Source organism: Salvelinus alpinus, chromosome 34 (assembly GCF_045679555.1).
Source record: "Salvelinus alpinus chromosome 34, SLU_Salpinus.1, whole genome shotgun sequence".
Lineage (NCBI taxonomy): Eukaryota > Metazoa > Chordata > Actinopteri > Salmoniformes > Salmonidae > Salvelinus > Salvelinus alpinus.
The window spans coordinates 2294932-2439110 of record NC_092119.1 but is presented as its reverse complement, the minus strand read 5'-3'; the positions used below and the strand labels follow the sequence as shown (position 1 = coordinate 2439110).

The window sequence follows — 144179 nt, the reverse complement described above, 5'->3', positions numbered from 1 at the left end:
CATTTAAATCTCCTCCAACCAGTAGCCATCCTGGTGGTGCTTGAGCAACCTGAAGGAAGACATTCTGAATAAACATACGGTCATCGAAGTTAGAAGCATAAATATTCAATAGGGTCCAAGACTCTGAAAACATTTGTCCCCCTGCACCAAAACAAACCTGCCCGAGGGATCAGACATGGTGTTGCTGACACAGAAAGGGGATCTGTCTACTTATCAAAAGTGCAGTTCCTCTTCCTGCTTTAGAGTTAAAAGAGGACGCAAAAACTTGTCCTACCCGTTCCCTCTTTAGTTTCGTGTGTTCACTGGCTGTGAGATGTGTTTCACTGGCTGTGAGATGTGTTTCGTGTGTTTCACTGGCTGTGAGATGTGTTTCGTGTGTTTCACTGGCTGTGAGATGTGTTTCGTGTGTTTCACTGGCTGTGAGATGTGTTTCGTGTGTTTCACTGGCTGTGAGATGTGTTTTGTGTGTTTCACTGGCTGTGAGATGTGTTTCACTGGCTGTGAGATGTGTTTCGTGTGTTTCACTGGCTGTGACATGTGTTTCGTGTGTTTCACTGGCTGTGAGATGTGTTTCTTGTGTTCACTGGCTGTGAGATGTGTTTCACTGGCTGTGAGATGTGTTTCACTGGCTGTGAGATGTGTTTTGTGTGTTTCACTGGCTGTGACATGTGTTTCGTGTGTTTCACTGGCTGTGAGATGTGTTTCTTGTGTTCACTGGCTGTGAGATGTGTTTCACTGGCTGTGAGATGTGTTTCACTGGCTGTGAGATGTGTTTTGTGTGTTTCACTGGCTGTGAGATGTGTTTCTTGTGTTCACTGGCTGTGAGATGTGTTTCACTGGCTGTGAGATGTGTTTCACTGGCTGTGAGATGTGTTTCGTGTGTTTCACTGGCTGTGAGATTTGTTTCACTGGCTGTGAGATGTGTTTTGTGTGTTTCACTGGCTGTGAGATGTGTTTCTTGTGTTCACTGGCTGTGAGATGTGTTTTGTGTGTTTCACTGGCTGTGAGATTTGTTTCACTGGCTGTGAGATGTGTTTTGTGTGTTTCACTGGCTGTGAGATGTGTTTCGTGTGTTTCACTGGCTGTGAGATGTGTTTCTTGTGTTCACTGGCTGTGAGATGTGTTTCTTGTGTTCACTGGCTGTGAGATGTGTTTTGTGTGTTTCACTGGCTGTGAGATGTGTTTCACTGGCTGTGAGATGTGTTTCGTGTGTTTCACTGGCTGTGAGATGTGTTTCGTGTCTTTCACTGGCTGTGAGATGTGTTTTGTGTGTTTCACTGGCTGTGAGATGTGTTTTGTGTGTTTCACTGGCTGTGAGATGTGTTTCACTGGCTGTGAGATGTGTTTCACTGGCTGTGAGATGTGTTTTGTGTGTTTCACTGGCTGTGAGATGTGTTTCACTGGCTGTGAGATGTGTTTCACTGGCTGTGAGATGTGTTTCGTGTGTTTCACTGGCTGTGAGATGTGTTTCGTGTGTTTCACTGGCTGTGAGATGTGTTTTGTGTGTTTCACTGGCTGTGAGATGTGTTTCTCGTAAAAACACAATGTCAGCCTTTCATTTCTTAAGGTATGTATAGACTCTTTTCCTCTTAATCGGGCTGTTAAGACCTTTTACGTTGAATGTGACATATTTTAATGGATTAAGCATAGGGTTGGGTTTCAAATATGTAACCGAATGGTAATCCCTCATATGTACATAGTCAGGTAATGTTTCAACTTTAGTTTGAACACTGAAGTGACCTATGTGTCTGCTTAGGAAGGAAATTACATTAAACATAGAAAGAAAAATAGAAGACCCACCCACGCTGATTGTCAGACTAAAACCCACGCTGATTGTCAGACTAAAACCCACGCTGATTGTCAGACTAAAACCCACGCTGATTGTCAGACTAAAACCCACGCTGATTGTCAGACTAAAACCCACGCTGATTGTCAGACTAAAACCCACGCTGATTGTCAGACTAAAACCCACGCTGATTGTCAGACTAAAACCCACGCTGATTGTCAGACTAAAACCCACGCTGATTGTCAGACTAAAACCCACAATCCCAACAATCAAACATGAAAACACTGGTAGTTGTTGCTCGCTTTCCATCTTGCTCTTACTTGCCAGCGTAAACTAAAACCTACGAGCTCTCTATGTTGAAAACAAACGTTGTGAATAGACATTTATGGCTGAATATTTAGTGTCAACAATAAAGGCTGTTTGAGTCTCTTTTCAGGAGAGGAGAAACATAAATGGGGGGAACAGAAGTGGGCCTAAGCCGACTAATTTGCTTCACCCAGTGGATATTGACAAAACCAAGATATACTCTCCTGTAAATGTAATACAATTTACCACGGGGGGAAAAAACTGTGTCCAGATCAACCGAATCGCGGGGTAAACGGATTCAAATTCCAAGTAGACATTAGACAGTTCAGTCCCAGGACAGCACAAACGAGAAGAAGAAGAAACAATAAACTGCGTCTTATCCCACGGATAGACCTTCGTGAATCAAACGCGTTTCAATTATTGGAGAAAAGCGAAGACTTCTGCCGGTGTGTCGAAGAGATGGCTTTGGCCATTGTACTGAACTTTCATCCGCGTAGGGTGGATGAGGTAGCAGGTGATGCCGTTCTCCTTCAGTGCATTGGCGGCTGGTTTATACTGCTTGCGACGTTTGGCGAGATCCGCGCTCATATTCCGGGAAAAGGCTGACCCTCTTACCATCGATGGTGACGTTTCCTTTGGCTCTTGCGAGTCGCAGTATCTTCTCCCCGTCTTGGAAACGGAGGAACCTAATCAGGAAGGCCTGTGGGGGCTCATCTGGCGTGGGCTTCGGTGTTGAGGTTCTGTGGGCGCGTTCGATTTCCAGCGGCTTGGTGAAGTTGGTTATGCCTAGAACATCAGGGATCCATTGAGTGAAGAAACGGACCGGGTCACGACCCTCGCTGTCCTCGTTCAATCCCACCACATGGATATTACTACGGTGGCTCTGGTTCTCCATCTGGTTTACCTTGTTTTTGAGATAGACATAGTCCTTTTTGCAGCTGTTTCATAACCTGGTCATGTCAAGTATCTTCAACTGTGCTAATGTGTAACTCAGCCTCAGTCTTTCTCAAAAGGAGATCATTCAGGGAGGATTTCAGGACGTCAACGGAAGAATGGAGTTCAACCGATTTCTTGTCAATTTTCGAAGATCTTTGTTACCATCTTGAATTTCCTGGAGGAGAGTAGCGAGCATGCCGGCAGACTCGGGAAGAGGCTGGCTAAGAGCAAAAGTCTGGAACTGTCATCTGAGTTATGAGGGCTAAGGCTAATCTTGCTAACTGTGGCGTTGTCATTATCTTGAGATTCAACAAAGTTTTGGTCGTCCTTCTTGTCTCTCGGCCGGAGGTCCAAGGCTCTTTGTGAAGGTAAGTACTGAACAGTTTATCAGCCGGTGTTAGAATATTGCTTCAACGTTGTTATTTAGGTAATAATAGGATAACTTTGAAGAGCTCGGTTTGTTAACGTCTGTTCAGCTCCGCGGCATCACGTGCTCTCATAGTGCACTACTGTGGACCAGATGAAAAGGCCCATAAGGTGCCATTGCCCTAGTAGTGAACTATATAGAGACTAGGGACGCCATTTCAGACACTGCTAAGCCAGGCAGTTCAATAACCAGGCCGTTCAATAACCAGTCCGTTCAATAACCAGGCCGTTCAATAACCAGCTGTTCAATAACCAGGCCGTTCAATAACCAGCAGTTCAATAACCAGGCAGTTCAATAACCAGGCCGTTCAATAACCAGCAGTTCAATAACCAGGTCGTTCAATAACCATGCAGTTCAATAACCAGGCGGTTCAATAACCAGGCCGTTCAATAACCAGCTGGTCAATAACCAGGCATTCAATAACCATGCAGTTCAATAACCAGGCAGTTCAATAACCAGCTGTTCAATAACCAGGCCGTTCAATAACCAGCAGTTCAATAACCAGGCCGTTCAATAACCATACAGTTCAATAACCAGCTGTTCAACAACCAGGCTGTTCAACAACCAGGCCGTTCAACAACCAGGCAGTTCAACAACCAGGCAGTTCAACAACCAGGCAGTTCAATAACCAGGCAGGCGCATTATAGTCCATCTCAACATGACAACTACCAAGAGGAGAAGGTATGATGTCATCCTCTCACTCAGCTCCTCTTTTCTCCTCCAGTTAATCGACTAAGGGATATTAGGCCACCATAAAAGACAGTGTTTCTGTTATGTGTTCTATTGAACTATGTTTGTAATTGAAGGATTTGAGAATTATTGTATTGAAAACCTTTAGAGAGAGCCCATGCCATGGGGGAAAATGTATTTATTCTGAGATTGACATTTGAGTTGTTGGTATGTGCTTTTAATAGTTTAAGATTTGATGGTGCGGTACGTGCAAAACAAAACAATTACTGTAATCATAAATATAATTATAACACCTTTATTAGACACATAACTTAACAGTAAATTGGGGGTTTTCTCATAGATACTCTTTCTTCTGTATGGAATGCCCCTGCTTACATTTACAAACAAAATACAATTAGCTTTGCTATTATATAATTTAAACATACTTATAGCATTTTCTTTTATAAAGTAAGCTACTCTTTTTTTATATATTTTCTGATAAAGTGTCATGACAATGAGCTTGTAATTAGCAAATATACTTTAACAAAATTATAAACGGCAACATGCAACAATTTCTAAGATTTTACTGAGTTACAGTTCATATGAGGAAATCACTCAATTTAAATAACTTAATTAGGCCGTAATCTATGGATTTCACATGACTGGGAATACACATATGCATTTGTTGGTCACAGATACCTTAAAAAAAAAATCGATAAAATGCAATTGTGTTCGTTGTCCGTAGCTTATGCCTGCCCCATACCATAACCCCACCACCACCATCGGGCACTCTGTTCACAACGTTCAGCAAACCACTCGCCCACACAACGCCATACATGTTATCTGTGGTTGTAAGGCTGGTTGGACCCACTGCCAAATTCTCTAAAACGACGTTGGAGGCGGCTTATGGTAGAGAAATGAACATTCAATTCTCTGGCGGACATTCCTGCAGTCAGCATGCCAATTGCACGCTCCCTCAAAACTTGAGACATTTGTGGCATTGTGTTGTGTGACAAAACTGCACATTTTAGAGTGGCCTTTTGGTGGATGGATTATCTTGGCAAAGGAAAAATGCTCACTAACCGGGCTGTAAACAAATTTGTGCACTCAAATTTTGAGAAATAAGCTTTTTGTGCGCATGTAAAATTTTGGGGATCTTTTATTTCAGCTTATGAAACATACCAACACTTTACATGTTTCGTTTATATTTTTATTCAGTGTATGTGCCCTTATAACCTAAATAGAGTATTTATAGATCTATTATATATATATTATATTATTATAGTTATCAAAACATCTTGCCAAATCTCAATAATCTATAAAAACAAAACACAAGTGTTGTTTTGGCTCAATGTCTAAGGTCGGGATTCAATCCGATCACCGATTTGAACAATGCGTCATTTTAAACATAATTTCCAGTTAAACTGACATATGCCACGTTTATGGTGAATCTCCGTGAACGCAGACACATTGCCTTAAAAAAAAAAGTTCATAAGCGTACAAAGCGCGATTGGATTGAATCCTCGGCTAAAAAGTGGGAGGTTTGTCAAACAGTGATTCCACGGTGAACACAAACACATGTTGTCAGTAGGAGGGAGGGAAGGCAGACGCTAATTTAGCCAGTCACAGGTCACATGCTTCATCCTGTGAAATCTGTTACTTTGACTCCATCAGATGTGTTGTTGCCCTAATCTACACGTTGGACCTGGCAGTGTAGTGCATTTCCAACTATATATAGTGTTCAACAACATTGTAATGTCTGCCACATAAACTTTGGAGATGGTCGCCAAAAAAGGCTGTCAGCTACACCATTTCAGTTGTATGTACAGTACCTGTCAAAAGTTTGTTACACACCTACTCATTCAAGGGTTTTCCTTTCATTTTTACTATTTTCTACATTGTAGAATAATAGTGAAGACAACACAAACTATGAAATAACACATATGGAATCATGTAGTAACCAAAGAAAGTGTTAAACAAATCTAAATAAATTTTAGATTTGAGATTCTTCAAAGTAGCCACCCTTTGCCTTGATGACAGCTTTGCACACTCTTGGCATTTTCTCAACCAGCTTCATGAGGTAGTAACCTGGAATGCATTTCAATTAACAGGTGTGAATTTCTTTCCATCTTAATGCGTTTGAGCCAATCAGTTGTGTTGTGACAAGGTAGGGGTGGGATACAGAAAACAGCCCTATTTGGTAAAAGACCAAGTCAAAGAGAAATGACAATCCATCATTATTTTAAGACATGAAGGTCAGTCAGTCAATCCGGAAAATTTCAAGAACTTTGAAAGTTTCTTCAAGTGCATTCGCAAAAACCATCAAGCGCCATGATGAAACTGGCTCTGATGAGAACCACTGTAATGATGTGCACTGTGAGTCGGGAAGCAAGAGCAGGGAGTGAGTGTTTTAATAAATTAACACAACATAATACAAAACAAGAAACACGAACAACGCACAGACATGACACAGAAACAATGACGCCTGGGGAAGGAACCAAAGGGAGTGACATATATAGGGAAGGAGCCAAAGGGAGTGACATATATAGGGAAGGAACCAAAGGGAGGGACATATATAGGGAAGGAGCCAAAGGGAGTGACATATATAGGGAAGGAACCAAAGGGAGGGACATATATAAGGAAGGAACCAAAGGGAGGGACATATATAGGGAAGGAGCCAAAGGGAGTGACATATATAGGGAAGGAACAAAAGGGAGTGACATATATAGGGAAGGAACCAAAGGGAGGGACATATATAAGGAAGGAACCAAAGGGAGTGACATATATAGGGTAGGAGCCAAAGGGAGTGACATATATAGGGAAGGAGCCAAAGGGAGTGACATATATAGGGTAGGAGCCAAAGGGAGTGACATATATAGGGAAGGAACCAAAGGGAGTGACATATATAGGGAAGGAACCAAAGGGAGTGACATATATAGGGAAGGAGCAAAAGGGAGGGATATATATAGGGAAGGAGCCAAAGGGAGTGACATATATAGGGTAGGAGCCAAAGGGAGTGACATAAATAGGGAAGGAACCAAAGGGAGTGACATATATAGGGAATGAACCAAAGGGAGTGACATATATAGGAAAGGAGCCAAAGGGAGTGACATATATAGGGAAGGAGCCAAAGGGAGTGACATATATAGGGCAGGAACCAAAGGGAGTGACTATATAGGGAAGGAACCAAAGGGAGTGACAAATATAGGGAAGGAACCAAAGGGAGTGACATATATAGGGAAGGAGCCAAAGGTAGGGACATATATAGAGAAGGAACCAAAGGGAGTGACATATATAGGGCAGGAACCAAAGGGAGTGACAAATATAGGGAAGGAACCAAAGGGAGTGACATATATAGGGAAGGAGCCAAAGGGAGTGACATATATAGGGAAAGAACCAAAGGGAGTGACATATATAGGGAAGGAGCCAAAGGGAGTGACATATATAGGGAAGGAACCAAAGGGAGTGACATATATAGGGAAGGAGCAGAAGGGAGGGACATATATAGGGAAGGAGCCAAAGGGAGTGACATATATAGGGTAGGAGCCAAAGGGAGTGACATATATAGGGAAGGAACCAAAGGGAGTGACATATATAGGGAAGGAACAAAAGGGAGTGACATATATAGGGAAGGAACCAAAGGGAGGGACATATATAGGGAAGGAACCAAAGGGAGTGACATATATAGGGTAGGAGCCAAAGGGAGTGACATATATAGGGAAGGAGCCAAAGGGAGTGACATATATAGGGAAGGAGCCAAAGGGAGTGACATATATAGGGTAGGAGCCAAAGGGAGTGACATATATAGGGAAGGAACCAAAGGGAGTGACATATATAGGGAATGAACCAAAGGGAGTGACATATATAGGGAAGGAGCCAAAGGGAGTGACATATATAGGGAAGGAGCCAAAGGGAGTGACATATATAGGGCAGGAACCAAAGGGAGTGACTATATAGGGAAGGAACCAAAGGGAGTGACAAATATAGGGAAGGAACCAAAGGGAGTGACATATATAGGGAAGGAGCCAAAGGTAGGGACATATATAGAGAAGGAACCAAAGGGAGTGACATATATAGGGCAGGAACCAAAGGGAGTGACAAATATAGGGAAGGAACCAAAGGGAGTGACATATATAGGGAAGGAGCCAAAGGGAGTGACATATATAGGGAAAGAACCAAAGGGAGTGACATATATAGGGAAGGAGCCAAAGGGAGTGACATATATAGGGAAGGAACCAAAGGGAGTGACATATATAGGGAAGGAGCAAAAGGGAGGGACATATTTCCATACCCAACTATAACACTTTCCGTCAAGATAGAACTGCCAAAGGGGGAGGAGTTGCAATCTACTGCAGAGATAGCCTGCAAACTTCTGTCATACTTTCCAGGTCTATGCCCAAACAGTTCGAACTTCTAATTTTAAAAATTAATCTCTCCAGAAATAAGTCTCTCACTGTTGCCGCCTGCTACCGACCCCCCTCAGCTCCCAGCTGTGCCCTGGACACCATCTGTGAATTGATCGCTCCCCATCTAGCTTCAGAGTTTGTTCTGTTAGGTGACCTAAACTGGGATATGCTTAACACCCCGGCAGTCCTACAATCCAAGCTTGATGCCCTCAATCTCACACAAATCATCAAGGAACCCACCAGGTACAACCCTAAATCCGTAAACATGGGCACCCTAATAGACATTATCCTGACCAACCTGCCCTCCAAATACACCTTTGCTGTCTTCAATCAAGATCTCAGCGATCACTGCCTCATTGCCTGTATACGCCACGGGTCCGCGGTCAAACGACCACCCCTCATCACTGTCAAACGCTCCCTAAAAGACTTCTGCGAGCAGGCCTTTCTAATCGACCTGGCCCGGGTACCCTGGAAGGATATTGACCTCATCCCGTCAGTTGAGGATGCCTGGTCATTCTTTAAATGTTACTTCCTCACCATATTAGACAAGCATGCTCCGTTCAAAAAATGCAGAACCAAGAACAGATATAGCCCTTGGTTCACTCCAGACCTGACTGCCCTCGACCAGCACAAAAACATCCTGTGGCGAACTGCAATAGCATCGAAGAGCCCCCGCGATATGCAACTGTTCAGGGAAGTCAGGAACCAATACACGCAGTCAGTCAGGAAAGCAAAGGCCAGCTTTTTCAAGCAGAAATTTGCATCCTGTAGCTCTAACTCCAAAAAGTTCTGGGATACTGTAAAGTCCATGGAGAACAAGAGCACCTCCTCCCAGCTGTCCACTGCACTGAGGCTAGGTAACACGGTCACCACCGATAAATCCGTGATAATCGAAGACTTCAACAAGCATTTCTCAATGGCTGGCCATGCCTTCCTCCTGGCGACTCCAACCTTGGCCAACAGCCCCGCCCCCCCCGCTGCTACTCGCCCAAGCCTCCCCAGCTTCTCCTTTACCCAAATCCAGATAGCAGATGTTCTGAAAGAGCTGGAAAACCTGGACCCATACAAATCAGCTGGGCTTGACAATCTGGACCCCCTATTTCTGAAACTGTCCGCCGCCATTGTCGCACCCCCTATCACCAGCCTGTTCAACCTCTCCTTCGTATCATCTGAGATCCCCAAGGATTGGAAAGCTGCCGCGGTCATCCCCCTCTTCAAAGGGGGAGACACCCTGGACCCAAACTGTTACAGACCTATATCCATCCTGCCCTGCCTATCTAAGGTCTTCGAAAGCCAAGTCAACAAACAGATCACTGACCATCTCGAATCCCACCGTACCTTCTCCGCTGTGCAATCCGGTTTCCGAGCCGGTCATGGGTGCACCTCAGCCACGCTCAAGGTACTAAACGATATCATAACCGCCATCGATAAAAGACATTACTGTGCAGCCGTCTTCATCGACCTGGCCAAGGCTTTCGACTCTGTCAATCACCATATTCTTATCGGCAGACTCAGTAGCCTCGGTTTTTCTAATGACTGCCTTGCCTGGTTCACCAACTACTTTGCAGACAGAGTTCAGTGTGTCAAATCGGAGGGCATGTTGTCCGGTCCTCTGGCAGTCTCTATGGGGGTACCACAGGGTTCAATTCTCGGGCCGACTCTTTTCTCTGTATACATCAATGATGTTGCTCTTGCTGCGGGCGATTCCCTGATCCACCTCTACGCAGACGACACCATTCTATATACTTCCGGCCCTTCTTTGGACACTGTGCTATCTAACCTCCAAACGAGCTTCAATGCCATACAACACTCCTTCCGTGGCCTCCAACTGCTCTTAAACGCTAGTAAAACCAAATGCATGCTTTTCAACCGTTCGCTGCCTGCACCCGCACGCCCGACTAGCATCACCACCCTGGACGGTTCCGACCTAGAATATGTGGACATCTATAAGTACCTAGGTGTCTGGCTAGACTGCAAACTCTCCTTCCAGACTCATATCAAACATCTCCAATCCAAAATCAAAGCAAGAATCGGCTTTCTATTCCGCAACAAAGCCTCCTTCACTCACGCCGCCAAACTTACCCTAGTAAAACTGACTATCCTACCGATCCTCGACTTCGGCGATGTCATCTACAAAATAGCTTCCAATACTCTACTCAGCAAACTGGATGCAGTTTATCACAGTGCCATTCGTTTTGTTACTAAAGCACCTTATACGACCCACCACTGCGACCTGTATGCCCTAGTCGGCTGGCCCTCGCTACATGTTCGTCGTCAGACCCACTGGCTCCAGGTCATCTACAAGGCTATGCTAGGTAAAGTGCCGCCTTATCTCAGTTCACTGGTCACGATGGCTACACCCACCCGCAACACGCGCTCCAGCAGGTGTATCTCACTGATCATCCCTAAAGCCAAAACCTCATTTGGACGCCTTTCCTTCCAGTTCTCTGCTGCCTGCGACTGGAACAAATTGCAAAAATCTCTGAAGTTGGAGACTTTTATCTCCCTCAACAACTTTAAAAATCTGCTATCCGAGCAGCTAACCGATCGCTGCAGCTGTACATAGTCCATCTGTAAACTACCCACCCAATTTACCTACCTCACCCCCCATACTGCTTTTATTTATTTACTTTTCTGCTCTTTTGCACACCAGTATCTCTTCTTGCACATGATCATCTGATGATTTATCACTCCAGTGTTAATCTGCTAAATTGTAATTATTCGATTTATTGCCTACCTCATGCCTTTTGCACACATTGTATATAGATTCTCTTTTTTTTCTACCATGTTATTGACTTGTTTATTGTTTACTCCATGTGTAACTCTGTGTTGTCTGTTCACACTGCTATGCTTTATCTTGGCCAGGTCGCAGTTGCAAATGAGAACTTGTTCTCAACTAGCCTACCTGGTTAAATAAAGGTGAAATAAATAAAAATAAAAAATATATAGGGAAGGAGCCAAAGGGAGTGACATATATAGGGTAGGAGCCAAAGGGAGTGACATATATAGGGAAGGAACCAAAGGGAGTGACATATATAGGGAAGGAGGCCAAAGGGAGTGACATATATAGGAAAGGAGCCAAAAGGAGTGACATAAATAGGGAAGGAGCCAAAGGGAGGGACATATATAGGGAAGGAGCCAAAGGGAGGGACATATATAGAGAAGGAACCAAAGGGAGTGACATATATAGGGCAGGAACCAAAGGGAGTGACATATATAGGGCAGGAACCAAAGGGAGTGACATATATAGGGCAGGTAACCAAGGAGGTGATGGAGTCCAAGTGAGTGTCATAATGCGCTGTTGCGCGTAACGATGGTAACAGGTGTGCCCCATAACGAGCAGCCTGGTGACCTAGAGGCCGGCGAGGGAGCACACGTGACAACCGCCACAGGAAAGGAATACCCAGAGTTACCTCTGCTGCAGAGGATAAGTTCATTAGAGTTAATTGCACCTCAGATTGCAGCCCAAATAAATGCTTCACAGAATTCAAGTAACAGACACATCTCAACATCAACTGTTCAGAGGAGACTGTGTGAATCAGGCCTTCATGGTTGAATTGCTGAAAAGAAACCACTACTAAAGGACACCAATAAGATGAAGAGACTTGGTTGGTCCAAGAAACATGAGCAATGGACATTAGACCGGTGGAAATCTGTCCTTTCATCTGATGAGTCCTTTTTTGAGATTTTTGGGTCTCTTCCCAGTGTCTTTGTGAGATGCAGAGTAGGTGAACGAATGATCTCCGTATGTGTGGTTCCCACCGTGAAGCATGGAAGAGGAGGTGTGATGTTGTGGGGGTGCTTTGCTGGTGACACTGTCTGTGATTTATTTTGAATTCAAAGCACACTTAACCAGCATGGCTACCACAGCATTCTGCAGCGATACGCCATCTCATCTGGTTTGCGCTTAGTGGGACTATCATTTGTTTTTCACCAGGACAATGACTCAAACACACCTTCAGCCTATGTAAAGGCTATTTGACCAAGAAGGAGAGTGATGGAGTGCTGCATTAGATGACCTGGCCTCCACAATCACCAGACCTCAACCCAAATAAGATGGTTTGGGATGAGTTGGACCGCAGAGTGAAGGAAAAGCAGCCAACAAGTGCTCAGTATATGTGGGAACTCCTTCAAGAATGTTGGAAAAGCATTCCAGGTGAAGCTGGTTGAGAGAATACCAAGAGTATGCAAAGCTGTCATCAAGGCAAAGGGTGGCTTCTTTAAAGAATATAAAATATATTTTGATTTACTTAACACTTTTTTGGTTACTACATGATTCCATATGTGTTATTATCATAGTGTTGATGTCTCCACTTTTATTCTACAATGGAGAAAATAGGAAAAAATTAAGAAAATCCTTTTAATGTGTAAGTGTGTCCAAACTTTTGACTGGTACTGCATATCTGTATAAAATAGTTGACATATACTCATAAGTACTAAAGTACACGTTGGTATGAATCACATAATTGGCAAGAAGAAGAGGAAGGATAAAGTGGCTGTGCAAGGCTGAAGCATATCTATATAGAAATCCTTTATAACACAGAGACCATGTATCGTGGTCTGAGTAGAGCATGAAGAAAAGTACAAATTGACGTTGAGTGAAAAGTTAGGTGGGTGGCATCCTAAATGGCACCCTATTCCCTATGCAGTGCACTCCTTTTGACCAGGGCCCATAGGTCCCTAGTGCACTGCATAGGGAATAGGGTGCTAATTCGGGCAAAGTCTTAGTAAATAAATTAAGACAGTGAGTTGGTTGTTTATGTGGTCTCTTTCTTCTCCTTCTGGGCAGAACGTCGGATCTTCATCTCAGTCAGCTGGATGTAACGGAGAACGTTGGTGTCTGGAATATAAAGACAGGGGGAAAAAAGGATGTTTTGGGAAAATAAACATCAACTGATTTATAAATGTTGATTAAGACCTCTGGGTTATTCGGGTGAACTGTTGCCAGTTGAGTTATAGGTTTTAAATCTATCAATCTGGTTGGGGGTTAGCCAAAATGCCAGTCTTCCATCCAATTGCTTTGCTGACATCCTGTTAAACTTGAAGTCACTGCCATTCTCAATTCCATTTTAATTATTGATTGCCTCAACAGAATGTACCTGTCTCAACTGTATCTCTGGAGAAAAAAAAAACGCTTTTTTTTTCTCGATTCCAAAGAAACAAATCCATTTTTTTCAAAATGGTGTATCAAATTGAATAATATGTGAAATGTGCATAGGGTTAGCAGACTAGGCAGCCTAACCCTCACCTGCTGGCTGCTGTTTGTGGGACTCCTTGAGGTAGTGAAGGGCCTTGTGGAAGTCTCCTAGGTGATAGTAGGCCACCCCAGAGCGGTACAGAGCCTTGAAGTGGTCCCCTTCCTTACGCAGCACCTTCAGACAATACTCCTTCACACGCTCATAGTTGACCAGCTCCATCTGCAACAGGCACGCTGGGAGGAAAGAGAGGCACAGTGGCGTGTATTCATGGATGCCAAGGGAAGCCAGGCTCCCCCCCACCCCCACTAAAAAAATCGACCAATCTTTTTTTTTTTTTTTTACATACAAAATTATGTATTTTATCTGTCTGTGTTTCATAAATGTCCATCAATTCGCAAGAGGCTAAATGTATGTCACTGGAGAAAGCATCTGAACGAAACAGGGTCCCTGCTTTATCAGTGTGTGTAGCTCATCTATCTGATGCTGTCTGGTCAAAAAGAGGATGACACTGTTGTCGCCCGTAGCATTGAATGCGAGGGAAGCCAGGGAGCATTTGGCCTCCCTCGATAAAAAACATATATAAAATAATTGTCACGTTCCTGACCTTATTTCCTTTGTTTTGTCTTTATTTAGTTGGTCAGGACGTGAGCTGGGTGGGTATAGTCTATGTTATGTGTTTCTATGTTTAGGGTTGTCATTTGGCCTGATATGGTTCACAATCAGAGGCAGGTGTTTTGCATTGTCTCTGATAGGGAACCATATTTAGGTTGCCTGTTTTCACTATTGGTTTGAGGGTGATTGTTCCTGTTCGTGCGTTCATGTGTTCTATGTTCACTAGTTCAGGACTGTAGCTTCGTTGGTTTTCGTCTGTTTATTGTTTTTGTTCATATTGAAAAAGTATTCCAATAAATATGGAAACGTACCACGCTGCGCTTTGGTCCTCCTCTCTTTCCACCGACGAAAGTCATTACAATAATAGCCAATCAGCTTTGAGCTAAACTGAGTGAGCTCAGCTGTGAATGGTCCTGACGCACCAAAAAAAATTATCAAGGGAAGCCAGTTTGGATTTGGCTTCACACCAACGACATCACATCAAAAGCCAAACACAATTTACAGAAAACCATTTTAATTGCTCTCCGGTGGATAGTTAGCTAGCTAAAATTGGCCCTTTCCCAAATCAGCCATGGGTGGAGATAGGGATTTGGACTTGTGGTTTTACTTAATTATTTGTACTGGCCAATGATTATAACGGTGATTCTGATCCAACCATAAATTAATACATTGTGTCCCTGGCCTGAGAGGATGGAAATTCAACATGTTAACTAGCTAGCCTGGCGCATTGTTTCCCATGAAAGGAAATTACTCACTGGTCACCCCCAAAGCCAATTCTTCCTTTGGCCGCCTCTCCTTCCAGTTCTCTGCTGCCAATGACTGGAACAAACTGCAAAAATCACTGAAGCTGGAGACTCTTACCTCCCTCACTAGCTTGAAGCACCAGCTGTCAGAGCAGCTCACAGATCACTGCACCTGTACATAGCTCATCTGTAAATAGCCCATCCAATCTTCCTCATCCCCATACTGTATTTATTTATTTATTTATTTATCTTGCTCCTTTGCACCCCAGTATCTCAACTTGCACATTCATCTTCTGCACATCCTACCATTCCAGTGTTTAATTGCTATATTGTAATTACTTTGCCACCATGGCCTATTTATTGCCTTACCTCTCTTATCCTACCTCATTTGCACATGCTGTATATAGATTTTTCTAGTGTATTAATGGTTTGTATGTTTTGTTTATTCCATGTGTAACTCTGTGTTGTTGTATGTGTCAAAGCAAAGCAGTTCATCTTGGCCAGGTCGCAGTTGCAAATGAGAACTTGTTCTCAACTAGCCTACCTGGTTGAATAAAGGTTAAATAAATAAATAAATAATTAGGCTAGAGTGCAAGCATTTTAGCCAGGTAGCCTAGGACAACAACAACTAAAAGTGTGTACTGGTGACAGAGTCATAGACCGTTTAGGCAACATGAAAGAAGAGGATGGCATTGGCTTTTCTCTACAAGTAGGGTGAGTCAACGTGTGTTTTCTACTTGCACACACACACACACACGCACACACACACACACACACGCACGCACGCACGCACGCACGCACACACACACACAGAAATGAGTAACATGGACAGCCACATATTTAGCTTATGTTGATTGGACTAAATAGTTTTTTGGTATCTTTTAGTTGTCACTGTATTAGACTAACTATAGATGATTTGATGATGTTGAAATGGTGCTGGAATAGCGGAGGAAGCTCCTGTTTTCTTTGTGACTTCCTGTAACTCTCCATGGTTCTAAATCAATAGTTGTTTTCGTGGTTCCGAAAGCATTACCTTGCTTGACCATGCTGTAGGTCATGTAACTGTTTGTTACATGCAGTATGTTTGGTGGACTTCACCAGACAGATGTTGCTCTCCGGTTTGGTGATGAAAATAAAGTGTGGTTGAATTTATTCTGCCACTGTGTCTTCTTATTGTCTCGGCCTTAGGCCTATACAGTGCCTTCGGAAAGCACTCAGGCCCCTTGACTTTTTCCACATTTTGTTACGTTACAGCCTTATTCTAAAATGTATTAAATAAATAAAAATCCTCAGCAATCTAAACACAATACCCCATAATGACATCACAATACCCCATAATGACATCACAATACCCCATAATGACAAAGTGAAAACAGGTTTTTAGACAGTTTTGCAAATGTATTAAAAAAACTACTTAAATACCGTATTTACATAAGTATTCAGACCCTTTGCTATGACACTCGAAATTGAGCTCAGGTGCATCCTGCTTCCATTGATCATCCTGGAGATGTTTCTACAACTTGATTGGAGTCCAGCTGTGGTAAATTCAATTGATTGGACCTGATTTGGAAAGGCACACACCTGTCTATATAAAGGTCCCACAGTTGACAGTGCATGTCAGAGCAAAAACCAAGCCATGAGGTCGAAGGAATTGTCCATAGAGCTCCGAGACAGGATTGTGTTGAGGCACAGATCTGGGAAAGGGTACCAAGACATTTCTGCAGCATTGAAGGGCCCCAAGAACACAGTGGCCTCCATCAATCTTAAATGGAAGAAGTTTGTCACCACCAAGACTCTTCCTAGAGCTGGACACCCAGCCAAACTGAGCAATCTGGGGAGAAGGGCCTTGGTCAGGGAGGTGAAAAATAATCAGATCAACTCCAGAGTTCCTCTGTGAAGATGGGAGAACCTTCCAGAAGGACAACCATCTCTGCAGCACTCCACCAATTAGGCCTTTATGGTAGAGTGGCCAGACGGAAGCCACTCGTCAGTTAAAGGCACATGTCAGCCCGCTTGGAGTTTTGCCAAAATCTGACCATGAGAAACAAGATTCTCTGGTCTGATGAAAGATTTTACTCTTTGGCCTGAATGCCAAGCGTCACGTCCGGAGGAAACCTGGCACCATCCCTACGGTGAAGCATGGTGGTGGGATCATCATGCTGCAGGGATGTTTTTCAGCGGCAGGGACTGGGAGACTAGTCAGGATCGAGGGAAAGATGAACGGAGCAAAGTACAGAGAGATCCTTGATGAAAACCTGCTCTAGAGTGCTCCGTTTTTTATTTTATTTTATAAATTAGCAAAAAAAATCTAAAAACCTGTTTTCGCTTTGTCATGGGGTATTGTGTGTAGACTGATGACGGAAAAAAACAATGTAATCAATTTTAGAATAAGGCTGTAAGGTAACAAAATGTGGAAAAAGTCAAATGGTCTGAATACTTTGTTTATCACAGTGTCAAGGCATATGAACTAACAGGTTATAGAGCAAACAACGCAATTATCACAACACATAATATGTAATATGTCATTTTTTTTCCCGGACTTGACTTTTCCCGGTGATGTCACCCACCCATCACTACAGAATTATTAAAACAATTCATTTGAATTTGGCGAAACAGGAATTAGATGTGAATGGCTACAGACAGTATAAAAATACATGTCAATGTGTCAATCTTCATGCCTAAAACTTGACAGCAGGTTTAGTACAATTCTAAGTAGAGGCATTTGGAAATGCTGGCAGGTGACTGGTGAATATCAGCTGCATATTCAGAGATTATTTTCTCAGCCACGTTTAAACGTTAGAATAGGGCTACAATGAATCATGGCGGTGTGGACAATGGACATAATGATGGTGGTTATCATAATGATGAAGATGATGATGATGATGATGATGATGATGATGATGATGATGATGATGATATAGAGCAGTAATAAACCATTAGATCTGCAGTCTGTAATATGTGGGGCGACATCGAACCCCGATGTCCTTATCTAAGACAATAGAACAATTACGTAACGATGATCACATACCTGCCAGACTGTTGTAACACTCCAACTCGGCGTTCTCCATGGCACCTTTCTGCTCGTCCGTCAGGCTGTCTGATTTGGTCATAGTAGGCAGCACCGAGGAAGGAGACTTAGAGCTGGCTTCAGGGTCTCCCAGCACCCGGCACAACCCCTTCATCTCTAATAAAGCACGGTGGTACTTGCCAATCGCCTCCCGGTACTTTTTATCCTTGTAACACTGTGTGCCTTGCGTCTTGAAGTCAATGGCGCGCTTCACAACGTCCGCGGGTTCGGACCGTTCAGAATTAGGCGGTTTGACAGCGGAGCTGGCGTGCTGGTGCTGCCGACCGCCGTGCTGCTGGTATCGGGCATCCCTGGGTCGGTTACCGGGAGGCTGAGCACACTGTTGCAGCTTCGGGGTACCACTGATGTTGAGGCCGCCCGTTACCGTGACACCATCCACTCTAGAGATGCCATCATACCCAGTCTGGTTTACACTCATCTTCTCGATAATAAATTAGACTACTTATTCGACGCGCTTTACTCAAATGATAGCCAAGTCGACACAACGTCTGTCTGGTTATTCTAGGCGAAATATATAGATTCAGTCCTGCATCGTGCACCGGTTGTCTTCACTGTTTTCGTGCATCCCCTGTTTTCTACTTGTGGCGCAAAGTAGTCTGGCGCTAGGCAACACTGGTGCCCGCCTGTGACAGCTCGCACGCACGTTACAAGCCTGTATCTTTTATTTTCCGGTCTTCTGGTGACGGTGGAATCGGTCGTGCGTGCATCCGAATCTTCTTTTCCTCATATAATCATGATTCTAGAATCTCTGCCATGGATTTCTTTCGACAAAAGCCTGATGCGTGGCGCATCTCGCTTCTTCTGTAGTCTGTAGCCTAACTCAAAAGAAGTAATGCAGCAACCAGATAATGAATGCCGATAACAAGCTATGCCTGGCGTTTGTGTGTTCAGCAACCTGTTCCCTATAAAATAAAATAAAAGTCTGATATATTGCGCTCATATGTGCGCAGAGGCAGTGTAGATTTGTGGTGCGCGCTCCGTGGTCCCATGAGGACCATGATGTCATGCCGAACAGTCACTTAGGGCAGGGTTTCCCAAACTCGCCCCCCCCCCCCCCGACTTAGAAGGCAGTTGTTAACCCAGCGATACTGTCACTGCAGGCTGATGGTCAAGCTACTGTGATATAGGCAGATTTCTATCCAGGACGTGGTCATACAGGTTTCGTTTTATATTATTATTTAGTCTAGGCTACTATTCAGATTCAGCACCACACCCATGGACATTGCAGTGCAAATAAATATCCCCGCATAGACACTGACCACTGAAGTGCAGCTGTTAGGGTGTGTCTAGAAGTTTCTGCCACTGGGCTGGAATGAATCCCAGATGAGATGTAAAAGCTGAAGTAAATGTCACTCGGTCACTCGGTCACTAAGGTCCGCAGCCTGACTTGTAATTATAGACTATAGGCCATATGGTGCTCAGACACACCCTGTCATTCCAGGGCTTTTCCCAATATCCCATTAACTGCATGACTCAGATAAGCCTATAACAGTGACGTTCGGTGACGTTTCAGACGAGGGAGGACGATACATTATTTTTTATGAGCATGGCCTTATTTCTATTACAGCATAATGGATGACTGTCATTCATATTCCATTCAACCAGTTCAATGTAACAGTGACAGGTTTAGGTTACTGTCATTCTTTATTCCATTCATCCAGCTCAATGTAACAGTGAAAGGTTTAGGTTACTGTAATTCACATTCCATTCACCCAGTTCAATGTAACAGTGATAGGTTTAGGCTTCTACATGATTCTAGAATGTTGCCTGTACCCATCATGAGGTTGCTACAACCTAGACTATGAATGAAATTTTACATCGTAGGTGCACACAGGTCGAGAGAAATTTGAGTAATCAAGGTGACAGACATTGACACACATTCAATACCGCCTTGCACAACCTTGCCTGCATCTATCTGATCCAAGGATGTAATCATTAGCACAACAGTTGCAAATGAGAGTTTCTATTGGACACATTTAGGAATATTTATCCTTATTTTGTTCCCTTTGCTTCTGTTTAAAGAAACATTTTTCAACAGAATCGGTTGAATGAATACACCCCTGATCACACGTAAACACAGTTCACTTTCATAGCAGCCACATACAAAAAGCATGATCCCTTTTGCTCGTTGTATAATTCCTCCTCACATCTATGCTCTCTCGTCCTCCTCACCTTTTCTCTTTGCTTTGTGGACTTCAGTGCACAACACATCAGCTGTCTGTGGCCAGGAAAAAAAAACTTTCCAAGCCAAACCTTCAGATCATAACATGTAACCACAAACTATATCGTTGTCACCATATTAGCTAATGTCATAGTCAACATAGCTACTATGTGGCAATACATTTATAAAAACCAAAAGCTTACCTTGACTTGGAAGAGTTCCAGTGTCGGATAGCCATAGACAGTTAGGTAACATAGCATCACTCTGTTTGAGCCAGGTGTTTGATTATAAATATAGCTAACTCTGTCTGTCTGTCTGTCTGTCTGTCTGTCTGTCTGTCTGTCTGTCTGTCTGTCTGTCTGTCTGTCTATTTTTGAAGAAATGTATTTGTTCAAAACTGTTAAACTATTGTCTTTCTCTTTGAGTCAACTACTCACCACATTTTATGCACTGCAGTGCTAGCTAGCTGTAGCTTATGCTTTCAGAACTAGATTCATTCTCTGATCCTTTGATTGGGTGGACAACATGTCAGTTCATGCTGCAAGAACTCTGCTAGGTTGGAGAACGTCCTCTGGAAGTTGTCATTATTACTGTGTAAGTCTATGGAAGGGGGGTGAGAACCATGAGCCTCCTAGGTTTTGCATTGAAGTCAATGTACCCAGAGGAGGATGGAAGCTAGCTGTCCTCCGGCTACACCACGGTATTACCCGACAGAGTGCTGCTGAGGCTACTGTAGACCTTCAGTGCAAAACAGTGTGTTGTAATCAATTATTTGGTGACGTGAATATATTTAGTATACTAAATATAGTATATTAGTATATACTAGTATATTTTTATTTTTTATGAAATTCACTGAGGAAGATGGTCCTCCCCTTCCTCCTCTGAGGAGCCTCCACTGGCCTATAATTTAGCAGCATATCAATAAAGTTCATGCTTATTTTACTCCAATGTTTGTAAACAATGTAAACAAATACTGTATACATTAAAACATGGTTAAAACTATAATTTTGATTTCATGGGTGATCAGTCCTTGCATCCACAGCTCTGTCTTTGCATTTGAGAGCGGTTACATTTCTCTAGGCCCATCCCTCAGCTTTCTAACAAAACAGAGATGGTATGACCACTTTGTTATTGTTTAAATTAAGGATTGTAGCTTTAAATGGATAGTTGTTGGCTCAATGACTAGAAGTCTATGGGAACACACACACACTAAGGGGGCCATTTCCTGTGACACAGATTAAGCATAAAATAACTAAATTGGTTTCATGGAGGACTGACTTTAATTGTCAGGATGACCACACAATTTATTTTAATAATGAGCCAAATCTATTGGTTTTCTGCCCAAAGTTGCAAATTAAATGTTGTGATCTATTTAATTAACACAAGAGACCAGCAAAATTGATCAAATAATGTGATGGTATAGTAGCAACAGCGGCATCTAGTGGTCAAAACTTGGTACTATCACACATACTTTACGGTAAATAATGCAAGCAAACGTCAATGACTAATTTCTCTGAACAGGGGAGAAAAACATCACCAGATTCACAGGGAATACCTTTATTTATTTTATTTAACCCATTTAAACAGGGAGTCACATTGAGATTAAACATCTCTTGTACAAGAGAGCCATGTACACATTACAATAAAAACAGGATATTAAAACATACACGTGTATAAAACAATATAATTCAGCACAATAAACAAAAATAAACATTTAATAAAACCAATCACATTCAACTACATAGAGGTCCTCAGTCAATCATGTAAACTTCCTGAGTGGCACCAGTACATGTAACTGCAGTGAACTCTGCATATTGTTAAACAAATTAGGGACAAAAAAAACAAAATGCTGATTTTCCCAAATCTGTGTAGACTGAAGGGATCTCTAGTGTTATCCACTCCTGTGAACAGGGTTTGGTAACTTATTGATTCTTATCTTAATTAACGAAGTTATATATGAAGGGAGTTTCTGTCAGATTGCTTTGTAAATAAATACAAGAGAATGCAGCTCTCTTCTTACAGACAGTGAGGTTCATCCCACATTTATATACAGACTACAATGATGAGTCCTAAAATTGTCCTCTGTGATAAAACGTATTGCGTAATGGTAGACTGCGTCCAATGGTTTTAAAACAGAAGTTGCCGCGTGTACGGTAACAATATCACCAAAATCCAATACAGGGAGAAGCTTTGTTTGAACAATCTTTCTCCTATTTTTAATACTAAGGCCTGATTTATTTCGATATAAAAAAAACTATCTTTGATCTTAGCTTCTTAGTCAGATTTTTTTATATGCGTTACGAAGGACAACGTGTCATCAATCCAGACACCCAGGTACTTATATTGAGAAACAAGCTCAATTTGGGCTCCATTTATAGCGCAAATATGCAGATCCTACAGGGTCAACATTTCATGACCTAGAGAGCAGCATGAGCTTGGTTTTACTTGTATTTAACACTAGTTTAAGATCTGTACGTGATTTCTGAATTTAATCAAAGTCATGCTGATGTACACGAATGGCCTTCTGCACTGAGGGTTAGGGTCAGCCCTAACCCTAACCATTACCCTAACACTAACCCTAACCCTGAGGTGGCACGGGAACACAAAACGGTGTCATCTGCATAGAGATGAATGTTACAAGTATTAGCAGTGTTTCCTACGTCATTAATATACAAGGTGAACAACAATGGACCCAAAATCAAACCCTGAGGAACACCTTTTTGAATCTCAAGAAATTCTGATGTAACCCCATCTATCATCTATCAAGATGGCCTGAGTTCTGTCACTCAGATAATTCAGATTTAACCCCATCTATCCAGATGGCCTGAGTTCTGTCACTCAGATAATTCTGATTTAACCCCATCTATCAAGATAGCCTGACTTCTGTCACTCAGATCATTCTGATTTAACCCCATCTATCAAGATGGCCTGAGTTCTGTCACTAAGATAATTCAGGTTTAACCTCATCTATCAAGATGGCCTGTGTTCTGTCGCTAAGATAACTCAGATTTAACCCCATCTATCAAGATGGCCTGAGTTCTGTCACTCAGATAACTCAGATTTAACCCCATCTATCAAGATAGCCTGACTTCTGTCACTCAGATAATTCTGATTTAACCCCATCTATCAAGATGGCCTGAGTTCTGTCACTAAGATAATTCAGGTTTAACCTCATCTATCAAGATGGCCTGAGTTCTGTCGCTAAGATAACTCAGATTTAACCCCATCTATCAAGATGGCCTGAGTTCTGTCACTCAGATAATTCTGAAACCATAAATAGGCTGTATATATCTATATATACTGCTAGCGGTCATCAGCTAACCTTTAGCTTGGAAAACTCTCGCCAGTTTGCACAACGCGATTCATAACCGGACCTATTTTCTCTCCATATCCCTGGATTCCCACCGCAAGCTCTGAACCTTTCCACCTGGATCATAGCAGCTAGCTAGCTGCAATCCGAGTGTCTACTCCTGGCTAACGTCTCTGTCCCGAAGCAAGCACCAATTAGCCTGGAGCTAGCCCATGCTAGGCCCATCTCCCGGCTAGCTGAAGAGTTCCATTAGCCACTCCTGGGCAACAATACCTCTTTTGCCAATTGGCCTGGACCCATTTTACTGCCGGTGCGGAGCCCCGCCGGTACTTCACGACTGGATTACCAACCTATTCTGCCCGAGGGGGTTATTCAACTGGCCCCTCCGTCGCGACATCCCCTGAATGACCATCTACTAGCCTGCTAGCCGCGGCCCGCTAGCTGTCTAGAGCATATCGGCTGTTAGCTGAATAGGTCCATCGGACAATTTCTTGGCCCACTATACCTATTTTTGCCAATTGGACTGGTCCCCTTTACCACACGGAACCCTACTAATCCATCATGACTGGTCTAGTGACCTAAACGCACGAGGAGGCTCTGCCCGAGGAGGCTATAAACAGACTTCCTCCGTCGCGACGTCCCTCTGAGGCCATTCTGCTAGCTTGCTAGCCCCGGCCCGCTAGCTGTCTGAATTACCGTGTCTCCAACCAGCCTCACTACTCACTGGACCCTTATGATCACTCGGCTACGCATGCCTCTCCTTAATGTCAATATGCCTTGCCCATTGCTGTTCTGGTTAGTGATTATTGTCTTATTTCACTGTAGAGCCTCTAGCCCTGCTCAATATACCTTATCCAACCCTTTAGTTCCACCTCTCACACATGCGATGACATCAGCTGGTTTAAAGTATGTTTCTAGAGACAATATCTCTCTCATCATCACTCAATGCCTAGGTTTTCCTCCACTGTATCCACATCCTACCATACCTTTGTCTGTACATTATGCCTTGAGTCTATTCTATCGCACCCAGAAACCTGCTCCTTTTACTCTCTGTTCCGGACGTACTAGACGACCAGTTCTTATAGCCTTTAGCCGTACCCTTATCCTACTCATCCTCTGTTCCTCTGGTGATGTAGAGGTTAATCCAGGCCCTGCAGTGCCTAGCTCCACTCCTATTCCCCAGGTGCTCTCATTTGTTGACTTCTGTAACCGTAAAAGCCTTGGTTTCATGCATGTTAACATTAGAAACCTCCTCCCTAAGTTTGTTTTATTCACTGCTTTAGCACACTCTGCCAACCCGGATGTCCTAGTCTGAATCCTGGCTCAGGAAGACCACCAAAAACCCTGAAATTACCATCCCTAACTATAAAATTTTCCAACAAGGTAGAACTGCCAAAGGGGATGGTGTTGCAATCTACTGCAGAGATAGTCTGCAGAGTTCTGTCATACTATCCAGGTCTGTACCCAAACAATTCGAGCTTCTACTTTTAAAAATGCACCTTTCTAGAAACCAGTCTCTCACCGTTGCCGCTTGCTATAGACCCCCCTCTGCCCCAAGCTGTGCTCTGGACACCATATGTGAATTGATTGCCCCCCATCTATCTTCAGAGCTCGTGCTGCTAGGTGACTTAAACTGGGACATGCTTAACACCCCGGCCATCCTACAATTTAAGCTTGATGCTCTCAATCTCACACAAATGATCAATGAACCTACCAGAACTCAAAGCTGTAAACACGGGCACCCTCATAGATACCATCCTAACCAACTTGCCCTCCAAATACACCTCTGCTGTTTTCAACCAAGATCTCAGCGATCACTGCCTAATTGCCTGCATCCGTAATGGGTCCGCAGTCAAACGACCACCCCTCATCACTGTCAAACGCTCGCTAAAACACCTCAGCGAGCAGGCCTTTCTAATCGACCTGGCCCGGGTATCCTGGAAGGATATCGACCTCATTCCGTCAGTAGAGGATGCCTGGCTATTCTTTAAAAGTGCCTTCCTCACCATCTTAAATAAGTATGCCACATTCAAAAAATGTAGAACCAGGAACAGATATAGCCCTTGGTTCTCTCCAGACCTGACTGCCCTTGACCAGCACAAAAACATTTGTTTTTGTGCTGCTGGCTCCAGGGCATCTATAAGTCTTTGCTAGGTAAAGCCCAGACTTATCTCAGCTCACTGGTCACCATAGCAGCAACCACCCGTAGCACGTGCTCCAGCAGGTATATCTCACTGGTCACCCCCAAAGCCAATTCCTCCTTTGGCCGCCTTTCCTTCCAGTTCTCTGCTGCCAATGACTGGAACGAACTGCAAAAATCACTGAAGCTGGAGACACATATCTCCCTCACTAGCTTTAAGCACCAGCTATTTGAGCAGCTAACTGATCGTTGCAGCTGTACATAGTCCATCTGTAAATAACCCACCCAATCTACCTACCTCATCCCCAAACTGTTTTTATTACATACGTGTTATGAGGTCATTTGCCTGTTTGTTTGGCTAGACCACGCGCAATATACGCATTTCTTTGGAAGTTTGCTCTCTGCGCCTGACTCTACACCCACCACTCCTAGAAATAAGTGACACATTTACATTTACATTTAAGTCATTTAGCAGACGCTCTTATCCAGAGCGACTTACAAATTGGTGCATTCACCTTATGATATCCAGTGGAACAACCACTGGGGGGGGGGGGTTAGAAGGATTACAATAGTGCATCTAGGTATTCCTTAAAGAGGTGGGGTTTCAGGTGTCTCCGGAAGGTCTCCGGAAGGTGGTGATTGACTCCGCTGACCTGGCGTCGTGAGGGAGTATATACACACACTGTATATAGACTTTCTTTTTTTCTATTGTGTTATTGACTGTACGTTTGTTTACTCCATGTGTAACTCTGTGTTGTTTGTTTGTGTCGCACTGCTTTGCTTTATCTTGGCCAGGTCACAGTTGTAAATGAGAACTTGTTCTCAACTAGCTTTCCTGGTTAAATAAAGGTGAATAAAAAAAAATAAAAAAATGTATTTTTCTTGCTCCTTGGCACCCCAGTATCTCTACTTGCACATTCATCTTCTGCACATCTACCATTCCAGTGTTTAATTGCTATATTGTAATTACTTCCCCGTCATGGCCTATTTATTGCCTTAACTCCCTTATCTTACCTCATTTGCACATGCTGTATATATACTTTTTTCTACTGTATTATTGACTGTATGTTTGTTTATTCCATGTGTAACTATGTGTTGTTTGTGTCAAACTGCTTTGCTTTATCTTGGCCAGGTTGCAGTTGCAAATGAGAACTTGTTCTCAACTTGCCTACCTGGTTAACTAAAGGTGAATTATTTATTTTTTTAAATATCCCAGCCCTACTCTTGATAATTTCTTCAGCAAAACAGAATGATCAACAGTGTTGAACTCCTTTGACAGGTCAATGAACAAGGCAGCACAGATCTTTTTAGCATCCAAGGCAATGACAAGATCATTAACAACTAGCGTGGTTGCTGTGGTAGTACTATGCCCAGGCCTAAACCCTGATTGGTTTATATTACGAATACAATTATCAGATTAAAAGGAACAAAGTTGTACATTAACCAAAGATTCTAGAATCTTAGCTAAACAAGATAGTCTTGAAATGGGGGCGATAGTTGTCAAGATCATTTGTATCCCCACCCTTATGGAGTGGCAGCACATATGTAGATGTCCATGCTTTTGGAATACTTCCTGATAACAATGTTAAATCAAAAATGTGGGCTACTGAGCCAGCAATAAGGTGTGCTGCACACTTAAGCAGACCAGGATCCAAATGATCAGCCTCTGTGGATTTGTTTTTGTCTAATGTTAACAAAACATCCAGGACTTCTTTATCAGTGAATTTCCCGAAAACTCCTGACCAGCAGTTTTAGTATCATTCAATAATAAGACTCTTTTCAAGAGCTGGCTTTGAAATACATTCAAATATAAAGCCCGCAGAGATAAAATGGTGTTTAAATGCATTAATGACATCCATTTTGTCAGTAATAGGGCCAGAATCTAAATGAATTTCCTGGGGGAGAGAAGAGGAGACACAAGCCTTCTGTGATGTAACAGCTTTCCAAAATGTATCTGGGTTCCCTGTACATTCAGATAGTGTATTAACATAATCATCAGATTTAGCTTTTTTAGCTAGTTTTACACACAGAATGCTCAATTGTCTAAAAGACTGCCAGTCTGTGCCCGAGTCTGTGAATCTAGCTTTGACCCCGGAAGCATCTCTGTTGTGTGTGATTTCAGATTGCTCTGAACTGAACCAAAGGCAAGACCTAATTTTTTTTAAAAGGGAGCAAGTTTATCTACAAAACAATTGAAAACATTTGAGAAGTGGTTCAGAACCAACTCTGGGTCAGGTAGAGACGCAATGCAATCAAAGTCACCAAAATAAAGGTCACAAAAAAAGGCCTGTTCATTGAAATGTTTATAATTCCTCTTGTTGATAAAACGAGGTTTGGATCAAGGCATGCGTATATCCCTGACACATACTGTAGAATGAGACAGCGGTCACTAATATCCAAAGCAAATACCCCACTCCCAGCATATTTCTATGGAGTATTTGTAAATATGAGGTCAATCAAAGTCGATTTCGTAGGGTCCTTTAAGTTTGGACGAGCGGGCTTTGTAATCAGCTGGTTCAAATTTAGATTAGTACAAAAATAAGTTAAACAGTCAGCATCCTGCAAAATGAAAATCTCCATTTATTAACACCTCTGGAGTAGTAAAAATGGCAATTAAATCAGTGAGTTCGTTTAGTACACACTTCTTGGCGGAGGGTGGACAATAGATTCCTATAACTGTTATTTTGGAGTTTGTGCTAATTTGCTATCTAGCATGCTCTGAACACCTGTGCTAATTAGCTATCTAGCATGCTCCAAACACCTGTGCTAATTAGCTATCTAGCATGCTCCAAACACCTGTGCTAATTAGCTATCTAGCATGCTCCAAACACCTGTGCTAATTAACTATCTAGCATTCTCCGAACACCTGTGCTAATTAGCTATCTAGCATGCTCCAAACATCTGTGCTAATTAACTATCTAGCATGCTCTGAACACCTGTGCTAATTAACTATCTAGCATGCTCTGAACACCTGTGCTAATTAACTATGTAGCATTCTCCGAACACCTGTGCTAATTAGCTATCTAGCATGCTCCGAACATCTGTGCTAATTAGCTATCTAGCATGCTCCAAACATCTGTGCTAATTAACTATCTAGCATGCTCTGAACATCTGTGCTAATTAACTATCTATCATTCTCCGAACACCTGTGCTAATTAGCTATCTAGCATGCTCTGAACACCTGTGCTAATTAACTATCTAGCATGCTCCGAACACCTGTGTGTAGTAACCGAATGCCGTCAGAAATGTGTTGTCACTGAAAAATACTGTCGGCTGCAACTGTGATAAAGCTAGTTAAAACAGTAAGTGTATATTTTGTATTTGTGAAATGATTTCGATGTGATCTGAAAATAAAGGACTTTGTTTCTAGAACCGTATCGCAATTGAGAATCGATTCAGATTTAGATGGAGTATTTGGCTGCCAGAGCCAGTCTCCGTGGCTGCCAGAGTCAGTCTACATGGCTGCCAGAGCCAGTCTCCATGGCTGCCAGAGCCAGTCTCCGTGGCTGCCAGAGTCAGTCTCCATAGCTGCCAGAGCCAGTCTCCATGGCTGCCAGAGCCAGTCTCCATGGCTGCCAGAGTCAGTCTCCATAGCTGCCAGAGCCAGTCTCCATGGCTGCCAGAGCCAGTCTCCATGGCTGCCAGAGCCAGTCTCCATGGCTGCCAGAGCCAGTCTCCATGGCTGCCAGTCTCCCTCTGAAAATAACATAAAGTCCTTGGAATGGTAGGCTTGCCTACACTCCTGAGTACATTCTTGGGCTATATCGGCACATGCCTCAACGACTCACTTGTAACATCTTCGGCCATTATAGGAACGATGCATTGTTAAAACACTCGTCAGCCTGAAAGTTCCAGCGCTATCGTGAAACTGGACCCTGGTTATCTTTTATCCTGTCCTCTCCATACAGGCACCAACTAACCTGTCCATACAGGCACCAACTAACCTGTCCATACAGGCACCAACTAACCTGTCCATACAGGCACCAACTAACCTTACCAACTAACCTGTCCATACAGGCACCAACTAACCTGTCCATACAGGCACCAACTAACCTCTCCATACAGGCACCAACTAACCTCTCCATACAGGCACCAACTAACCTGTCCATACAGGCACAAACTAACCTGTCCATACAGGCACCAACTAACCTGTCCATACAGGCACCAACTAACCTGTATCTGTCCTGTCCATACAGGCACCAACTAACCTGTATCTGTCCTCTCCATACAGGCACCAGTCCGAGTTTCCAGTCGGTCCAGTCTGGCCTGGTGCACCACTCCCGAGCCTCCGTAACCAGCCAGTCCTCTTCGTACTGCTACATTAGCAGCCGCCACTCCTCCCTGTGTACCTCAGCCACGGGCAGCCACTCCTCCCTGTGTACCTCAGCCACGGGCAGCCACTCCTCCCTGTGTACCTCAGCCACGGGCAGCCACTCCTCCCTGTGTACCTCAGCCACGGGCAGCCACTCCTCCCTGTGTACCTCAGCCACGGGCAGCCACTCCTCCCTGTGTACCTCAGCCACGGGCAGCCACTCCTCCCTGTGTACCTCAGCCACGGGCCTGGAGCCCTGCTGCTGTTCCTCCACCAGCCAGCTCTCCCTCCGCACCACCCTGCAGCTCCGCCTGGGCTCAGGGTTCTCCTCGGACCCTGCCGGCCCCTCCGCCTCCCTGTCCTCTCACAGTATCCGCCCTGTAAGAGACATACCCTAGTGGGACCGCTGGGGAACGATGGGCAGTGTAGCGCCATAGCCGAGCCGCTCGGGTCAACACCACCACCAACACAACCCTGCTCTATCCACTGTGAGAAGAGATTACATCTACAGAGTGCAGGTCAGAGGACAGACAACGCCTTGATGGAACCTCGCTGTTTTAATCAGCACCTGTAACTGTTTCTTATTGGTTTTAAAGGGATAGTTCACCCAAATTCCAAACTTACCTTTTTGTTTCCTTTTCCATAGACTGCTTTTTTTTCTCCTTTAGAGAAACATACAAGTATTTTAGACATTTGGAGGATGGATTGTTTAGATCAGTGTTCCCCAACTCCAGTCCTCCAGTACCCCCAACAGCCCAACTCCAGTCCTCCAGTACCCCCAACAGCCCAACTCCAGTCCTCCAGTACCCCCAACAGCCCAACTCCAGTCCTCCAGTACCCCCAACAGCCCAACTCCAGTCCTTCAGTACCCCCAACAGCCCAACTCCAGTCCTCCAGTACCCCCAACAGCCCAACTCCAGTCCTCCAGTACCCCCAACAGCCCAACTCCAGTCCTCCAGTACCCCCAACAGCCCAACTCCAGTCCTCCAGTACCCCCAACAGCCCAACTCCAGTACCCCCAACAGCCCAACTCCAGTACCCCCAACAGCCCAACTCCAGGCTAGAGTGCAGACTGTTACCCTGGCTGGAGTAAAGCAGTACACACATCTATCTTGCTCTGTGTGTCCCAACATGCTGCATGATAGTAACCCTGTTCAGTTCAACATTGCTACCAACGGTCATTATTTTATATGCATTAATTTCTATTACTTTGACAGACTGTGTGCACACACGTAACACACACGCACACACGTGACACACACACACGTGACACACACACCCACACGTGACACACACACACAACATACACACACACACACACACACTTGACATACACACACACACACACGTTACACAAACAAATATGTGCACAAACTCCTGATGACAGTTTGATTTATGATTATGACAGAATGGAGTATGAGGAAGTTGTGTAAAACTGCAAGGTTTTATCTTTCTTGTTTTGTCTCTTAATCATTTGCCAAAAAGAAGCCTGGCCCTGAAAGTGGCCATGGTTTCACACGTGACATGACATGTGAAAGCTTTTTGTTGCTGCCAAGAAGATTACAGAGAAACATAGCTGTAGTTAAGGGGGAAGACATGCAGGTTCAAGACACACTATTTACTATGGCCTCATTATCATTCCTATTTGCAAAAATAAGACCCTGCGAGCAGAAAATAACGGACACTATGATGTTCTTTATGAATTGACAGTGATACACACCATCTGTGATCATATCACATTATTGTATTTGTTAAGACTCTTAGTGGCCATGGTTACCAATGCCTTGGGAATTAAAATAAAAATAATACAATCATTCTGTTTATTCAGCTATTTTAGTTTTTTTGCACTTGATAAACTTGAAAAAAGTGTTTACAGTATATAATTGTGTATATATATATTATGTCAATGTACAAAATATCAATTTTTGTTTATAATATTTATTAGTGTTTAGAATTTAATTCACCTTTATTTAACCAGGAAAGCTAGTTGAGAACAAGTTCTCATTTACAACTGTGACCTGGCCAAGATAAAGCAAAGCAGTGCGACACAAACAACAACACAGAGTTTCACATGGATTAAACAAACGTACAGTCAATAGCACAATAGAAAAAAAGAAAGTCTATATACAGTGTGTGTCATGTATTCCTAGGAGTGGTGGGTGTAGAGTCAGGCGCAGAGAGCAAACTTCCAAAGAAATGCGTACATTGCGCGTGGTCTAGGCAAACAAACAGGCAAATGACCACATAACACGTATGTCTCCAAAACAGAGGCAAAACCATACAACACAATACGCAGGCGAAAATACCAACAGCACCACTGACAATAAGGATATGCCCGCACAACAGCAAGAGAGCACTATAAGTTTAAATAGACAAATAATAAACCAAAATGAGCAACAGGTGAAAACAATCAAGACAAAACAAACCGGAAGGAAAAAGGGATCGGTGGCAGCCAGTGTGAAACCACCAGGACCACCACTCTCAGTGTGAAACCACCAGGACCACCACTCACAGTGTGAAACCACCAGGAGCACCACTCACAGTGTGAAACAACCAGGACCACCACTCTCAGTGTGAAACCACTACTCTCAGTGTGAAACTACCACTCTCAGTGTGAAACCACCACTCTCAGTGTGAAACCACCACTCTCAGTGTGAAACCACCACTCTCAGTGTGAAACCACCACTCTCAGTGTGAAACCACCAGGACCAACACTCTCAGTGTGAAACCACCAGGACCACCACTCTCAGTGTGAAACCACCAGGAGCACCACTCACAGTGTGAAACAACCAGGACCACCACTCTCAGTGTGAAACCACTACTCTCAGTTTGAACCCACCAGGACCAACACTCACAGGTTGAAACCACCACTCTCAGTGTGAAACCACCACTCTCAGTGTGAAACCACCAGGACCAACACTCTCAGTGTGAAACCACCAGGACCAACACTCTCAGTGTGAAACCACCAGGACCACCAGTTACAGTGTGAAACCACCAGGACCACTACTCTCAGTGTGAAACCACCAGGACCACCACTCACAGTGTGAAACCACCAGGACCAACACTCTCAGTGTGAAACCACCAGGACCACCACTCTCAGTGTGAAACCACCGGGACCAACACTCTCAGTGTGAAACCACCAGGACCAACACTCACAGTGTGAAACCACCAGGACCACCACTTACAGTGTGAAACCACCAGGACCACTACTCTCAGTGTGAAACCACCAGGACCAACACTCACAGTGTGAAACCACCAGGACCAACACTCTCAGTGTGAAACCACCACTCACAGTGTGAAACCACCATGACCACCACTCACAGTGTGAATCCACCAGAACCACCACTCTCTGTGTGAAACCACCACTCTCAGTGTGAAACAACCAGGACCACCACTTTCAGTGTGAAACCACCACTCTCAATCTGAAACCACCACTCACAGTGTGAAACCACCAGGACCAACACTCACAGTGTGAAACCACCAGGACCACCACTCTCAGTGTGAAACCACCAGGACCAACACTCTCAGTGTGAAACCACCAGGACCACCACTCACAGTGTGAAACCACCAGGACCACCACTCACAGTGTGAAACCACCAGGACCACCACTCACAGTGTGAAACCACCACTCTCAATCTGAAACCACCACTCACAGTGTGAAACAACCAGGACCACCACTCTCAGTGTGAAACCACCAGGACCACCAGTCTCAGTGTGAAACCACCAGGACCAACACTCTCAGTGTGAAACCACCAGGACCACCACTCTCAGTGTGAAACCACCAGGACCAACACTCTCAGTGTGAAACCACCAGGACCACCACTCACAGTGTGAAACCACCAGGACCACCACTCACAGTGTGAAACCACCAGGACCACCACTCACAGTGTGAAACCACCACTCTCAATCTCAAATCAAATCAAATCAAATCAAATCAAATTTTATTAGTCACATACACATGGTTAGCAGATGTTAATGCGAGTGTAGCGAAATGCTTGTGCTTCTAGTTCCGACAATGCAGTAATAACCAACAAGTAATCTAACCTAACAATTCCACAACTACTACCTTACACACACACACAAGTGTAAAGGGATAAAGAATATGTACATAAAGATATATGAATGAGTGGTGGTACAGAACGGCATGGCAGATGCAGTAGATGGTATAGAGTACGGTATATACATATGAGATGAGTACTGTAGGGTATGTAAACATAAAGTGGCATAGTTTAAAGTGGCTAGTGGTACATGTATTACATAAAGATGGCAAGATGCAGTAGATGATATAGAGTACAGTATATACATATGAGATGGGTAATGTAGGGTATGTAAACATTATATTAAGTGGCATTGTTTAAAGTGGCTAGTGGTACATTTTTACATAATTTCCATCAATTCCCATTTTTAAAGTGGCTGGAGTTGAGTCAGTATGTTGGCAGCGGCCGCTAAATGTTAGTGGTGGCTGTTTAACAGTCTGATGGCCTTGAGATAGAAGCTGTTTTTCAGTCTCTCGGTCCCTGCTTTGATGCACCTGTACTGACCTCGCCTTCTGGATGATAGCGGGGTGAACAGGCAGTGGCTTGGGTGGTTGTTGTCCTTGATGATCTTTATGGCCTTCCTGTGACATCGGGTGGTGTAGGTGTCCTGGAGGGCAGGTAGTTTGCCCCTGGTGATGCGTTCTGCAGACCTCACTACCCTCTGGAGAGCCTTACGGTTGTGGGCGGAGCAGTTGCCGTACCAGGCGGTGATACAGCCCGACAGGATGCTCTCGATTGTGCATCTGTAGAAGTTTGTGAGTGCTTTTGGTGACAAGCCGAATTTCTTCAGCCTCCTGAGGTTGAAGAGGCGCTGCTGCGCCTTCTTCACAACGCTGTCTGTGTGGGTGGACCAATTCAGTTTGTCCGTGATGTGTACACCGAGGAACTTAAAACTTTCCACCTTCTCCACTACTGACCCGTCGATGTGGATAGGGGGGTGCTCCCTCTGCTGTTTCCTGAAGTCCACAATCATCTCCTTTGTTTTGTTGACGTTGAGTGTGAGGTTATTTTCCTGACACCACACTCCGAGGGCCCTCACCTCCTCCCTGTAGGCCGTCTCGTCGTTGTTGGTAATCAAGCCTACCACTGTAGTGTCATCCGCAAACTTGATGATTGAGTTGGAGGCGTGCATGGCCACGCAGTCGTGGGTGAACAGGGAGTACAGGAGAGGGCTCAGAACGCACCCTTGTGGGGCCCCAGTGTTGAGGATCAGCGGGGTGGAGATGTTGTTACCTACCCTCACCACCTGGGGGCGGCCCGTCAGGAAGTCCAGGACCCAGTTGCACAGGGCGGGGTCGAGACCCAGGGTCTCGAGCTTGATGACGAGTTTGGAGGGTACTATGGTGTTAAATGCTGAGCTGTAATCGATGAACAGCATTCTCACATGGGTATTCCTCTTGTCCAGATGGGTTAGGGCAGTGTGCAGTGTGGTTGCGATTGCGTCGTCTGTGGACCTATTGGGTCGGTAAGCAAATTGGAGTGGGTCTAGGGTGTCCGGTAGGGTGGAGGTGATATGGTCCTTGACTAGTCTCTCAAAGCACTTCATGATGACGGAAGTGAGTGCTACGGGGCGGTAGTCTTTTAGCTCAGTTACCTTAGCTTTCTTGGGAACAGGAACAATGGTGGCCCTCTTGAAGCATGTGGGAACAGCAGACTGGGATAAGGATTGATTGAATATGTCCGTAAACACACCAGCCAGCTGGTCTGCGCATGCTCTGAGGACGCGGCTGGGAATGCCGTCTGGGCCTGCAGCCTTGCGAGGGTTAACACGTTTAAATGTTTTACTCACCTCGGCTGCAGTGAAGGAGAGCCCGCAGGTTTTGGTAGGGGGCCGTGTCAGTGGCACTGTATTGTCCTCAAAGCGGGCAAAAAAGTTGTTTAGCCTGTCTGGGAGCAAGACATCCTGGTCCGCGACGGGGCTGGTTTTCTTTTTGTAATCCGTGATTGACTGTAGACCCTGCCACATACAGTCAATCACGGATTACAAAAAGAAAACCAGCCCCGTCGCGGACCAGGATGTCTTGCTCCCAGATCTGAAACCACCACTCACAGTGTGAAACAACCAGGACCACCACTCTCAGTGTGAAACCACCACTCTCAATCTGAAACCACCACTCACAGTGTGAAACCACCAGGACCAACACTCACAGTGTGAAACCACCAGGACCACCACTCTCAGTGTGAAACCACCAGGACCAACACTCTCAGTGTGAAACCACCAGGACCACCACTCACAGTGTGAAACCACCAGGACCACCACTCACAGTGTGAAACCACCAGGACCAACACTCTCAGTGTGAAACTACCACTCTCAGTGTGAAACCACCACTCTCAATGTGAAACCACCACTCACAGTGTGAAACAACCAGGACCACCACTCACAGTGTGAAACCCCCAGGACCACCACTCTCAATGTGAAACCACCACTCTCAGTGTGAAACCACCACTCTCAGTGTGAAACCACCAGGACCACCACTCACAGTGTGAAACAACCAGGACCACCACTCTCAGTGTGAAACCACCAGGACCACCACTCTCAATGTGAAACCACCAGGACCAACACTCACAGTGTGAAACCACCAGGACCACCACTTACAGTGTGAAACCACCAGGACCACTACTCTCAGTGTGAAACCACCAGGACCAACACCCACAGTGTGAAACCACCAGGACCAACACTCTCAGTGTGAAACCACCACTCACAGTGTGAAACCACCATGACCACCACTCACAGTGTGAATCCACCAGAACCACCACTCTCTGTGTGAAACCACCACTCTCAGTGTGAAACAACCAGGACCACCACTCTCAGTGTGAAACCACCACTCTCAATCTGAAACCACCACTCACAGTGTGAAACCACCAGGACCAACACTCACAGTGTGAAACCACCAGGACCACCACTCTCAGTGTGAAACCACCAGGACCAACACTCTCAGTGTGAAACCACCAGGACCACCACTCACAGTTTGAAACCACCAGGACCACCACTCACAGTGTGAAACCACCAGGACCACCACTCACAGTGTGAAACCACCACTCTCAATCTGAAACCACCACTCACAGTGTGAAACAACCAGGACCACCACTCTCAGTGTGAAACCACCAGGACCAGCAGTCTCAGTGTGAAACCACCAGGACCAACACTCTCAGTGTGAAACCACCAGGACCACCACTCTCAGTGTGAAACCACCAGGACCAACACTCTCAGTGTGAAACCACCAGGACCACCACTCACAGTGTGAAACCACCAGGACCACCACTCACAGTGTGAAACCACCAGGACCACCACTCACAGTGTGAAACCACCACTCTCAATCTGAAACCACCACTCACAGTGTGAAACAACCAGGACCACCACTCTCAGTGTGAAACCACCACTCTCAATCTGAAACCACCACTCACAGTGTGAAACCACCAGGACCAACACTCACAGTGTGAAACCACCAGGACCACCACTCTCAGTGTGAAACCACCAGGACCAACACTCTCAGTGTGAAACCACCAGGACCACCACTCACAGTGTGAAACCACCAGGACCACCACTCACAGTGTGAAACCACCAGGACCAACACTCTCAGTGTGAAACTACCACTCTCAGTGTGAAACCACCACTCTCAATGTGAAACCACCACTCACAGTGTGAAACAACCAGGACCACCACTCACAGTGTGAAACCCCCAGGACCACCACTCTCAATGTGAAACCACCACTCTCAGTGTGAAACCACCACTCTCAGTGTGAAACCACCACTCTCAGTGTGAAACCACCAGGACCACCACTCACAGTGTGAAACAACCAGGACCACCACTCTCAGTGTGAAACCACCAGGACCACCAGTCTCAGTGTGAATCCACCAGGACCACCACTCACAGTGTGAATCCACCAGGACCACCACTCTCAGTGTGAAACCACCAGGACCACCACTCTCACTGCTCACAGTCGGAAACCAAAACACACTTAACTAAACACAAAACATCCATCACATCCCACCCTCACCCCTGATTGGAGGACCTCAAACCGTTATACTGTGAATGTGTATAAGCCTTGTGTTTGGGGCAAATCCAACACATCACTGAGTACCACTTCATATTTTCAAGCATGGTGGTGGCTGCATCATGCTATGGGTATGCTTGTCATCGGCAAGGGAGTTTTTTTTTAGGATAAAAATAAATGGACTAGAGCTTAGCACAGGAAAAATCCTAGAGGAAAACCTGGTTCAGTCTGCTTTCCAACAGACACTGGGAGACAAATGCACCTTTCAGCAGGACAATAACCTAAAACACGAGGTCAAATATACACTGGAGTTGCAAGACGACATTGAATGTTTTTGAGATGCCTAGTTACAGTTTTAACTTTAATCAGCTTGAAAATCTATGGCAAGACTTGAAAATGGTTGTCTAGCAATGATCAACAACCAACTTGACAGAGCTTGAAGAATTTTCAAAAGAATAATATGCAAATATTGTGCAATCCGGGTGTGTAAAGCTCTTAGACACTTACCCAGAAAGACCCACAGCTGTAATCGCTGCCAAAGGTGATTCCAACGTGTATTGACTGGTATATGAGATATTTCTGTATTTTCATTTTCAAAAAATTAGAAAAAATGTATAAAAACATGTCTTCACATTGTCAATTTTGAATTCAGGCTGTAACACAACAAACTGTGGAATAAGTCAAGGGGTCTGAATACTTTCTGAAGGCTCTGTGTGTCTACTAGACGAGGCCCGTTAGCCACACATGATAGAGCCCACAAATACATTTCAGGAGCATTTCACTTCCCGTCCCACAGTGCAGTGCAGGTGCTAAAGTGAGTGTTAGATGCTCAAATAAAACCAGGGCCATTTGTAACACCTGATGTGAAAGTCTTCCATACTGAAAAGCGTTGTATTGTCCTACAGCCCCAGTGTCCACTCTAGACTATACTCTCTGAAAGGTGTATGGCTACTAGACTATACTCTGAAAGGTGTATGGCTACTAGACTATCCTCTGAAAGATGTATGGCTACTAGACTATACTCTGAAAGGTGTATGGCTACTAGACTATCCTCTGAAAGATGTATGGCTACTAGACTATACTCTGAAAGGTGAATGGCTACTAGACTATACTCTCTGAACAATGTATGGCTACTAGACTATACTCTGAAAGGTGTATGGCTACTAGACTATACTCTCTGAAAGGTGTATGGCTACTAGACTATACTCTCTGAAAGATGTATGGCTACTAGACTATACTCTGAAAGGTGTATGGCTACTAGACTATACTCTGAAAGGAGTATGGCTACTAGACTATACTCTGAAAGATGTATGGCTACTAGACTATGCTCTGAAAGGTGTATGGCTACTAGACTATACTCTCTGAAAGGTGTATGGCTACTAGACTATCCTCTGAAAGGTGTATGGCTACTAGACTATCCTCTGAAAGGTGTATGGCTACTAGACTATACTCTCTGAAAGATGTATGGCTACTAGACTATACTCTGAAAGATGTATGGCTACTAGACTATCCTCTGAAAGGTGTATGGCTACTAGACTATACTCTCTGAAAGGTGTATGGCTACTAGACTATCCTCTGAAAGATGTATGGCTACTAGACTATACTCTCTGAACGATGTATGGCTACTAGACTATACTCTGAAAGGTGTATGGCTACTAGACTATACTCTGAAAGATGTATGGCTACTAGACTATACTCTCTGAAAGGTGGATGGCTACTAGACTATCCTCTGAAAGATGTATGGCTACTAGACTATACTCTCTGAACGGTGTATGGCTACTAGACTATACTCTGAAAGGTGTATGGCTACTAGACTATACTCTGAAAGATGTATGGCCACTAGACTATACTCTCTGAAAGATGTATGGCTACTAGACTATACTCTCTGAAAGATGTATGGCTACTAGACTATACTCTGAAAGATGTATGGCCACTAGACTATACTCTCTGAAAGATGTATGGCCACTAGACTATACTCTCTGAACGATGTATGGCTACTAGACTATACTCTCTGAACGATGTATGGCTACTAGACTATACTCTCTGAACGATGTATGGCCACTAGACTATACTCTCTGAACGATGTATGGCTACTAGACTATACTCTGAAAGGTGTATGGCTACTAGACTAAACTCTCTGAAAGATGTATGGCCACTAGACTATACTCTCTGAACGATGTATGGCCACTAGACTATACTCTCTGAACGATGTATGGCTACTAGACTATACTCTGAAAGGTGTATGGCTACTAGACTATACTCTCTGAAAGATGTATGGCCACTAGACTATACTCTCTGAACGATGTATGGCTACTAGACTATACTCTCTGAACGATGTATGGCTACTAGACTATACTCTCTGAACGATGTATGGCTACTAGACTATACTCTCTGAACGATGTATGGCTACTAGACTATACTCTGAAAGGTGTATGGCTACTAGACTATACTCTCTGAACGATGTATGGCTACTAGACTATACTCTCTGAACGATGTATGGCCACTAGACTATACTCTCTGAACGATGTATGGCCACTAGACTATACTCTCTGAACGATGTATGGCTACTAGACTATACTCTGAAAGGTGTATGGCTACTAGACTATACTCTCTGGAAGATGTATGGCTACTAGACTATACTCTCTGAAAGATGTATGGCTACTAGACTATACTCTGAAAGATGTATGGCCACTAGACTATACTCTCTGAACGATGTATGGCTACTAGACTATACTCTCTGAACGATGTATGGCTACTAGACTATACTCTCTGAAAGATGTATGGCCACTAGACTATACTCTCTGAAAGATGTATGGCCACTAGACTATACTCTCTGAACGACGTATGGCTACTAGACTATACTCTCTGAACGATGTATGGCTACTAGACTATACTCTGAAAGGTGTATGGCTACTAGACTATACTCTCTGAAAGGTGTATGGCTACTAGACTATGGCTATTTGCAGTATCACGAGAGCAAGCACAGGAACATTTCACCTCAGTAAAGGCTGGTTTATACTTCGTCTAACGACACGTCTGTAGTCTGTAGACCATTTAGAATGTGACAAGTGTCTAAAAACAGTAGGTAACTAGACCAACTGTAAACCAGCCTTAACAGGGCAGGTGCTAAGTGGGTTGACGCTCAAATAATCACACCCTGATCACCCCCCCAGGTGTCGCTTGTTTTCCCCAGTGTATTTATCCCTGTGTTTCCTGTCTCTCTGTGCCAGTTTGTCTTGTATGTCCAAGCCTACCAGTGGTTTTCCTGTTTTGCCTGTTTCTCATTTTGCTAGTCCTCCCGGTTCTGACCCTTGCTTGTTTTCTGGACTCCTGCCTGACCATTCTGCCTGTCCTGACCTCGAGCCTGCCTGCCCTTCGGTATCTCCTGAACTCTGAACTGGTTTTGACCTTTTTCCTGTCCACGACCATTCTCTTGCCTACTGCCCTTTGGATTTATTAAACATCTAAGACTCCAACCATCTGCCTCCTGTGTCTGCATCTGGGTCTCGCCTTTGTGTCATGATACAAATAATGCTTTAATTGATCTTTTATGTCACAAGATCTGTGGTTCATTATGTTCTAACGTGTCACAAGGAAGCTCTGTGGTTCATGTTGCCTCACTGTACCATTTCTGCTGAGCATTCAGAAATGGGTCACAAGACTGTGTCAAAGGAAGTTAATGAGAGACAGAGAGAATTACACCTGGCATCATATTTCTATATATTGTGGCACTTCAGTGTTATTTGGGTGACTTATAAAACACTAGTGACTAAATGAAACTCCCTTTGCAGTTATCCAAACATGTAAACAGTACTGTTTTGTAATGCATCCATATTGCACAATGCATAAGTCTTCCTCATGAAATGAATAGCAAGCTTTGTCAAAATTGTTACTGTAGTATAACCTAATTCAGAAAAGCTACATTTAACACAAAATATGTGTTACTATGTGTGGGGAAAAAAAGTGGTGGAAAGTATTTAAGTAGTACTTTAAAGTATTTTTACTAAAGTCGTTTTTGGGGGTATCTGTACTTTACTATTTATATTTTTGACAACTTTTACTTTTATCTCACTACATTCCTAATGAAAATAATGTACTTTTTACTCCATACATTTTCGCTGACACCCAAAAGTACTCATTACATTTTGAATGCTTAGCAAGATAGGAAAATGGTACAATTCACGCACTTATCAAGAGAACATCCCCGGTCATCCCTACGGCCTCTGATCTGGTTGACTCACTAAACAAATGCATCGTTTGTAAATGATGTCTGCCTGTTGGGAGTGTGCCCCTGGCTATCCGCAAATAACAAAAACAAAACGTCTGGTTTGCTTAATATAAGCAATTTGAAATTATTTTTTACTTTGATACTTAAGTACCAAATACGTTTAGACTTTTTAAGTATTATTTTACTGGGTCACTTCCTAGTAATTTCCTATTAAGAAATCTTTACTTTTACTCAAGTATGACAATTGGGTACTTTTTCCACCACTGAAAAAAAGAGCGTGTCATCAAAATAAGGAATAAGTCATATTTTTATCAGAGAATACGAGACAGCACATGACTTTGTATCATGTGTTTAAAACGTAGACTCATTTATCCAATCATGCCCCGCCTTCCCCGCCTTGGGGCGATCTGATTGGCTGTCCAGCAAATCCTGACAGTTTTTTTTTTCCCAACCCTGTGATTTGCATAAAAATCCTCTCCCCAATGCAACGGCTACAAACAGTACCGGAGTCTTCGTGACAGCAAGTAATAACAAAACGGTAAAGGTAATCAAACTAGTTTTAATTTAAGATTATACTTTTTTCTTGTTATTTTCAGTGTTCTAATGGGCTACTGTTACTGTAGATTTGCTTCAGTTATTTTGGAAATGGATGGTGTACGTTAACTAACAGCTAGCTTACCTAGCCAATGTTAGCAGCCATAGGATCGACAAACAGCACGTTTGCTGTGATTTGCGCAACTGTAAACAGTCGCGGCAGTTGGCCAATTTATACAAAGTGTTAATATAATCTTTGACATTTCAAGACCGTGTGGGCAAAAATATAAACATCTAGCTTGTAACTTGATATGCAGTGATGATAATACCTTTGTACCTTTTTCCAGGACAGAGGATCATGTTTACGTCGACCCTAGCCCTTCTGGGCCTCAGTCTGGGACTTGTGGCTAATGCTTTCCCCACACAACAGCCTGAAAACGGGAAGAACTGGGTGGTGATTGTCGCTGGCTCCAATAGCTGGTACAACTACCGACACCAGGTAAGAGAAGTTAGACTAGTACATTTTGAAATCTGTTAACGTACACTTGACTTCATCAGTTGAGTGAGTCATCGTTGTAATCTTTTACCATGTTTACATTCCAAATGGCTCCCTATTCCCTGTATAGTGCACTACTTTTGACAGGGGCATTAGTATTACACTATGAAGGGGGAAATGGGGCTATTTGGGACATATTAGTGTATCAGTATTTGACCAATTTAACTTTATCTGCCTAGACTTAAAGGTGACTTTCCCTTTTATTGATAAGAGGGACTAGATGTATATAGCTGTAATTGGCCACTATATTACTAATGTAGCTAGTGCTTTTTAACATTGTATGAAGCAGTGATTCACCCCTACCTACATGTACAAATTACCTGGTCTAACCTATACCCCTGCATATTGACTCGGTACCGGTACCCCCTGTATACAGCCTTGCTATTTTATTTGTTATACTTAGTTTTTTGGTAAATATTCTTTAATGAACTCTTTCTTGAACTGCACTGTTGGTTAAGGGCTTGTAAGCATTTCACAGTAAGGTTGTATTTGGGAGCATGTGATGAAGTTGCATAATAATCAGTAAACATACTCATGTGCTTCTCAATCAATAACCCCTCATTCTCAGTCACATTCAGATAATCAAATGGATAGCTGCTGTGATGGCTTATTTCTTGAGTTTTACCTGATTTTTGTTGACTGACTGGCTGTGTTCCTAGCTGCTGCTCTGTATTTAGCAGTTGACTGACTGGCTGTGTTCCTAGCTGCTGCTCTGTATTTAGCAGTTGACTGACTGGCTGTGTTCCTAGCTGCTGCTCTGTATTTAGCAGTTGACTGACTGGCTGTGTTCCTAGCTGCTGCTCTGTATTTAGCAGTTAACTGACTGGCTGTGTTCCTAGCTGCTGCTCTGTATTTAGCAGTTGACTGACTGGCTGTGTTCTTAGCTGCTGCTCTGTAAAGTGACATAATACATTCTAACTCCTCCCTCTCAATTAATCTGACTATGTGATTAGTGGGGTGACTTGTTGCCTTACATTACATGATTAGTTTACTTCGTGTCCCCCCTCCCCCTCCCTAGGCCGACGCCTGCCATGCCTACCAGATCGTCCACAAGAATGGTGTTCCTGACGAGCAGATTGTCGTGATGATGTTTGATGACCTGGCGACCAATGAGCAGTGAGTATTCTATTTCTGTTGGTGAAGGTGAAGAACTAAGCAGGCAATGTCCTATGGTTGCTGTAATCCAGTATAGATTGTCATGAAGGACTACACATGGTCCTATCAGGATTATAAATGACAACAGCCCTATCTACTCTTCAGATTTAGCCAGCTTCAGTCTGGTTTTTATTATGGGTTGGTTCTGCAATATTTGCATTCCTGAGATGAGAGCAGAGCATATGTTATCCTTGTTTTGGGTGCATGACAGGCCTAAAACATTTCCTCGTGGCGTACAGGCAGCAGCCAGGCCCTGTGGTTCTATGCGCCACTCGGGCTCTCGCAGTGGTCTAAAGGCAATGCATCTCAGTGCAAGAGGTGTCACTACAGTCCCTGGTTCGAATCCAGACTGAATCACATCCGGCTGTGATTGGGAGTCCCGTAGGGCGGCGCACAATTGGTCCAGCGTCGTCGTCCAGGTTTGGCCGGCGTAGGCCGTCATTGTAAATAAGAATTTGTTCTTAAATGACTTGCCTAGTTAAATAAAGGTTAAAACATTTTATTTTTTTTATAAACAATTCTAGACGCACTTGCGGTCAGACACACCATCCAGTAAACCGCTTGAGTGTTTCTCAAAAAGTACCTTATTCCCTTTACAGTGCACTAGTTTTAACCAGAGCCCTATGGACCCTGGTCAAAGGTAGTACACAATAAAATTAATAGTGTAGCGTTTAGAGGCTCACTAAGACACGACTGACTCTCAGTCACAAGGATCTAATTTAGCTGCTCTTATCACGCTGGGTATTATGGTGCCCGGGATGGGCCGTGAGATTCAGGGTTTAAGGTGGAAGACAATTTATCTATTGAAAAATAATGTTCTCTCGTCCAGTAGCAACATCAGTCATTGGTTAATTCATACTCAGGTATTGGAACCGCTCATGTCAATGACTGACATACATTTGAAATTGTACTTGTCTTACTGTAATCACTAGATAGTCATATTGACCTACTTTGATGCAGGTGGTGTGTTAACTTCTCTGGGATAGGTGGCAGTATTTTCACGTCCGGATGAAAAGCGTGTCCGAAGTAAACTGCCTGCTACTCAGGCCCAGAAGCTAAGATATGCATATTATTAGTAGATTTGGATAGAAAACACACTGAAGTTTCTAAAACTGTTTGAATCATGTCTGTGAGTATAACAGAACTTATTTGGCAGGCGAAACTCCGAGGACATACCATTCAGATTTTTTTTTTTGAGGTCACTCTCTTTTCAAAGGGTTTTCATTGGGAATCCAGATTTCTAAGGGACCTTCTTGCAGTTCCTATCGCTTCCACTGGATGTCAACAGTCTTTTGAAATTGGTTGGTTTTTCCTTTGAGAAATGAAGAAGTAGCACTGTTCAGAATGAGGCTCCAGTGAAGTGTACTCTTTGTTAGAGGCGTGTGACCTGAGGGCTCGCTACACTTTGTTTTCCTCCGGTATTGAACACCGTATATCCTGTCTTAAATTTTATCGATTATTTACATTAAATACCTAAAGTTGTATTACAAAAGTAGTTTGAAATGTTTGGACAAAGCTTACAGGTATCTTATGAGATATTTTGTAGTCACGTTGCGCAAGTTGGAACCGGTGTTTTTCTGGATCAAATGGACGTTTTGGATATATATTGACGGAATTAATCGGAACAAAAGGACCATTTGTGATGTTTATGGGACAAATTGGAGTGCCAACAGAAGCTCGTCAAAGGTAAGGCATGAATTATCTTTATTTCTGTGTTTTGTGCTTCTTCTGGAGGGCTGAAATAGGATCGTCTGTGTTTGTTTACTGAGGTGCTGTCCTTAGATAATAACATCATTGGCTTTCGCCGTAAAGCCTTTTTGAAATCTGACATATTGGCTGGATTCACAAGTGTAGCTTTAATTTGGTGTATTGCATGTGATTTCATGAAAGTAATTTATTTTTAATTTGGCGCTCTGCATTTTTACTGGATGTTGGCCTCTGATATCCCAGAGGTAAAAATGTAGGTAAAAATCCAATCTCTTTTTTTTTACTGTACAATGCTGTCTTTGTTTCATTGATCCTGTAATATGTCCTGCATCTAGATGCTACTGGGATGGTCTCTTAAGTCTGAGTCGAAACAAACAGAATCGTGACGCTTCTGAGTGTGTTTTGAATTTGACTACTGTAGTAATAGACGATGGTGTGATTCCTGTCATTGGAGGGTAGAGGAAGTGATACTGTGGTGTTAATAAATAATCCTTTTCGTCATTGCTCTTCATGGTAATTCCAAACTGTCACCCACTGAATGACATATTACAGTGCTAATGTGTCTTGTGATAGAATGCCTGTCTTGCCAAGACTGTAGACTGCAACATTTTATTTGTCCAACTCGTATCAGAAATGTGTCTCCTGCTCAGTTCTCAAACACACAAGCACAGGGTAGGCACATTACTAGCTGTTGGATGGCGTAAACTGCCTTGCTTAAGGTGGAGGGGGGGGGGTGTCCCCTGTAGGGTTTTGCGGTCATATAATAAATCGTATGGCCTGTTTCCTCCAGGCACGTATCCGATTCGGATTATTTACCCTCTTTGTTTTTCAGAAACCCCACCCCAGGGCTGGTGATCAACCGACCCAATGGGACAGACGTCTACAAGGGAGTCCCCAAAGACTACACTGGCGAGGTGAGTGGATGGAAAATGGAGCATTTCAAGTGCTTTAAAAAAAAAAAATGTATATATTTGTCAGTGCTAATATCATCACACAACAATCAATGCTTTATATAGTACTGTTCAAGAAGTTGAGACTTTTTCCCCCAAGTTGCACACATGGATCTCAAGTCAGAACTGTCCTCAGTGCCTGTTCTCTGTGTACTTTACAGGCTGTTACCCCTGACAACTTCCTGGCTGTGCTGAAGGGTGACTCTGCCAGTACTAAGGGGGGTTCTGGGAAAGTGCTGAAGAGGCAAGTGATTGGAGGGGAGCAGGTTGTAATATATCATAGGATTACCACAGTAGGGTGAAGTTATCCCAGAACTTTAAAGGTAGTCTTCTAAAATGAAATGTAAAATCATAGTTATAAAGTTTCTGGACAGAACGTTCCATTTGAGAACTTTCACTGGGGGAAAAAACAGTCTCGCAGCTTGAAAATGTGATTGTGTCATATTTCAGTTCAAAGGAAAAACACCTGGCTTATCAACTTATTTTTCTCTTCCTGTTGGCAGCGGTCCCAACGATCATGTGTTTGTTTACTTCACTGATCATGGTGCTCCTGGGCTGTTGGCCTTCCCCAATGACGATGTAAGCACTTTTACACTTCCTGCTCGTCTACCAGGGTTCTTATTATTTCTCTCTCTCTGAACACTTGCTCGTTGGCAGAAATGGAACCCTACCCTCTGGGCAAAAGTAGTGCACTATATAGGGTGTGATTTCAGACAGCGCCTTCCTTTTCTGTCCATGGATGGCTGGATGGATGACCTAGTTCTGCTCTCTGTGAAATAAAAAGCTGCCGTGTATTTGAACTAACATTCAGAACAGTTTATGAGTTAGGGTTATGATGATTAAAAAAATATAATTTTAAGCCTGGTTGAATAAACCTTATGTTCTGTCACTCAGCAGAAAAGTTTTGTGGTAGAGACTTGAGTCACTGAACAAGACGAGGAGTACTCCTCCCACTATGCCTTGGGCAACCTAGGATCTTGTGACTGACTCTTGTGGGTCTAGTGCCTCTTTTGTTTTAAAGTTCATGTACTGGAAGAAAAACAGAAATGAAACTATTTATGAAATGTTTATTTTGCTTCTACAGCTTCATGTTGCCGACCTCATGGCTGCCATCAACTACATGCACGAGAACAAGAAATACGGAAAGGTGCGGAAGTTAAACCTGTTATTGTTTTGTGGACGTGGAGCGCCAATCACATGTTCATTAAATAACATTTGATTTAAGACTAAAGTTATTTAGAGATGATAGTTTCCACTGACTGACTGGACTTGTTGTGTTCATTGATCTTCCCTGCTCTCACAGTTAGTGTTCTATATCGAGGCCTGTGAGTCGGGATCAATGATGACCAAGCTGCCTGCCGACATCGATGGTGAGTTACGCTGCGCTTGAACCTCCCTGGGACTCGAATCACAGGGAAACTATCCCGAAAACCCTGATAGTAAGAACAGGTTAATCAATAACGGTATCAGGGGTGCGTTTCACAATACTCTTGACCGCTCTTTGACCAGCCAGGTCACCAGTGATACAAGTCATTATTCGAAGCCGGCCACTAGGGGCAGCATTGAGCGCTGTTATCTTCAAGTAGATTTCGGTGAGCATCTGGCGCCAAAGGTTGCGTGTTCGACTCCAATGATGGAAAGTCGTTTTTTAGAGATTTGTTTTTAACCCTTAACCATATGAAAGTTAATACCTAACCTTAAAACATTTGGAGTTAATGCCTAAGCTCAATCTTAAAGACTTTGAAATTAGACGTTTGAGAACCATGGATAAGTCACTAATTCTGACGTGAGACTGTGAGCCAGTTGCTTTGACTCTATCCAACCCCTGACTCGGACGAATCCGACAAGGCCTGTCCTGCCTCTTCACTCGTATTCAGCTCTCGTTAAGTCTGCCTACTTATAATAAAGTACGACTGTCATTTACATATAAATACCTGAGATTTCAAATTTGGAGAATCTCTTCTGAAATGGGTTATGTATAGTAACCCTAGGTGTGAAATAGTAAGTGACTTTTCAAAGTTTTTAAATTGTCGGAGTAAAACAAGGTTGTCCACTATTGGCGTATCTATGTATTATGACCGTTGACATGTTAAAATCAGATCCAACAATATCAAGGGGTTAGAAAACCCAGGGCTTAAAAACAAAGGTGTCATTGTATGCTGATTCATGTTTTCCTTTTTTAAAGCCACAGTTAGAATCTCTCCACAGCCTCCTAGAGGATCTAGATACTTTTTCTAACCTCTTTGGATTAAAACCAAATTATTAAGTGTACTTTATTACCTATTGGATCACAAAAGAAGACAACTTTTACATTACCGTGTAGTTTACCAATAAAATGGTCTGACGGTACTGTGGACATACTCGCTATTCATATCCCTAAATAAATGATGTCACACCAATACATTTTAATAGAAAGTTAGCAAATAGATAAGATCTTGCTACTGTGGAAAGGAAAATGCCAGTGTATTTGGCAAAACAATCTCCCTGATTTTTTTTTTAACGTTTTAGTCATATCCCAGTTTACCTATTTGCTTATGGCCTTGCCTACACCCAGCCAGACACAATTAAACAGGCCTATTTACATAATGAATATGAATTCGAAGGGCAGAAATGATTAAAGCATAAGACTACTATGACCTCACAAAAGGCTTCTGTTATACTTAAATCTGAACTGGTTCAATAGTAGATTATTAAGAATTGCCTTTTTTCCCTTCATTCAGATTACAGCCGGTTATTTGAAAATTAACTTATCTCCAATATCGCTATTTAATTTATTGGGGGGGGGGGGGGGTGGGATTGGAAATGATGCAGACCATTACAGGGGAGCTTCCATCAATCTGCTAAATTTTAAAGCTGATCCAGTCAGTCTGCCTACTCACATAGAGGTTAATGTCTAGTCACCCTGAACAGGGCTGTGTGGCTGCTCACTAAATCATGCTCTGAGGTGAACTTTCCCCTAGGTACATATCTAGGATCAGCTCTCCCAATCCTAACTTTAACCATTAGTGGGGGATATGCGAAACTGACTCTAGATCAGTGTCTAGGGGCAATTTCTACCTACTTCCCAAATCAGCACTTGGTAAGAGTCTGTTCAGACGGACCATTAAGTAGAACGGGTCACGTGTACATAAGTCTTCATACAAGCAGATGGCAGCTACATTGTGTTGGGGGGGGGGGGTTTCACTGATTGTGTGAAAAGACCTTAAGGAGAGATGGTCTGTGTCAGACCCTTGGTTATTGTCATGCTCTGCTCCACGGGCCATGTAGATCCCTGTCTCTGTAGTTTCCTGTCTGGACTAGATCCTTGTCTCTAGTCTCCTGTCTGGACTAGATCCTTGTCTCTGTAGACTCCTGTCTGGACTAGATCCTTGTCTCCTGTCTAGACTAGATCCCTGTCTGGACTAGATCCTAGTCTCAAGCTGTGGTGTAAAAAGTACCCAAATCTCATTTAAGTAAAGATACCTTTTAATAGAAAATGACTCAAGTAAAAGTCACCCAGTAAAATCCTACTTGAGTAAAAGTATTTGGTTTTAAATATACTTAAGTATCAAATGTAACTGCTAAAATATATTTAAGTATGGAAAAGTAAAATTCCTTTATATTAAGCAAATCAGATGGCACTGTTTAAAAAAAAAAAAAGAGACAAAATAATAATTTGTGGCTAGCCAGGGGCACGCTGCAACCCTCAGACATCACTTACAAAGGAAGCATGTGTTTAGTGAGTCTGCCAGATCAGAGGCAGTCGGGAGGACCAGCGACGTTCTCTTGATTACTTGTTTCATATTAGACCATTTTCCTGTCCTGCTAAGCATTCAAACTGTAACGAGTACTTGGTGTTCGGGGAAGAAACAAAACAAAAACAAAAAACTTAAGTAGTATTTTGACTTAAGTACTTTTAAATCACTAGCCTTAAGTGACCGACATCCCATAACGTTGTATTGTTACCCACAGGCTTAAGTCTTCATTGTCTACCATACATCATTAAACCATGATGAAGTTGTTTCGTTACTACTTTAAAACATATATTTTGTTCTTGTGTGTATATAATCAATCAAGCTATGGTTTTCCAATTGTGATAGTGTATATGCAGTGTCCTGGATCCATAGATCCTGTTTAAACGCTCTCTGTGTCTCTCTCTGTGTCTCTCACTGTGTCTGACTCTCTCTCTCTCCTTCAGTGTATGCCACCACTGCAGCCAACTCTCATGAGTCGTCCTATGCCTGCTACTATGACGATAAGAGGGATACGTACCTGGGGGATTGGTACAGCGTTAACTGGATGGAAGACTCTGATGTGGTGAGTTTGGTACCGTGTTAACTGGGCGGAAGACGTAAACAATGTCCTCGATTAACCACAAGTCTTTACTGACTGTGTTTCTGTAAAGAAATGACTGCTGTTGGCTATAGCCGTTCTTCCGATTGTGTTTGGCTCAAAATAAGGGGCAGAACATCCTTAGCCACTCACTGTCATTTCTCTTTGTAATGTCTCTTTTCCCCGACTGTTGTCCAGGAGGACCTGAGCAAAGAGACGCTGATTAAACAGTTCAAGATCGTCAGGAGCCACACCAACACCAGCCACGTCATGCAGTTTGGAAACAAGGTGAGGGATTCAGAGGAGACCGAGCTATTTCCTGTTGACACGTTCAGCTGAGGAGTCACATGATGTTATAGTGAAATGGACGCTCTGCCAAGATTTAGATGTAAAAGTTTTTTTAATTTTTAAAAGAGGGTTAACAAACCTCGACTTCCTCACTTCTGTTCAGATGGCTAATGTTTATGTTCCAATAGACGATTTAATGAACTCGATGGTAACGTGTTCTCTAGACTCTGGCCCATATGAAGTAGGAGGTTAACTAGCTGTATATCTGTTCTCTAGACTCTGGCCCATATGAAGGAGGAGGTTAACTAGCTGTATTTATCTGTTCTCTAGACTCTGGCCCGTATGAAGGAGGAGGTTAACTAGCTGTATTTATCTGTTCTCTGACCCGTATGAAGGAGGAGGTTAACTAGCTGTATTTATCTGTTCTCTAGACTCTGGCCCGTATGAAGGAGGAGGTTAACTAGCTGTATTTATCTGTTCTCTAGACTCTGGCCCATATGAAGGAGGAGGTTAACTAGCTGTATGTATCTGTTCTCTAGACTCTGGCCCATATGAAGGAGGAGGTTAACTAGCTGTATTTATCTGTTCTCTAGACTCTGGCCCGTATGAAGGAGGAGGTTAACTAGCTGTATGTATCTGTTCTCTAGACTCTGGCCCGTATGAAGGAGGAGGTTAACTAGCTGTATGTATCTGTTCTCTAGACTCTGGCCCATATGAAGTAGGAGGTTAACTAGCTGTATTTATCTGTTCTCTAGACTCTGGCCTGTATGAAGTAGGAGGTTAACTAGCTGTATGTATCTGTTCTCTAGACTCTGACCCGTATGAAGGAGGAGGTTAACTAGCTGTATTTATCTGTTCTCTAGACTCTGGCCCATATGAAGGAGGAGGTTAACTAGCTGTATTTATCTGTTCTCTAGACTCTGGCCTGTATGAAGTAGGAGGTTAACTAGCTGTATTTATCTGTTCTCTAGACTCTGGCCTGTATGAAGTAGGAGGTTAACTAGCTGTATGTATCTGTTCTCTAGACTCTGGCCTGTATGAAGTAGGAGGTTAACTAGCTGTATTTATCTGTTCTCTAGACTCTGGCCCGTATGAAGGAGGAGGTTAACTAGCTGTATTTATCTGTTCTCTAGACTCTGGCCCGTATGAAGGAGGAGGTTAACTAGCTGTATGTATCTGTTCTCTAGACTCTGACCCGTATGAAGGAGGAGGTTAACTAGCTGTATGTATCTCTTCTCTAGACTCTGGCCTGTATGAAGTAGGAGGTTAACTAGCTGTATTTATCTGTTCTCTGACCCGTATGAAGGAGGAGGTTAACTAGCTGTATGTATCTGTTCTCTAGACTCTGGCCCATATGAAGTAGGAGGTTAACTAGCTGTATTTATCTGTTCTCTAGACTCTGGCCTGTATGAAGTAGGAGGTTAACTAGCTGTATGTATCTGTTCTCTAGACTCTGACCCGTATGAAGGAGGAGGTTAACTAGCTGTATTTATCTGTTCTCTAGACTCTGGCCCATATGAAGGAGGAGGTTAACTAGCTGTATTTATCTGTTCTCTAGACTCTGGCCTGTATGAAGTAGGAGGTTAACTAGCTGTATTTATCTGTTCTCTAGACTCTGGCCTGTATGAAGTAGGAGGTTAACTAGCTGTATGTATCTGTTCTCTAGACTCTGGCCTGTATGAAGTAGGAGGTTAACTAGCTGTATGTATCTGTTCTCTAGACTCTGGCCTGTATGAAGGAGGAGGTTAACTAGCTGTATTTATCTGTTCTCTAGACTCTGGCCCGTATGAAGGAGGAGGTTAACTAGCTGTATTTATCTCTTCTCTAGACTCTGACCCGTATGAAGGAGGAGGTTAACTAGCTGTATGTATCTGTTCTCTAGACTCTGGCCCGTATGAAGGAGGAGGTTAACTAGCTGTATTTATCTGTTCTCTGTTCTCTGACCCGTATGAAGTAGGAGGTTAACTAGCTGTATTTATCTCTTCTCTAGACTCTGGCCTGTATGAAGTAGGAGGTTAACTAGCTGTATTTATCTGTTCTCTAGACTCTGACCTGTATGAAGTAGGAGGTTAACTAGCTGTATGTATCTGTTCTCTAGACTCTGGCCCATATGAAGGAGGAGGTTAACTAGCTGTATTTATCTGTTCTCTAGACTCTGGCCTGTATGAAGGAGGAGGTTAACTAGCTGTATTTATCTGTTCTCTAGACTCTGACCCGTATGAAGGAGGAGGTTAACTAGCTGTATTTATCTGTTCTCTGGCCCATATGAAGTAGGAGGTTAACTAGCTGTATTTATCTGTTCTCTAGACTCTGGCCCATATGAAGTAGGAGGTTAACTAGCTGTATTTATCTGTTCTCTGGCCCATATGAAGTAGGAGGTTAACTAGCTGTATTTATCTGTTCTCTAGACTCTGGCCCATATGAAGTAGGAGGTTAACTAGCTGTATTTATCTGTTCTCTAGACTCTGGCCTGTATGAAGTAGGAGGTTAACTAGCTGTATGTATCTGTTCTCTAGACTCTGGCCTGTATGAAGTAGGAGGTTAACTAGCTGTATGTATCTGTTCTCTAGACTCTGACCCGTATGAAGGAGGAGGTTAACTAGCTGTATGTATCTGTTCTCTAGACTCTGGCCCGTATGAAGGAGGAGGTTAACTAGCTGTATGTATCTGTTCTCTAGACTCTGGCCCGTATGAAGGAGGAGGTTAACTAGCTGTATTTATCTGTTCTCTAGACTCTGGCCTGTATGGAGGAGGAGGTTAACTAGCTGTATTTATCTGTTCTCTAGACTCTGACCCGTATGAAGGAGGAGGTTAACTAGCTGTATGTATCTGTTCTCTAGACTCTGGCCTGTATGAAGTAGGAGGTTAACTAGCTGTATTTATCTGTTCTCTAGACTCTGGCCTGTATGAAGTAGGAGGTTAACTAGCTGTATATCTGTTCTCTAGACTCTGGCCCATATGAAGGAGGAGGTTAACTAGCTGTATTTATCTGTTCTCTAGACTCTGGCCCGTATGAAGGAGGAGGTTAACTAGCTGTATTTATCTGTTCTCTAGACTCTGGCCTGTATGAAGTAGGAGGTTAACTAGCTGTATATTTGTTCTCTAGACTCTGGCCCATATGAAGGAGGAGGTTAACTAGCTGTATTTATCTGTTCTCTAGACTCTGGCCCGTATGAAGGAGGAGGTTAACTAGCTGTATTTATCTGTTCTCTAGACTCTGGCCTGTATGGAGGAGGAGGTTAACTAGCTGTATGTATCTGTTCTCTAGACTCTGACCCGTATGAAGGAGGAGGTTAACTAGCTGTATTTATCTGTTCTCTAGACTCTGGCCTGTATGGAGGAGGAGGTTAACTAGCTGTATTTATCTGTTCTCTAGACTCTGGCCCGTATGGAGGAGGAGGTTAACTAGCTGTATTTATCTGTTCTCTAGACTCTGACCCGTATGAAGGAGGAGGTTAACTAGCTGTATTTATCTGTTCTCTAGACTCTGACCCGTATGAAGGAGGAGGTTAACTAGCTGTATTTATCTGTTCTCTAGACTCTGACCCGTATGAAGGAGGAGGTTAACTAGCTGTATTTATCTGTTCTCTAGACTCTGGCCTGTATGGAGGAGGTTAACTAGCTGTATTTATCTGTTCTCTAGACTCTGGCCCGTATGAAGTAGGAGGTTAACTAGCTGTATTTATCTGTTCTCTAGACTCTGACCCGTATGAAGGAGGAGGTTAACTAGCTGTATTTATCTGTTCTCTAGACTCTGGCCCATATGAAGGAGGAGGTTAACTAGCTGTATTTATCTGTTCTCTAGACTCTGGCCCATATGAAGGAGGAGGTTAACTAGCTGTATGTATTTGTTCTCTAGACTCTGGCCCATATGAAGTAGGAGGTTAACTAGCTGTATGTATTTGTTCTCTAGACTCTGGCCCATATGAAGTAGGAGGTTAACTAGCTGTATTTATCTGTTCTCTAGACTCTGGCCCATATGAAGGAGGAGGTTAACTAGCTGTATTTATCTGTTCTCTAGACTCTGGCCTGTATGGAGGAGGAGGTTAACTAGCTGTATTTATCTGTTCTCTAGACTCTGGCCCGTATAAAGGAGGAGGTTAACTAGCTGTATTTATCTGTTCTCTAGACTCTGGCCCATATGAAGGTGATGGCCTTCCAAGGTAATGTCAATGCCAAGCCCGCCACCCCCATGACCCTGCAGCCCATAGCGGAGCCAGACCTGACCCCCAGCCCTGATGTTCCCCTGGCCATCCTAAAGAGGAAACTGATGAGATCCAACGACGTCTTTGCCACCAAGAAATACTCCAGCATGATCACGTCACACCTCAAGGTAACGGACAGGAAATGCGTTTACCTTTTTATTTTTTTCTTGTAATATATGTATATATTTTTTCTCTCCAAATGAACTTGGGTTGAATTAAATTGGGCACACCGTAACAAACTGAAAACAGGTGTTCCCTCAATGATGTTCAGATGGTGTCGTTCTGTTCGTGTCTAATGAACATGACCCAGACTTTATCATCAGGTGCTTCTGTTATTTCATAAAAGTGTAGACCTTGGAGAACTGTGGTTATTTTATTTTAAATGATTTTTTTCCCCCCCTGCAGGTGCGCGAGCTGCTGGGCGAGACCATGCGCAGGGTGGTAGAGACGGTGACAGGAGAGGAGATCATGACCCAGAGGGTTCTGAGTGCCAAGCTGGATCTGACCCAGCATCAATGTTACCAGGCTGCTGTCAACCACTACAAGACACGATGCTTCAACTGGCATATCACTGAGGTACAGGCCTGTCTGTCAAATGTATTTATAAGACCAGCTTTATTTTAACAGCAACAGTTGTCACTTCACAGGAACTCAACCTAGAGCAGTCCATGGTACCAACTATGACACTGCCCCAGCACAGAACTGTTTTTAGTTCAATCAGTTATTTGAAAAGGGACAGAAAAGTATTGACCCATTTGAATACACAAGTCCGATGCACCGTCACTTAAGCCTTCATTTATTTCAGTGTTTGGTCCCCCCAGATAACAGTACCACAAATCAACTAGAGACAGTTAAGTTCCTGTCTCCGTTGCGTTGATCTACTTCTCTTTCCCAGACTGGTACCCGTGTACTTCGGACTGGTACCCGTGTACTTCGGACTGAATAATATAAATACGTCACAACAAACTCGCAACCAATCAAAGCATATTTTTACAGACCGATTTTTAGACACGTTTACTGTTAAACTAGACCCCCCCCCCCCCCCCCCCTCTCACATGACCACGGACTTTTAACTTTACACAGAATGACAGACTTCTGTACAGGACGTGTGGAGGAAGTAGGAATGTTGTGACTTGTATGTACTTTCCATTTTGAAACGGTTTACTGTTATAAAAAAAAAAAAAAAAAATTAACCTAAAATAAAAAATCCCCAGTATGGCTCAGAACTGTTTGTGTGTGTATATATAGAAGTTGTGATGTTCTTGTGTTGCAGTATGAATATGCTCTGCGACACCTGTATGCCCTGGTCAACCTGTGTGAGGAAGGATACCCAACAGACAGGTACTGTACCAGTCCCAAGGCTGAGTCCGAAATGTCTCCCTATATAGGGAAGGGGTTCGCAAACTTTTTTTTTTTCTGTGGACCCGGGGAACTTTTTTGTGTGTGTGTGAGATTGCAAATTTATCAGGGACCCAATGATCAGAATATAAATGTTTTTTGTAATTGTGCATCAAGGAGGTCAAGGCTTTCTATGGCAGTATGTTGTCAGATGGACCAGGACTCTGGCCCAGGGAAGGAACATTTTTAAAGGCCCATCTCTTGGCATCAAAGAAAACGCTGCAATTTATACACATTTTTTCATGAGGAAGAGGGAACACTGCCATTTTAAAGCTTAAATTACAGTGCATTTATGTTTTAAAGAAAATATATTTTTTAGGGGGGAGGGGGGGGGTATATAATTGGTGAAGTGTGGATACTTGTGGTCTGAATGGTGAATAATGAGGAGTGAGAAAGTTACCCCCCCCCCACTAATGCACTAATGCCCGGTTGGCAAACACAATAATATTTGGTATATTGGTTTATTTAGTTTTCGGGGAGCTGCTTCCATAGACTAATCATGTCATTTTGTGTCACCCTGCTCAGTATCCTGATGGCAATGGAGAGTGTGTGTCACTTCAACTAAATGGATCTGAATGAACACCCCTCGGATCAGGTTGCTGTGCCTCCAGACAGGAGGGTCTGAGACGACAACCACTCTTCTCTTTGCACTGACAAGGAATCAAGTTTGACAAATCTTTTTTTCACACTGATATACTATTTTTTTCATTTTTGTTTTTTTGTTTGATTTTAAACTTTTATTCCCTGGATTTATTGAGACATTTAAATGTGTTTTTTTTTTAAAATTTTTATGATGAATTGCACGATCACTGTGAACGATTTGTTTGTTTTACTCCTCTGAATTTTATGAAAACTGAATCCAATATCAACATTTTCTCCCTCTGGTGCCTGAAATTAGTGGGTATACTGCAAAACGGCCCTCCCGGTGAAGGAAAGGCGCCCTGCGTGAAACTCTATGAGAAACAGTGACCTACACTCTGAATAACCTAAAATGATTAATCCCATATTGGTCTTTCAGTCAGGCTAACCCAAGCTGTAGAAGTAGTGTAATAGTAAGCCTACTATTGAAACAACAGATAAATGAAGCTGTCAAATGACTCAGAAATTCACATGTTTCATATACCCCCCTTCTCCCTGTACTTTTTAATAGAACATCAATTTCTTTAGTTTTTCCAAGTCCATAACAATGCTTAAACCACATCAGAAGACCACTTTTGAGGTCTGGTGAAAAATCTAAAATGTAGACTTGGGTGTAGCTAACCTCTTAATTTAAAGTGCTCGGGCACCTAGCACTGTTTGGTTAGTAGAGTTTCTGTAGCCACTGGATGAATCTCCTTCTGCCATGTAGGGATAGCTAGCTTCACATTTTAAATTGAGAAGGTTTTTGGGGAACATGTCTCTCCATCTACCAGAAGACTGTTGGGTTTGTCATCAGCATCGCTATATTTTTCCTTTTCATTGTTTGATACCTGGACATTTCTCCTCCTATGAGGCGTGTGTCTTACCTTGATTCAAAGTAGCCTATAGCCACAATCCTATTAGAAACCTGGAGGAAATAATTGTGTTCTACTGAATTTTCTTTGTTTGTCCAGCAGACGGGCGTTAATTATCCTAGTCATATTAGCAACCCGTGATACATTTTTCTAACGGATAATTCTGTCCCTGAAAACGCGTGCATGTGCGATGCGCATTTTTAGAATGGTGGTTTACTGCAAATTGTACCTTCACATGGGGGGGGGGGGGGGGCGTGTGCACATTGAAGCACCGAAAATGTGACGAAATGATACAAAACATTTCTGATCTGTTCCATCAGCCTTATTAATTGATACGGCGTATACCTACACTACTTTGATAAGCATCGTGGCGATTTAAGAAGTGAGGTATAGGCAATGCCCACTGAAGGGAGGGGGAAAAAGTGAATATATATATATATATGGTTTTTACCTGCGTATACCCTCAACTACTGCTTGGGTGTTGGCTCTGCTATACGCCAACATGAGCCCGTTATCAGAACTGTGCATGACGTTGCCCCTAGACGCTGATCATGGGTCAGTTCCCCCCCCCTAATGGTTAGGATTGGGAGAGGGGAAGCTGATCCTAGATCTGAACCTAGAGAAAAGTTCACCCCAGAGCGTGACTGGCCTGTAACAGGGTTGAATCCTACAGCGTCATAATCCACTCGCGTTAACCTCCATGCAGACTCCTGTAAAGGCTCAGGATACGGTGTTGTCACAGGGATGTTAAACTAAAACCTTGATAGTCAGAACAAAATGTAAAGGACTTGTGGCTCGCTTTAGTGTACACAAGGTGTAGCCCACCACAGCCATGATGAACAAATATAACACATGGTCTCCAGATTATTATTATTGCTTTTATACAACTGGTTACCAGCCTTAAAGTAAGATTCTTTCCCAAACCATTTACATTTAAGAAAGAGTGATACTACATTCACTAACACTTGTTGTCAAGTGCAATTTTTAGGTGTTCTCTGGTTGTTAGTTCTATTCTCATTTGACTGGAATGTAAACAAAACTTCCCAAACGCTGATTTGGTAGCAACCTGCAAAGTTCTAGAACTATGGCAAACAATGGTTGCTATGGAGACTCATCACTACAGACTGAAAGCTGAATAGACTTCACACTAGCTGCATGTGTATGTTGTCTATCATGGGCAGGCTAGACTCTCTTAACAATAGGGATTCCAAACCAAAGGTTGTATATTATGAATTACCATAGTGGCTCTCTCCATCTAGTCTACCCCTCTGTGTCATAACTAGTTAAAGTTTAATCAAGATATTGACAGTCAAATAATGGTTCCTCTTCTGTTGGGAGTAATTTGTCATATTAGGATTTATTTATTTTTAAATGAATTTGAGTTTTAAACGGTGTACCTGGTTTTGCTGAGGTCCCGTGTGGCTCAGTTGGTAGAGCATGGCGCTTGCAACGCCAGGGTTGTGGGTTCAATTCCCACGGGGGGACCAGGATGAATATGTATGAACTTTCCAATTTGTAAGTCGCTCTGGATAAGAGCGTCTGCTAAATGACTTAAATGTAAATGAAAGGTAGAGGCCATAGACCTGATTCTATTTCTATGTTAAACGTCGAGCCACCGTATATTATCAAAAGCAATGGTGATTTATCTTTTAATTTTCTTGTTGATGCTTGCTGAAGTTTCTGCATGACTGGCTGTATAAGATGCCAAATGGGGCAGAACACAGTTTTTAGGAATGTAGAAGGGCGAGATGGACATGCCGTGGAGGACTATGGTTTTGAGGAGTGGACTGCAGGAGTAACAGAGCAAACTAGAATGTATATGAAATGAATGTTCACTCTTTGGAAATTGAGAAATAAAACTTGACTGTGTTCAAATGTCTTTGTATGTCTGACTCTTTTAGCTTGTCCTCAAATTAGTGACTTTACAAACAATATAGAACATAATATATGTTCAGTGTATGAAACACCTGCTCTTTCCATGACAGACTGACCAGGTGAAAGCTATGATCCCTTATTGATGAAGGGGAGGAGACCAGTTAAACAAGGATTTTTAAATATTTTCTTTAACCCTTCAGACATGGATTGTGTCTGTGTGCCGTTCAGAGGGTGAATGGGCAAGATAACAGATTTAAGTGTGATTGAACAGGATGTGGTAGTAGGTGCCAGGAACCAGTTTGTGTCGAACTGCAACACTGCTTTAAAAAAAAAAATTTGACAACCAGTTTCCTGTGTAGATCAAGAATGGTCCACCACCCAAAGGACATCCAGCCAACTTGACACAACTGTGGGAAGCATTGGAGTCAACATGGACCAGCATCCCTGTGGAACACTTTCAACACCTTGTAGAGTCCATGTCCTGATGACTTGAAGGGGAGCTGAAATGTCTTGAGTCAATAAGTATTTGACCATTTTGTTATGGCAAAAAAATGTGCTTAACTCACAATTTGTATGGACTCACTGCGTGTGCAATAATAGTGTTTAACATGATTTTTGAATGACTACCACATTATCTGTAAGGTCCGTCAGTCAAGCATTGAATTTCAAACACATTCAACCACAAAGACCAGGGAGATTTTCCAATGCCTCGCTGAGGGAGGGCACCTATTGGTAGATGGGTTAAATTAAAAAAGCAGACATTGAATATCCCTTTGAGCATGATGGTTATTAATTACACTTTGGATGGTGTATCAATACACCCAGTCACTACAAAGATACAGGCGTCCTTCCTAACTCAGTTGCCGGAGAGGAAGGAAACCACTCATATAAAAATGTTCCAAAACATGCATCCTGTTTGCAATAAGACACTAAAGTAATACTGAAAAAAAATTAACTTTCTGTCCTAAATACAACACAATACAACTCTCCATATTTTTGTGCATGGTGGTGGCTGCATCATGCTTGTAATCGTAAAGGACTGGGGAGTTTTACAGGATAAAAGAGAAACGGAATAGATCAAAGCAGAGGCTAAATCTGCTTTCCAACAGACACTGGGAGATGAATTCACCTTTCAGCAAGACAATAACCTAAAAAGCCAAATCTACACTGGAGTTGCTCACCAAGAAGACAGGGCATGTTCCTGAGTGGCCGAGTTAATCAAGATATATTAATTTATTTTATTTTTACAAATGTTATCTTTTCTTCCACTTTGACATTAGAGTATTTTGTGTAGATCGTTGACCAAAAAATTACAATTAAATCCATTTCAATCCCACTTTGTCATACAACAAAATGGGAAACAAGTCAAGGGGTGTGAATACTTTCTGAAGGCACTGTGTATATATATATATATATATATATATATATATATATAGCAGCGGGATATATATATACACACACACAGACCAGATGTGTGTTCTGAAGGCTCTCTGTCTACACAACCACAGACCCAGATGTGTGTTCTATAGGGCTCTCTGTCTACACAACCACAGACCCAGATGTGTGTTCTATAGGGCTCTCTGTCGACACAACCACAGACCAGATGTGTGTTCTGAAGGCTGTCTGTCTACACAACCACAGACCCAGATGTGTGCTCTATAGGGCTCTCTGTCTACACAACCACAGACCCAGATGTGTGTTATTGTTTAGTTACCCATCAACCATCTCTTAATAAAAAAAGGATTGTTCATGGTTGTATTTTTTTTTGTTGTAACATCTCAGCTAAATAGTTTTCTGAAGTTTATGAAATTTATAAAAATGTTTAACAATCTACAGTTTGTTGGTCATCAGGTAGATTCAAAGATTATGGTCCAATAAAGAAATGGTATAGTGAATGGGATTTGCTAGCTAGCAAGCTAGCTGACTCAGGCTACTAAACGGACTGATGTTGAATGAATCTAAAGAAAAAAATATATATACAGTACCAGTCAAAAGTTTGGACATACCTAGATTCTGTTTCCCCTTTCCCCTTCTAATGAAAATGGTGTATGGCAGGAGTTGGCAACACACTGGCCCTCAAGTGAGTTTCTTTGGCCCCTCAAAGTTTTTAGTAAATTTAAAAAAATTAATAATTTTTTCTTTATTCAGGAAATGTATTCTCAAGTATTCCCACAAATATAAAATGAAAGCTACTGTATGTGATTGTGTTTCAATGTAATCAAGGTATGAAATTATTTTCCAAATACAATGTATTTTTGGGGCTTAGTTGAGGTCAATTTGCAGTGTACAAATGATTATACTTATGTTCCCGGCCCCATGACCATCTGCTCTGACAAAAATCATCCCGCTGCTGAATATAAACAAAAATATAAACGCAACAATTTCAACGATTTTACTGAGTTTACAGTTCATATAAGGAAATCAGTCAATTTAAGTAAATAATTAGGCCCTAATCTATGGATTTCACATGACTGGGCAGTGGTGCAGCCATAGATGGGCATAAGCCCACCCAATTGGGAGCCAGGCCCAGCCAATCAGAATGAGTTCTTCCCCACTAAAGGGCTTTATTACAGACAGAAATACTCCTCAGTTTCATCAGCTGTCTGGATGGTGGGTCTCAAAAGATCCCGCAGGTGAAGAAGCCGGATGTGGAGGTCCTAGGCTGGCGTGGTTACACGTGAGTTCGGTTGGACGGACGTACCGCTAAATTCTCTAAAACGACGTTGGAGGCGGCTTATGGTAGAGAAATGAACATTCAATTCTCTGGCAACAGCTCTGGTATACATTCCTGCAGTCAGCAAGCCAATTGCACGCTCCCTCAACTTGAGACACCTGTGGCATTGTGTTCTGTGACAAAACTGCACATTTTAGAGTGGCATTTTATTGTCCCCAGCACAAGGTGCACGTGTGTAATGATCATGCTTTTTAATCAGCTTCTTGATATGCCACACCTGTCAGGTGGATGGATTATCTTGGCAAAGGATAAATGCTCACTAACAGGGATGTAAACAAATTTGTGCACAACATTTTAGATAAATAAGCTTCTTGTGAGTATGGGAAAATTCTGGGATATTTTATTTCAGCTCATGAAACCAACTACATGTTGCGTTTATATTTTTGTTCAGTGTAGTTGTCATCCTCTGGTGTATGGTAACTATACTGCCATCGTGTGGCAATAAGCAGTGTTGCATTCTGAGTTTAGGCGTTTCCATTGCGTTATCTTGCTGGAAGAGAGGAACAACTCGGCGGAAAATCTGTCTCTCTCCAGCAGGTGGCGTCTTTTCGTTGTTTCAACCACCAAGCAAGGAGTGTTTGTATGGAGGTCAATGAGTGTCAAATTTGATAAACCAGAAAACATTATGACTTATTTGCTACGTGAGGTTTATTTGATCTAATAGAAGTTTCGTAATGCATACGTTGTTACGAGTGTAGTGATATAAGTAGGACACGCGACATCCCGGCAACTTTGAGAAAAAATACTTTATATTGGAGTTGTCTTGCTAGTAGCATAGCATCTCTCTCCATTGGATACAGTTGGTTGACTTCAAGAACCCAAAGACAGAATACCTGGGAGCTAGCCCGTCGTGCCGCTTTGTGGACAACGATTCCCATTGTCAGGGCGGAGAGACATGTATCTTGTCAGTATATCCATAATCTTTGCTGCCCCTCTGACAGCAGGAAGACAGCTAGCCGGCCACAGGACTCTTCACGCCATTTCGTCCGGTGGGTGGTGCTGTACGTCACTATGAGCGTGGGTTTCAAAGTGCAAGGAATATCCGATGCACGTTCAACCGAGAACCCCCAACCTGGGACCTCATCAATTTTAGTTTTATTTAACCTTTATTAAACTAGGCAAGTCAGTTAAGAACAAATTCCTATTTACAATGACGGCCTACCCCGGCCAAAACCTAATCAATGATTTATATATATATATACACGTCATTGTACCTCATTCATAACTTCTTACCGACATCACTGTGGGTTTATACTTTATAGTTTACAATTGCACTTTCATATCAATACATAATGTTGCTTTATTTGAACTGAAGATAGCTAGCTACCAAGTGGCTGGGACAGTTTTAACCCAAAAGTGAACGATGTGTGACGTCAAGTTTCGCCAATTTACTAATTTTACCTGAAATATGAAATGGATCATGACTAGATTGAATCTACTTTCACTGCGATTGGTTAGTCAACATGCAAAATATCTGTATACTTTCAATCACTTAGATAAATGATTTGCGTTTAGATGAACAAAATCAGATTAACTGAGCCTAGCCTACCCTCTCCCTCTCCATTTTCAGTGACTGTGATGTGAACTACAAAATAAATGCTAACAAATACTTCAGGTCAGTATGATCAACAATGATCATGCCTAAATACATTTATATGCATGCGATGTGTGAGAGTTGTACAGTAGTAGTAGTAGTAGACCTCTGCAAGCTGTATGTGTGTGAGCATTTCTGTCTCTCCCTATACTTCACAATATGTAGACTTCTTCAACTACCAAAAACAGACTTATCCATCTGAAGCCAATATGTGTATGATATGGTGTGAGTTTTACAGTATACCTTGCTACCATAAACTGTATGTGTGTGATCCTCTCTCTCACTCTCTCTCTCCCAATGTGATTCAAAATAAAATCTTTAAAAAGGGACTTTTGGTATCAGAGTTGCTGGCTTCATTAAAAACTGTTGAGCTGATGGATTTTGGATATCCTTAGTTTGAATCAAATGAATGAAATCGTCGGAAGATTCACTTTTTTGACTGAACGAGCCGAACTTCCCATCACTAGTACTCTGCTTGTTCTCGACGCAGTTTAAAAAAAACATGTATTTATTTATTTAGAAAACAGTACAAGGAGGATGGTGTTCAAATATAGACCCGAACATATTTTTTTATTCTGTATTCTATTGAAATGCAACAAGATACACAGAGAACACTTAAGAAGGTGGTCTTGTCATTTCACTCTGTGGGCCGACGTCACCTCTCTGCTGCTGTGCGCTGAAATATACACCCACCGTGACGTGTCCCACCACCCACCGTGACGTATACCACCGCCCACCGTGACGTGTACCACCGCCCACAGGGCGAAACGCTGTCAAAAGAGTGTCCCAGCTAGCCACTCCGCGGAGTGTTGAAAACACAAGACCAAGTTGACACCTATCCGGTCAGCTGTTTGAGAGTCAAACTTGGAATAATTTAAAAGATCACAAGGATATCATCATCATCATCAACAGTAGGATTCAACGTAAACCATAGCCACGTTACAAAGTTGCTAGCTTGCTACCTTCGTGTACCCATCTTTTCGCTAGCTAGCTAGCTAGCACGAATCAGCAAGCTAATCTAAACCGCAGAAACAACTTGTTAGCGTAGGACTTTACAATGGGATCCAGAGCGTCGACATTACTGAGAGAGGAGGAGATTGAAGAAATCAAAAAGGAGACCGGCTGTAAGTTGAATTGTCCACTTTTACCAATGGCTGTTAACTAGCTAGCTTGTTAGCATTATTGACTCTACTGTAGTCTGTAGCCAACTAGCAGTTCGATGACAAACTCCCACTCTAGAGTAACAAAGGCGCATTGTTCCACCTAGTTAACTAATATATTTTTAGCTAGTTGGATTAGTGTTTGTACATTACGCCAGTAGTAGTTAGTGTGTTGTGGTGTTATGTTTTTCTACTGTCCCTTGAAATGCGCTGATCTGTTGAAGACATGTAATTATTGTAGTGAGACGTAACACTGTTCTCTATCTGGTGCCTGGGCTGTACTAAACCCCATACATATGCGTTATTCCAGTAGATCACAGCAAAGAAACCAACTAACGTTAGCTGCTGACGTTAAATTATGAACACATTTTATTGATTAAAAAGGGACAAACTATACATTTCCTTCTCAGTTACAATTTTTTGTTGTTGTACTTTAGCAGACGCTCTTATCCAGTGCGACTTAGTTAGTGCACCCATCTAGGTGAGACAACCACACGTAGTAAGGAGTTTTTTTCCTCAAAAGGAGCGCTTAGTAAAGTCAGTGCTACATTATTGTACTCTTTTGTGTTAAAAGGTTGTAGTACGTTGCGATGTGAGGCATTTAGAAGCTTATTCACAACAATCGTGTCACTGTGTTTCTTTGCAGTTTCCCACAGCCAGATCACCCGGCTCTACAGTCGCTTTACCAGCTTGGACAAAGGAGAGAACGGCACTCTCAGGTACAGTACCATCCAACAGCAGCACTGGCATACATAGTGTGTGAAATTCTTTGTGAAACACTCAGTAACTACTGAAATAACCAGAAGGTGGACATGAGATGTCTGCAAGACATTTTATTTATTTTTTGACTTGGTTCATGATTACCCTCCCTCCCTACATTTGCTTCTCCTGTAACATCATCAGAGCCAACTGGGTAATATGCAATGAAACTGTCTGCATGCCAGTGAATATCGCTGAGAGGCAAGTGACCATTTCCCCTACTTGAAAGTGGCAAAACAAGTATATTCTGAGCCGGTGTGGTTTTGAAATTGCGTGCACATTTTGAAGTTTGTAGCTTCCAATTCTGTGCGCACACAACTCTGTTGGCCAAAAGGCTTTCCTCTTGGCTCAGGCATAACCTACAGTACACACTAGTGGTGTATTTTGCCACTGGGTAAGAAGTTTTTTTTTGTTGTCCTGGGTGTCGGTCTAGTCTTAACACTGTTTGCAATATCAACAGCCGCAGTTGCTTGAGTCTGTGTGACTAGACCTCACTTACTGTCAGATCACGCGTGACAGCAAACGTTAGACTAGACCTCACTTACTGTCAGATCACGCGTGACAGCAAACGTTAGACTAGACCTCACTACTGTCAGATCACGCGTGACAGCAAACGTTAGACTAGACCTCACTACTGTCAGATCACGCGTGACAGCAAACGTTAGTCTAGACAGACCGTCTTGACTGTCCTCTCTGATCTTCAGAGGAAAATGGTCACCTTTTTTTATCACAGCTCTTTTATCTCTCGGAGTGACTTCTAACTGTTTGTCCGGGCCTCTGGCAGTCTCCATGGGGGTGCCACAGGGTTCAATTCTTGGACCGACTCTCTTCTCTGTATACATCAATGATGTCGCTCTTGCTGCTGGTGATTCTCTGATCCACCTCTACGCAGACGACACTATTCTGTATACTTCTGGCCCTTCTTTTGACACTGTGTTAACAACCCTCCAGGCGAGCTTCAATGCCATACAACTCTCCTTCCGTGGCCTCCAATTGCTCTTAAATACAAGTAAAACTAAATGCATGCTCTTCAACCGATCGCTGCCTGCACCTGCCCGCCTGTCCAACATCACTACTCTGGACGGCTCTGACCTAGAATATGTGGACAACTACAAATACCTAGGTGTCTGGTTAGACTGTAAACTCTCCTTCCAGACTCACATCAAACATCTCCAATCCAAAGTTAAATCTAGAATTGGCTTCCTATTCCGCAACAAAGCATCCTTCACTCATGCTGCCAAACATACCCTTGTAAAACTGACCATCCTACCAATCCTCGACTTCGGTGATGTCATTTACAAAATAGCCTCCAAAACCCTACTCAATAAATTGGATGCAGTCTATCACAGTGCCATCCGTTTTGTCACCAAAGCCCCATATACTACCCACCACTGCGACCTGTACACTCTCGTTGGCTGGCCCTCGCTTCATACTCGTCGCCAAACCCACTGGTTCCAGGTCATCTACAAGACCCTGCTAGGTAAAGTCCCCCCTTATCTCAGCTCGCTGGTCACCATAGCAACACCTACCTGTAGCACGCGCTCCAGCAGGTTTATCTCTCTGGTCACCCCCAAAACCAATTCTTCCTTTGGCCGCCTCTCCTTCCAGTTCTCTGCTGCCAATGACTGGAACGAACTAGAAAAATCTCTGAAACTGGAAACACTTATCTCCCTCACTAGCTTTAAGCACCAGCTGTCAGAGCAGCTCATAGATTACTGCACCTGTACATAGCCCATCTATAATTTAGCCCAAACAACTACCTCTTTACCTACTGTATTTATTTATTTATTTTGCTCCTTTGCACCCCATTATTTCTGTCTCTACTTTGCGCTTTCTTCCACTGCAAACCAACCATTCCAGTGTTTTTAGTTTTATTTTACTTGCTGTGTTGTATTTACTTCGCCACCATGGCCTTTTTATATTTTTATTTATTTATACATATATTTGTTTGCCTTCACCTCCCTTATCTCACCTCACTTGCTCACATTGTATATAGACTTATTTTTTTTCACTGTATCATTGACTATATGTTTGTTTTACTCCATGTGTAACTATGTGTTGTTGTATGTGTCGAACTGCTTTGCTTTATCTTGAAATTGTAAATGAGAACGTGTTCTCAATTTGCCTACCTGGTTAAATAAAGGTTAAATAAAAAAATAAAAAAAACTGTGTATAAGAAAAACTTCCTAGATTCCAGCCACACATTTAACTCTCATTTAACCAGTGTCTTTGACATGTTACTGTTAAGCTGGGGTGTGGGTCAGTTTCAGGTCACTACGTGACTGTAAACACTTGAACGTAGGCACACTAGTGCCTGTTTACACATAGCCAGTTCTGTGTCCTCTCTCACTGAAGCATCCAGTCTGCGTTATGGTATACAGTGGGCCTGGCTGAAGACAGTGTAGTTAATCCAAGGTGACTTGTCTTAATCATTCATCAGTTGACACAACACTACAGCCACATCCGCTCCCCTGGTCTGAATATCTCACCCGCAGACACACGCCACCTTGGCCACGTCCGTTCACCCAAGCAGACTCTCAATGTCGATTTGACTGTTCAAGACACAGCGAGTCAACATTTGGAATCCAAATCATACGGCCAAATGAAAACATTTGAATCATTGTCATATCATCACACTATTCAGTGTCCTATCAGTGATATCTGCCGATTTTATCCGGTAGTGTGATGTGGAGACTAATTCTTCTGAGACTATAAATCAACGTTCCCTTTTGTTGTCATTTGAGTTCATCCTAACTCTCCTCACACTGTCTGGTTTGTGTAGTCGGGAAGATTTCCAGCGGATTCCAGAGTTGGCCATCAATCCTCTGGGAGACAGAATCATCAATGCCTTCTTTCCTGAGGGGTGAGTCATCTCTGTTCTTTTACGGTCGTCTCTGTTCTTTTACGGTCGTCACTTTGTCCTTCACTGTTTTCCTCAAGGGTGCACATAGCCGGGAGTCACTCTTACTAAAACAGACATTTTTAGTAATACATTAAACATACGTTAAACATTTATTTTGTTGGAACAGGGTTTTACAAATGAATGGTTTGTGTGTATTTGACAACTATTTAAAAGTTGAAGACAAACTGCACATTTTAAGCTAGTTTTCTGTACACACGGTGGTTCTGGATCTTTGAAATGGACATGAAAGTTCCATGTTTTTATTGTTGACTTGGATAGGCCTATATCATTACATTCCCAACACAACCAGTGTGAAGGCGACTTCATTTTAGCTGTGACTTTATAGGTGTTACTGATCCTCTGGAGTCTAGAGATAGCCTGGTTCACAGCACTGCAGATTGTAGCATTATAGCCTGGTCCTAGATCTGTTTTGTGCCGTCTTGACCACTTGTATGGTTATTTTCACCATATAATTTAGTAAGAAGGCACAAACGGATCTTGAACCAGGCTAGAGCATGACTGGAGGACAGGCAGGGGAGCTGTTCAATCAGGACAGGAGTCTGTTGTCTGCAGTGCCGACGTGTACCATTACACTGTAATTGACTAGCTGTCGGTGGTATCGCACTGACATGATTATGTGTCTTTGTTCAAGGCACTTCTCCGAGAATGACCCACGTCTGTCTGTCAGGTTAGACTGAGTCACGCGTGCCAGAATGAATGGCCTGCTAGAAGAGTGTCGCATTGGTCTGAGGTGTAGTGACCTCGAGTCTTAACTAGTGAAGGACTATTTTACTGGATGGCTAGGAAGCAAATTATACAGTGTAAGTTTTCACTACCGTACCCTAGAAACGATGCTCAGTCTATATGTAGGCCTCTGTTATAGCCTACCAATTTGAGTGGTGGTTGACTGGAGTAATGGTTATTTGACTGTGGTGCAGGAATATATATTGATGGGTGTAAGTGATTGTTATTTTCACCCTACTTGGTCGGACAGGGAGGACCAGGTCAACTTCAGAGGCTTCATGAGGACGCTTGCTCACTTCCGTCCCATAGAAGACAACGAGAAGAACAAGGACCCCACTGCCTCTGAGCCACTCAACAGCAGGAGCAATAAGCTGCTCTGTGAGTCAAGAGGCTAGGCCCTAGCCTGGTCACAGGTGTGTTTGTACTGTCTTGCTAACTCCTTGTCAAGACGGCACAAACAGTCTGGGCAAATCTAGCCTGGATCCCGGAACACTTGACTATTTCTCTATCACTTCTTTCCACTACTCTTTTTTTAAAAAGAGCTTGACTTTATTTTGATGTTTGGACATTAAAATGCTTTTTGAAATGGTGACTTCACATTAAATTCTTCCATCTCTTCTCCAGTTGCTTTCCGGCTGTATGACCTGGACAGAGATGATAAGATCTCCCGTGACGAGCTGCTACAGGTCAGGATGGGGTCAGGGTACAAATTACACACTCTTTGGGGGCTGCCCAAGTCTTTGATGTTTTTAGGGGGACCCCTAGTCTCAACAGCGTAAGTCTCAAGACCTCAACGCCGTATTGTCATTGGAGAATCGGGGCTTTACTGTTGTAAAGGAGTATGTATCAGGAGGATAAATACATTTGGGACCGACACTAGAGCTGAAAAACCAGCTTCAAGGGAGATACTCATGTTCTCTGCTTTTGTTGAAAACACAGAGACCTTTGTCTTAGGTTTGTTACGCAAGTCATGTTGTAATCTGAGCCTAGTACAGTAAATGTAGAGACTGCCAAGTAAGAAAGGGCTATTTTAGTGATCAGAATATTTTATTATTGAACTTCTAAAGCATTTCACTTCTAAAGGAAGGGGAAGTTGCCATGTACTGAGAAAATTGTGTAACTTTCCAACCCCAACTAAATGTTTTGGTCTACTTTTTGTGCAACCTTCCTCTTCTGCAATTGGCTGCATTGTATTGGCTGGGCAGTGCCCAATGATGTATGACCTGTGTGTCTAGGTGGGCAGTGCCCAATGATGTATGACCTGTGTGTCTAGGTGGGCAGTGCCCAATGATGTATGACCTGTGTGTCTAGGTGGGCAGTGCCCAATGATATGACCTGTGTGTCTAGGTGGGCAGTGCCCAATGATGTATGACCTGTGTGTCTAGGTGGGCAGTGCCCAATGATGTATGACCTGTGTGTCTAGGTGGGCAGTGCCCAATGATATATGACCTGTGTGTCTAGGTGGGCAGTGCCCAATGATGTATGACCTGTGTTTCTAGGTGGGCAGTGCCCAATGATATATGACCTGTGTGTCTAGGTGGGCAGTGCCCAATGATATATGACCTGTGTGTCTAGGTGGGCAGTGCCCAATGATGTATGACCTGTGTGTCTAGGTGGGCAGTGCCCAATGATGTATGACCTGTGTGTCTAGGTGGGCAGTGCCCAATGATATATGACCTGTGTGTCTAGGTGGGCAGTGCCCAATGATGTATGACCTGTGTGTCTAGGTGGGCAGTGCCCAATGATGTATGACCTGTGTGTCTAGGTGGGCAGTGCCCAATGATGTATGACCTGTGTGTCTAGGTGGGCAGTGCCCAATGATGTATGACCTGTGTGTCTAGGTGGGCAGTGCCCAATGATGTATGACCTGTGTGTCTAGGTGGGCAGTGCCCAATGATATATGACCTGTGTGTCTAGGTGGGCAGTGGCCAATGATATATGACCTGTGTGTCTAGGTGGGCAGTGCCCAATGATGTATGACCTGTGTGTCTAGGTGGGCAGTGCCCAATGATGTATGACCTGTGTGTCGGACTGGGACGTTCCCTACAATCACTGTAATCTCAGGGTTCAATGACTCTGGAGAAGCTGATTCTTGTTTTGAAAACAAAATGGCTGCCTAACATTCTTTATATCATGCACCTGCCTTGAGTGCTTACCTCCCCATATTAACACTGGAATTTCAAGCCTGAATTATTTTTTCACCCTTTGTTACCAGAAAATTAAGTGTATTTTTATTAAATTTTTTCACTTATACTCAGTATTTATGTATACTACATTTAGGTCATCTTGTACTTAACATCTCTGGTGTTAAGACTTAGAGAACTGTACATTCTAGACTCTAAGGAACTTTGTCAACATATTCCAGGTTCTTAGAATGATGGTTGGTGTGAACATGTTTATTCCAGGTTCTTAGAATGATGGTTGGTGTGAACATGTTTATTCCAGGTTCTTAGAATGATGGTTGGTGTGAACATCTCTGACGAGCAGCTGGGCAGCATCGCTGATAGGACCATCCAGGAGGCCGACCAGAATGGAGACAACTCCATTTCCTTTAATGAGTTCATTAAGGTTGGAAACTTACATTTTGTATATTTGGAAACATGAAATATTACCTAACCTAGAATCCGTGTGAATTATCCCGTGGCATTCGGAGACGTTAATATTAACACAGGACCGTTGTCATTGGGTCTTACCTATACTCTTAGAATTACACTGAACAAAAGTATAAACACGGTGTTGGTGCCATGTTTCATGAGCGTGGGGGGGGGACTGACTTTTTCCAGACGCGCAAAAAAGCTTTTATCTCAAATGTTGTTCACTAATTTGTTTACATCCCTGTTAGTGAGTATTTCTCCTTTGCCAAGAAAATCCATCCACCTGACAGGTGTGGCATATCAAGAAGCTGATTAAACAGCATGCTTATTACACAGGTGCACCTTGTGCTGGGGACAAAAGGCCCCTTTTGTTTGTGTAGTTGTCACAACACAAAAGCCACAGATGTCTCACGTTTTGAGGGAGCGTGCAATTTGCATGCTGACTGCAGGAATGTTAACCAAGAGCTGTTGCCAGACAATGTAATGTTCATTTCTCTACCATAAGCCGCCAGGGAAACCTGAAAAGGGTCTTTTGATACGGGATTCTCCAGGGATGACTCGTGTAGCCACACACAGATTATGATGTTTTTTTAAACCCATGATCGAGAGGTGGGGATGTTCGTTTTTAATTAGGAATACGTTTTTATATTTACCACCTAGCAGTACAAATTGCGTTTTAATCAAACGTCTGACTTTGTTGTATTTCGTGTAACCCATGTCTCCATTCAGGGGACTCTTGTAGGCTCTTGTCAAAAGTAGTGCACTATATAGGGAGTAGAGTGCCATTTGCAACACTCAAACACACCAAGATAAAACAGCCTTCAGTGTTATCATATAGATGGATCACGATGTTATAGATTAGATATTTTTTTTCTCACCCTCTAATTCACACTCTGCCTGAAATGTACATTATGTTGTCAGTTCTACAGTACTGACTGTGTTGCGTTGAGTCCCCTGTTGGTATTTAGAGAAGGTGTGTTTGTGAGTTTAAACCGAGGTAATGTAGTATAATGTTAATCACTGCAGGTGTTGATGGTCTTGTTAAACCGAGGTAATGTAGTATAATGTTAATCACTGCAGGTGTTGATGGTCTTGTTAAACCGAGGTAATGTAGTATAATGTTAATCACTGCAGGTGTTGATGGTCTTGTTAGACCGAGGTAATGTAGTATAATGTTAATCACTGCAGGTGTTGATGGTCTTGTTAAACCGAGGTAATGTAGTATAATATTAATCACTGCAGGTGTTGATGGTCTTGTTAAACCGAGGTAATGTAGTATAATGTTAATCACTGCAGGTGTTGATGGTCTTGTTAAACCGAGGTAATGTAGTATAATGTTAATCACTGCAGGTGATGATGGTCTTGTTAAACCGAGGTAATGTAGTATAATGTCAATCACTGCAGGTGTTGATGGTCTTGTTAAACCGAGGTAATGTAGTATAATGTCAATCACTGCAGGTGTTGATGGTCTTGTTAGACTGAGGTAATGTAGTATAATGTTAATCACTGCAGGTGTTGATGGTCTCGTTAGACCGAGGTAATGTAGTATGTTAATCACTGCAGGTGTTGATGGTCTTGTTAATGGCCCGTGTCGTCCTCCTCCTCAGGTACTGGAGAAGGTGGACGTGGAACAGAAAATGAGCATCCGCTTCCTGCACTGAGACAGGACTGTCTCTGATTGGACCCCATTCTGACATCACTGTCTCTGATTGGACCCCATTCTGACAGGACTGTCTCCGATTGGCTGGACCCTCCACCTTCACAATGCCCGTTGGTTATGTCCCAACTGACACCCTATTCCCTATGTAGTGTGCTACTTTTGACCCGTGCCCATAGGGCTCTGTTATGTAGTGCACTCATTTTGTTTAGGGACCATAGGTCCCAAGTCAAAAGTAGTGCACAACGTAGGAAATAGGATGCCGTCTCGGACGCAGCCTCACTCCCATCTCAACACTATGCACTCTCTCTCTCTCTCTCTCTCTGACCCCTCCTCCATACAGTACTATGCTCTCTCTCTCTCTCTCTGACCCCTCCTCCATACAGTACTATGCTCTCTCTCTCTCTGACCCCTCCTCCATACAGTACTATGCTCTCTCTCTCTCTCTCTGACCCCTCCTCCATACAGTACTATGCTCTCTCTCTCTCTCTCTGACCCCTCCTCCATACAGTACTATGCTCTCTCTCTCTCTCTCTCTGACCCCTCCTCCATACAGTACTATGCTCTCTCTCTCTCTCTCTCTCTGACCCCTCCTCCATACAGTACTATGCTCTCTCTCTCTCTCTCTCTGACCCCTCCTCCATACAGTACTATGCTCTCTCTCTCTCTCTCTCTGACCCCTCCTCCATACAGTACTATGCTCTCTCTCTCTCTCTCTCTCTCTGACCCCTCCTCCATACAGTACTATGCTCTCTCTCTCTCTGACCCCTCCTCCATACAGTACTATGCTCTCTCTCTCTCTCTCTGACCCCTCCTCCATACAGTACTATGCTCTCTCTCTCTCTCTCTCTGACCCCTCCTCCATACAGTACTATGCTCTCTCTCTCTCTCTCTGACCCCTCCTCCATACAGTACTATGCTCTCTCTCTCTCTCTCTGACCCCTCCTCCATACAGTACTATGCTCTCTCTCTCTCTGACCCCTCCTCCATACAGTACTATGCTCTCTCTCTCTCTCTCTCTCTCTGACCCCTCCTCCATACAGTACTATGCTCTCTCTCTCTGACCAAGGATTTGGTAGATCAGATAACATTGTAGTTTTCATTATTTCTGCTCTGTAAACTAAAGGGAATACATGCGTGCCTTGGGATGTTTTATGTTGACTCTACCGCGTGTCTCTCAGAGATGGAACCTTATTTATTGTTTAGACCGTTCAAGGTTGAACTAGATCTCAATGTTCATTACCAAGGCTCTCTGTGTTATAACACCTTCATGACTTGAGACATGTTAAAAAAAACATGTTAAAAACATGTTTGGTGTCGTTCCATGTAAGGTATGGCTTTATTGTGATGTTAGCCAGGGCAGAAAAGGCCAAATCTATCCTCTTTATTTAAGCTAACTTTTTATCCCCCCCCCCCCCCTCCCTCTCTTGGGTGCATGTTTTGGTTTTTACCCAAGCTGCACTGCACAGATGATTCAAATAACCAACTCCTTATCAGGCTTTGATTATTTGAATGAGCTGTGTAGTGCTGGGACAAACAACAAAACGTGCACCCAAGGAGGGGAGAACCCAGGACCCGACTTTGGGGAACCCAGGACCCGACTTTGGGGAACCCTGCCCTAGATCAAGTCTGTGCTCCAAATGTCACCCTATTGACCAGAGCCCTATTCCCTTCATAGTGCACTACTATAGACCAGAGCCCTATTCCCTTTATAGTGCACTACTATAGACCAGAGCCCTATTCCCTTCATAGTGCACTACTATAGACCAGAGCCCTATTCCCTTCATAGTGCACTACTATAGACCAGAGCCCTATTCCCTTCATAGTGCACTACTATAGACCAGAGCCCTATTCCCTTCATAGTGCACTACTATAGACCAGAGCCCTATTCCCTTCATAGTGCACTACTATAGACCAGAGCCCTATTCCCTTTATAGTGCACTACTATAGACCAGAGCTTTATTCCCTTCATAGTGCACTACTATAGACCAGAGCCCTATTCCCTTCATAGTGCACTACTATAGACCAGAGCCCTATTCCCTTCATAGTGCACTACTATAGACCAGAGCCCTATTCCCTTTATAGTGCACTACTATAGACCAGAGCCCTATTCCCTTCATAGTGCACTACTATAGACCAGAGCCCTATTCCCTTCATAGTGCACTACTATAGACCAGAGCCCTATTCCCTTCATAGTGCACTACTATAGACCAGAGCCCTATTCCCTTCATATCTTGGCCATTTGGGACTCAGTCTAAGCTTCCTCAGTGTTTAAGGGGCCACGCTTGTATTGTCAGACACTATTTTGCAACGGCCCTTTTTTTTTGTTTTTGAGAATTCATCATCATTCTGTTTTTCTTTTTCTTTACCCACTTTAGTACCATGGTGTTGGTCTCCCATCCTTCAATATCATAAGGGTCAAATGGGAACTAACTTATCATGTTTTTGTTTTTCTTACGGGTCCACCCTGCCTAGCTACAGCCAGTCAACCGTTAATGCCCATTTCTCGGATGCATCCCAACTGGCGCACTATGCCCTATATAGTGCACTACTTTTAGCCAGAGCTCTATGGCCCTTGATTAAAAGTAGTGCTCTGTGTAGGCCCTATATAATGAAAAAAAGTGTTATGGGCCCTGGTCAAAAGTATTGCGCTACAGAGAATCGAGTGCCATTGTGTTCGACTGCCTCAGACAGCCCTGACCCAATGACCTGTCTCATACAGCCCTGGCCCTAGCTGGTCGAATGACCTGTCTCAGACAGCCCTGACCCAATGACCTGTCTCATACAGCCCTGGCCCTAGCTGGTCGAATGACCTGTCTCAGACAGCCCTGGCCCTAGCTGGTCGAATGACCTGTCTCAGACAGCCCTGACCCAATGACCTGTCTCATACAGCCCTGGCCCTAGCTGGTCGAATGACCTGTCTCAGACAGCCCTGACCCTAGCTGGTCGAATGACCTGTCTCAGACAGCCCTGACCCAATGACCTGTCTCATACAGCCCTGGCCCTAGCTGGTCGAATGACCTGTCTCAGACAGCCCTGGCCCTAGCTGGTCGAATGACCTGTCTCAGACAGCCCTGACCCAATGACCTGTCTCATACAGCCCTGACCCTAGCTGGTCGAATGACCTGTCTCAGACAGCCCTGACCCAATGACCTGCCTCATACAGCCCTGACCCTAGCTGGTCGAATGACCTGTCTGACAGCCCTGACCCAATGACCTGTCTCAGACAGCCCTGACCCTAGCTGGTCGAATGACCTGTCTCAGACAGCCCTGACCCAATGACCTGTCTCAGACAGCCCTGACCCAATGACCTGTCTCAGACAGCCCTGACCCAATGACCTGTCTCAGACAGCCCTGACCCAATGACCTGTCTCAGACAGCCCTGACCCAATGACCTGTCTCAGACAGCCCTGACCCAATGACCTGTCTCAGACAGCCCTGACCCAATGACCTGTCTGACAGCCCTGACCCAATGACCTGTCTGACAGCCCTGACCCAATGACCTGTCTCAGACAGCCCTGACCCAATGACCTGTCTCAGACAGCCCTGACCCAATGACCTGTCTCATACAGCCCTGGCCCTAGCTGGTCGAATGACTCTAGTCTAGTGTAACGCAAACCTCCATGATCAATAGAAGATCTGAGTCATTGTGAATCAACCGAGAGGGACATTGTAGCCTAATATATTTAACATAACACTGTTCTGTGTTTTTATTGTTGATTTATCATCAGGTTAGCCAGGTACTTGTTGATGGAGAAGTGAAAAAGAATTCTAACTTATGTATTTGAACCAGAAATGCCAAATGTGTGACAGTACCAGCGTTTATTTAGCTATATGTGATTGTGTACACAGGATGTTTGGTCAAATTTTAGCATTGTAATTTTATAATGTTTATAATATACCTGGCGTAATAGTGGAATGAGTGTTGAGACTTTTTTTGTTTTGTTTTGGTACGCCAGCTGTAAAAACTATATTGTTTTTGTTATTGACGAGATAATTCACAGCGATTTCTTTCTTTTTTTCTCTTTTTTTTTTAGACGGTATAATGATTCCCTATGCTATTCAGTGCTTGTTTTTGCACAAATCTAAAGTTGAGCGAACAGTATAGAATTTTAGCAACCAGGAAATGAAAACTAGATGACAGCCGGAGTCAGAACAGCTTTCCCATTTGACAACAGATGCCGCTCCGGCGGGAGAAATCAATAGGCCAATGTCCACGATTGTTGTGATTGGCTGTGATAAGTAACACTGGTGAAACACTATTAGCGTCAGCTATATTATGGACATTTTCTGAAATTACTAAATTCCTGTGTAGCACTTTTTATAACATGATAGATGGCAGGAGTTTTAGGTTCACCAGATCCTTGATGCTGGACGTAGAGATTATTTTTCATCAATTAGTTATATTAATCAATGTGACCAATCAAGTATAACTCAAATGTACGATATATAAAATAATTTATCCTGTGAAATGTTATAATTGTAAAAATTATTTGATTGAAATAAAACGGGTGCCATGCTTGCTCAAAGTTACCTTTTTTTGTCTTGTTACAAATCAATTTTTATTTTATTGGTCACATACACTTAGACGGCCTAATAATATTTATCCATGTACGCTGTTAGTCTTTTTAGTTTACGTTGCTCCAAGCAAGGTCTGGGATGTCCAAGACTAGCTATATAGATCGCCCGCTTGTAGTCCTAAAACCCAGAATGAAGTTACCTCAGGTTCGTTCAGCCATCCCTATAGGGAAAATGAATGGGGAAAGAATAGGTTTTTGGAATTAATGACCGAAAGGTCAGAGGTTAACACAGGCTTAGGAGATCTTGTACGTTTTTGTTCTGAGGTGGTAGCAGTCAGTTAACGTGACATTTTATGAATTATGAAGCCTTTGTGCTTTGTTTTCTTACATTCTTCAAAATTCACAATGTGACGTTAGCTGATAAAGATTCTCATAGGCTTAAGACATTGATGCGTTCTGTGTTTACCACAGATCTTATTGTCGGTGTTTGTACAAAAAAAAAAACGCCATTAATTTTCCTCATAGGCTTTGTCCAACAAACCATGGCGGAGTTAACGCCTACAAAAAGACGGCATTACATCACAAAAATATAAACACAGCATGTAAAGTGTTGGTCCCAATTTTAATGAAATGAAAAAATGATCCCAGAAATGTTCGTTACGCACTAAAAGCTTATTTCTCTCATTCTGTGTACGAATCTGTTTACATCCCTGTTAGTATTTCTCCCTTTGTCAAGATAATCCATCCACCTGACAGGTGTTGCATATCAAAAAGCTGATTAAATAGCATGATCATTACACAAGTGCACAGGAGCGTGCAATTAGCTTGCTGACTGCAGGAATGTCCACCAGATAATTTAATGTTTATTTCTCTACTATTTTACAGAATTTGGCAGTACATCCAACCGGCCTCACAACCGCAGACCGCCTGTAACCACGCCAGCCCAGGACCTCCACATCCTGCTTCTTCACTTGCGGGCTCGTCTGAGACCAGCCACCCGGACAGCTGATGAAACTGTGGGTCTGCGTAAACTGTCTCAGGGAAGCTCCTCTGTGTGCTCGTCCTCCTCACCTGACTGCAGTTCAGTGTCGTAACTGACTACAGTGGGCAAATGCTCACCTTCAATGGCCACTGGCACACTGGAGAAGTGTACTCTTCACGGATGAATCCCGGTTTCAACTGTACCGGGCAGATGGCTGACAGCTTGTGTGGGCGAGCGGTTTGCTGATGGTGTTGTGAACAAAGTGCCCCATGGTGACGGTGGGGTTACGGTATGGGCAGAAATAAGTCACGGACAACGAACACAATTGCATTTTATCGATGTCAATTTGAATGCACAGAGATGCCATGACGAGATCATGAGGTCCATTGTCGTGCCATTCATCCACCGCCATCACTTCATGTTTCAGCATGATAATGCACGGCCCCATGTCCCAAGGATCTGTACACAATTCCTGGAAGCTGAAAATGTCACAGTTCGTCCATGGCCAGCATACTCACCAGACATGTCACCCAATGAGCATGTTTGGGATGCTCTGGATCGACGTGTATGACTGAGTGTTCCAGTTTCCGCCAATATCCAGCAACTTCGCACAGCCATTGAAGAAGAGTGGGACAACATTCCACAATCAACAGCCTGATCAACTCTATGTGAAGATGTCGCTCTGCATGAGGCAAATGGTGGTCACATCAGAATGCTGTCTGGTTTTCTGATCCACGCCCCTCCTTTTTTTTTAAAGGTATCTGTGACCAACAAGATGCATATCTGTATTCCCAGTCATCTGAAATCCATAGATTTGGGCCTAATGTATTAATTTCAATTGACAAATTTCCTTATATGAACTGTAACTTAGTAAAATCTTAAAATGTTGCGTTTAGATTTTTATTCAGTGTATTACTCCTTTTTACAGTATTTTTAATAGGAGGAAAACTGAGGTGCGGGCTTTAGGATTTGAGTGTCAGTTTTTCTGGGCATCTTCGTAGAAAGCTATGCCAGAGATATTAGAGCAAGGATGAGATTGGAGTAGATTGTTAACAAAATAGTTCACTTGCGTTGTGCAATGTAGACATATGTTTTCCATGCCAATAAAGCCCTTTGAATTTAATTCATAGGAATTCCATTAGGCAATGAATGACGGCCACCCAGCAGACTGCCGACCAATCGCGTTCACGTTATCCCGCTGCCCGCGGTTGGTAAACTAATCGTCACGCAAATCCCTTCTCAAAGTTAAGGTATTAGTCGAAAAACTATTTTCCTCGAAAATACGTAATGTCACCATTCCAGAGCTATACAGTATTACAAACAGCAAGTTAATTATCTCACATCTTGGAAAATATTTTGTAATGTTGTACTTCTTTTTGACGAAATGTATGCTAATGTTAGCTTTTTGAGCTCGAAGAAGAGTCCTTGAAGGAGACACAGCTCCTTGTCCCAGAATCGCCCAGAATGCACCGCGCGGCCCATTGCCGCAACAGTACACGATCTCTGTGGAGTTTCCCATCTCCTCAACATTATCTCTGATGATGCAAGAGTAAAAAAAAAAATGGCGTAGAGCGGTGGAGACCGTGGTGCTTGCAAAAAATTCCACGGGACCCGTACAACGACCGACGGACGACACCCGGGACATTAGCATTTACTGATGATTTGTGGCGGCTCGGATGTCTTTCAGTGAGTACTTTAATGTAGTATTTAAACGTAGCTATAGGTGGTTGGATGATCAGTGTTTGCGAGATGGGCACTCAGTCCTTTGTTTAACTGTTACTTGTACCGCTGCTAGCTATGCCGCGGCTAACTAAACTCTACTCAATTGTGAAGGAAGTTTCTGATTAACTTCACCAGACGGCTTTGTGAAATTTTATCTCCGACTACATCGATTCGTCCAAGGTCAATACTTTCAACAAAAAAAAAAAAAAAATACATGTAAATTACCGTATGAACCGGCCACCTTGTACCTATGTTTGACCTCTGTAGTTGCGTGTCTTACTTTGTTGGCTGAAATCCCATCTTTTTTCCACCCAATAAACGCTAATGAAATACCATATCATCACCACCGATTTACCTACGTGCATAAAGATGGCAGTTCATATGACGTTATTGTTTTAGGGCTACCCACTGACTCTAAACTATGGTGCGTGACATTTTTCAAAGTGCAAATGAATCAGCACAATTTACACTGATAAAAAAAATCAAAACGCAACAATTTTTAAAGATTTTTACAAAGTTTCAGTTCATATATTTGGAAATCAGTCAATTGAAATTAATTAATTAGGCCCTAATCAATGGATATCACATGACTGGGAATACAGATATGCATCTTGTTGGTCTCAGATACCTTAAAAAAAGGAGGGGTGTGGATCAGAAAACCAGTCAGTATCTGGTGTGACCACCATTTGCCTCATGCAGCTCGTCACATCTCCTTCGCATAGAGTTGATCAGGCTGTTGATTGTGGAATGTTGTCCCACTCCTCTTCAATGGCTGTGCGAAGTTGCTGGATATTGGCGGGAACTGGAACATACTGTCATACACGTCGACCCAGAGCATCCCAAACATGCTCAATGGGTGACATGTCTGGTGTGTATGTAGGCCATGGAAGAACTGGGACATTTTAAGCTTCCAGGAATTGTGTACAGATCCTTGTGACATGAGGTCACCATTATCATGCTGAAACATGAAGTGATGGTGGCGAATGAATGGCATGACAATGGGCCTCAGGATCTCATCAGGGGAATCTCTGTGTATTCAAATTGACATCGATAAAAAAAAAATTTTATTTATTTATTTAACCTTTATTTAACCAGGTAGGCAAATTGAGAACACGTTCTCATTTACAATTGCGACCTGGCCAAGATAAAGCAAAGCAGTTCGACACATACAACAACACATAGTTACACATGGAGTAAAACAAACATATAGTCAATGATACAGTGAAAAAAAATAAGTCTATATACAATGTGAGCAAGTGAGGTGAGATAAGGGAGGTGAAGGCAAACAAATATATGTATAAATAAATAAAAATATAAAAAGGCCATGGTGGCGAAGTAAATACAACACAGCAAGTAAAATAAAAACTAAAAACACTGGAATGGTTGGTTTGCAGTGGAAGAAAGCGCAAAGTAGAGACAGAAATAATGGGGTGCAAAGGAGCAAAATAAATAAATAAATACAGTAGGTAAAGAGGTAGTTGTTTGGGCTAAATTATAGATGGGCTATGTACAGGTGCAGTAATCTATGAGCTGCTCTGACAGCTGGTGCTTAAAGCTAGTGAGGGAGATAAGTGTTTCCAGTTTCAGAGATTTTTGTAGTTCGTTCCAGTCATTGGCAGCAGAGAACTGGAAGGAGAGGCGGCCAAAGGAAGAATTGGTTTTGGGGGTGACCAGAGAGATAAACCTGCTGGAGCGCGTGCTACAGGTAGGTGTTGCTATGGTGACCAGCGAGCTGAGATAAGGGGGGACTTTACCTAGCAGGGTCTTGTAGATGACCTGGAACCAGTGGGTTTGGCGACGAGTATGAAGCGAGGGCCAGCCAACGAGAGTGTACAGGTCGCAGTGGTGGGTAGTATATGGGGCTTTGGTGACAAAACGGATGGCACTGTGATAGACTGCATCCAATTTATTGAGTAGGGTTTTGGAGGCTATTTTGTAAATGACATCACCGAAGTTGAGGATTGGTAGGATGGTCAGTTTTACAAGGGTATGTTTGGCAGCATGAGTGAAGGATGCTTTGTTGCGGAATAGGAAGCCAATTCTAGATTTAACTTTGGATTGGAGATGTTTGATGTGAGTCTGGAAGGAGAGTTTACAGTCTAACCAGACACCTAGGTATTTGTAGTTGTCCACATATTCTAAGTCAGAGCCGTCCAGAGTAGTGATGTTGGACAGGCGGGCAGGTGCAGGCAGCGATCGGTTGAAGAGCATGCATTTAGTTTTACTTGTATTTAAGAGCAATTGGAGGCCACGGAAGGAGAGTTGTATGGCATTGAAGCTCGCCTGGAGGGTTGTTAACACAGTGTCAAAAGAAGGGCCAGAAGTATACAGAATAGTGTCGTCTGCGTAGAGGTGGATCAGAGAATCACCAGCAGCAAGAGCGACATCATTGATGTATACAGAGAAGAGAGTCGGTCCAAGAATTGAACCCTGTGGCACCCCCATGGAGACTGCCAGAGGCCCGGACAACAGACCCTCCGATTTGACACACTGAACTCGATCAGAGAAGTAGTTGGTGAACCAGGCGAGGCAATCATTAGAGAAACCAAGGCTGTCGAGTCTGCCGATGAGGATGTGGTGCATTTGTGTTTGTTGTCTGTAGCTTAGGCCTGCCCATACCATAACCCCACCGCCACCATGGGGGCACTCTGTTCACAATGTTGACATCAGCAAACCGCTCGCCCACATGACTCCAAACACGCTATCTGCCCTGTACAGTTGAAACCAGGATTCATCTGTGAAGAACACACTTCTCCAGAGTGCCAGTGTTCATCGAAGGTGAGCATTTTCCCACTGAGGTCGGTCACGACGCCGAACTGCAGTCAGGTCAAGACCCTGGTGAGGACAATGATCACACAGAGACTGTTTCTGCAGACATTCTTTGGTTGTGCAAACCCACAGTTTAATTAAAAATTAAAACCTGTTTTAATGATCATGCTTTTTAATCAGCTTCTTGATATGCCACACCTGTCAAGTGGATGGATTTATCTTGGCAAAGGAGAAATGCTCACTAACAGGGATGTAAACAAATTTGTGCTTATGGAACATTTCTGGGACCTTTTATTTCAGCTCATGAAACACTTTACATGTTGCATTTTTTTTTAAATATTTTTGTTCAGTATATATTTTTTCAAATTGCCAGCGTCCTTGAAGCTAGAATTGGGATCATGTATGCTCTGCTAATGGCCGTACAAAAAAATAACAAACAAATAGCCATGTTCAAAATGAGGAATTTGTGGTAAGTGCCTGACTGCCGCCATCTTTGACCTCCACCATTTTTAAAGCAACAGCATTGAGCAAACAGTCGGTGGTTGTATTTGATTAACATGTATTGAAAAGGTATGGATATCTGCAAACAAAGGCATGCAACTACAGAGGACAAACAAAAGGTACAAGGTGGGCGTTTTTTCATAATTATTGACCTTGGGCGAATCGATTTAGTCAGAGCTAAATTCCACCAAAGACTGGTCTCTGTGCCACTCCGTTGGTGACGTCCATCAAACTACCTTCCCCGTGGAGTTTAGTTCGCTACTAGCTAGCAACTCAACATCTGTAGAAATAATTATTGGTGTCCGTTGTATTCCTGCTTTACTATGGGCATGTCACGGGTTTCTACATTGTGTTTTTCATAATAGATCATTTGGATGACATTTGTGAAAGGTTGTTTGTGCAATTAAATAGCTAGCTAATTTCCTAGCTATATGTTTTTAAATTAAGTATTATGTTTGTCCATCCAGTCTCTCTCCAGCTTCTAGACAAGATCTTCTCTGACAGTGCAACATCTGAACATGTACATCATTTGACAAAGGTCAGTCCTTTTAAGCCATCATAATGATATGTAGCTAGCCATCATAATGGTATGTAGCTAGCCATCATAATTGTATGTAGCTAGCCATCATAATTGTGCTTTTTCATTGCACTATTCTCACACTTCTCAAATCCCAAAACAGATGCAAACTAAATGAGTGCCAGACTGCCAGGTGTGGGGGAACTGTCCTGCGGACCACAGGTCTCCCATGCCAGCAGACTGCCAGGTGTGGGGGAACTGTCCTGCGGACCACAGGTCTCCCATGCCAGCAGACTGCCAGGTGTGGGGGAACTGTCCTGCGGAACACAGGCCTCCCATGTGAGACAAGTCTGGATTTAGGCCACCATCACCCAACTGTCAAGCTCCACAGCTGTTGAAACCAGAGATGGATCAAAGTCTGTCAACATCAATGGATCAAGATATCAACCTCTCTTCACTAAAGAGAGGACCGCTCCGGGGATGTGTGGGTTACAGGAGAGACTGGCTACCACAGATACAGCCCCGGGCCGGATCTGTCTCCTCTCCTCACCTGGCTGTCTGTCTCTCTCTCCTCTCCTCACCTAGCTGTCTGTCTCTCTCCTCACCTGGCTGTCTCTCCTTTCCTCACCTGGCTGTCTGTCTCTCTCTCCTCACCTGGCTGTCTGTCTCTCTCTCCTCACCTGGCTGTCTGTCTCTCTCTCCTCTCCTCACCTGGCTGTCTGTCTCTCTCTCCTCACCTGGCTGTCTGTCTGTCTCTCTCCTCACCTGGCTGTCTGTCTGTCTCTCTCCTCACCTGGCTGGCTGTCTGTCTGTCTCTCTCTCCTCTCCTCACCTGGCTGGCTGTCTCTCTCTCCTCTCCTGGCTGTCTGTCTCTCTCCTCACCTGGCTGTCTGTCTCTCTCTCCTCTCCTCACCTGGCTGTCTGTCTCTCTCTCCTCTCCTCACCTGGCTGTCTGTCTCTCTCTCCTCTCCTCACCTGGCTGTCTGTCTCTCTCTCCTCTCCTCACCTGGCTGTCTGTCTTTCTCTCCTCTCCTCACCTGGCTGTCTGTCTTTCTCTCCTCTCCTCACCTGGCTGTCTGTCTTTCTCTCCTCTCCTCACCTGGCTGTCTGTCTGTCTCTCTCCTCACCTGGCTGGCTGTCTGTCTGTCTCTCTCTCCTCTCCTCACCTGGCTGGCTGTCTCTCTCTCCTCTCCTCACCTGGCTGGCTGTCTCTCTCTCCTCTCCTCACCTGGCTGGCTGTCTGTCTCTCTCCTCTCCTCACCTAGCTGTCTGTCTGTCTCCTCACCTAGCTGTCTGTCTGTCTCTCTCTCCTCTCCTAGCTGTCTGTCTGTCTCTCTCTCCTCACCTAGCTGTCTGTCTGTCTCTCTCTCCTCACCTAGCTGTCTGTCTGTCTCTCTCTCCTCACCTAGCTGTCTGTCTGTCTGTCTCTCTCTCCTCACCTAGCTGTCTGTCTGTCTGTCTCTCTCTCCTCACCTAGCTGTCTGTCTGTCTCTCTCTCCTCTCCTCACCTAGCTGTCTGTCTGTCTCCTCACCCCTCTCCTTATAGCCAATAATGACGATATCTGTAGGTCAGGGCCCGTATCGACAAAGCGTCTCAAAGTAGGAGTGCTGATCTAGCATCAGTTTGACTTTTGATCATAATAAATCAGATTGTATAGACAGATCCTAGATCAGCATTCCTACACTCCACCACTCCTTGTAGCCAAAAATGATAATATAGTTGAAGTTTGATCCTATTTCTTTCATAACTAGGGGTCAAACAGGAATTGTGTAGTCTTTACTGCCCAATGTGATCTCTACTCTTCTGTTGTCTGAACCAAGGCAATTCACCATTTTATAATCAATTTATCTAGGTAGAGATTTCGATATACTGGGATCAGTGGTTTGTTGTTTTTCCTGAATGCCCTTATCCCCAACCTTTTACAAATGGAGACAAGGTTTTCAGTAGACACTGTAGCAAAGATCTGGTGTAGACTCCTGTAATCTCGCATGCCAGACATTACAGCCACAGAGTCGAGTTGTGTCTTTAAGTATTATGCAACTATTCTTGAGACACTCATCTGGCTCTGCGAGATTAGAGTAGCAGCCACATGATAGTTGAAAGATGGAAATATCTCTCTACCTCATTGACACCATGACAGTTGGTGCTTTTCTACACGATGACACGCCGTAGAGGCCTACAGAGCTAGGCTAATGAATAACATGCCTTCCCTTAGACTTCACGTCATATAAAGTACGTACCATAAAACTTACTGTACCAAAATTCACAGGACACAATTCGCCCCCCTCCCCATTTTTCCAGAATGATTTCGATAACCTTATCAACAGGGTGTATGAATGGTACGAACCAGATCAGGGGTGATGTAGTTAGAGCCAGTCACTGTGTGTTGTGCCCCAGATAACCTTTTTGATTTGATTATGACCTGTTTTGGTTGCGACATTTGAGATTCACCTTCCTACCGGGATCTGTGCAATATGCTCTCTCATTACCTGTCTTGTTGATCTAATATGTATATTGTATGAACAAGTGACAAGTTGTTTTGAAAACAACAAAATCACCAACGTCTTCCATTTTTAAGAAATATTGTAGTCTTCATATGCATTAGCTTTATATATAGAGGGATTGTGGTGCCTGATATTATAACTAGCCATGCATGAAATTTGTAAGAGAGTTGTGTTTCCAATTTGTAAGTCGCTCTGGATAAGAGCGTCTGCTAAATGACTTAAATGTAAAAATGAAAAGTAGCTAGTGATGCTTGCTTACTAAAAAGATAATTCGATTTCTAAAAAAACAGACGGAACAAGTTCGGCTACTAACTAGGAAATTGAATTGAAAATATCTATTCAGACTGAGAGAAAAAAAATTGTATATAACATCTATTCTAAACTGTGTTCTATAGAATGAACACTTAAGAATCAGACATGAAGCATTGACGTCCAGCGTGTTAGTCATTGACCAATAAAATAATCGGTAATATACCGGTAGAGTGATACCTCAGTCTGGAATGCAAACTGTTTTTGTTCAGAATATATTTAGTAAAAAAAGCCAGCCATAACATGTATTTGATTAGACATTTTTAGTAGCAATAACAATTATGCATGATGTGTATTTTTATCTACTATAATCTGTTTTTTTTAGGATATTATTAGCTATAATCAACATGTTTAGAGGGAAGAGTATTGAATATACTCCTGCTTTAGAATACAGTATGTTCTAAGGAAGAACCACTCAGCTGGACATAAAGTACCACACAGAAACAAAGGGAGGCAGGTAGCCTAGTGGTTAGAGCGTTGGACTTGTAACCGAAAGGTTGCAAGATCGAATCCCTGAGCTGACAAGGTAAAAAAATCTGTTCTGCCACTGAACAATGCAGTTAACCCACTGTTCCTAGGCCGTCATTGAAAATAAGAATTTGATCTTAACTGGATTGGTGGAAACTCTATTCAGGTTTGTGCCCTAAATAGGACTCAACATTTTTTTTGGGGGGGGGGGGTTGGTCAAAAGTAGTGCACTTTTATACAGAATAGGGTCCCATTTGGGACAGAGCATCAGATTCATACAGTAGCGTTCTGTAAGAACCATTGATTTTAAGGTGGCCTATTTTAATGCCTCTCGTTTCTCCCATTCTTTTACCTTGTTCCACCGTCGTCCCGATCAAACCATCACGTATGCATGTGTATTATGCAGCTTTCCTAATAACTGAAAGCAATAGATGCCTCAAGGAGAACACTGTAAAAGCATGTATTGCTATACCATCCTCCTGTCTTGAATACTGTGTTTTTAAAACAATTTGTAATGTGGCAATGGTCTGGATCGGTACTATATAGAATGCTACAGAAAGATTATGCATGATTTTAAAGTTAAAGTAATTCATTTTGTATTGCATGCAATAATAAACTTCTCATTTGTATTGCTCAATAGAGCCATGATACTGAAATGTTTGCGATTAGTACGTTGACGTGTCTTGAATGACAGGGATTGTTGTTGACATTACAGGGAACAACACATTGTAACCACTTGTTCTGATCAAAAATGACTTTTGGACTTACAATGTTGATCATAGGACTAGAATCCAGTCAGGTTGTGACATCATTTCACACCGTGGAGTGGAATGATGTCACAAAGACTGTATTGATCAACTCGTAACCAACCGAATGAGTGTACTGTGGTTTAACTATGCAGTCCTGAGGCCCTGGACATGGTGGAACCAGCCTAGTCTTGTATCAACTGAAGAATCTGCAATAAAAAAAAGCAACATGGTGCCAATAAACTTGAGTTGTTGCCTCTTCATATCTTTTAATAGACTCATCCTTCTGGATTCCAAGCCTCTACCAATGTATGTACTCTTCTATGGACAGATTTAAAAAGGTAAAAGGAATGATATGCCCATCCTCAGTTCCTGGGCAAGAGATGCATACTGACACAGAGAGCAAACATTCATTTATTACAGTGCGAGGTTTTACAAAGATGCAACATGGTCATAGAAGTATGGAAATTAAGACATTTATTGGTTTACCTAAGTTTTAATACCTGAACACACACACAGTGCCATGTCTCATCTATGTGGAGCTTCACATTGATAAAGTATATTTCCATCTACCATAAACTATGAGGCAAACACATTTAACAGTAGAATACGAGGTAGATACTTTTTTAACATTTGAGGGAACCCCCATTTTCACTCTAAATTGTCCATTTTTGGTGGAACACCACATAGGAATGTCCTCCATTTAGTCAAATTATTCTGAACTGTTTTTTTAGCATGATGGCACAAACAGACTGGTACCCAAGCTACAAAAAGGCCCTTCAAAAACAGAGAACATGGAACTAGAGAATAAAGTGCAGTTGACGGAGGATTGTCAAACAGAACAGGCTCTTTGTGTTCATTAGGCACAAAACGGAAGAAAATACTTGGAACTTGTCCAATAAGAAAAAACACACATTTTCTGTTTTAAAACGTTTTGCTATATGAAACACGACCCAGGTAGGATCAGCTTGTCGACTGGACAGATGAGGTCGCTTCATTCGCGCGGGTGTCATCCATCACTGCTGACACATCGCTAAGGTGACTTTCCGTTTCCTGGATCAGTTGTCTCAGCTGGCAGGAAGAACAGACGAGACAAGGCCAGGGTTCAATTTAAAATTGCAAGCAGTCAATTCAGGAAGTGATTTTGAATTCATGTTTATTTCCTGAAATTGACTTGTCTTCAATTCAAATTGACCCCCAACCTTGAAGAACACCCTTCACTGGAACGGCATCAGTTCAATGTAACATTCATGGCTAGAGACTAAACATGGTTTGACCACTATGGTGGAAATATTGTCAGATGAAGGGTATCAATGTGCAGGGTAAAAAAAAAAAAGTTTAAGAATTTGTCTTCCTACCTCACTTACACGTTCTCCTACTGGTGTTACATTAAAGTTGAGTGTAGAGGCTTTCACCGTTTGGCCAGTGCTGAAAATATAACTAGAGGAAGGACGATATAAACAAATCCAATCTGACAACTATTCCTGACCACTTGAATCGTGAGAGAAAATCTGTGCATGGCAGGTAAAACCAACAATGACTTAAAAAAAAAAAGGTTAACTGTACATTTACTACTTACCAGTACATCTTGTCTTTCTTGAGGAGAAAGAGGTTTCGCAGAGCAGACAGGTGCTGTGGTGTCGAGTAGAGGATTACACCCATGAGACAGAGACAGCCGGCGCATTGGAGAGTGTTGTACACACTATACATTGGGGGGGAGGACAGACACACTGAGTACACAAAACATTAAGAACACCTGCTCTTTCCATGACAGGACTGACCAGGTGAATCCAGGTGAAAGATATGATCCCTTATTGATGTCACCTGTTAAATCCACTTCAGTGTAGATGAAGGGGAGGAGTCAGGTGGTTAAAGAAGGATTTTTAAACCTTGAGACAATTGAGACATGGATTGTGTCTGTGTGCCATTCAGAGGGTGAATGGGGTATATTAGTAGGTGCCGGGGCGCACCGGTTTGTGTCAAGAACTGCAACGCTGCTGTTTTTTTTAAATTCTCAACAGTTTTCCTGTGTGTATCAAGAATGGTCCACCACCATAAAGGACATCCAGCCAACTTGACACAACTGTGGGAAGCATTGGAGTCAACATGGACCAGCGTCCCTGTGGAATGCTTTCAACACCTTGTAGACTCCATCCCCTGATGAATTGAGGCTGTTCTGAAGGTATTAGGAAGGTGTTCCTAATGTTTAGTATACTCAGTGTATAACTATAGTAAAAAATATATATTTTTTAAAAAAGGCACATTGATCATACCATGCACTGAACAGACCATCCGGGCTCCACTCACGTCCACTATTGATGGTCACATCTGGGGTTACCTCTGAAAAGAGATGACATCATTAAAGCTTTAATCCCCTATGCGTACTGCCTCTGCCAAGAGATCAGGTCCTTAATGGTGTAACAGTACTCCTTCTGTCCCTCTCCTCGCCCCGACCCGGGCTCGAACCAGGGACCCTCTGCACCCATCAACAACTGACACTCTACGAAGCATCCATTACCTATCGCTCCACAAAAAGCCACGGCCCTTGCAGAGCAAGGGAAACAACGACTTCAAGGTCTCAGAGCAAGTGACATCACCGATTGAATTGGCCATTGAGAGGCTTTGAAGCCACCCCGTCGGCCATATTGCCTCTGCCCAGTAGGAGCAATCCTCCATAGGAATTAATGGAATTCTACAGTATTTCAATTAAGTGTTTGAAGGACAAAATGACATGTATTTAAGTATTTTTGCAGAGATTTGTTTTTTGTCCCCGCGGTACAGACGGCTATTGGTCCGCTAATACAGGACTTGTAAAGGACCATTAAATTACTTTAATTAAAAAAAAAAAAAATCACTGGGGCCTCCCGGGTATCGCAGTGCTAGCTGCGCCACCAGAGTCTCTGGGTTCGCGCCCAGGCTCTGTCGCAGCCGGCCGCGACCGGGTGGTCCGTGGGGCGACGCACAATTGGCTTAGCGTCGTCTGGGTTAGGGAGGGTTTGGCCGGTAGGGATATCCTTGTCTCATCGCGCTCCAGCGACTCCTGTGGCGGGCCGGGCGCAGTGCGCGCTAACCGAGGGGGGCGGGTGCACGGTGTTTCCTCCGACACATTGGTGCGGCTGGCTTCCGGGTTGGAGGCGCGCTGTGTTAAGAAGCAGTGCGGCTTGGTTGGGTTGTGCTTCGGAGGACGCATGGCTTTCGACCTTCGTCTCTCCCGAGCCCGTACGGGAGTTGTAGCGATGAGACAAGATAGTAATTACTAGCGATTGGATACCACGAAAATTGGGGATAAAATAAATTAAAAAAAAAAAAAAAAAATCACTAATCAGATTTATCTGGCGGTGCTGCAGCACCCTCATCACCACAGCTATGTTTCTATCCATCGAACGTTCTAACGTTGCTATGGGCACAGCCAAACAATGGAAGTGATGGATTCCACTTCCTCTTTACTTCCTATGGCAAACTTGCCACAGTACATTATTTGAAGGAGTCAATTTCTAAGTAAAGAAGTATGTGTATTAATATCATTCAAGTTAGCTAACGTTACCGTCCCAAAGGTGTTCGATGGGGTTGAGGTCAGGCCCCTGTGCAGGCCTGTCAAGTTCTTCCACACCGATCTCGACAAACCATTTCTGTATGGACCTCGCTTTGTGCACGGGGGCATTGTCATGCTGAAACAGGAAAGGGCCTTCCCCAAACTGTTGGAAGCACAGAATCGGCTAGAATGTCATTGTATGCTGTAAAGATTTCCCTTCACTAGAACTAAGGGGCCTATTCCGAACCATGAAAAACAGCCCCAGACCATTATTACATTGGGGCAGGTAGCGTTCCCTGGTATCCGCCAAACCCAGATTCATCTGTCAGATTGCCAGATGGTGAAGCCTGATTCATCACTCCAGAGGACGCGTTTCCACCGCGCCAGAGTCCAATGGCAGCGAGCTTTACGCCACTCCAGCCGATGCTTGGCATTACGCAGGGTGATCCTAGGCTTGTGTGCTGCGGTTGCTCTGCCATGGAAACCCATTTCATGAAGCTCCCGGCGAACAGTTCTTGTGCTGACGTTGCTTCCAGAGGCAGTTTGGAACTCGGTAGTTAGTGTTGCAACCGAGGACAGACAATTTTTTTTACGTACTACGCGCTTCAGCACTCAGCGGTCCGTGAGCTTGTGTGGCCTACCACTTCGAGGCTGAGCCGTTGTTGCTCCTAGACGTTTCCACTTTACAATAACAGCACTTACAGTTAACCGGGGAAGCTCTAGCAGGGCAAAAATTTGACAAAATGACTTGTTGGAAAGATAGCATCCAATGACAGAGCTCTTCAGTAAAGGTCATTCTACTGCCAATGTTTGTCTATGGAGATTGCATGGCTGTGTGCTCAATGTTATACACCTGTCAGCAACGGGTGTGGCTGAAATAGCCAAATCTACTCATTTGAAGGTGTATCCACATACTGCTGTATATATAGTGTAGGTTGAGATATAGCTTTTTTCCCGGTTTCCCCAGTCATTTCACCCACGCACCGCTACTGGATGTGACAGAGGTAATAAGCCCAAGTTTGTAGACAACAAAAATCCTTATACCTGGGATAAAACACAGTGAGTACACAATATCAAGTGAGTATCACAATATCAAGTGAGCATCACAATTAAAATGTAAAATGCAGTGATGCAGGGTAATTTGGAGAAGAAAAAACCCCTGCTCAAACGTCCTGCTTTGAACGTCCCTGTGCCTGACTATGCAACCATTTGGATCCGTTTGTATCTACAGTGCATTCTACAACTTGATTGGATTCCAACTGTGGTAAATGCAATTGATTGGACACGATGTGGAAAGGCTCACACCTGTCTATATATAAAATAAAAGGTCCCACAGTTGACAGTGCATGTTAGAGAGAGAAAAAACAAGCCATGGGGGTGGAAGGAATTGGCCGTAGAGCTCCGAAACAGAATTGTGTGAAGGCACATATCTGGTGAAGGGTAACAAAACATTTCTGAAGCATTGAAAGGCCAAGAATACAGTGGCCTCCATCTTTGGCCCGAATGCCAAGCGTCACGTCTGGAGGAGACCTGGCACCATCCCTACGGTGAAGCATGGTGGTGGCAGCATCATGCTGTGGGGATGTTTTTCAGCGGCAGGGACTGGGAGACTAGTCAGTATCGAGGGAAAGATGAAGGGAACAAAGTACAGAGAGATCCTTGATAAAAACCTGCTCCAGAGCACTCAGGACCTAAGACTTGGCAAAGGTTCACCTTCCAACAGGACAACGACCCTAAGCACTCAGCCAAGACAACGCAGGAGTGGCTTCAAGTTTTTGAATGTCCAGCCAGAACTCGAACATGGTCAAACATCTCTGGAGAGACCTGAAAATAGTTGTGCAGTGACGCTCCCCATTCAACCCGACAGAGCTTGAAAGGATCTGCAGATAAGAATGGGATTAACTCCCCAAATACAGGTGTGCCAAGCTTGTCGCGTCATACCCAGGAAGACTCAAGGCTGTAATTGCTGCCAAAGGTGGTTCAACAAAGTACTGAGTAAAGGCTCTGAATAGTTATGCAAATGGGCCTCTACAACATTTAAAAGGAATAATCGTTGCAGCATATAGGTTCAGGTGCGTCATTTCACAACAGATCAAAGATAGACAGGCCTAAGTGAGAAGCAGGCCTAAGAAGCAGGCCTAAGTGAGAAGCGTATGCATTGTAGCCCATAATTTACAAGCTCAATGTAAAGGTTAATACTGCAGTGAATATATCCAGTCTGTTTACACAGCGAAAGAAAAAGTTGATTCGATAAAAAAATATATAAATATCCGTAGCCTACTATGCGCGCTCCCGAGGCTGCACTGAGTGTGTTTCTCCCAGGCCCTGAGTGGCAACTCGAAAATACACCCTAGTTTTTATTTTATTTTTAGGGACAACAAATGTATCCTACCCTAGGCTACAACAACACAATGTAATGATGAATGTGATTGTTGTCAAGTGAGTACAAAAACTCTTGTCTATGATGTAACCCGCAGTGAATAGCCTAAGTGAAATGAATAATCGCTCATAAGTGTAACAGATGTATAGTGTACTCTCCATGCGTTGTGTTTTAAAATAATAAATCACTTCGGCCAGTGGTCCCAGTTGAGCATCATTTATTTCTGTGGTTAAATGGGAAACAGCACGTTAGTTGTGCAGGACTTAACAGTGATGATGGCTGTCGATGGCAAAATCTGTAGCATGAAGACAACTGTGTTAGCCGTGGCTTATGTGACCATGACATCGGTGTATGCTAGCTAACACAATTATTTACAGCAATCATATGCCAAAGCACATCCCAGAAAGCCCCTCAATCCCTAACAGGTACCATATAACCACACATGTATAAAATCAGTAACGTACAGCAAAATTGTACACATTGTAAAATAGAAAATAGAAAACAGTATTCAGAACGTGACCTACCCCTCGCATCACATTTTCATACTGGGAAGACCTGACGTTCGCGATCTCCCCCTATCTGCAAGCGGGGCCAATCACAACACCCCTTATTGTCATCAGAGTTGAACTAACCAATAAGAATGCTTGAACATCAAATACACATTTCTTTAGAGGCAAGTGGAAACATAACCAACCCTGTTACATAAGCATGGCGTTTTGAATGCATATTAATTTTGAAATAACTACATGTAGCCCGCCTGATTGAACAACCATTTGGATCCGTTTATGGGCCTTTTCACTTGCAGTTTAGCCTACAGGGTCCAGGCACATTAGCAGGCCAGTAATCATAGTGTCTTTTTTTCCGGGATCTATCCGTTAACAGACACATGCTAATGTAGGGTTTTCTAATGGCGCCATATGAATTATGATCCATAGTTTCCGGGTTTGGCTTCCGTGTTTTAAAAGCCTTCGAAAATGTTAATCGCTTCCAAAATATATTTTTTTTTTTACACCGGTGAGGGAGTGCCAAGATGGAGGCAGTGGCTTTAACACAGCGCCCCCTATTAGTCATCTAGTGTATATATAAATCACTGGTCACGATTTCTTGTTAGAAAAAAATCTTTGAACACCTAATTAGCTAGCTAGATCCAATGAAGTAACTTACCAAGACAAATGAGAGAGTTGATAGATGTTGCTTCTCCACAGATCCCTCGGGAATCAGCCCACACGGTGTTGCATTGTCCACAATGAAAAGTCACTGGATTCTCGACGATGCCTTGGTTCACTGACTCATTCTCCAGCTTTTTGTCATCTGTGTCGCAGGACTGAAATGACTCAAAATCATACATTTTATATTATATTTAAAAATGCCACGTTGTTCAACTTCAGCGATAACCTCTTCTGTTACTTTCAGGTGTTTTCTGTGATAGTTTTTCACCCCGTGGTTTTATCGTCATCTAGCGGAGAACCAATAGTAATACTTTTTAATTGGTCGAAAGGTACTTCCGTATACATCTGCCAGCCAATCAAATGGCCTATACTCCGGTTTTTTGAACCTCTGCATTTTAAACGGTCAGGCGCGACAAATACATTGCGTTGACTGTGTTTGTGTGTAACGATACTCGTTCAATTAACGGGAGCTGATTTATTGAACGTGTTTCAGTAACACTGGCAAGCACATTGTTTTGTTTTTCGCCAAAAACAAGAAAAATGGACTTGGATTCCATGAAGTATGCCGAATTGCGCAGTATTGCAAAGGAGGTTGGGCTCAAATCGTCAAAACTGAAGGTAAATCGCAAACATTATAGCGGTATTTCATTGGGTTGTTTGTTTGTGTTGTGAGTGGTTAGTTAGTTACAATAGCTAGTTAACCAACCAACTAGCTATTATCCATCTCGTTTGTTATGCAGTGTTACCTTGCTAACTGTGTCCGATCTGTGTCAACTACTACACAGGCTGATAAGCTTCTGAAGGCGCTCAGGGAGCATTTCCAACAACAACAAACGCAGGAAGATGTTGCCGTGGACGTAAGTTCTGGCTTGAATTTTTCCCTCCCACTTCTGTTCAAATGATAACACTTCAACATTATCTCCTATGTATATTTGGATTTCTTTTGAACTTGCTTTGTTTCTTTATGCCTGTAGATCTGTTTTGCATTGTAATTCCTATTGTCGCTAGTAATAGCAGACTTCTGATGGTCGTGTATTTAGCAGGGAGATGAGACTGGTGTTGACGCACAGGATAACACGGTTAACAGCAACTCAACTCAGGATGAAAACAATTCAGCACTGGTTGATGAGCTGTCACCAAAACCTTCAGCTCAGGAGTTTGTGACCAAACGTCGTGGTAGACGGCAACCGAAAATGAGGAAAGAGCCTGAAGATGAGGAGGCAGAGTGTGAACCTGCCAAAGCGCCACTCACCCCAGCTGAGGTATGGGACCACTATGAAAAATGTATGCACTCACTCTTGTAAATCGCTTTGGATAAGCACTTCTGCTAAATGACTAAAATGTAAGAGTTGTGAGAAGTGTTTCTTGCACAGAAATACTGCTGTGCGTGTATCTCTTGACAACCACAAAATGCATTTTTGCTGCTTTATATTTTATTGAGGAATAGCAAGCTAAACTAGTGTTTTCAATATAGGTTGTTAACACGGTGACTGAATCCATCATCGGCAAAGGGAGTGGCAAGAGAAGGAGAGTGTCTGCTGCTAAGGATTCTGGGGTGGCTGTGCCTGAACACAAAGTTGCAGCAGTGATGTTTGGTTAGTCTGGAGGACTCTAAAGGCCATGATGATTTGTGTAGACACATTTTTTGTTGTTGCCAGAAGTCTTATGTAGGGTGTGTCTCTGGCCTTTTGTTTATGAAATAGGTGACTACATGAGCATCACCTCTGGTTATAATAATCCTGTTATTGATCACGTTCTCATATTGCTTTGCACAGGAGTGGGACAGAAAGTGGTGAAGCCCGTAGGAAAGATCCCTCGCCACGAGGGGCTCCTGAAGAGGACTATGTTAAAGCCTACTACACCAAGTTAGTCGTCTGAATCATATTTGCTGTCGCTACACGATCTTAATAACATGCTCAAAAACTCTCTCTTCTGTTATGAAAAAAGTACTAATAACCACTTTCTATTGTAGACTTCAGGAAGCTCCACGAGGCGCATTTCAAAAAGATGGAGTCAATTGATTCGTACGTGGAAAGGAAGACCAAGAAAATGGATTCGTTCAGAAATTCAGTGAATGAATTGAAGGTAATGAATTGTGTGTATAACGTTATAATGGAGATGATTGGGATCTGGCCACTGTGTGGTTTTCATTAAATAATAAGCCCATTCAACATGGCAACCATTGTTTTATTGTTGTCATCAATTTATACGTTTTTTGCAAGTAGTTAACTATATAACCACTTTATTCTTCAGGTTCTTTCAGATAAGACTCTTTTGACACCAACTGAAGGAAAAACTCAAACAGTAAGTAGACTTTTTGGTTTCCATAGATGTTAAAGTGAATTTACTACCACAATGAAACATGTTTCCTTTCAAATGTAAAGCCAGATGGCTATTTTGAGAGGGATGATTCCCAAATCCAATGTGTTGACTTGGTGTGGTCAACGTATTGTTGTGTTTTTTGCAGAGCTTAACCTCGAGCCGCGCCTCCCTGTTCAGCCCTGCATCCCAGAAACCAGCTACAGACAGACGCAGTGTCTCTGCCAGAAAACCCGCCCAGAAGGACACTGTTGTCCCATTCAGACCCACAGTCCTGTCCACACGCCGAATCAACGTTCGGTGAGACACTCAAACATTATTTTGTCTTGAGTATTCCTAGTTATTTTTAGCAGTGTTGAAGCTTCTAGGTGTCTGTTGGCCACTTCTGATTTAACATTCACATCATTAAACAAGCATTGCAAAAATTCTTTTCGCTGCTAAACGTTTTTGCTACGGTGTGGTGACTAATAAATACTACCTAGTGTAACCGATGTGAAATGGCTAGCTAGTTAGCGGTGGTGCGCGCTAATAGCGGTTCAATCGGTGACGTCACTTGCTTTGAGACCTTGAAGTAGTGGTTCCCCCTTGCTCTGCAAGGGCCGCGGCTTTTGTGGAGCGATGGGTAACGATGCTTCGTGGGTGACTGTTGTTGATGTGTGCAGAGGGTCCCTGGTTCGCGCCCGGGACGGGGCGAGGGGGACGGACTAAAGTTATACTGTTACACTCTCATGAGTTGCGAACTGGCTTCGTTCAGGTGACCGCTATGTATTGACATTTCTTGGGAAGGATTTAGTTACTTCTGAATACTATTGCCAGTTTGTGGAATGAAACTTGTACAGGGGCGGCAGGTAGCCTAGTGGTTCGAGTGTAGGGACGGCAGGAAGCCTAGTGGTTAGTGTAGGGGCGGCAGGTAGCCTAGTGGTTAGAGTGTAGGGGCGGCAGGAAGCCTAGTGGTTAGAGTGTAGGGGCGGCAGGAAGCCTAGTGGTTAGAGTGTAGGGGCGGCAGGTAGCCTAGTGGTTAGAGTGTAGGGGCGGCATGTAGCCTAGTGGTTAGAGTGTAGGGACGGCAGGTAGCCTAGTGGTTAGAGTGAAGGGGCGGCAGGTAGCCTAGTGGTTAGAGTGTAGGGGCGGCAGGTAGCCTAGTGGTTAGAGTGGAGGGGCGGCAGGTAGCCTAGTGGTTAGAGTGGAGGGGCGGCAGGTAGCCTAGTGGTTAGAGTGGAGGGGCGGCAGGTAGCCTAGTGGTTAGAGTGGAGTGGAGGGGCGGCAGGTAGCCTAGTGGTTAGAGTGGAGTGGAGGGGCGGCAGGTAGCCTAGTGGTTAGAGTGGAGGGGCGGCAGGTAGCCTAGTGGTTAGAGCGTTGGGGCTAGTAACCAAAAGGTTCATAGATCAAATCCCTGACCTGACAAGGTAAAAATCTGTCGTTCTGCCCCTGAACAAGGCAGTTAACCCACTGTTCCCCGGTAGGCCGCCATTGTAAATAAGATTTTTTTTCTTAACTGACTTGCCTAGTTAAATAAAGGTTAAATAAAAAATACAATAAATAGTCAGTCCAACGGTTGGTTTGTGTACAGGTTCTCTCAAGCTACTCAGGATAATGAGCACAAGAAAACCATGGTGAAGACGCCAGCACGCATGGCAACCCGCGTGGACCTCCTCACTCCTGGGAAAGAGACTACATTTGGAGGGAAACCTGAAGTCAACAAGACCTTTGTTCTCTCCAGCGCTAAGACACCAGGTAACCTATGCTGAACAAAAATATAAATCAACATGTAAAGTGTTGGTTTCATGAGCTGAAATAAAAGATCCCAGAAATGTTCCATACACACACAAAAGCTTATCTCTCTCACACATGTTTACATCCTTGTTAGTGAGCATTTCTCCTTTGCCAAGATAATCCATCCACCTGACAGGTGTGGCATATCAAGAAGCTGATTAAACAGCATGATCATTACACAGGTGCACCTTGTGCTGGGGACACTAAAAAGCCATTCTAAAATTAGCTGTTTTGTCACACATCACAATGCCACAGATGTCTCACGTTGAGGGAGCGTGCAATTGGCATGCTGACTCCAGTGCTGTTGCTAGATAATTGAGTGTTAATTTCTCTACCATAAGCCGCCTCCATTGTTTTAGAGAATTTGGCAGTATGTATAAAACGTAAAAAATAAATGCTGACCAGGTGTAACCACGCCAGCCCAGGACCTCCACATCTTGCATCTTCACCTGTGGGATCGTCTGAGACCCACCATCCAGACAGCTGATGAAATTGAGGAGTATTTCTGTCTGTAATAAAGCCCTTTAGTGGGGAAAAACTCATTCTCATTGCCTGGGCGTGGCTCCACAGTGGGTGGGCCTATCCCCACCCATGACTGCACTTCTGCCCATCCAGGCCCACCAATGGCTGTGTCTCTGCCAAGTCATGTGAAATCTATAGATTAGGGCGTAATTTATTTTAAATTGACTGATTTCCTTATAGGAACTGTAACTCAGTAAAATCTTAATTGTTGCATTTTATAGTTTTGTTCCAATATACATCCTGTTAAATCGAAATCTAATTTAAGTCGTCTTTGCTTGTTATTTTCTGTGCATTGCTCTACTGAATGGATCCCATAACTGGCTTTTGTTTTGTTTATTTTCTTCAGCGTTTGTGTTTAATGCAAACACCAGTGTTCTTTCTAACTGTCCTGAAACCAACAAGAAGGCCAACTTTGATCTGAAGGCCAGTCTCTCTAAGACTCTCACCTATAAGCCTCATAAGGGTAAGATATACATGTCAGCATTCAGATTCTGACTGTGTACCGGTGCATTCAGATTCTGACTGTGTATACCGGTGCATTCAGATTCTGACTGTATATACCGGTGCATTCAGATTCTGACTGTGTATACCGGTGCATAAAGAATTCTGACTGTGTATACCGGTGCATTCAGATTCTGACTGTGTATACCGGTGCATAAAGAATTCTGACTGTGTATACCGGTGCATAAAGAATTCTGACTGTGTATACCGGTGCATAAAGAATTCTGACTGTATACCGGTGCATAAAGAATTCTGACTGTATACCGGTGCATAAAGAATTCTGACTGTATACCGGTGCATAAAGAATTCTGACTGTATACCGGTGCATAAAGAATTCTGACTGTATACCGGTGCATAAAGAATTCTGACTGTATACCGGTGCATAAAGAATTCTGACTGTATACCGGTGCATAAAGAATTCTGACTGTATACCGGTGCATAAAGAATTCTGACTGTATACCGGTGCATTCAGATTCTGACTGTGTATACCGGTGCATTCAGATTCTGACTGTGTACCGGTGCATTCGGATTCTGACTGTGTATACCGGTGCATTCGGATTCTGACTGTGTATACCGGTGCATTCGGATTCTGACTGTGTATACCGGTGCATTCAGATTCTGACTGTGTATACCGGTGCATTCAGATTCTGACTGTGTATACCGGTGCATTCAGATTCTGACTGTGTATACCGGTGCATTCAGATTCTGACTGTGTATACCGGTGCATTCAGATTCTGACTGTGTACCGGTGCATTCAGATTCTGACTGTGTACCGGTGCATTCAGCACGAACCTGGTTGTCTGTAGGCTGACAAAAACATTTATTTTACCGGTCATCGTTTCTGGTCTGCCTCTATATAGGAAAGCTGAAGCCATTCATGGTGGCCAAAGAGAACACAGTGGACCAGTCTCAGACCGTTCCCTCACACCAGAAGAACTACAAACAGCATCCGGTTCAGGCAAGGTCAGTATCCGGAAACAACCGGTTAAAAGTGGAGGGGGGAATCGTATTGAATTCCTGGCTCTTTCTCAATTCCCCTTTCCTTGATTCCTCTAAACATATTGGAGAGGAATGTCAGAGAAGGGACTTTTTCCATCCACAAGATGGTGCTGACAGACATGGCAGCTCTGCTTCTAGCTCCTAAGAAACTTTTCAGTATTTTTTACTTTTTTTTGTATGTTATTGCTTACATTGTTAGCCCATAACTTTTTTGTTTTTTTTGTTATTACATACAGCCGGAAATAACTTTTGGATATCAGAGTGGCAGTAACTCACCAGTATTATGACCAGAAATACAACTTTCACCCGCTTGGCAATTGAACTTAACTCAGAGGCTGCTCCATGACACCTCCGACGTAGAAGAGGTATTCTTTAGTCTGACTCGGGAGGCGTGCACACCATCCACCGGTTCTGAGTATATTACTCGCTAATGTTCAATCTCTGGACAATAAAGTAGACGAGCTCAGGGCGAGGATCTCCTTCCAGAGGGACATCAGGGACTGTAGCATACTCTGTTTCACGGAATTATGGCTCTCTGGATATACTGTCCCCCGTCCATACAGCCAGCTGGGTTCTCAGTACATCGGGCAGACAGGAATAAAGAACTCTTAATAAACCAATTAGGCGGCCTTGACACACAATTTTGAACAAAAATGCAATGGTTCGTTGGATCAGTCTAAAACTTTGCACATACACCGCTGCCATCTAGTGGCCAAAATCTAAATTGCGCCTGGGCTGGAATGATACATTATGGACTTTCTCTTGCATTTCAAAGACGATGGTACAAAGAAACATGTTTTTTTCGTTGTATTGTCTTTTACCAGATCTAATGTGTTATTCTCCTACATTAATTTCACGTTTCCATAAACTTCAAAGTGTTTCCTTTCAAATGGTATCAAGAATATGTATATCCCCGAGCTCCAGGCAGTTAGATTCAGGTATGTCATTTTAGGCGAAAATTGAAAAAAAGGGTCCGATCCTTAATTTATTGCACAGAACAAAACGTAGTTAAGAACAACAAAATGACTGCCTACCCGTCATTGTAAATATGTGTATGTGACCAATAAAATTTGATTTGAAAAGGAGATGAGGAATCAAGGAAAGACAAACAGAGAGCCTCTGTTTTGAAACTTGTTTTCTCTCCGAATGATTGGTTGTATAACCTGTTTATGTTGATTTCCATATTGCTTTTATTCTAGGGAGGAAAGGAGGACAAAACATACTGAAGTCAGGAAGCAGAAGAAAGAGAAGATGCTTGGAGCCAGGCGAGGCCTCGTCATCACCTGATTATTCTATACTTACTTTTGCTCCTGTGAAGTTTATTTTCTTGTCATTTCAGACCTGCTGATTGATGCCTGTCTCACTTTACCCTTTTCCTCTACTTTGACTGTCAGTTCCAACCGAGTTTTTTGATTGTTCGATTATTAGATTCACTTATAACAACGTTTAATAAATGTTTTTTTATTAACTTTAGTATGGTACAAATAATGTTTTTCATATTTTGTATACCTTTGTCGTTTTTGTAGACATTTTCATTACATTTTAGTCATTCACGCTTTGGTTGCTAGCCCCCTTGCACAAAATGGTACGCAGCATCATCTGGTTATGTATGCAACAAAAGGTCAACATTCTCCTTCTGCTACTATTTCTGTCGAGCAGTCTACAACATACAGTTTGACAAATCCAACTTACGCACCACACACCCCGAACGCACCACACCGTAAGCACCACACCGAACGCACCACACACACCGAACGCACCACACACACCGAACGCACCACACCGTAAGCACCACACCGAACGCACTTCAACAACGCAACGCTGCGTTTTCATTGGAAATGAATGTAATTCTGGTGTACCAAAATGCAATGCCCGCTGTTGGTGCATATGCAGATGGTCTTATCTGGAGCGACTTTTCCGGGGCGATTTAAAAATAAAAAAAATAATGTTATTTTTCCCCCCTCCTTCTCCGTGCTGGCTCCCCCCCTCCTTCTCCGTGCTGGCTTCCCCCCCCCCCATCTCCGTGCTGGCTGGCTCCCCCTCCTCCGTGCTGGCTCCCCCCCCTCCTTCTCCGTACCTAAATATTTTGTACAGTTTGGTCCTATTTCTTATTCATGTGAATTGTATATATATATTTTTTTTATATATAACAATTTTTTACTTAGCTGATGTAAAGGCAATGTAAATACCACTAGTAAAATTTTTTTTTCCCAAAGTAACATTTCTTGTTTTTATTGAGGACTTGGATGGATGCTTGTATACCTCATATGCAGACTTGTGTGTGTGTGTGTGGACGTTAGATGGCTATGAAATCAATCTCCAGTTGAAAGGGACCCATCGGCCTTTTCACTTCAACGTGATTCCAATGGTGTTGACTTAAAAACAGAAGGCATTAGAATTGTTTTTTGTCTGTTTACTTGCTTGTATGCTTCTCAATAAGCATATTTGAAACATCATTTTAGTTAGCATAACATGTTGTGATACAATGTATTACTGTAAGAAAATCCATCGATACCTTGTCTAACCAGAGGGGATTTTGATCATCTTGTATCCCACCGTGACTAGAGGAAGGAATTTTGAGAATGACATTTGTAAAAGAGTAATCAGATGTTAGTCTTGGACCCAAACACTTCTGGAACATATTAGCTTTCACAAGATCACACGGTGACACCAGAAATTGGAAATGAGTCACGCAAGTAGTTAGCGTTGTCCCAGATCTGTTTGTGCTGTCGTGGAAACCTATTTGGCGTTGGCATGACAGCACAAACAGACTGGTAGCCAGGTTAATATGTACTTTGTGCTGTCGTGGAAACCTATTTGGCGTTGGCATGACAGCACAAACAGACTGGTAGCCAGGTTAATATGTACTTTGTGCTGTCGTGGAAACCTATTTGGCGTTGGCATGACAGCACAAACAGACTGGTAGCCAGGTTAATATGTACTTTGTGCTGTCGTGGAAACCTATTTGTCATTGGCATGACAGCACAAACAGACTGGTAGCCAGGTTCATATGTACTGTGTGGGACTCAAACCACTGAAGACAGTTCAGAAACTCTGGACACCTGGCTATACTGCACCTTGACATCTTGCCAGCAAGACCCTCCCACGTGTGTACAGGAAGTAACTGTACATGTCGTCTTTATGGTGGGAGAAGTCCGTCTCGGCCCTGACGTTGACCATCCATGGACACCTGGCATCACGGATGTTGAAACTGGACCAATCATGACTGTCAAACGGACAATGTTAAAAAAAAAAAAAAATTAGGTTTAACATAATAAATGGATACATTACTTAAACTAATTCTGTAACACGGAAGGACATGCTCATTGTTTGGGAGAGGAAAGACTAGCCTGAGTGCCAGTCTGTCTGCGATCACGCCAACTCGTTGTCATTACAGATTTCCACCAGTCTAATGTCCATTGCTCGTGTTTCTTGGCCCAAGCAAGTCTCTTCTTATTATTGGTGTCCTTTAGTAGTGGTTTCTTTGCAGCAATTTGACCATGAAGGCCTGATTCACGCAGTCTCCTCTGAACAGTTGATGTTGAGATGTGTCTGTTACTAACTATGTGAAGCATTCATTTGGGCTGTAATTTCTGAGGCTGGTAACTAATGAACTTATCCTCTGCAGCAGAGGTAACTCTGGGTCTTCCTTTCCTGTGGCGGTCTTCATGAGAGCCAGTTTCATCATAGCGCTTGATGGTATTTGCGACTGCACTTGAATAAACTTTCAAAGTTCTTGGAATTTTCCGGATTGACTGACCCTCATGTCTGAAAGTAATGATGGACTGTTGTTTCTCTTTGCTTTTTTGAGCTGTTCTTGCCATAATATGGACTTGGTTTTTTACCAAATAGGGATGTCTTCTGTATACCACGCCTACCTTGTCACAATACAACTGATTGCCTCAAAAGCATTAAGAAATTCCGCAAATTAACTTTTAACAAGACACACCTGTTAATTGAAATGTATTCCAGGTGACTACCTCATGAAGCTGGTTGAGAGAATGCCAAGAGTAGGCAAAGCTGTCATCAAGGCAAAAGGGTGGCTACTTTGAAGAATCTAAAACATAAAATATATTTTGATTTGTTTACACTTTTTTTGGTTACTACATGATTCCATATGTGTTACTTCATAGTTTTGATGTCTTCACTATTATTCTACAATGTAGAAAATAGTTAAAAAAAATTAAAAAACTCTGGAATGAGTAGGTGTGTCCAAACTTTTGACTGGTACTGTACGTGTAATAATATTGTAATATTCGACTAGTATTGGACTTGATAGACTACAATAAGCACATTATGGAAGATAGATTTATTTTATTTGTAAACTTTTACAAGGATTTTAACATTATTTCATTTTTTAGAATCTTAATTTTAATTTTTTATATTTTCAAAGTGTAATTAAGACACTTTACAGTAACAGTAGCAGCTCTGTTAAATTATCCCATGGAACTTCACAGAGATTCGACATTAGATGTGGAATTAAACAAGGATGCCCAGTTTCTCCTTTCTTATTTTTATTGGTCACTCAATTTATGGCACTTCATCTCAATAAAGATAAAGAGAAAATATTCACAATTGGCTGACGACAACGCCATTTAAAAGATCATAATGAAGCCAGGAAAGCTATTGAGTGTATTAGTCAATCAAATGTATTGATAAAGCCCTTTCTACATCAGCCTATGTCACAAAGTGCTATACAGAAACCCAGCCTAAAACCCCAAACAGCAAGCAATGCAGAAGCACGGTGGCTAGCAAAAAAATCCCTAGAAAGGCAGGAACCCAGGAAGAAACCTAGAGAGGAACCAGGCTCTGAGGGGTGGCCAGTCCTCTTCTGGCTGTGCCGGTGGAGATTATAACAGTACATGGCCAAGATGTTCAAACGTTCATAAATGACCAGCAGGGTCAAATAATGCCTTCTCACATGTATCTCGTTTTTCTTTGAATATTAGGAAATGTGAATTATTTGTCTTGAAAAGACATGACTTAAACTCAGTCTGTAATATCCCTGTAAAAGATGTGTACTTCTGTCAAAATCTGAAGGTCTGTCCAGATTAGTTTATACCTCCCTTGCCTTCGATGTTCCACTGTCAGTAACTAAAATGGTTGATACTAAATTATTTAACTTCATATGGAGGAATTAACCTAATTATTTAAGAAAAGCGGTAATATGTACCACCCAAAGTGAGGGAGGTTTGAATGTTCTGGATTTTAAAACCTCTAATATAATCTTTATCATCTAATATTAAATATTTAATTTATATATTCCAACAGATTGGTGGTCTAGAATTCTTACTCAAATGCAACTTGTGGGTAAGATCCCTATTTAGCTTGCTACCTTTCATTAACAAGTACTTATAACTTGGGACTTTATGTACAAACATAATTTTTCCCCACATAGATATACAATCTGGAAAAATAAAGACGTAAAATACAAAAACAAGTCTGTTTTTCCAGAACTGGTTTGACAACAGCATTATCTGGTTAAACAATTATTGAATAATGATGGACAACTATATGATTATCAAGAATTCATGATAAGACACAATGTTACGTTCAAGCCTGAGAAGTTTCAAATAGTTGTTAGAGCTGTCCCTAAAGGTGCTCTTCTTCTGCTTCCTTTAGGGGAATATAACAATACTCCAAGTGCAACTGTTGAGGATTTTGTAGCCTCAATACAACTAAAGGAATTTACATGTTAAACTATACATGTAATAACATGTATATAAGGAAACGATGTCAATATGTTACTATTCCCTCTGCTAAAATGTACTGGAATGCAGCCCTAGGACAAGTGTACTGGAAAGCAGCCCTAGGACAAGTGTACTGGAATGCAGCCCTAGGACAAGTACACTGGAATGCAGCCCTAGGACAAGTGTACTGGAATGCAGCCCTAGGACAAGTGACCTGGAATGCAGCCCTAGGACAAGTGTACTGGAATGCAGCCCTAGGACAAGTGTACTGGAATGCAGCCCTAGGACAAGTGTACTGGAATGCAGCCCTAGGACAAGTGACCTGGAATGCAGCCCTAGGACAAGTGTACTGGAATGCAGCCCTAGGACAAGTGTACTGGAATGCAGCCCTAGGACAAGTGTACTGGAATGCAGCCCTAGGACAAGTGACCTGGAATGCAGCCCTAGGACAAGTGAACTGGAATGCAGCCCTAGGACAAGTGTACTGGAATGCAGCCCTAGGACAAGTGACCTGGAATGCAGCCCTAGGACAAGTGTACTGGAATGCAGCCCTAGGACAAGTGACCTGGAACAAAGTCTCGTTGTTGTCTGGCAAATATTGTATATCTAATAAGGTGAAAGAAGAATCATACAAACTCATTCATAGAATCTATCCTCTAAAGACCTTTATTGTACAGAGATTCTAAATAGCTATTGATAATAAATGTGTATTTTGTGGTTGTGACCCAGAGACTCTTGACCATTTATTTTGGGAATGTTCTTAAGTCATAAAATTTAGGAGTGAGTTAGAATATTTTATTTTAAAATAAACTACTATTAATGTTCATTTGAAAAACTCTGATATGTTTTATTTTGATCCAAATGATATATACCCTGATTTAACTTTAATTGTTAATTTGTTTTATTTTTCATGGATTATTTATCCATAAAATAAGTGGGAGGAGAACAAACCCCACTTCACATTGTTTAAGATATAATTTAAATATTATTTTGAAATTATCAATAAGTTTAAAAACAAAAAAGCAATACCATACAACTTTTTGACAAATTTAAAATCTCGATATGTAATACCCCTGTCTGTTAGCTTAATGTAATCTTGTTTGTATATTTTTGTTTTTGCATTTGTTTTAAAGTTCATGATAATAATACAAAATAAACTAGATGGATTTATGTTTCTAGAACTGTACCGCAATTGAGAATCGATTCACGTTTAGTTGGAGTATTTGGCTGTTTTGGCATCCAGAGCCAATTCACCTTTAAACAGAACATGTGAATGATGATTTTAGCAAGCCAGCTAATTTTCCCCGTTGGATCTGTCTCTTGTATCGATTTAGAACTGGCCTTTGGTAGATAGCATTGTGTTCATCACTCACAGCGTAGAATACATATGATAACATTTGTATAATGTTTTTATTTAATTTCACCTTTAATTAACCAGGTAGGCTAGTTGAGAACAAGTTCTCATTTACAACTGCGACCTGGCCAAGATAAAGCAAAGCAGTTCGACACATACAACAACACAGAGTTACACATGGAATAAAAAAAACATACAGTCAATAATACAGTAGAAAAAAGAAAACAAAAAGTCTATATACAGTGAGTGCAAATGAGGTAAGATTAGGGAGTTAAGGCATTAAATAGGCCATGGTGGCAAAGTAATTACAATATAGCAATTAAACACTGGAATGGTAGATGTGCAGAAGATGAATGTGCAAGTAGAGATACTGGGGTGCCAAGGAGCAAGATAAATAAATACAGTATGGGGATGAGGTAGATAGATGGGCTGTTCACAGATGGGCTATGTACAGGTGCAGTGATCTGTGAGCTCTAACAGACTTATACATGTGTAATCATTAAGAAATAACGTATAGTTCCCATATCCAAGGTTTGTGGTCCGTGTAGATTAACGTCCTCCCTGGAAACACCGCTGCTATTTTCGGTTCCACTAGTTTTTGTTGTTGTTGTTGTTGCGCCGTTTGTCATTGAGGCGCATGCTCAGTGGTACTCTAGGGCCTTTGTGTGTCTCAGGACCAGTTCAGGTCTGGCGGTGCTAAACTACTTAGCTACCGCCGTTTCTCCCGTCTTCAACAACACACCGCACACAGAGGTAGCCGAGCTTATCAACTAGCTTAATCATGGTGAATGTAAAGAAACGGAAAGGTCGAGTTGTTATCGACTCTGACTCTGAAGACAGCGCTAGTGATGATAATTTAGATCAGGTGAGTCTTGCACCTTTTCTGGATTTGAATTTGTTTTCCGCTACTTAGCAGGCAGGGTGGGTTGACAACCGGATAAGAACAGTTTGGGTTAGCTAGCTAATGTTAGCATGCTGGCTGTGTCTTGAGTTTGGAGGAAAACACCGCGCCGTAGGCCTGAAGTTTTATTGGCGTTATTTAATTCCCAGTATAATATCATGTGGCAACATTAATCTAACCCGTTGTGATAATTTGGTCATCAGAGAATACACTGACCTGCGGATTTATAACATTATATCCTGCAATACGTAATGGGCGCTGCTAAAGTTATATTTTGGTGTTGACAAAACAGTTAGCTAGCTAGCTAGCTTAACCATAAGCTAAAGTTAGCTTCGGAGGAATGTGTTGAAAGATAGCATGTCATGTTACTTACTTTACAGACAATGTTGTGCTATTAAAAACATGCCAATCGTAGATTTAACATCACGTAACTTGCCGCAGTGAAGTTGCTAACTAGCTAGTTATCTTTGCTAGCTTGGTGTTAAACTTAATACTAGTTAGTTAGCAGCTAATTAATATCATAATGCTTGTGTTGGTAGTTAACAATTCGGCCTGTTGGTTAACATAAACAAACACAGCTACAATTTAAAATTGACACACACTACAACAGAGATATTTATTACTAAGTGATGTTTCATTAGTTATTTACACAGCACCATATTGAAATACAATAAGTTAAGTTGCACAACCTATAAAATGAAAGACGACACAATAAAAGTGAGTGACTGATAAACTATGAATCACTTACTACTACAGTACTATAACGCTTTCTAACATGCAGAAACCACTGTAGATATGCTGTAAAGGAGATTTGTCGGTCAATTGAAATGTTACCTTAACACATCCGCTGTCCCCTGAGCAAACCATGCAGCATTCATCCTGTAAAAATCTATTCATATTAACTGTTGATCTATGTTGTTACAAGATGTCAGTTTCTCCGCTATTGTGCCTTTTTTTTCTCTATTTAGAATATCTAATAATATCTATATCGTAACATAATGTGTGCTCCTCAACTTCGGCCTCCGTTTCCCCATCACTGTAAGTTCACTCGCCCATGCTTTAAACGCACCTCTGTTTTGTCTCTCTCACCCTGTGGCCCCCAGGAGCTCCTGTCTCTGGCCACCAAGAGGAAGAGGGTGGACTCGGATGACCAGCAGGACGACCAGCAGGATGACCAGCAGGACAACCAGCCGGTCAGCAAGCCCGCAGCCTCATCAGACTCAGAGACATCAGACAGTGATGATGAGGTATGTCACAGTAACGTCCTCTCTCCATATTGTTTGATCTTCCTACGGCTGTTTTCCCCGGACTAAGAAGCACGCCCAATGTAAAGGGTCACCTTTGAAATAACTTCTTAATCCCCCAGACTAGGCTTAATCTGTGTACAGGAAATCAGCCCTTACAGTAGTGGCATGAAAGAGACACTGTATAAGTGAACGTTACTTTCATATCGTCCTTGACGCTTCACATGATAACGTTCTGTTTTCTGTGTTGTTTTCACGTAGTGGACCGCCGGTGGTCCTAAAGTCAAGAAGAAGGTCAAGCCAGGGAAACCGACGGCAACAGAGAAGAAGAAAGAGGCAGCGAAGAAGAGGGTTCATAAAGCTGCTTCGTCCAGGAGTTCTGGCGGAGACAGTTCTGCTGACAGCTCTGCCCCCGAGGAGGGTACGTTTTAAAAATATATTTAAAAAATAAAAATAAAATGGTTGCAGACAGATTCTACACCCTTTCTTACGAAGTGTGAACTTACATACGCCCTCTCGTGGATTTAATAGTGGAAACTCCCTCCAGCAGGGCGATGAGAGCGTTGGGTTAGTGGTTAGAGCGGAGGGGCGGCAGCGTAGCCTAGTGGTTAGAGTGGAGGGGCGGCAGCGTAGCCTAGTGGTTAGAGCGGAGGGGCGGCAGCGTAGCCTAGTGGTTAGAGTGGAGGGGCGGCAGCGTAGCCTAGTGGTTAGAGTGGAGGGGCGGCAGCGTAGCCTAGTGGTTAGAGTGGAGGGGCGGCAGTGTAGCCTAGTGGTTAGAGTGGAGGGGCGGCAGCGTAGCCTAGTGGTTAGTGTGGAGGGGCGGCAGCGTAGCCTAGTGGTTAGAGTGGAGGGGCGGCAGCGTAGCCTAGTGGTTAGAGTGGAGGGGCGGCAGCGTAGCCTAGTGGTTAGAGCGTTGGGCCAGTAACCGAAAGGTTGCTAGTTTGACTCTCCGAGTTGACAAGGTAAAAATCTGTCATTCTGCCCCTGAACAAGACAGTTAACCCACTTTTTCTAGGCCGTCATTGTAAATAAGAATTTGTTCTTGACTGACTTGCCTAGTTAAATAAATAAAATAAACCTGCTTACAACATTCTAAAGCTTTTTATGTCCATGCTGTAGAGTGTGCAAGTCCACACTTCAGGAGGTAACCCAAGAGAGTAGTAGCTGTCAGTGGTTCCACTAACAACAGTAAGTTCTCTGAAGGTCCGGGCTCATTCTGAATCCTCTGTCCTTGGCTCCTTCTCAAAACACATTGGAGAGGATGATCCGAGGGGAGGGACCTTCTATCTTCTCTTACAATACGGTTGAGAAGGAGGTCAGGAGATGGGATGCAAGGAAACATATAAAGACAAATTGAGACAGACCCTACAAGAGTGGTTAATTGCTGCCTTTGGTTAATGTGACCAACAATTGATTTGACTCTCATATTGAAAGGTGCCTTAACACAGACAAAATATGCTGCTATAGAGACGGCCCTGTATCGCCGTGGCCACGGAGACGGCCCTGTATCGTCGTGGCCACGGAGACGGCCCTGTATCGTCGTGGCCACGGAGACGGCCCTGTATCGCCGTGGCCACGGAGACGGCCCGGTATCGTCGTGGCCACGGAGACGGCCCGGTATCGTCGTGGCCACGGAGACGGCCCGGTATCGTCGTGGCCACGGAGACGGCCCGGTATCGTCGTGGCCACGGAGACGGCCCGGTATCGTCGTGGCCACGGAGACGGCCCGGTATCGTCGTGGCCACGGAGACGGCCCTGTATCTTCATATAGATGCAGTCTAAAAGAGGATCCCATTTATGCCGTCTCTCTCCACAACAATACTAATGCCATATAATGTTCTCCTCCACCAGGTGAGGTGTCTGACTCAGAGAGCAATAGCTCTGCCTCCAGCTCAGACTCCTCGTCGGAGGACGATGTCTTCAGGGACGGCTACGGAGAGGACCTGATGGGAGACGAGGAGGACAGGGCTCGGCTGGAGCAGATGACTGAGAAGGAGAGGGAGCAGGAGCTCTTCAACAGGATAGAGAAGAGGGAGGTGCTCAAGAGGAGGTGAGAATAGGACAAGCAGGAGAGTTGTTACCGTCTGTCTGGAGCCATAAGAGTACAGAGCCAGGGGTGTGTTCAGCAGGAGAGTTGTTACCGTCTGTCTGGAGCCATAAGAGTACAGGGCCAGGGGTGTGTTCAGCAGGAGAGTTGTTACCGTCTGTCTGGAGCCATAAGAGTACAGAGCCAGGGGTGTGTTCAGCAGGAGAGTTGTTACCGTCTGTCTGGAGCCATAAGAGTACAGAGCCAGGGGTGTGTTCAGCAGGAGAGTTGTTACCGTCTGTCTGGAGCCATAAGAGTACAGAGCCAGGGGTGTGTTCAGCAGGAGAGTTGTTACCATCTGTCTGGAGCCATAAGAGTACAGGGCCAGGGGTGTGTTCACCAGGAGAGTTGTTACCGTCTGTCTGGAGCCATAAGAGTACAGAGCCAGGGGTGTGTTCAGCAGGAGAGTTGTCACCGTCTGTCTGGAGCCATAAGAGTACAGAGGCTTGTTGGCTTGTGAACCTTATTCTAGTAATTTTGTTCATATAAAGAATTTTTAAGAAAAGTGAATGAATAGCACACCCAAGATATAGAGTTTTACATCCCTGTGGCTATTATACTTGATCAGTAGACCAGTTGACTTTGTTCGGCTGTTTTAGGTGATTTGAAATGAATATCCTGGGATTATTACTACGTAACTCGTCATCGAACACCATTCGCCTGACACTGTGAATCTTTCTGTCAGATTTGAAATTAAAAAGAAGCTGAAAACGGCGAAGAAGAAGGAGAAAGAGGAGAAGAAAAAGAAACACGAAGAAGAACATAAGAAGCGTGAGAGATCATCCAGCGGCCATCATGAGGACAGAAGTCATCAGGACCAGCAAGTGGTGAGTACATCTTCTAATCCCAGAACCTTGTTTAGAAACAACAACAACATCACTTACTTTGTGTTCCGTTAGTCCTTACCGGTACATTGTGACTGCGTTCTCCTTGTAGGTTATGTCTCACAACAAGGAGAGGAGAACTAAACGGGATGAGAAGCTGGATAAAAAGTCTCAGGCCATGGAGGAACTGAAAGCAGAGAGAGAGAAGAAGAAAACAAAGACAGGTCTGTTGACTGTGCAGTGTTTGTCCTCACATTTCAATTGTCATCAAGCGAAACATGTAGTCAATAGATGGCATTTATGGACTGGGTCAACGGGTGGTAGTGAAACCGGGGGGGGTGTTATCTGTATTTCTCCAATAAGAAATGTTGGTTTTCGTTTTCCTTTTGTAAAACATTTTGGTGTGTCTTCCTGTGTATTGAACTTTGATCTCTGTTGGGAGAACAGAAGACATGTTTGTGAAATGTACTTTAAATAAAGTTTGATTTGTCTGCTAAATGACGACATTTTTTAAAATTTGGACAGCGGACCTCCTGGCGAAACGGCCGAAACGGCAGCCCCTGAAAACCAGCGAGGTTTACTCGGACGATGAGGAGGAGGAAGAGGAGGAGGATGACGACAAATCATCTGTAAAGAGCGATCGCAGTTCACACTCTTCATCTTATTCCGAAGACGAGGAGTGAGTATCTTTTTATCTATCCGCTGCAGATAATGATAGACAGATAATGGTTTAATTGATAGTACTACTGTTTGTGTGTCAGCTGTAGATAGACAGATAATGGTTTAGTTGATAGACAGATAATGCTTTAATTGATAGTACTACTGTGTGTGTCAGCTGTTGATAGATAGATAATGCTTTAATTGATAGTACTACTGTGTGTATCTGCTGTAGTTAGACAGATAATGGTTTAAATGATAGTACTACTGAGTGTGTGTCTGCTGTAGATAGACAGATAATGGTTTCGTTGATAGTACTACTGAGTGTGTCTGCTGTAGATAGACAGATAATGGTTTAGTTGATAGTACTACTGAGAGTGTCAGCTGTAGATAGTTGTTCAGTGTCAGGCAACGTTTTGATCATAGCTCTAGATGGACAGTTTGTTCCATTCCAGGTCTTGTAAGTTGTTTTTTCTTGAGATAAGAAAACACTTGACCACCTTCCTGCATGACCAACGTTTCCGTTTCCTGTCTCTGTGTCGTTCCAGGAAAGAGGAGACGCCGCCGAAGTCGCAGCCCGTGTCACTACCGGACGAACTGAACCGCGTGCGTCTGTCCCGACACAAACTGGAGCGCTGGTGTCACATGCCGTTCTTCCAGAAGACCGTGAGCGGCTGCTTCGTACGGATCGGCATCGGCAACAGTAGTAGCAAACCAGTTTACAGGGTAACGACAGGCTGCTTCGTACGGATAGGCATCGGGAACAGTAGTAGCAAACCAGTTTACAGGGTAACGACAGGCTGCTTCGTACGGATCGGCATCGGCAACAGTAGTAGCAAACCAGTTTACAGGGTAACGACAGGCTGCTTCGTACGGATAGGCATCGGGAACAGTAGTAGCAAACCAGTTTACAGGGTAACGACAGGCTGCTTCGTACGGATCGGCATCGGCAACAGTAGTAGCAAACCAGTTTACAGGGTAACGACAGGCTGCTTCGTACGGATAGGCATCGGCAACAGTAGTAGCAAACCAGTTTACAGGGTAACGACAGGCTGCTTCGTACGGATCGGCATCGGCAACAGTAGTAGCAAACCAGTTTACAGGGTAACGACAGGCTGCTTCGTACGGATAGGCATCGGGAACAGTAGTAGCAAACCAGTTTACAGGGTAACGACAGGCTGCTTCGTACGGATAGGCATCGGGAACAGTAGTAGCAAACCAGTTTACAGGGTAACGACAGGCTGCTTCGTACAGATAGGCATCGGGAACAGTAGTAGCAAACCAGTTTACAGGGTAACGACAGGCTGCTTCGTACGGATAGGCATCGGGAACAGTAGTAGCAAACCAGTTTACAGGGTAACGACAGGCTGCTTCGTACGGATAGGCATCGGGAACAGTAGTAGCAAACCAGTTTACAGGGTAACGACAGGCTGCTTCGTACGGATAGGCATCGGGAACAGTAGTAGCAAACCAGTTTACAGGGTAACGACAGGCTGCTTCGTACGGATAGGCATCGGGAACAGTAGTAGCAAACCAGTTTACAGGGTAACGACAGGCTGCTTCGTACGGATAGGCATCGGCAACAGTAGTAGCAAACCAGTTTACAGGGTAACGACAGGCTGCTTCGTACGGATAGGCATCGGGAACAGTAGTAGCAAACCAGTTTACAGGGTAACGACAGGCTGCTTCGTACGGATAGGCATCGGGAACAGTAGTAGCAAACCAGTTTACAGGGTAACGACAGGCTGCTTCGTACAGATAGGCATCGGGAACAGTAGTAGCAAACCAGTTTACAGGGTAACGACAGGCTGCTTCGTACGGATAGGCATCGGGAACAGTAGTAGCAAACCAGTTTACAGGGTAACGACAGGCTGCTTCGTACGGATAGGCATCGGGAACAGTAGTAGCAAACCAGTTTACAGGGTAACGACAGGCTGCTTCGTACGGATAGGCATCGGGAACAGTAGTAGCAAACCAGTTTACAGGGTAACGACAGGCTGCTTCGTACGGATAGGCATCGGGAACAGTAGTAGCAAACCAGTTTACAGGGTAACGACAGGCTGCTTCGTACGGATAGGCATCGGGAACAGTAGTAGCAAACCAGTTTACAGGGTAACGACAGGCTGCTTCGTACGGATAGGCATCGGGAACAGTAGTAGCAAACCAGTTTACAGGGTAACGACAGGCTGCTTCGTACGGATAGGCATCGGGAACAGTAGTAGCAAACCAGTTTACAGGGTAACGACATGCAGTTATTGGGGCAGTTTCCTGGACCCAGATTAAGATAGTTCAATGGTGAATCTCCTTTGAAAGTGACTAGGGCTTACTCTGTGTCTGGGGGGGGAACCAGCCTGAGTCCGTATTCCTATTTAACTTTGGAGATTGTTCCTTGGCAATGTTGCTGTAGACCTTTTTCTATATGTTTTGTGTCATTTGAATTTTCAGTTAGCTATGTTCAATAATGAGTATTTCTTGTAATTCCCTGTGATAAGGTGGCTGAAATAGTTGACGTGGTAGAGACGGCTAAGGTGTACCAGTTGGGAACGACCCGGACGAACAAAGGACTACAGTTACGGTACGGCGCCATCCTTCATATAAAACTACTCTGCTCTTACCTGCTACTACCCTTCATATAAAACTACTCTGCTCTTACCTGCTACTACCCTTCATTTAAAACTACTCTGCTCTTACCTGCTACTACCCTTCATTTAAAACTACTCTGCTCTTACCTGCTACTACCCTTCATTTAAAACTACTCTGCTCTTACCTGCTACTACCCTTCATTTAAAACTACTCTGCTCTTACCTGCTACCACCCTTCATTTAAAACTACTCTGCTCTTACCTGCTACTACCCTTCATTTAAAACTACTCTGCTCTTACCTGCTACCACCCTTCATTTAAAACTACTCTGCTCTTACCTGCTACTACCCTTCATTTAAAACTACTCTGCTCTTACCTGCTACCACCCTTCATTTAAAACTACTCTGCTCTTACCTGCTACTACCCTTCATTTAAAACTACTCTGCTCTTACCTGCTACTACCCTTGGCTTTCTCTCTGCCTGTTTCTCTCTGCCTGTTTCTCTCTGCCTGTTTCTCTCTGCCCGTTTCTCTCTGCCTGTTTCTCCTCTGCCCGTTTCTCGCCTCCTCTGCCCGTTTCTCGCCTCCTCTGCCCGTTTCTCTCCTCCTCTGCCCGTTTCTCTCCTCCTCTGCCCGTTTCTCTCCTCCTCTGCCCGTTTCTCGCCTCCTCTGCCCGTTTCTCGCCTCCTCTGCCTGTTTCTCCTCTGCCCGTTTCTCTCCTCCTCTGCCTGTTTCTCCTCTGCCTGTTTCTCCTCTGCCCGTTTCTCTCCTCTGCCCGTTTCTCTCCTCTGCCCGTTTCTCTCCTCTGCCCGTTTCTCTCCTCCTCTGCCCGTTTCTCTCCTCCTCTGCCCGTTTCTCTCTGCCTGTTTCTCTCTGCTTGTTTCTCTCTGCTTGTTTCTCTCTGCCTGTTTCTCCTCTGCCCGTTTCTCGCCTCCTCTGCCCGTTTCTCGCCTCCTCTGCCCGTTTCTCTCCTCCTCTGCCCGTTTCTCTCCTCCTCTGCCCGTTTCTCGCCTCCTCTGCCCGTTTCTCGCCTCCTCTGCCTGTTTCTCCTCTGCCCGTTTCTCTCCTCCTCTGCCTGTTTCTCCTCTGCCCGTTTCTCCTCTGCCCGTTTCTCTCCTCTGCCCGTTTCTCTCCTCTGCCCGTTTCTCTCCTCCTCTGCCCGTTTCTCTCCTCCTCTGCCCGTTTCTCTCCTCCTCTGCCCGTTTCTCTCCTCCTCTGCCTGTTTCTCTCTGCCTGTTTCTCTCTGCTTGTTTCTCTCTGCTTGTTTCTCTCTGCTTGTTTCTCTCTGCCTGTTTCTCGCCTCCTCTGCCCGTTTCTCGCCTCCTCTGCCCGTTTCTCGCCTCCTCTTTCTCGCCTCCTCTGCCCGTTTCTCGCCTCCTCTGCCCGGTTCTCGCCTCCTCTGCCCGTTTCTCTCTGCCCGTTTCTCTCCTCCTCTGCCTGTTTCTCTCTGCCTGTTTCTCTCTACCTGTTTCTCTCTGCCTGTTTCTCTCTGCCCGTTTCTCTCTGCCCGTTTCTCTCCTCCTCTGCCCGTTTCTCGCCTCCTCTGCCCGTTTCTCGCCTCCTCTGCCCATTTCTCGCCTCCTCTGCCCGTTTCTCTCCTCCTCTGCCCGTTTCTCTCCTCCTCTGCCCGTTTCTCGCCTCCTCTGCCCGTTTCTCGCCTCCTCTGCCTGTTTCTCCTCTGCCCGTTTCTCTCCTCCTCTGCCTGTTTCTCCTCTGCCTGTTTCTCCTCTGCCTGTTTCTCCTCTGCCCGTTTCTCTCCTCTGCCCGTTTCTCTCCTCCTCTGCCCGTTTCTCTCCTCCTCTGCCCGTTTCTCTCCTCCTCTGCCCGTTTCTCTCCTCCTCTGCCCGTTTCTCTCCTCCTCTGCCCGTTTCTCTCCTCCTCTGCCTGTTTCTCTCTGCTTGTTTCTCTCTGCTTGTTTCTCTCTGCTTGTTTCTCTCTGCCTGTTTCTCGCCTCCTCTGCCCGTTTCTCGCCTCCTCTGCCCGTTTCTCGCCTCCTCTGCCCGTTTCTCGCCTCCTCTGCCCGTTTCTCGCCTCCTCTGCCCGTTTCTCGCCTCCTCTGCCCGTTTCTCGCCTCCTCTGCCCGGTTCTCGCCTCCTCTGCCCGTTTCTCTCTGCCCGTTTCTCTCCTCCTCTGCCTGTTTCTCTCTGCCCGTTTCTCTCTACCTGTTTCTCTCTGCCTGTTTCTCTCTGCCCGTTTCTCTCCTCCTCTGCCCGTTTCTCTCCTCCTCTGCCCGTTTCTCTCCTCCTCTGCCCGTTTCTCGCCTCCTCTGCCCGTTTCTCGCCTCCTCTGCCCATTTCTCGCCTCCTCTGCCCGTTTCTCTCTTCCTCTGCCCGTTTCTCTCCTCCTCTGCCCGTTTCTCTCCTCCTCTGCCCGTTTCTCTCCTCTGCCCGTTTCTCTCCTCCTCTGCCTGTTTCTCGCCTCCTCTGCCCGTTTCTCGCCTCCTCTGCCCGTTTCTCTCCTCCTCTGCCCGTTTCTCGCCTCCTCTGCCCGTTTCTCGCCTCCTCTGCCCGTTTCTCGCCTCCTCTGCCCGTTTCTCTATGCCGACTAAATGTTTCTCTGTGCTCTGTCCCATATTTCTCCTCTAGGCATGGTGGTGACACCCGAGTCTTCAGACTGGAGTTTGTGTCCAATCAGGAGTTCACAGAAAACGAGTTCATGAAGTGGAAAGAGGCGGTGAGTTGACTGGAGGAGCATGCTGATTGGATGGTTGACTTGAGGGAGTGGCAGGAGGAGAATGCTGATTGGATGGTTGACTTGAGGAAGTGACAGGAGGAGAATGCTGATTGGATGATTGACTTGAGGAAGTGGCAGGAGGAGAATGCTGATTGGATAGTTGACTTGAGGGAGTGGCAGGAGGAGAATGCTGATTGGATGGTTGACTTGAGGAAGTGGCAGGAGGAGAATGCTGATTGGATGGTTGACTTGAGGAAGTGGCAGGAGGAGAATGTGGGTGCGTTCAGCATGACACAATGTTTTGGAACGTTGAGATAGAAATATTCCTTGTAGAACAAACATGCCTCTCTGATATGTAGAATAAGGAATCACATTAGATCTATTCATGACATTTCTATCTGCGATGTTAAACAACATTTAGTTACTGAACGTCAAATCAAATTTTATTTGTTACATGCGCCGAATACAGCAGGTGAAATGCTTACTTACAAGCTCTTAACCAACAATGCGGTTATTTTTTTTAAGTAAAAAAAAAAGTATGAGATAAGAATAACAAATAATTAAAGAGCAGCAGTAAAATAACAATAGTGGGGCTATATACTGGGGGTACCGGTACAGAGTCAATATGCGGGGGCACCAGTGTCGAGGTAATAGGTGGGGGGGGGGGGGGGGGGGGGAATGGTCTGGGTAGCCATTTGATTAGCTGTTCAGGAGTCTTGTGGCTTGGGGGTAAAAGCCGTTTAGGAGCCTCTTGGACCGAGACTTGGCGATCCAGTACCACTTGCCGTGTGGTAGCAGAGAGAACAGTCTATGACTGGGGGTGGCTGGAGTCTTTGACCATTTTTAGGACCTTCCTCTGATACCGCCTGGTATAGAGGTCCTGGATGGCAGGAAGTTTGGCCCCGGTGATGTACTGGGCCGTACGCACTATGCTGATTGGATGTAGACTTGAGAAAGTGGTGGTGGGAGAATGCTGATTGGATGTAGACTTGAGGAAGTGGTGGTGGGAGAATACTGATTGGATGTAGACTTGAGGAAGTGGCAGTGGAGCATGCTGATTGGATGTAGACTTGAGGAAGTGCCAGTGGGAACGTGCTGATTGGATGAGGCATGGTTGCTTTAACTCCACCACTTGGTAGATGGCAAGATTTCAAACAGACCTGTAGAATAGTGAGAGTGAATGGATAGATGAATGTTGTGGATCTTAAGATGGATACTTAGGTGGCTGGCTGGTTGGATGGCTGGTTGGATGGATGGATGGCTGGTTAGGCGGATGGTTGGATGGCTGGTTGGATGGATGGCTAGTTAGGCGGCTAGTTAGGCGGCTGGTTGGATGGATGGATGGCTGGTTAGGCGGATGGTTGGATGGCTGGTTGGATGGATGGCTAGTTAGGCGGCTAGTTAGGCGGCTGGTTGGATGACTAGTTAGGGGCTGGTTGGATGGCTGGTTGGATGACTAGTTAGGCGGCTGGTTGGATGACTAGTTAGGCGGCTAGTTGGATGGCTAGTTAGTTGGGTAGTTGGATGGCTAGTTAGTTGGGTGGTTGGATGGCTGGCTGGTTGGATGGCTGGCTGGTTGGATGACTAGTTGGATGACTAGTTGGATGACTAGTTGGATGACTAGTTGGATGACTAGTTGGATGGCTAGTTGGATGGCTAGTTGGATGACTAGTTGGATGACTAGTTGGATGACTAGTTGGATGACTAGTTGGATGACTAGTTGGATGGCTAGTTGGATGGCTAGTTGGATGGCTAGTTGGATGGCTAGTTGGATGACTAGTTGGATGGCTAGTTGGATGGCTAGTTAGGCGGCTAGTTGGATGGCTAGTTAGGCGGCTAGTTGGATGGCTAGTTAGTTGGGTGGTTGGATGGCTGGCTGGTTGGATGGCTGGCTGGTTGGATGACTAGTTGGATGACTAGTTGGATGACTAGTTGGATGACTAGTTGGATGACTAGTTGGATGGCTAGTTGGATGGCTAGTTGGATGACTAGTTGGATGACTAGTTGGATGGCTAGTTGGATGGCTAGTTGGATGACTAGTTGGATGGCTAGTTGGATGGCTAGTTAGGCGACGGGTTGGATGGCTGTTTGGATGGCTGTTTGGATGGCTGGTTGAATGGCTAGTTGGATGGCTGGTTGAATGGCTAGTTGGATGGCTAGTTGGATGGCTAGTTGGATGGCTGGTTGGATGGCTGGTTGGATGGCTAGTTGGATGGCTAGTTGGATGGCTAGTTAGGCGGCTGGTTGGATGGCTGGTTGGATGGCTAGTTGGATGGCTGGTTGTATGCTAGTTAGGCGGCTAGTTGGATGGCTGGTTGGATGGCTAGTTGGATGGCTGGTTGTATGCTAGTTAGGCGGCTGGTTGGATGGCTGGTTGGATGCTAGTTAGGTGGCTAGTTAGTTGGCTAGTTAGCCTCACAGGTTATGTCATGTTATGTCAGGCCTGTCGTAGAGCAGTCTCTCTTGTGGACTATTGAACGTGTTATGTCTCTTCTCTCTGTCTACAGATGATCATAGCCAGTATGCAGGTTCCCACTCTAGATGAGATCAATAAGAAGGAGCAAGCCATCAAAGAGGCTTGTAACTACAAATTCAACGACAAAGACATAGAGGACGTAAGTACACTACATTACTTTTCTGGGAAGGCTTTTTCACTATATGTTGGGAGGGGACTTGCTTCCATTCAGCCACGAGCATTAGTGAGGTCGGGCACTGATGTTGGAGCGATTAGGCAAATTCATCCCAAAGGTGTTCGATAGGGTTGAGGTCAGGACTCTGTGCAGGCCAGTCAAGTTCTTCCACGCCGATGTCCACAAATCATTTCTGTATGGACCTCGGTTTTTGCACGGGGGCATTGTCATCCTGAAACAGGAAAGGGCCTTCCCCAAACTGTTGGCACATCTTGAAGCACAGAATCGTCTAGAATGTCATTGTATGCTGTAGCGTTAAGATTTGCCTTCACTGGAACTAATGGGCCCAAACCATGAAAAACATCCCCCGACCATTATTCCTCCTCCACCAAACTTTACAGTTGGGACTATGCATTGGGGCAGGTAGCGTTCTCCTGGTATCCGCCAAACCCAGATTTGTCCGTCAGACTGCCAGAATGTGAAGCGTGATTCATCACTCCAGAGAACGTGTTTCCACTGCTCCAGAGTCCAATGGTGGTGAGCTTTACACCACTCCAGCCGACCCCTTGGCATTGCGCATGGTGACCTTATGCTTGTGTGCGGCTGCTCGGCCATGGAAACCCATTTCATGAAGCTCCCGACGAACAGTTCTTGTGCTGACGTTGCTTCCAGAGGAAGTTTGGTACTTTGTAGTGAGTGTTGCAACCGAGGACAGACTCATTTTGATGTGCTTCAGCCCTCTGCTTGTGTTTCTAGCTCCAACAGTGCAGTACTATCTAGTAATTCACAACAATACACACATCTAAAGTAAAAGAATGTAATGAAGAAACATATAAATATTTGGACGAGCAATGTCAGAGTGGCATTGACTAAAATACAGTAGAATAGAATACAGTATATACATATGAGATGAGTAAAACAGTATGTAAACATTATTAAAGTGACTAGTGTTCCATTATTAAAGTGACTAGTGTTCCATTATTAAAGTGGCCAGTGATTCCATGTCTATGTATATAGAGCAGCAGCCTCTAAGGTGCAGGGTTGAGTAACCGGGTGGCAGCCGGTTAGTGATGGCTATTTAACAGTCTGATGGCCTTGAGATGGGGGGGGGGGGGGGGGGGGTTCAGTCTCTTGTAGAGGTCGACTGATTAATCGGAATGGCAAGTTTTCATAACAATCGGACATCAGTATTTTTGGACACCGATTAGCCGTTTCTTTTTTTTTAATTCATTTTTTAAAATATATTTTATTGATTTTTTTATTGATTTAATTATTGATTTTTTTTATTTAATATATATATTATTTTATTTTTATATATATATTTTTGAAATATTTTTTTTATACACCTTTTATTTAACTAGGCAAGTCAGTTAAGAACACATTCTTATTTTCAATGACGGCCTAGGAACAGTGGGTTAAAACTGCCTTGTTTTCGAAATAATAGTTTCCGGATTCGACCATTTTAATGACCTACGGCTCGTATTTCTGTGTGTTATTATGTTATAATTAAGTCTATGATTTGATAGAGCAGTCTGACTGAGCGATGGTAGGCACCAGCGAGCTCGTAAGCATTCATTCAAACAGCACTTTCATACGTTTTGCCAGCAGCTCTTCGCAATGCTTCAAGCATTGAGCTGTTTATGACTTCAAGCCTATCAACTCTCGAGATGAGGCTGGTGTAACCTAGCTAACCTAAAACTTCTTACCTGGGAATATTGAAGACTCATGTTAAAAGGAACCACCAGCTTTCATATGTTCTCGTGTTCTGAGCAAGGAACTTAAACGTTAGCTTTTTTACATGGCACATATTGCACTTTTACTTTCTTCTCCAACACTTTGTTTTTGCATTATTTAAACCAAATTGAACATGTTTCATTATTTATTTGAGGCTAAACAGATTTTATTGATGTATTATATTAAGTTAAAATAAGTGTTCATATAGTATTGTAATTGTCATTGTTACAAATAATTTTTAAAAATCGTCCGATTTTAATTGGTATCTGCTTTTTTTGGTCCTCCAATAATCGGTATCAGTATCGGCGTTGAAAAATCATAATCGGTCGACCTCTAGTCTCTTGGTCCCAAAGTTGATGCACCTGTACTGACCTCACCTTCTGGATGATAGCAGGGTGAACAGGCAGTGGCTCGGGTGGTTGTTGTCCTTGATGATCTTTTTGGCCTTCCTGTGACATCGGGTGCTGTAGGTGTCCTGGAGGGCAGGTAGTTTGCCCCTGGTGATGCGTTGCGCAGACCGCACCACCCTCTGGAGAGCCCTGCGGTTGCGGGCGGTGCAGTTGCCATACCAGGCGGTGATACAGCACGACAGCATGCTCCCCGAAGAACTTGAAGCTTTTCACCTTCTCCACTGCGGTCCTGTCGATGTGGATAGGGGGGTGGTCCCTCTGCTGTTTCCTGAAGTCCATGATCAGCTCCTTCGTTTTGTTGACGTTAAGGGAGAGGTTATTTTCCTGGCACCTCTCCGCCAGGGCTCTCCCCTCCTCCCTGTAGGCCGTCTCGTCGTTGTTGGTAATCAAGCCTACCACTGTAGTGTCGTCTGCGAACTTGATGATTGAGTTGGAGGCGTGCATGTCCACGCAGTCATGGGTGAACAGGGAGTACAGGAGAGGGCTGAGAACGCACCCTTGTGGGGCCCCAGTGTTGAGGATCAGCGGGGTGGAGGTGGTGTTTCCTACCTTTATCACCTGGGGGCGGCCCATCAGAAAGTCCAGGACCCAATTGCACAGGGCGGGGTTGAGACCCAGGGCTTCCAGCTTAATGATGGGCTTGGAGGGTACTATGGTGTTGAATGCTGAGCTGTAGTCAATGAACAGCATTCTTACATAGATATTCCTCTTGTCCAGATGGGATAGGGCAGTATGCAATGTGATGGCGATTGCATCATCTGTGGATCTATTGGGGCGGTATGCAAATTTGAAGCAGGTCTAGTGTGACCGGTAAGGTGGAGGTGATATGATCCTTGACTAGTCTCTCAACGAACTTCATGATGACAGAAGTGAGTGCTACGGGGCGATAGTTCAGTTTCCTTGGCTTTCTAGGAAATAGGAACAATGGTGGCCATCTTGAAGCATGTGGGCACAGCAGATTGGGATAGGGATTGATTAAATATGTCCGTAAACACTCCAGCCAGCTGGTCTGCACATGCTCTGAGGACGGGCTAGGGATGCTGTCTGGGCCAGCAGCCTTGCGAGGTTTAACACACTTAAATGTCTTCCTCACGTCGGCCACGGAGAACGAGAGCCCACAGTCTTTGAGAATCTGTGTGGCCTACCACTTTGCAGCTGAGCCGTTGTTGCTCCTAGACTTTTCCACTTCACAATAACAGCACTTACAGTTGACCGGGGCAGCTCTAGCAGGGCAGAAATTTGACGAACTGACTTGTTGGAAAGGTGGCATCCAATGGCGGTGCTGCGTTGAAAGTCACTGAGCTCCTCAGTACGGGCCATTCTACTGCCAATGTTTGTCTCAGGCGATTGCATGGCTGTGTGCTCGCCCGTCCGTTGCTGACCGGTGTGGCTAAAATAGGCGAATCCGTTCATTTCAAGGGGTGTCTGTCCACATACTTTTGGTGATGTAGTGTATCTGTGCGTCCCAAGTGACACCCTTATTCCCTATGTAGTGAACTATCTGTTTGTCATCTGTACAGGCTTATTTTCCCACCATACCTATTTTGTAAAGTATTAATTATGCTGTATACTAGGCTTGGGCGAAATACTATTCGTATAGGGCTATTTAGAAATGGAGACGGTATGATTTTCAATACCGTTAAATTATATATTTATTTTTTATATGTATAAAAACCGCTGCCTCCCGTGGCTCAGAAATCCTAAGAAGAAATCTAAGATGTGTCAAATACATTCTATCCAGCTCAGGGCTCCAGCTATGATCAAACTTGTTGGTTACAGCAGAGACATTCTGTCCCTTCCTGGATCCAGATCCATGTTGCCTAAATTGTTTTGTGGGAAAGAATAGAAGATATGTGTATTTACAAATGTTATTTGGGGAGGGGGGGGGGGGAATAGTGCCCCTTGTTTTGTGCACTTCCGGTAATGCCATATACCCCGAGATGGTACAGAAAGTACATGATGATATAACAATCTGGATACTGCCCCAAACCCCTAGTGTATAATGTTGAATTTCAACCCAGATGTAAATGTTGTTTATTTGTTGATTCGCAGATCGTAAAAGAGAAAGACCGATTCCGAAAGGCGCCTTCCAACTATGCCATGAAGAAAACATCACTACTCAAAGATAAGGTAGGTTAAGAAACGTTTCTTAACCCAGGAAGTTTGTTTTTCATTACTACTGCTGTGTACTACTGTGTGTACTGCTATGTGCTGTGTGTACTACTTTGATGTGTGTACTACTGTGTACTTGTTTATACTTGTGTGTACTGCTGTGTGTACTACTGTGTGTACTACTGTGTGCTGTGTGTACTACTTTGTGATGTGTGTACTAGTGTGTACTGCTGTGTGTACTGGTGTGTACTACTGTGTGTACTGCTATGTGCTGTGTGTACTACTTTGAAGTGTGTACTACTGTGTACTTGTTTATACTTGTGTATGCTACTGTGTGTACTGCTGTGTACTACTGCGTGTACTGCTATGTGCAGTGTGTACCACTGTGTGTACTACTGTGTACTTGTTTATACTTGTGTACTACTGCTGTGTGCTACTGTGTGTGGTCCTCCCCTTCCTCCTCTGAGGAGCCCCCACTGGTGTATCCACATGCTATAATGTGTGTTCTCCCCTCCAGGCCATGGCTGAGGAGAGTGGAGAAGGAGACCGAGCCAAAGAGATCCAGGACCAGCTGAATGAGTTGGAGGAGAGGGCCGAGCATCTGGACAGACAGAGGACCAAAAACATCTCTGCCATCAGGTGAGACCGCCGCCTGTCCTCCCCCGCCTCCTGCCTGTCCTCCCCCGCCTCCTGCCTGTCCTCCCCCGCCTCCTGCCTGTCCTCCCCCGCCTCCTGCCTGTCCTCCCCCGCCTCCTGCCTGTCCTCCCCCGCCTCCTGCCTGTCCTCCCCCGCCTCCTGCCTGTCCTCCCCCGCCTCCTGCCTGTCCTCCCCTGCCTGTCCTCCCCCGCCTCCTGCCTGTCCTCCCCCGCCTCCCGCCTGTCCTCCCCCGCCTCCCGCCTGTCCTCCCCCGCCTCCCGCCTGTCCTCCCCCGCCTCCTGCCTGTCCTCCCCCGCCTCCTGCCTGTCCTCCCCCGCCTCCTGCCTGTCCTCCCCCGCCTCCTGCCTGTCCTCCCCCGCCTCCTGCCTGTCCTCCCCGCCTCCTGCCTGTCCTCCCCCGCCTCCTGCCTGTCCTCCCCTGCCTGTCCTCCCCCGCCTCCTGCCTGTCCTCCCCCGCCTCCCGCCTGTCCTCCCCCGCCTCCCGCCTGTCCTCCCCCGCCTCCCGCCTGTCCTCCCCCGCCTCCCGCCTGTCCTCCCCCGCCTCCTGCCTGTCCTCCCCCGCCTCCTGCCTGTCCTCCCCCGCCTCCTGCCTTCCCCCGCCTCCTGCCTGTCCTCCCCCGCCTCCTGCCTGTCCTCCCCCACCTCCTGTCCTCCCACCAGTTGGTGTTGTTATAACGTTGTTCTTTACCTGATGCATAGTTTGCTGATCAGTAAAATTCTGTTCTGTAGTATACAGGTAGTATAGTATACAGGTAGTATACAGGTAGTAATACAGGTAGTATAGTATACAGGTAGTATACAGGTGACTTAATGTTTTTCTACCTTTTTTACGTTTGAGTAATTTAGCAGATGCTCTTATCCAGAGCGACTTGCAGTAGTGAGTGCACACATTTTAATACTTTTCCCCCATACTTGTGCACCGTGGGAAACAAACCCACAACCCTGGCGTCCTTAGGATCAATTTCAAAAGACAAAATAATACAGATTTATGTTTTTTGGGGTGGGCGGGGGTTTGTCTGTTGCCAGTCACTGACAGTCACTCAAGTAGCTCGTGTCAGCAAACATTTTTTAGATTGGAAAGTTAGTCGAGCGGGCCAGCTATCTAAACTTAGATATATTGTCAAATGACCGACCGTGGGCCCCCATTAATTTTGTTAGTCACTCTCACTCAGATATCACATGAAAAACATTTCTCTCAGCCCATGGCAAAATGTGTAGAATTGCAGGATTTTCAAAGGCTAGTGTGTGGATGTGGGTACACAGACCTGTGAACCTCTGCAGCCCGCCCCATTGATGAGTTCAGATCGAAGTTGCCCATACCTGCGCTACCAGCTGTGTCTTTCTCTCTCTCTCTTCCCCTCTCTTTCTTGCTCTCACCCTCTCTATATCTCTTTTTGCATCTCTCTCTGTCTATTTAAACATCTCTGCCTGTCCATCTGTTTTCTCCAGCTACATCAACCAGAGGAATCGGAGCTGGAACATTGTTGAGTCTGAGAAAGCCCTAGTGGTAAGTATCCGTACTACACATGTAGTATCTTAATTTGATCACTGTTACGCAGCAGGAAATTCAAATGAGCCTTGTGATTCACTGAACTTGCAGTTCTCTTTCTGTCATTAGATCTCACACCTGAACTACTGTAGCCGATCAAAACAAATTTCCCGTTAAAAAGAATAAAAATAAAAGTGATAATTTATTTTTGTCTTTTTTAAAATACTATTTCTGTCAGGCTGAGGGACAGAATGCCAAGCTGCAGATGGACCCGTTTACTAGACGTCAGTGCAAACCAACCATGGTGTCTAACGTAAGTCTCAGATCTTCTCTCTCCATTCAACTGGAAGGGCTTTATTGGGATGGGAAACATATGTTTATATTGCCAAAGCAAGTGAAATAGATTAAATAGATTATATATAACGAACAGGTAACATTACACTCACAAATGTTACAAAAGAATAGAGACATTTTCAAATGTTATATAATTGTCTTTGTACCGTTTTGTAACGATGTGCAAATAGTTAAAGTACAAAAGGGAAAATAAATAAACATAAATATGGGTTGTATTTACAATGGTGTTTGTTCTTCACTGGTTGACCTTTTCTTGTGGCAATAGGTCACATCTTGCTGCTGTGATGTCACACTGTGGTATTTCACCCAGTAGACATGGAGGTTTATCAAGATTGGATTTGTTTTCAAATTCTTTATGGGTCTGTGTAATCTGAGTTATATATGTGTCTCTAATATGGTCATACATTGGGCAGGAGGTTAGAAAGTGCAGCTCAGTTTCCACCTAATTTTGTGGACAGTGTGCACATAGCCTGTCTTCTCCTGAGAGCCAGGTCTGCCTACGGCGGCCTTTCACAATAGCAAGGCTATGCTCACTGAGTCTGTACATAGTATAGTCAAAGCTTTCCTTAAGTTTAGGTCAGTCACAGTGGTCAGGTATTCTGCCACTGTGTACTCTCTGTTTAGGGCCAAATAGCATTCTAGTTTGCTCTGTTTTTGGTAAATTCTTTCCAATATGTCAAGTCATTATATTTTGGTTTTCTCATGATTTGGTTGGGTCTAATTGTGTTGCTGTCCTGGCGCTCTGTGGGGTCTGTTTGTGAACAGAGTCCCAGGACCAGCTTGCTTAGGGGACTCTTCTCCAGGTTCATCTCTCTGTAGGTGATGGCTTTGTTATGGAAGTTTTGGGAAATGCTTCCTTTTAGGTGGTTGTAGAATTTAGTGGGTATCAGCCTAATTTTGCGCTGCATGCATTATTTGGTGTTTTACGTTGTACGCAGAGGATATTTTTGCAGAATTCTGCATGCAGAGTCTCAACTTCCTGTTTGTCCCTTTTTGCGAATTCTTGGTTGGTGAGCGGACCCCAGACCTCACAACTATAAACTAAGCAAAAAAAGAAACGTCCCTTTTTCAGGAGCCTGTCTTTTCAAAGATAATTAGTAAAAATCCAAATAACTTCACAGATCTTCACTGTAAAGGGTTTAAACACTGTTTCTCATGCTAGTTTAATGAACCATAAACAATTAATGAATATGCACCTGTGGAACGGTCGTTAAGACACTAACAGCTTACAGACGGTAGGCAATTAAGGTCACAGTTATGGAAACTTAGGACACTAAAGAGGCCTTTCTACTGACTCAAAAACACCAAAAGAAAGATGCCCAGGCTCTCTGCTCATCTGTGTGAACTTGCCTTAGGCATGCTGCAAGGAGGCATGAGGACTGCAGATATAGCCAGGGAGATAAATTGCAATGTCCGTACTGTGAGACGCCTAAGACAGCACTACAGGGAGACAGGACGGACAGCTGATCGTCCTCGCAGTGGCAGACCACGTGTAACAACACCTGCACAGGATCGGTACATCCGAACATCACACCTGCGGGACAGGTACAGGATGGCAACAACAACTTTACACCAGGAACGCACAATCCCTCCATCAGTGCTCAGACTGTCCGCAATAGGCTGAGAGAGGCTGGACTGAGGGTTTGTAGGCCTGTTGTAAGGCAGGTCCTCACCAGACATCACCGGCCAACCTCAGCAGTAAGGGCTACAAAGTGTATCTCTTCAGTCCCAGAGCCAGGCTGAGGGTTTGAGTGCTGAGATAAAGTATCCTGGAGCAACTTTAAGGGTTTTTCTACACGTATAAAATTCTGAAATAACTTGTCTGTCTGCAGTATTGACATGTTGTGTTTGTGTTCCCACAGGCCAGAGACCCTTCAGTCCATGCAGCTATCCTCCAACACCTCAACGAGAAGTACGGAGAAGGGTCGGGCAAAGAGATGGACTTGGAGTTTGAGATGGGAAGGGGAGCGGGGCAGGCTGCTCTGAAAGTCATCGACCCGACTAAGAACACCAGCGACCTATCAGAGGACCTCTTTAAAGTTCACGACTTTGACGTCAAGATCGACCTACAGGTTCCCAATGCAGGTGAGACGGACAGTTTTCTAATGCGTATGTAACATGCACAAAGTGGTGGGTTTCGATCCATGCCTCCAGGAGGGTAGTTCAATGTGCAGTAACGATACCGTTTGACATGGCTCATGTATGTCTCTCTCCAGGGTGAAGTTTCCCCTGGGTACAGATGAGGGGTTTCCCCTGGGTACAGATGAGGGGTTTCCCCTGGGTACAGATGAGGGGTTTCCCCTGGGTACAGATGAGGGGTTTCCCCTGGGTACAGATGAGGGGTTTCCCCTGGGTACAGATGAGGGGTTTCCCCTGGGTACAGATGAGGGGTTTCCCCTGGGTACAGATGAGGGGTTTCCCCTGGGTACAGATGAGGGGTTTCCCCTGGGTACAGATGAGGGGTTTCCCCTGGGTACAGATGAGGGGTTTCCCCTGGGTACAGATGAGGGGTTTCCCCTGGGTACAGATGAGGGGTTTCCCCTGGGTACAGATGAGGGGTTTCCCCTGGGTACAGATGAGGGGTTTCCCCTGGGTACAGATGAGGGGTTTCCCCTGGGTACAGATGAGGGGTTTCCCCTGGGTACAGATGAGGGGTTTCCCCTGGGTACAGATGAGGGGTTTCCCCTGGGTACAGATGAGGGGTTTCCCCTGGGTACAGGTCAGGGGTTTCCCCTGGGTACAGGTCAGGGGTTTCCCCTGGGTACAGGTCAGGGGTTTCCCCTGGGTACAGGTCAGGGGTTTCCCCTGGGTACAGGTCAGGGGTTTCCCCTGGGTACAGATCGGGGGTTTCCCCTGGGTACAGATCGGGGGTTTCCCCTGGGTACAGATCGGGGGTTTCCCCTGGGTACAGATGAGGGGTTTCCCCTGGGTACAGATCGGGGGTTTCCATTAAACATGGCTCATGTATGTAAATGTGGCGCCGGCGTCATTTTAGACCCGTATGCGTTGGGTGCATAACCAGATTAGGGACGTCCACCCACGGTGCTCAGAATGATTAACCTGATTAGGGACGTCCACCCACGGTGCTCAGAATGATTAACCTGATTAGGGACGTCCACCCACGGTGCTCAGAATGATTAACCTGATTAGGGGCGTCCACCCACGGTGCTCAGAATGATTAACCTGATTAGGGACGTCCACCCACGGTGCTCAGAATGATTAACCTGATTAGGGACGTCCACCCACTGTGCTCAGAATGATTAACCTGATTAGGGACGTCCACCCACGGTGCTCAGAATGATTAACCTGATTAGGGACGTCCACCCACTGTGCTCAGAATGATTAACCTGATTAGGGACGTCCACCCACGGTGCTCAGAATGATTAACCAGATTAGGGACGTCCACCCACGGTGCTCAGAATGATTAACCTGATTAGGGGCGTCCACCCACGGTGCTCAGAATGATTAACCTGATTAGGGGCGTCCACCCACGGTGCTCAGAATGATTAACCTGATTAGGGACGTCCACCCACGGTGCTCAGAATGATTAACCTGATTAGGGCGTCCACCCACGGTGCTCAGAATGATTAACCTGATTAGGGCGTCCACCCACGGTGCTCAGAATGATTAACCTGATTAGGGACGTCCACCCACGGTGCTCAGAATGATTAACCTGATTAGGGACGTCCACCCACGGTGCTCAGAATGATTAACCTGATTAGGGGCGTCCACCCACGGTGCTCAGAATGATTAACCTGATTAGGGGCGTCCACCCACGGTGCTCAGAATGATTAACCTGATTAGGGGCGTCCACCCACGGTGCTCAGAATGATTAACCTGATTAGGGGCGTCCACCCACGGTGCTCAGAATGATTAACCTGATTAGGGACGTCCACCCACGGTGCTCAGAATGATTAACCTGATTAGGGACGTCCACCCACGGTGCTCAGAATGATTAACCTGATTAGGGACGTCCACCCACGGTGCTCAGAATGATTAACCTGATTAGGGGCGTCCACCCACGGTGCTCAGAATGATTAACCTGATTAGGGGCGTCCACCCACGGTGCTCAGAATGATTAACCTGATTAGGGGCGTCCACCCACGGTGCTCAGAATGATTAACCTGATTAGGGGCGTCCACCCACGGTGCTCAGAATGATTAACCTGATTAGGGACGTCCACCCACGGTGCTCAGAATGATTAACCTGATTAGGGACGTCCACCCACGGTGCTCAGAATGATTAACCTGATTAGGGGCGTCCACCCACGGTGCTCAGAATGATTAACCTGATTAGGGGCGTCCACCCACGGTGCTCAGAATGATTAACCTGATTAGGGACGTCCACCCACGGTGCTCAGAATGATTAACCTGATTAGGGACGTCCACCCACGGTGCTCAGAATGACAGAAATCACATTGACATTATTGTAATTCATTTTAACAGAACATGAAATTCCGATACACACTATGAAGATGTCACACTAACTTTCCAAAGTGTACTCTTCCTCCTAGCCAACAAGACGAGTAACAAACATCAAAATCACTAGCCTATGTCCATCTATTATCCCCCCCATTGTAGAGACGTTGACCTATTCTATTGGTCAGCTTGTGGAGAAAGAAATGGCCTATACCAAACAGACTCCGGGACAGTGGTGGGACGATATAGATCCCAAATTCATACAACCAATAGGTCTAGGCTACATAAACATTATAAATAAACATTTTTAAAAAGCAGTTAGGCAGATCAGAACGTTTTATAGCTTAAAATGTGTATAAGCAATTATTTATTCACATTATAAGTGCAGCAATGTGCACAAGACAGTAGGCTACGCTTGAATGTTAGTTCCGTGACTCAATTAGCGGGAAAACACCATTGTTAAAAACACACCGCAAATGCAACATGAGAGAATTAGGATACTGTATATATAATTGAACCTTTTTATTTAACTAGGCAAGTCAGTTAAGAACAAATTCTTATTTACAATGACGGCCTACACCGGCCAAACCCGGACGACGCTGGGGCCAATTGTGCGCCGCCCTATGGGACTCCCGATCACGGCCGGTTGTCACCGCCTGGATGGGCAAGTCTTTTATAAAAGAACTGCCTCCATGTTTCTATGGTCAGATTCGGGCTCCTTTTGAAGCAAGGTAAAACATGCCTCACAATGTAGCAAAACGTTCAGGTTTCAAACTATATTAAGTATTTGTTTTCAAAATGTCTCCAACTCATTAATTAGTGGTGACACGCTGAGGAAGTCTGCCTTCTGTTTCTTTCAGTACAGGCGAATGGGAAGTGAGCTTCAAATACCTATTTTTAATCGTGGCCATCAAAACGTTTTTTTAACATGCGATCAGATTTAGAATTGTTGCAGTTTTGACTTTTGGCTAGTTAATATTCAAGATAATTTTACTGGTTAATTACTGGAATAATTCATAGATTTCATTAATTTGGTTATCGTATCCAAATGAATCGAAGAGGGCACCATTTTAAGGGTTGGATATAGAGAAACCCTTGAATTAACTGTATCTGTAGTTATTAATGACGTAATTCTCTCACATTTTCTCTTTCAATGAATGAGATCATGTCAACATCGGCTTTCACAACACTGAAACTAACCAGGAATAGACATGAAGGCTACCAATTTGCATCGGATGTGGACAGTGCCGGGACAGTATTGATTATTGGTTTGTAAATTAGACCTGCAGTCTTAACATACTCAATAGGCTTGGGCAGTATAACTTATTCTGGGGTATTTGGAAAAAGTCACAGGTTTTTCAATAATGTCAAAACTATTTATTTGAAGTTGAACAAATTTGAATATTTGTAGCTGCTTTTTAAGTTAATACCTGCAGTCAACTTCAATACGTTAGGAGACAAAGCAGATTCTACATTTCAACTGTCACATTGTTACATTATGAATCTTACCGTTGTTCCCCAGAACAGTTGAGCCAGTCACATTATGAATCTTACCGTTGTTCCCCAGAACAGTTGAGCCAGTCACATTATGAATCTTACCGTAATTCCCCAGAACAGTTGAGCCAGTCACATTATGAATCTTACCGTTGTTCCCCAGAACAGTTGAGCCAGTCACATTATGAATCTTACCGTTGTTCCCCAGAACAGTTGAGCCAGTCACATTATGAATCTTACCGTTGTTCCCCAGAACAGTTGAGCCAGTCACATTATGAATCTTACCGTTGTTCCCCAGAACAGTTGAGCCAGTCACATTATGAATCTTACCGTAATTCCCCAGAACAGTTGAGCCAGTCACATTATGAATCTTACCGTTGTTCCCCAGAACAGTTGAGCCAGTCACATTATGAATCTTACCGTTGTTCCCCAGAACAGTTGAGCCAGTCACATTATGAATCTTACCGTTGTTCCCCAGAACAGTTGAGCCAGTCACATTATGAATCTTACCGTTGTTCCCCAGAACAGTTGAGCCAGTCACATTATGAATCTTACCGTTGTTCCCCAGAACAGTTGAGCCAGTCACATTATGAATCTTACCGTAATTCCCCAGCCAGTCGCGTGTTTGTTTGTAAATAATACAGTGGGAGCTGTAATTAGTTTGTTAGTTTTCACTCGTTAGCTTTTAGCTAACAGCGTCTATGTGATTTTGCTATTAGTTTGTGCAAATTTTCTTCGAATTCTGGTAAGAGGCCAAATGGGATTTTCTTGGGATTTTAGCGCCCCCTTGTGTCCTATGTTGGTAATACTGTAAATCCCGGGATGAGAGAAGGATGGTATGAAGATATAATAATCTGGATACTGCCCAAGCCTAATACTCAATGATTTCCACCACTTTACACACACCGCACCACTTTCAGAGGAAATTAAAAATGCAATAGGTAAATTACTTGTATGTCGGTGTTGCCTGCCCAGTTGGATTCCGTTTGTGTGGGAAAAAGGTTTGTTGTCCAAGTCTATTGTCAGTAATGCTGAGGCCAGCAGACCCCGAAGTAGCTCACAGCCGAAGGAGATAAACCCACTTATTTTTCTCTCAGTCCAGGAAAGTAAAGTCTTACACCTTTTCCCTGCAGTGAATTATTCCTCTGATCCCGGGATGGATTGTGAACTCAGTCAGTTAGTCTTGAATGAGCAACCAGTTCATTCCGCAGGATCATTTTTGTTCAAACTGGCGTGGCCACACCGCAAATGAACTTTATCTACCTGTCTGGTTAACAAGTCCTGTAATTACAGGGATACTCACTGAGGGCGGGGCTGATAAGGCAGGGTGTCACGGAACCACTCCGTTCATTCTGAGAATTCAGCACAGTTATGTCCATTTGAGATGAATGAGAGATTTCTTCATAAAGGGTCCACAGTATGTTTCTGCTGTACAGAACACAGTTCAGCAGTCCCTAGGATGATGAAATGCATAGCTTGTAGGTTCTAAACATGCCTTGAGTAAAATACAGATACTTCATGTTACAGCAAATACACATTATACCCCCTTTTTAGTTTTTTAAGACATTTTAAATATCACAGTATGCTTCCAGGTTATACCAACATGTCATGAGTCCTTTCAAAGTTCCATACATTGTTCAGAAACGTGTTGAAATGTCACTGCCGCAATTGATGTTACTTTTCCTTCTTATTAAAAGGAATATCATAACCCCCCCCCCCTTCTTGGAATCCACATCTATGGTACCCGGAAGTCTAGTTGGTAGTCCCGGGTAACACATTAAGATCGTAAAGATGGTCTGCTGCTCTGCAGAAAGTGTCTGTTCTTTGTCTCTCTGGCACTGTTGTAAAAGGGGGAAAGGGAGAGGGGTGTTTTGTAAGCTACACCCCGCCCCCCCCTTTTTTTTTTCACCCCATTGTTGCTTGCCGGCGAGCATTTGTTCCTTTGTCATTCATAGCTTTAGGAAGCGCTGTCAATAACCGGACACTTACTCTGGCCTGGAATGTGGTACGTAGGGGGAAATCTGTTCTCCAACGTTCGTAACTGAAGGGGCATTTTGTCAACAACAAAATGACATCTTTGCCTGGAGGGTGTGTGACCTCACTCGTGGGCTCTCGTTACAACATTGGGCAATGATTGGACTTTAAAAGCACGTTTCACTATAGCAGCAACGAACAACAAGCTGTTTGACCTGTAGCGGCAGCTCTCACACGGTCTCCCAGAAGTCTCTGTCATCCTCATCCACAGCCCGTGTCTCCTCCGCTGATTACCCAGCCTGCCTGTAGCAGCAGCTTTCGTACTGTCTGCCAGAAGTCTCTGTATCTGTATGCTGTGCGCATGTAATAAATAAGATGCTTAACGAATATACACGTGCGCCAATTAATTCCAATAAATTATGCTAAATAAACCTATAGACCGATAAGCATGACTGGTCAAATGTATTTACATCAATTCATAGTCTAAAAAGACTTATTTCGGCAAAAAAATCTTGATAATTGGCAATTTTATTTATCTGCTTTTTTATAGGCCAAAGGCCGGCTATTACCAGCTAATGGATCAGCTTCCCCTCCACGAGTCCTAACCTTAACCATTTGTGAGGGAAATGCTAATCTCACTCAAGGTCGGCGTCTAGGGGCACCTACACCGATAACAACAGATGTCAGACTAATGTTGTTCCTCCGGTGTGTTTCAGAAGCCAAGTCTCTGTCAGTGAGCGCCAACACCCTGGCAGTGAAGGACGGCGCTCCACGTAGGTCTCTCAACCTGGAGGACTACAAGAAGAGGAGGGGCTTGATCTAAAGAACTACAGGAAGAAGAGGGGCTTCAACTAATGATCAATTGGCCTAAAACCTCAGTCAGTCAGAACCACCTGCATGTTGGTTGGCCATTCGCCCCAGGGCACCAGTGTGTGTGTTTGAGGGATGTGTGTGTGTGTTTGAGGGATGTGTGCGAGAGAGCTGTGTGTGTGTGTGTGAGAGGTGTGTGTGTGTGTGAGAGATGTGTGTGTGTGTGAGAGAGATGTGTGTGTTTAAGGGAAGAGAGAGAGTGAGTGAGTGTGAGAGATATGACCGTATCCTTGAGTGTGTGTGAGAGAGGTGTGTGTGTGTGTGTGTGTGTGTGTGTGTGTGTGTGTGTGTGTGTGTGTGTGTGTGTGTGTGTGTGTGTGTGTGTGTGTGTGTGTGTGTGTGTGTGTGTGTGTGTGTGTGTGTGTGAGAGAGAGAGAGAGGCTGTCCACCTTAAACCGATAGGAAATATTAATTAAGAGAAGACAACTTTTTTTTTCTCTCTCAAAGGTTCTCTCTTAGAAGACAATTGTCCACCTTTACTTTCTTCTCATTATTATGTGGTAAAAATCGTACTTGGAATTGTGTTATTTTTCTTTTGTAATTTCTAAGTTTTTATAAATAAATCTAACGTTGGTTCTCCCTCATACGGATCTGAAGTTCACTCTTTTGGTGTCCAGTTCTTTTGCAAGGACATAGTGGTTGTGGATTCTTACCGTGACATGATTTGAGGTTATTGGGACTGTCAACATTTATTGGGGTACAATCTTGATTTTTTTTCCCCTGTCATCAGACACGGACTGTATTTTCTTCATACATGATTTAGGTTTTCCCCTGACCTAAGAGGGCAGTACCACCTGTCACGTTCTCCAGCTGACCCGTCCTCTTTCTCTCAGACAGCAGGGCTGGCTCGTTATCTGCCTAGCTACTGGACAGCACTTTGTAAAGTCTACAAAAAAAAATGAATTTACATGGATCACAGAGAGAATTGTTTATTTTCTTTTTAATATCTTATTTTTTTTGGTACCCTTGTCTCTCTTTTCCAGAGCAGATTCTAAGTGTTATCGATTGTGTCCTTTAGTCAGTTCCTGTATTGATGTGGCATGCCATGTAAATAATACCAATTTGCAGTGCGGCAGAATAAAGAGAGGCACTGTTTCGTAACATCTGTGTTCTCTTTGTGTTTTGTCTTTCTCTCCCCATTACCAGTGGTTGAGATACCTTTGGGTGTTGGAACTATCCCCATGAGTGATTTTTAATCTATGGTAATTTTTTACAGATATCCATCCCATCCCAGTATTCACAAAACGTTCTGTCTGTAAAGTTGTTTATTTTATTTTGTGCATGTTGTAGGAACTCCCAAATTACTGCAGTCACAAGCCATCCACGCTTCAGTCCCCTCCTGAATTTGGGTGCACGAATACACAACATTTTACGATGTCACATGTTTTCTGGAAACTAAATCAGAGGTACTCATGCACAGATGGGGACATCACTAGTTACCACAGTCACAAAGTCATAACCCTATTTATACAATTTATCATCTTAAAACCACACTGCCAATCTTAAATTAACACCAAAAAGCTCATTTTTATTTTCCTACATTTTTTCGATATAGTCATTTTGACTTTGTGCCTGTGCTATCTAATGGAAACCCACAGATGGAGAAGATGGCTACAAATCACTTCAAGAAAACAGTTTGAAACACAGTCTTTCACAATGTAACATATTGTGAATTTTCATTTTCGTGCCTTATCAAACATTTCTTTGAAATCACGGGTAGAGTAGCTCCAGTAGCTAACCAGGGATGCTGTTTTAAAAAATACATGTATTTAACTAGGCAAGTCAAGAACAAATTCTTATTTACAATGACGGCCTACCCCGGCAAAACCCGGACAACGCTGGGCCAATTGTGCACCGCCCTATGGGACTCCCAACCACGGCCGGATGTGATAGCCTGGATTTGAACCAGGGACTGTAGTGATGCCTCTTGCACTGAGATGCAGTACCTTAGACTGCTGCGCCACTCGGGGAGCCCTATTTGTTTAGCAAATCTTAAATTGTGAAAGGAAGATTTGTTTACAGTCATGACAGACAATTGTTTTTATTAAAGGGGCAGTGAAGTCAAATTAGATTCGATTTTTTTTTATACTTCTACACAATTGAAAGTTTGAAATGACACACAAAATTGTGAAAATTATGACAATGCCCTTATTGTGTAAAAAATGTTTTGAAGGGAAAAAAATCTGGAATTTCAGCCTGTTTGGGTTGTGATGTAGTTTTTACCTGCCGCATAACGTCACACAGCGATCTGATTGTAACTGACCAATGATCGTTCAATTTATACTTGAATAATATCATCCTACACTGCTGCTGGCCCCACCCAGTCATATTGACATTTCATTTCTCATTGTTGGAAGCGTTCACTGCAGAGTTAGGCTACCAAAGACTAAAACATTTGTGGAGTTACTTCCTACTTCCTATGTGCAGTAGTTGGCTGCAAGGCAGTACATGTTTCTTTTGAACTGTCTTCCATCGGGAACAATCACTTCATCTGATTTGGCTTCGATTTTTTTAATATATATAATCCAGTGCCATATAAATTCAGAACCTTTGCATAGGCTACACAGTACACTTTGCATCAGACTGCATTTCAAATCAGGCTGAGGTCTGTATATGGTCAATGTACGGTCCGTGTACGTTTCGTTATTTTGATTTCCGAGTCAAAATGGAGAGATCGTTTTTGAATTTGGAAAAAACGAAAATTGGAAATCAACTTCTCATTTATTGTGTCAAAATTGGACATGGAATAACAGAAAACAAATAATAAAATGTGTTGACGACAAAATGTGGAAAAAGTCAAGAGGTGTGAACACTTTCTGAAGGCTCTGTATCTAACTGCTCAACCTAGTAGTGAAAGTCGATATGTATCTTAATAAATCAAGTAAAAAAAAATTATATAGCCCTTCGTACATCAGCTAATATCTCGAAGTGCTGTACAGAAACCCAGCCTAAAACCCCAAACAGCAAGCAATGCAGGTGTAGAAGCACGGTGGCTAGGAAAAACTCCCTAGAAATGCCAAAACCTAGGAAGAAACCTAGAGAGGAACCAGGCTATGAGGGGTGGCCAGTCCTCTTCTGGCTGTGCCGGGTGGAGATTATAACAGAACATGGCCAAGATGTTCAAATGTTCATAAATGACCAGCATGGTCAAATAATAATCAGGAGTAAATGTCAGTTGGCTTTTCATAGCCGATCATTAAGAGTATCTCTACCGCTCCTGCGGTCTCTAGAGAGTTGAAAACAGCAGGTCTGGGACAGGTAGCACGTCCGGTGGACAGGTCAGGGTTCCATAGCCGCAGGCAGAACAGTTGAAACTGGAACAGCAGCAAGGCCAGGTGGACTGGGGACAGCAAGGAGTCATCATGCCCGGTAGTCCTGACGCATGGTCCTAGGGCTCAGGTCCTCCGAGAGAGAAAGAAAGAGAGGAGAGAATTAGAGAGAGCATACTTAAATTCACACAGGACACCGGATAAGACAGGAGAAGTACTCCAGATATAACCAACTGACCCTAGCCCCCCGACACATAAACTACTGCAGCATAAATACTGGAGGCTGAGACAGGAGGGGTCAGGAGACACTGTGGCCCCATCCGATGATACCCCCGGACAGGGCCAAACAGGAAGGATATAACCCCACCCACTTTGCCAAAGCACAGCCCCCACACCACTAGAGGGATATCTTCAACCACCAACTTACCATCCTGAGACAAGGCCGAGTATAGCCCACAAAGATCTCCACCACAGCACAAACCAAGGGGGGGGCGCCAACCCAGACAGGAAGATCACGTCAGTAACTCAACCCACTCAAGTGACGCACCCCTCCTAGGGACGGCATGAAAGAGCACCAGTAAGCCAGTGACTCAGCCCCTGTAATAGGGTTACAGGCAGAGAATCCCAGTGGAGAGAGGGGAACCAGGCAGAGACAGCAAGGGCGGTTCGTTGCTCCAGAGCCTTTCCGTTCACCTTCACACTCCTGGGCCAGACTACACTCAATCATATGATATAAGTGTAGTAGACTTTCAGTAGAGGTAGTATCACGACTGCCATCTAGTGGTTTAAAAAGTGTACAACACGGATATTCTGTACATACACTACAATTCAGCCATATTTGAGACCCAGGATTAGTGCCATGCTTTGTTTTAAATATTTTTTGGGCACTTTGCTATTACCTGTATTTCCAGCATGATGTTTGCTGCAGGTAGAACATTGTTGGAAATGTTATTTAATTGACACAAGATGTCTCCAATCAATCAGTGTTTGGTGGGGGATCGCCTAAACCAGTGGAGGCGTAGCTCAAGCAAATATTAATCACACGTAGCATATTATTTGGCAGCGAATTCTGTTTGTAGATCAGTGATTCTACACCTCACTTTGTTCAATCTGATCGTCTCCAACAGACTCAGAATTTGTATGTGAAAATGGGGTCAGTTGCGGGCAGTTAAAAGGGAGGGTCAATGAAACCAACCATGGAAGTACATTTAACTGCCAAAAATAAATGAAACACTTCAGTAAATTATGGATACACTGTAGATGCTTCCACACAAGTGTGGTTTTTATAGTTAATTAAACAATTAACATCCCATCATGTTTAGGGTCACGCAGTGGTGATTTTAGCAAGGAAATCTTGGTGGGGAAAAACAAATACAATGTGGGATGCATGCCAGCAAAGCCACAACACGACACTAAACAATACATGAATTGCACTATAACAGTGACAAATGCTGCCTATGCACTGTTAAGCCTACATAAAGCTGTCCCAACAGCAGAGTCCCTACAGCAGAGTCCCTACAGCAGAGTCCCTACAGCAGAGTCCCTACAGCAGAGTC

The 144179-nt window shown here is 43.8% G+C and overlaps 7 protein-coding genes across 9 annotated transcripts; 5 read left to right on the top strand and 2 right to left on the bottom strand.

The window, feature by feature from the left end:
* Positions 1-11321: 11321 nt before the first annotated feature.
* LOC139563678 (tetratricopeptide repeat protein 9A-like) lies at positions 11322-19163 on the bottom strand. Its single transcript, XM_071382534.1, has 3 exons — positions 18112-19163; positions 13779-13961; positions 11322-13370 (listed from the first exon to the last, which is right to left on the bottom strand). Exons 1-3 carry the CDS (start codon positions 18587-18589, stop codon positions 13288-13290), a joined length of 744 nt encoding a protein of 247 aa, XP_071238635.1. The 5' UTR covers positions 18590-19163; the 3' UTR covers positions 11322-13287.
* A 23629-nt stretch (positions 19164-42792) lies between these two features.
* On the top strand, positions 42793-60827 carry lgmn (legumain). Its single transcript, XM_071382786.1, has 14 exons — positions 42793-42899; positions 43237-43388; positions 44464-44561; positions 47140-47221; positions 47419-47501; positions 47761-47836; positions 48342-48404; positions 48561-48627; positions 51435-51553; positions 51767-51856; positions 55986-56189; positions 56467-56637; positions 57335-57402; positions 57985-60827. Exons 2-14 carry the CDS (start codon positions 43248-43250, stop codon positions 58022-58024), a joined length of 1302 nt encoding a protein of 433 aa, XP_071238887.1. The 5' UTR covers positions 42793-42899; positions 43237-43247; the 3' UTR covers positions 58025-60827.
* Positions 60828-65905: 5078 nt separating this feature from the next.
* On the top strand, positions 65906-79504 carry LOC139563841 (calcineurin B homologous protein 1). The gene is made up of 7 exons (XM_071382783.1): positions 65906-66279; positions 66962-67034; positions 69857-69937; positions 70971-71098; positions 71345-71406; positions 73166-73288; positions 74922-79504. The coding sequence occupies exons 1-7, from the start codon at positions 66213-66215 to the stop codon at positions 74973-74975; spliced, it is 588 nt and encodes a 195-aa protein (XP_071238884.1). The 5' UTR covers positions 65906-66212; the 3' UTR covers positions 74976-79504.
* Positions 79505-81987: 2483 nt separating this feature from the next.
* Positions 81988-90258, top strand: LOC139563840 (uncharacterized). The gene is made up of 3 exons (XM_071382781.1): positions 81988-82159; positions 85933-86003; positions 86146-90258. Exon 3 carries the CDS (start codon positions 86389-86391, stop codon positions 87457-87459), a length of 1071 nt encoding a protein of 356 aa, XP_071238882.1. The 5' UTR covers positions 81988-82159; positions 85933-86003; positions 86146-86388; the 3' UTR covers positions 87460-90258.
* A 152-nt stretch (positions 90259-90410) lies between these two features.
* oip5 (opa interacting protein 5) lies at positions 90411-97455 on the bottom strand. Of its 2 annotated transcripts, none has more exons than XM_071382784.1 (5): positions 97087-97455; positions 92284-92350; positions 91590-91712; positions 91369-91450; positions 90411-91081 (listed from the first exon to the last, which is right to left on the bottom strand). In XM_071382784.1, exons 1-5 carry the CDS (start codon positions 97268-97270, stop codon positions 90974-90976), a joined length of 564 nt encoding a protein of 187 aa, XP_071238885.1. In that variant the 5' UTR covers positions 97271-97455; the 3' UTR covers positions 90411-90973. The 2 variants fall into 2 exon arrangements, with proteins under 2 accessions (XP_071238885.1, XP_071238886.1); XM_071382785.1 differs by having other exon boundaries at positions 91378-91450; positions 97087-97388.
* Positions 97456-97502: 47 nt separating this feature from the next.
* On the top strand, positions 97503-105405 carry LOC139563839 (nucleolar and spindle-associated protein 1-like). Of its 2 annotated transcripts, none has more exons than XM_071382780.1 (12): positions 97503-97709; positions 97877-97948; positions 98135-98353; positions 98566-98686; positions 98867-98956; positions 99064-99176; positions 99345-99395; positions 99559-99710; positions 100981-101144; positions 102052-102168; positions 103067-103169; positions 104405-105405. In XM_071382780.1, exons 1-12 carry the CDS (start codon positions 97632-97634, stop codon positions 104490-104492), a joined length of 1368 nt encoding a protein of 455 aa, XP_071238881.1. In that variant the 5' UTR covers positions 97503-97631; the 3' UTR covers positions 104493-105405. The 2 variants fall into 2 exon arrangements, with proteins under 2 accessions (XP_071238881.1, XP_071238880.1); XM_071382779.1 differs by having other exon boundaries at positions 97504-97709; positions 98132-98353.
* Positions 105406-110784: 5379 nt separating this feature from the next.
* Positions 110785-139631, top strand: LOC139563838 (RNA polymerase-associated protein RTF1 homolog). The gene is made up of 17 exons (XM_071382778.1): positions 110785-111114; positions 112254-112397; positions 112656-112815; positions 114246-114444; positions 115166-115307; positions 115417-115528; positions 115830-115983; positions 116510-116687; positions 118454-118536; positions 121126-121213; positions 123721-123828; positions 128040-128117; positions 128617-128738; positions 130205-130262; positions 130483-130557; positions 132461-132683; positions 139201-139631. The coding sequence occupies exons 1-17, from the start codon at positions 111031-111033 to the stop codon at positions 139305-139307; spliced, it is 2115 nt and encodes a 704-aa protein (XP_071238879.1). The 5' UTR covers positions 110785-111030; the 3' UTR covers positions 139308-139631.
* The last annotated feature ends 4548 nt before the right edge of the window (positions 139632-144179 follow it).

Coding starts and splice junctions, on each gene's coding strand:
- LOC139563678 (XM_071382534.1), bottom strand. CDS start 18,589: ATGAGTGTAAACCAGACTGGGTATGATGGCATCTCTAGAGTGGATGGT. Junction 13,962..18,111: donor GTGTTACAACAGTCTGGCAG/GTATGTGATCAT, acceptor CTTTCCTCCCAG/CGTGCCTGTTGCAGATGGAG. Junction 13,371..13,778: donor CCACAAACAGCAGCCAGCAG/GTGAGGGTTAGG, acceptor TTTATATTCCAG/ACACCAACGTTCTCCGTTAC.
- lgmn (XM_071382786.1), top strand. CDS start 43,248: ATGTTTACGTCGACCCTAGCCCTTCTGGGCCTCAGTCTGGGACTTGTG. Junction 43,389..44,463: donor GGTACAACTACCGACACCAG/GTAAGAGAAGTT, acceptor CCCCCTCCCTAG/GCCGACGCCTGCCATGCCTA. Junction 47,502..47,760: donor TCTGGGAAAGTGCTGAAGAG/GCAAGTGATTGG, acceptor TCCTGTTGGCAG/CGGTCCCAACGATCATGTGT.
- LOC139563841 (XM_071382783.1), top strand. CDS start 66,213: ATGGGATCCAGAGCGTCGACATTACTGAGAGAGGAGGAGATTGAAGAA. Junction 69,938..70,970: donor AATGCCTTCTTTCCTGAGGG/GTGAGTCATCTC, acceptor TTGGTCGGACAG/GGAGGACCAGGTCAACTTCA. Junction 73,289..74,921: donor CCTTTAATGAGTTCATTAAG/GTTGGAAACTTA, acceptor CCTCCTCCTCAG/GTACTGGAGAAGGTGGACGT.
- LOC139563840 (XM_071382781.1), top strand. CDS start 86,389: ATGGATCAAAGTCTGTCAACATCAATGGATCAAGATATCAACCTCTCT.
- oip5 (XM_071382784.1), bottom strand. CDS start 97,270: ATGTATGATTTTGAGTCATTTCAGTCCTGCGACACAGATGACAAAAAG. Junction 91,451..91,589: donor AAGAAAGACAAGATGTACTG/GTAAGTAGTAAA, acceptor TCCTTCCTCTAG/TTATATTTTCAGCACTGGCC. Junction 91,082..91,368: donor TAGGAGAACGTGTAAGTGAG/GTAGGAAGACAA, acceptor TCTTCCTGCCAG/CTGAGACAACTGATCCAGGA.
- LOC139563839 (XM_071382779.1), top strand. CDS start 97,632: ATGGACTTGGATTCCATGAAGTATGCCGAATTGCGCAGTATTGCAAAG. Junction 97,710..97,876: donor TCAAATCGTCAAAACTGAAG/GTAAATCGCAAA, acceptor ACTACTACACAG/GCTGATAAGCTTCTGAAGGC. Junction 99,396..99,558: donor CTGAAGGAAAAACTCAAACA/GTAAGTAGACTT, acceptor TGTTTTTTGCAG/AGCTTAACCTCGAGCCGCGC.
- LOC139563838 (XM_071382778.1), top strand. CDS start 111,031: ATGGTGAATGTAAAGAAACGGAAAGGTCGAGTTGTTATCGACTCTGAC. Junction 114,445..115,165: donor AGGGAGGTGCTCAAGAGGAG/GTGAGAATAGGA, acceptor TCTTTCTGTCAG/ATTTGAAATTAAAAAGAAGC. Junction 116,688..118,453: donor GTAGCAAACCAGTTTACAGG/GTAACGACAGGC, acceptor CCCTGTGATAAG/GTGGCTGAAATAGTTGACGT.